General features: G+C 39.5%; 2 protein-coding genes and 1 pseudogene across 2 annotated transcripts; 2 read left to right on the plus strand and 1 right to left on the minus strand.

The window, feature by feature from the left end:
- The first annotated feature begins 16,359 nt into the window (after positions 1–16,359).
- Positions 16,360–18,688, plus strand: LOC117083652 (uncharacterized protein C19orf44-like). The gene is given in 4 exon segments (XM_033211618.1): positions 16,360–17,091; positions 17,094–18,129; positions 18,131–18,242; positions 18,588–18,688. Coding segments are annotated over 3 exon segments (1,803 nt in total). The 5' UTR covers positions 16,360–16,397; the 3' UTR covers positions 18,204–18,242; positions 18,588–18,688.
- Positions 18,689–48,357: 29,669 nt separating this feature from the next.
- Positions 48,358–98,967, minus strand: ZFY (zinc finger protein Y-linked). The gene is given in 9 exon segments (XM_033211726.1): positions 48,358–52,009; positions 53,041–53,181; positions 53,958–54,110; positions 55,062–55,193; positions 55,458–55,607; positions 69,974–70,087; positions 70,090–70,545; positions 77,788–77,876; positions 98,835–98,967. Coding segments are annotated over 8 exon segments (2,391 nt in total). The 5' UTR covers positions 77,849–77,876; positions 98,835–98,967; the 3' UTR covers positions 48,358–50,825.
- A 4,606-nt stretch (positions 98,968–103,573) lies between these two features.
- Positions 103,574–106,554, plus strand: LOC117083512 (annotated as a pseudogene).
- The last annotated feature ends 37,625 nt before the right edge of the window (positions 106,555–144,179 follow it).

Genomic DNA, 144,179 nt, shown 5'->3' on the forward strand with positions numbered 1-144,179 from the left:
TTTGCAAAGAAGATAAGAATCCTGATAAAACATTACAGGAAGCATTAACTAGAGTAACCAGTTTAGAGAGGAATATAAATGATCTGATAGAGCTGAAAGACACAACATGAGAACTTCAAAATGAAAACACAAGTATCAATCGTCAAATAGACCAGGCAGAAGAAAGGATATCAGAGCCTGAAGACTATCTTGCTGAAATGAGGCAGACAGACAAGATTAGGGGGAAAAAAAGAATTAAAAAGAATGAACAAAACCTATGAAAACTATGGGATTATGTAAAAAGATTGAACCTACAATTGATGGGGTACCTGAAAGAGACAGGGAGAACAAAACCAAGTTGGAAAACACACCTCAGGATATCATCCACGAGAACTTTCCTAATCTAGCATGACAGGCCAACATTCAAATTAAGTAAATCCAGAGAACCCCAGTAAACTATTCCATGAGAAGATCAACCATAAGATACCCAAGCATCAGATGCTCCAAGCTCAAAGTGAGGGAAAAAATGTTAAGTGGAGCTGGAGAGAAAGGGTGGGTCACCTATAAAGGAAGCCCATCATTGAAACAGTAGACCTCTCAGCAGACACCTTACAAACCAGAAGAGATTGGGAGCCAATATTCAATATTCTTAATAGGAAGAATTCACAGCCTAGAATTTCAGTGGCCAAACTAAGCTTCAAAGGCAAAGTAGAAATAAAATCTTTTTCAGACAATCAAATGCTGAGAGAATTCATCACCACTAGGCTTGCTTTGCAAAAGCTCCTGAAGAAAGCACTACATATGGAAAAGAAAAACTGTTACCAGCCACTACAGAAACACAATGAAGTACACAAATCAATGACACTACTAAGCAACTACATCAACAAGTCTGCAAAATAACAACCTAACATTATGAAGCAGGATCAAATTCACACACACAAATTTAACCTTCAATGTAAATGGGCTAAATGCCCCAATTAAAAGACACAGAATAGCAGACTGGATAAAGAGGCAAGATCCATTGGTGACTGGGTTCCAAGATGGCTGAATAGGAACAGCTCCAGTCTACAGGGCCCATCATAAGTGATGCAGAAGACAGGTGATTTCTGCAGTTCAAACTGAGGTACCAGGTTCATCTCACTGGAACTTGTCGGACAGTGGGTACAGGACAGTGGGTGCAGCCCTCTGAGAGTGAGCTGAAGCAGGACTCCTGAAAAGGAGTCAAGAAATTTCCTTTTCTAGCCAAGGGAAGCTGTGACAGATGGCACCTGGAAAATCGGGTCACTTCTACCCTAATTCTGCACTTTTCCAACAGTCTTAGCAAGCGGCACACCAGGAGATTATATCCCGCACCTGGCTTGGAGGGTCCCATACCCACAGAGCCTCTCTCATTGCTAGCACAGCAGTCTGAGATCAAAGTGCAAGGCAGCAGAGAGGCTGAGGAAGGGGTGCAGTCATTGCTGAGACTTCAGTAGGTAAACAAAGTGGTCTGGAAGCTTGAACTGGGTGGAGCCCACTGCAGCTCGTGGAGGACTGCTTGACTCTGTAGACTCCACCTCTAGGGGCAGGTCATAGCTGAACAAAAGGCAGCAGAAACCTCTGCAGACCTAAATGTCCATGTCTGACAGCTTTGAAGAGAGTGGTGGTTCTCCCAGCCCAGAGTATGAGATCTGAGAATGGAGAGACTACCTCCTCAAGTGGGTCCCTGACCCCTGAGTAGCCTAAGTGGGAGGCACCCCCCAGTAGGGGCATGCTGACATCCCACATGGCCGGGTACCCCTCTGAGATGAAGCTTCCGGAGGAACGATCAGGCAGCAACATTTGCTGTTCAGCAATATTCTATCTTCTGCAGCCTCTGCTGCTGATACCCAGGCAAACAGGGTCTGCAGTGGACCTCCAGCAAACTCCAACAGACCTGCAGCTGAGGGTCCTGACTGTTAGAAGGAAAACTAACAAACAGAAAGGACACCCCCACCAAAATCCCATCTGCATATCACCATTGTTAAAAACCAAAGGTAGGTAAATCCACAAAGATGGGGAAAAAACAGAGCAGAAAAGCTGAAAATTCTAAAAATCAGAGCGCCTCTGTCCTTCAAAGGAACGCAGCTCCTCATCAGCAATGGAACAAAGCTGGAGAGAGAATGACTTTGACAAGTTTAGAGAAGAAGGCTTCAGACAATCAAACTTCTCCAAGCTAAAGGAAGAAGTCTGATCCCATCACAAAGAAGCTAAAAACCTTCAAAAAAGATTAGACAAATGGCTAACTAGTATAACCAGTGTAGACAAGTCCTTAAATGACCTGATGAGCTGAAAACCATGACATGAGAACTACGTGATAAATGCATGACAATTGTACAAGCTTCAGTAGCCAATTGGATCACTTAGAAGAAAGAGTCGCAGTGATTGAAGATCAAATGACTGAAATGAAGCAAAAAGAGAAGTTTAGAGAAAAAAGAGTAAAAGGAAACAAAACCTCCAAGAAATCTGGGACTATGTGAAAAGACCAAATCTACATCTGGTTGGTGTACCTGAAAGTGACAGGGAGAATGGAACCAAGTTGGAAAACACACTTCAGGATATCATCCAGGAGAACTTCCCCAACCTAGCAAGGCAGGCTAACATTCAAATTCAGGAAATACAGAGAATGCCACAAAGATACTCCTCAAGAAGAGCAACTCCATGACACATAATTGTCAGATTCACCAAAGTTGAAATGAAGGAAAAAATGTTAAGGGCAGCCAAAGAGAAAGGTCGGGTTACCCACAAAGAGAAGCCCATCAGACTAACAGTGGAGCTCTCAGCAGAAACTCTACAAGCCAGAAGAGAGTCAGGGCCAGTATTCAATATTCCTTTTTTTTTTTTTTTTTTTTTTTTGAGACGGAGTCTCTCTCTGTCGCCCAGGCTGGAGTGCAGTGGCCGGATCTCAGCTCACTGCAAGCTCCGCCTCCCGGGTTGACGCCATTCTCCTGCCTCAGCCTCCCGAGTAGCTGGGACTACAGGCACCCGCCACCTCGCCCGGCTACTTTTTTGTAGTTTTTAGTAGAGACGGAGTTTCACTGTGTTAGCCAGGATGGTCTTGATCTCCTGACCTCGTGATCCGCCCGTCTTGGCCTCCCAAAGTGCTGGGATTACAGGCTTGAGCCACTGCGCCTGGCCGGCCAATTTTCTTAAAGAAAAGAATTTTCAACCCAGAATTTCATATCCAGCCAAACTAAGCTTTATAAGTGAAGCAGAAATAAAATCCTTTACAGACAAGCAAATGCTGAGGGATTTTGTGACCACCAGGCCTGCCTTACAAGAGATCCTGAAGGAAGCACTAAACATGGAATGGAACAACTGGTACCAGTCACTGCAAAAACATGCCAAATTGTAAAGACCATCAATGCTAGGAAGAAACTGCATCAACTAATGACCAAAATAGCCAGCTAACATCATAATGACAGGATAAAATTCACACATAACAATATTAACCTTAAATGTAAAAGAACTAAATGCTCCAATTAAAAGACAAGACTGACAAATTGGATAAAGAGTCAAGACCCATCAATGTGCTGTATTCAGGAGACCCATCTCATGTGCAGGGACACACATAGGCTCAAAATAAAGGGATGGAGGAAGATCTACCAAGAAATGGAAAACAAAAAATGCAGGGGTTGCAATCCTAGTCTCTGATAAAACAGACTTTAAACCAAAAAACATCAAAGAGACAGAGAAGGCCATTACATAAAGGGAAAGGGATCAATTCAACAAGACGAGCTAACTATCCTAAATATATATGCACCCAATACAGGAGCACCCAGATTTATAAAGCAAGTCCTTAGAGACCTACAAAGAGACTAAGATTCCTACACAATAGTAATGGGAGACTTTAACACCACACAGTCAACATTAGACAGATCAATGAGACAGAAAGTTAAAAGATATCCCCGATTCAACTCAGCTCTGCAGCAAGAGGACCTAATACACATCTGCAGAACTCTCCACCCCAAATCAACAGAATATACATTCTTCTCAGCACCACATCATACTTATTCTAAAATTGACCACACAGTTGGAAGTAAAGCACTCCTCAGCAAATGTAAAAGAACAGAAATTATAACAAACTGTCTCTCAGACCACAGTGCAATCAAACTAGAACTCAGGATTAAGAAACTCACTCAAAACCACTCAACTATATGGAAACTGAACAACGTGCTCCTGAATGGCTACTGGTACATAACTAAATAAGGCAGAAATAAAGATGTTCTTTGAAACCAATGAGAACAAAGACACAACATACCAGTATCACTGGGACACATTTAAAGCAGTGTGTGGAGGGAAATTTATAGCACTAAATGCCCACAAGAGAAAGCAGGAAAGATCTAAAATTGACATCTAACATCACAATTAAAAGAACTGGAGAAGCAAGAGCAAACACATTCAAAAGCTAGCAGAAGGCAAGAAATAACTAAGATCAGAGCAGAACTGAAGGAGATAGAGACGTAAAAAACCATTCAAAAAATCAATGAATACAGTAGCTGGTTTTTTGAAAAGATCAGCAAAATTGATAGACCGCTACCATGAATGATACAAAAGAAAAAAGAAGAATCAAATAGACACAATAAAAAATTATAAAGGACATACCACCACTGATCCCACAGAAATACAAACTACTATCAGAGAATACCACAAACACCTCTATGGAAATAAGCTAGAAAATCTAGAAGAAATGGATAAATTCCTGGACATATACACCCTCCCAAGACTAAACCAGGAAGAAGTTGAATCCCTCAATAGACCAATATCAGGCTCTGAAATTGAGGCAATAATTAATAGCCTACCAACCAGAAAAAGTCCAGGACCAGACGGATTCATGGCCAAATTCTACCAGAGGTACAAAGAGGAAATGGTACCATTCCTTCTGAAAGTACTCCAATCAATAGAAAAAGAGAGAATCCTCCCTAACTCATTTTATGAGGCCAGCATCATCCTGATACCAAAGACTGGCAGAGACACAACAACAACAAAAAAGAGAAATTTAGACCAATATCCCTGATGAACATCGATGCGAAAATCCTCAATAAAATACTGGCAAACCGAATCCAGTCGCACATCAAAAAGTTTATTTATCCACCATGATCAAGTTGTCTTCATCCCTGGGATGCAAGGCTGGTTCAATATATGCAAATCAATAAACATAATCAATCATATAAACAGAACCAACAACAAAAACCACATGATTATCTCAATAGATGCAGAAAAGGCCTTTGACAAAATTCAACAGCCCTTCATACTAAAAACTCTCAATAAATTAGGTATTGATGGGATGTATCTCAAAATAATAAAAGATATTTATGGCAAACTCATAGCCAATATCATACTGAATGGGCAAAAACTGGAAGCATTCCCTTTGAAAACTGGCACAAGACAGGGATGTCCTCTCTCACCACTCCTATTCAACATAGTGTTGGAAGTTCTGGCCAGAGCAATCAGGCAGGAGAAAGATATAAAGGGTATTCAATTAGGAAAAGAGGAAGTCAAATTGTCCCTGTTTGCAGATGACATGATTATATATTTAGAAAAGTCCATCATTCAGCCCAAAAATCTCCTTAAGCTGATAAGTAACTTCAGCAAAGTCTCAGGATACAAAATTGATGTGCAAAAATCACAAGTATTCCTGTACACCAATAACAGACAAACAGAGAGCCAAATCATGAGTGAACTCCCATTCACAATTGCTTCAAAGAGAATAAAATAACTAGGAATCCAACTTACAAGAGATGTGAAGGTCCTCTTCAAGGAGAACTACAAAGCACTGCTCAATGAAATAAAAGAGGACACAAACAAATGTAAGAATATTCCATGCTCATGGATAGGAAGAATCAAAATCATGAAAATGGCCATACTGCCCAAGCTGATTTATAGATTCAATGCCATCCCCATCAAGCTACCAATTATTTTCTTCACAGAATTGGAAAAAAGTACTTTAAAGTTCATATGGAACCAAAAAAGAGCCTGCATTGCCAAGACAATCCTAAACCAGAAGAATAAAGCTGGAGGCATCACACTACCTGACTTCAAACCATACTACAAGGCTACAGTAACCAAAACAGCATAGTACTGGTGCCAAAACAGACATATAGACCAATGGAACAGAACAGAGCCCTTCAAAATAATACTACACATCTACAACCATCTGATCTTTGACAAACTGACAGACAAGAAATGGGAAAAGGATTCCCTATTAATAAATGGTTCTGGGAAAACTGGCTAGCCATATGTGGAAAGCTGAAACTGGATCCCTTCCTTACACCTTATACAAAAATTAATTCAAGATAGATTAAAGACTTCAATGTTTGACCTAAAATCATAAAAATCCTAGAAGAAAATCTAGGCAATACCCTTCAGGACATATTCATGAGCAAGGACTTCATGACTAAAACACTAAAAGCAATGGCAACAAAAACCAAAATTGACAAATGGGATTGAATTACACTAAAGGAGCTTCTGCACAGCAAAAGAAACTACCATCAGAGTGAATAGGCAACCTACAGAATGGGAGAGTATTTTACAATCTACCCATCTGACAAAGGGCTAATATCCAGAAGCTACAAAAAACTCAAACAAATTTACATTAAAAAAACCAACAACCCCATCAAAAAGTGGGTAAAGAATATGAATGGACACTTCTCAGAAGAATACATCTATGCAGCCATCAGGCACATGAGAAAATGCTTATCATCACTGGTCATCAAAGAAATGCAAATCAATACCACAATGAGATACCATCTCACACCAGTTAGAATGTTAGCCATTAAAACGTCAAGAAACAACAGATGCTGGAGAGGGTGTGGAGAAATAGGAACACTCTCACACTGTTGGAGGGAGTGTAAATTGGATCATCCATTGTGGAAGACAGTGCAGTGATTCCTCAGGGATGCAGAACTAGAATTACCATTTAACCCAGCAATCCCATTACTGAGTATGTACCCCAATGATTATAAATCACGCTACTATAAAGACACATCCACATGTATGTTTATTGTGGCACTATTCACAATAGCAAAAACTTGGAACCAACTCAAGTGCCCATCAATGATAGACTGGATTAAGAAAATGTGGCAAATACATAATGGAATACTATGCAGTCATTAAAAAGGATGAATTCATGTCCTTTGCAGGGACATGGATGAAGCTGGAACCATCATTCTCAGCAAACTATCACAAGGACAGAAAACCAAACACCGCATGTTCTCACTCATAGGTGAGAATTGAACAATGAGAACACTTGGACACAGAGTGGAGAACATCACACACTGGGGCCTGTCAGCAGGTGGGGGGCTGGGGAAGGTATAGCATTAGGAGAAATACCTAATGTAAATGATGAGTTAATGGGTACAGCAAACCAACATGTATACCCGTGTATCAAACCCGCACAGTATGCACATGTACCCTATAATAAATAAATAAATACACACATTCATACATAAATACATAAAAGATTTTAAAAATCTGTATGATTCTAGGCAAGTAGTTACCATGTGACAATATGCAGCAGAGTAAACCTCTGATGTTCAGCAATTTTGGGGGTTAATTTCCTTTGTCACTTCCTAGCTTGTAAAACAAATGAGACATTAAGTATACACTATGCTTCATGTCATCTTTCCTATCATAAATATAGGACAAATGGTATGAATTGTGATACAACATAATAAAATTATATTGTTTCATACTTCTCAGAACATAGCCACATAAATAAATGCTGCCTTTCAAAGCAATCAAAAAAAGAAAGAAAAATAATACAATTAAAATGCTTTATTAGAAAATATTATTTCAATACAAATAAAGTAGCAAAAATAGATGAACAAAAGACATGAGAGAGGAGACATAATTTAAATTCAAAAACATATATACTTCAAGTAAAATAATGAAAAATATGTATCATGCAAATAGCAACCACAATAAAGATGAACTGGTTGTAACTAATATCGGACCAAAAAAAAATCTGAAAAAAACAAAAGTTATTATATATAACAGGGGAGACTGTTAAGAAATTAGAGAAGCCCAACACAAAATATAATAATTATAAACACATATGCACTTAACATAGTACCAAAATAAGGTAAAAATGCAAAATTTAAGACAGAACTATGCAATTCAACAATAACAACTGGAGACTTCAAAACCACTCTTTCAACAACGGGTAGGACCCACGAGAAAACAGAAGACTGGTACAAAACTGTAAGTCAATTGTACTATATTGACACACATGCCATCCTAAAAAACAACTAAATATATATCCTTCACATGTATACCTTCAGTATTCTCTGGGACAGACGACAGCTAAGCCACAAAGCAATCATAAGTAAGGTTAAATGGAAATAACATAACATGAGTTCTCCAAATACAACGAAATGAAATCAGTAACAGGAAAACTTGGGGGAAACTCACAAATACATAGAAATTTAAAACACAATCCAAAAGTTGGTCGGTCAAAAAGAAGTCAAAAGAGAAATCAGAAAGTACTTGGAAATAAATTAAAACAAACAACAAAACATACCACAGATTTATGTGATGCAGCAAAAGCAGTAATAAAAGATACAAATTTATACTTGTAACTGCTTTTGTTAAGAAAGAAGAAAAAATCAATTCATTGAATTTACTACTATAAGATATGCGGGAGAGAAGAACAAACTAAACTAAAAGCATGCAGAAGAAAGGAAGTAATAAAAATTAGAGTGGAAATTGAGGAAATAGATAATGAAAAGCAATAAAGAAACTTAATGAAACCAAAAGCTGGTTCTTTCAAAAGAGGAACAAAATTGATAAACCATTAGCTAGTTTGACTAAAAAAGAGAGAGCACTAAAATTGCTAGAATCTGAAATAAAAGAAAAAGAAGTACTACTAACCTTACGTAAATGAATAAAATGAACACTGTGTGTCAAAAATGTAGATTATTTAGATTAAGTGGATGAATTCTTAGAAACAAACTGCTGAAACTAATTCAAGAATAAACAGGAATGTCACTAGACCTATAAAAAGTGAAGATAGTGATTCAATGCCCGCAAGAAATATCCTGAGGTCAGAATGTTTTATCCATGATGTTACTGAATCTTCAACAAATAACTAATATGAATTTGGCTGAGTGCAATGGCTCAGGCCTGTAATCCCGGCACTTTGAGAGGCCTAGGCAGTAGATCACTTGAGGCCAGCGGTTTGAGACTATCCTGCCAACATGGTAAAACCCCATCTCTATTAAAAATTTGCCAGGCATGGTCGCAGGCACTTCTAATCCCAGCTACTCAAGAGGGTGAGGCAGAATTACTTGAATCTGGGAGGCGGGGGTTGCAGGGAGCTGAGATCATGCCACTGCACTCCAGCATGGGCAACAAAACAAAACTCTGTCAATAATAATGACGATAATAATAATAATAACAAATTATTCATAAACTCTGCAAAAAAAGAAACATTTTCGAATTCCTTTTATTTACCCTGATGTCAAAACCATACAAAAATATAAGAGGGTCCGGGCACGGTGGCTCACGCCTGTAATCCCAGCACTTTGGGAGGCCAAGGTGGGCAGATCACGAGGTCAGGAGATCGAGATCACCTGGCTAACACGGTGAAACTGCATCTCTACTAAAAAAATACAAAAAATTTGCTGGGCAAGGTGGCACATGCCTGTAGTCCCAGATATTCAGGAGGTTCAGGCAGGAAAACAACTTGAACCTAGGAGGTAGAGAGGTTGCATTGAGCCAAGACTGAGCCACTGCACTCCATTCTGGTGACAGAGCGAGATTCTGTCTCCCAAAAAAAAAAAAAGAAAGAAAATTCATAAGAAAACTACAGTACACTGTGTTAACTATGAAATGAAAAACAAAAAAATTCAACAAATTATCAGCAAACTGAATTCAGCAACATACATATTAAATACCATGACAAATAGGGATTTATCTTGGGAAAGCAAGTTTGCCTCAACATGCAAAAAATATTAATGTTACACATCATATCAATAAAACAAAATACTAACCTTACATAAATCATATGATTATCTCAAGGATAGGAGAGAAAAAGGATCTGATAAAGTCCAATAATATTTGTGATAAAAATATGAATGGAAGTAAACTTCTTCAACTTGATAAAGGACATCTGTAGAAACTCACAGGTAACATCACACTTAACAGTGAAAGGCTGCATGCTTTTGCAAAAGATACAGAACAAAACAAGAATACTGTTTACACTGCTTCTATTCAACATTCTACTACAGGTTCTAGGCAGAGGGAAAAGGCAAGAAGAGAAGTAAAAGGCTTTCAGACAGCAAAGAAAACAGCAAAACTACTTCTCTTTACAAATAATATTATATTGCACATGGAAAATCCTAAGTACTCAATCACTAGAGCAAATTAATGAGTTCATCAACATTCAAAATAAAAAGAAATTGTATTTCTATATACATGCAATGAAAGATCCTGAAGTGAAACTGAAACAATCCAACTTATAATACCATTAAAAAGAATAAAATATTTAGAAATACATCAAACAAAAATTTTAGAATGTATGAAAATTACCAAACATTATTAACAGACTCACAATTCTAGACTTCAAGAGTTACTTTCAATAAAATGGTAATCTGATTTCATAACTGATGTGAAATTACATGTAACACTACAGGAGGGGGAAGAAAGAAGACTCACAATTCTAGATTTGAAAAGTTACTACAGGATTCAAGCAATATGGACAAACAGATGCAGTCAAGTGAAACAGCTGCCACTGAGAGACCAGGACTGTAGCAGAGCAGGTCTCACTTACATTTGAATAGACAGGCCCCTGTAACAACTGTTTCAGCACTGAATGGTTAAGCTAAATATTAAGAGCAAGTGCTCTTATACAAAGGCTAGAATGTATCAAAAGCCCACCAACAGTTTTGCCCAGGCTTTTCCTAGGTCTTGAAGCAGGACAAGATACAAAGGAATTCTTAATGAGACCTGTTTAGAATTAAACACGTTTTAATGTTCGTGTGAAGAAACGCCCCAGGCCTCCACAAACAAGTTTTGTTAGAGGTCTGAAAGAACTCCCCAAGCCTCCATGATTGAGCAAGAGACAAGATAAGGGTAATCACCCCAGCACCTGGATCCATCTAGATTGAATAAATTTACTGAAGCTCTGGAGAAAGGTGTTCAAAGTTTGGACTTTAGTTACAGGTTAGAGGAAGTTAATCACTTACGTCTTTAGATGAATGCACACTTACACATACACATAGAGCTGAGAAGGTATATAAGCTCTGGAAAACTTACTTTTGAGTGGGTCTGGCAATATTTTCCAGGCCTCCTCTCTGTACCCAATTACAGAAATAAACTCCCTCCTTGCCCAGGTCATCTGTATCTCATTATTGGGCTGTGAGAATAAGAAGCCCAACGCTTAGTTTGGTCTGGGACCAGGATGGCTGGCACACTCCTAACAGGTCTTCAGAGGGGAGGCACTAAGAGTGCAAGGAGGGAAAACACAGAAGCTGAGTTGAAGTGGGGAACCAGCAAGGGATCTGAACCAGGAGGAGATAACTGAAATGACAGAAACAGAATTCATAATAGAGACAGACACTAAAATCACTGAGATGCAGGACTATGCCTAACCCAATTAAAGGAAGCTAAGAATCACAAGTAAATGATAACAAGAGCTGACAAAGTACTTACCATAGCAAAACCTTAAGCAACCTGATACAGCTGAAAAACACTCTATAAGAATGTCATCATCCAATTGCATGTATTAACAGCAGAACTGGCCAAGCTGAGAAAAGAACCTCAGTGCTTGAAATGTGTTTTTCTGAAATAAGACAGAGAATAACAGAGAAAAAAAAGAAAGAAAAAAATTAACAAAACCTCTGAGAAATATGGGATTATGTAAAGAGACCAAATGTAAGACACATTGGTGTCCCTGAAAGAGTCAGGTACTGAGTGTAAGCAACTTGGAAAACCAAGCCAGTAGGGAATCAAGAACAGGCAGGGGACCAGTGCTCAACACTGGAGTCAAAGACATGTTGTCCCTCATTGACTTTGGGAAATGAGGCAACTAAGTTAGCCTCCCTTGGCATCAGTTTCATCACGTGACACTGTACAGCTAGTGCAGCCTTTGTAGGCTCTCAATGAAACATCTACATAAACATACATAAACACTTAGAGCACTCAGTACTTGTACACCTCAATCACAGAGTCAATGGACACCAGTAGGGAGAAACTCACAGGCAAAAACAACATGGTAAGGCCTCATGGAGAGGAAACAAGCATCAGGTAAGACCCGTGGCAGGGGCTATCTGGTGTTGTTTAACACTAGAGTCCCAAACTCTGGAAGACCACCTTAGACTGAGAAGCTATGCAACAAACTAAGAAAATAAACTTTTAACTAAGGAGTGCAAGTCTCCGACAGTAGCACCCACATCCCACTTCCCCACTTAAGGTAAGTAGTCATCTCTTGAAGTTGCTTGCTGTATAGATGCTACAATTATTATGCCAAAAGTTAGCTATAAAACCATCAACCAACGCCACATATTGGACACTACAACCAACAATCTACAACTTAACAATATGTAGCCAATTGCTAATCAATGCTATTTCTGTAATCCGTTTGACAATTCCTAACACACAACTTGTTATAGACCACTTGCTCTCTACTTTTTGCCTTTACAAATTTGCTTATCACATATCCACGTTAACAAAACATTGTTGTGCCTATCTAAATTTACTTGGTTCTGTGTTTTCCAGGCACTTTTCTGCATCGTGCATTAAATAGACATTTTAAAACCATGTTTCATCCCTCAGCTTTTTCCTTTAGTTTGATATTTAGAGTACAGTAAGCAGGATTCAGAGTCCACTCCTCTGACCATCCAACACTCCCCCAGGAGTCAGCACTATGAGCCCAACATCTAGGCAGGCAGAAGACCTTAACATTCTTCCATGAAAGTAAGGGGTTAGTCCTCCAGAATTCAAATCTCTGTACCCCTTGGTTGAGATCAAACTGTTTGAGCTGTTCTTTCGAACTTCCCCTTTGCAGAATTCATTTAGCCATCTCCAGCAATGGATAGGAGTTTCAGGTTTCAGGAGAAAAAAAACAAAAACAAAAACAAAAACAGCCTTCTCTGCCTCAAGAACAGAAGCACAGGTCACAGCAGGAAAACAACTCTACAGAGAACTTCTGCCCTCTCTGCCATTGTCTTCAGGAAGAAATCTGTGTCAGGCTTTTGGCAGTGTAGCACCAATGGTTTCACTTCTTTTGGCCCAAAATTACATTGTGTGCATTTAAAATTGCAGCTGCTACCTACTGTTTGTAATTTGAACTTTCATTTTCTTCTGTAACCAATTACCGATAGTTTCAAATCAAAAGATACATGACGATGAGTTCTCTGATTCCAAAGTTAAGAGACACTTGCTCCCTCCAAATCCAAGTGGGTGCTGTAAGTGACTAGAGGTATAACAGAGCTGTTTGGACAGCTGTCCATGATATGCAGCAGTCTCACAGACTTTGCAAGAAAAGGACCTTCAGAGAGTTTCAGCATAACCAGAAGGTGCCTATTAGGGTTGGCCACCTGGCAACTTGAGCACGCTGACACTACAAGGGGATCAGAAATTCCAAGATGTATAAGACAAATTAATGAGTCTTCAGTAACACCTTGGCTGAGTGACATGCATAGGCAGCACAATTCAACCCCAAACACATTTCTGCCCTAGGTCACTTTCAAAAAGTTCCTAAATTATGGGAAATATTCTCTTGATGGGCAGTCGTCTTTTATAAAAGCAGCTGGTTTCATGTACAACAAAAATGGAGTGTCCTCAAAAATATCTGGAAAAATAAGCCCATGTAACCTGGAATGGTCACAAGCAGCAATGGCCTAAATGAAGGTCTTTTGAAATGCTCAAAGTAATTTATTTGCATGCAAAATTGGAAAGGTTTGTTTTAAAACCAGAAAAAAATAAATAAATGAGAGAGTTGGCCTTGATTTTTTGCAATGGGAAAGGACTGAACCTAACACCTGGAACCAACGCTCCTTATAGTCAGGAGCAACATTTTCTATAAAATGATGGTCTGTGGGAAAAAATCTGCCTTCCAATAAAGCAAATTAATGAGAAAATCTGTGTATCTATACCAAGCCTAAGTGAAGAAATTAATGACAACCGCTGAGGAAGCCTGAGTTGAAATTTACATTACCCTTAATTTAGGAAAATGCCTGTGAAGAAAACAAAAATGTTCCTGTCTAAAATTGTGGTAGGAGTTATTAAGAAATTATTTTAGGTAGATAGAGAGGAAAAAAGGAGTCCTTGGAAGATTTTTCGCAGCTCTTGTCTAGCATGTGTAGGTAGTGGTGTGCATGTGTACACAAAAGGAGAGCCAAATCATGAGTGAACTCCCATTCACAATTGCTACAAAGAGAATAAAATACCTGGGAATTCAACTTAAAGGGATGTAAAGAATCTCTTCAAGGAAAACTACAAACCACTGCTCAAGAAAATAAGAGGACACAAACAATGGAAAAATCATTTTATGAGGTCAGCATCATCCTGACACCAAAATCTGGCAGAGAAACAACAAAAAAGGAAAATTTCAGGCCAATATTTATGACCATGAAATGATGAACATTGATGCAAAAATTCTTAATAAAATACTGGCAAACCAAATTCAGCACCACATCAAAAACTTATGCACCACAATCAAGTCGGCTTCATCCCTGGGATGCAAGGCTGGTTCAACATATGCCAATCAATAAACATCATCCATCACATAAACAGAACCAATGACAGAAAACATGATTATCTCAATAGATGCAGAAAACAGTCCTACTGCCCAAAGTAGTTTATAGATTCAATGCTATACCCATCAAACTACCATTGACTTTCTTCACAGAATTAGAAAAAAACACTTTAAATTTTATATGGAACCAAAAAGAGCTTGCATAGCCAAGAAAATCCTAAGCAAAAAGAACAAAGCTGGAGGCATCACACTACCTGACTTCAAACTATACTACAAGGCTGCAGTAACCAAAACATCATGGTACTAGTACCAAAATAGATACACAGACCAATGGAACAGAACAATGTTGGCAAAATAGTTTTCTAAGTTAACTGAAGCCCTATCTCCAGATGTTCAGGTTCACATAGTTAAAAACTGTGTTTCTTAGGTTTTCTCTGTGGGGTAAGGTTAGTAGTAGTTAAAAGTCTAATGTACAATAACTAAAGCTACAAATGATTAAAAAGTGACAGCAGGTATGTAATCAATGACTTGACAGGGTTTCATTTAACCAGTTTGTAACATTATCTCCCAAATGGCTTTTTGGTGCTCTTAAAATTCCTCACTGAGACAACTTCTCTTTGACCCTCTAGCAACAGCCTCCGTCCCCTGCACACACACACACCACTACCTACACATGGAACAGGACTATCCAGCAATGAGCTTGTTAGCCAAAATAAAATTTAAAGCCTCAAACCATCTGAATATACACCTCCTGTCGGCCAAAAACATTCTGAAGATAACCTGAAAAACTAGTTCAGGCCATAATGAGAAGGGGGAGTCAGACATGCCTCATTACCATTAACATCAACACAGACCATGGTACTGATAGAACAGATCCTTTAAGTCTGACAGGAAACCTTTACAATCTATTCTCTCTAAAGGCTCTCTGATACCTGGAGGCTATTAGCAAGATAAAACCTTGGTATCCACAATCCCTTATTATCACCCAGACATTTCTTTCTGTTGATTTCAGATATTTATTTAAATGTTTGACAATAAGAAAATGTTTCAATTCACCTAAGATCTGGAACCCACATTTCTAATGGTCCTACTTTTCTGAACCAAACCACTATTTATATTACACATATTGATTAATGTCTTGTTTCTTCCTAAATGGATAAAAGCAAATTGTATCCCAACTACCTGAGGCACATGTCATCAGGACCTTTGAAGGCATGTCCTTAACCTTGGCAAAATAAACTTCTAAATTGAGACTTTTCTCAGATAGTTTTTGGATTAAAAGTCTTATTGAGAAACTCTGACATGCAGATTTTTATCCTCAAGGCTATCAGGGAAAAAATGTTCTGACTAAAAGAGAAAAATGAGGAAGGAAAAAAAAACTTTTAGCTGAGGAAAAGCAAGTGTTCTCTAAACTACCAGACCCAGAAAAGGTCAACAAACTGATAGGTATTGAATAAATGAACAAAGGAATGAAAGGAGAATGAATGAGCAAATGACCAAAGGCAAGGTGCTTAAAAATAGATGGCTTTGGCCCAGCACAGTGGCTCATGCCTATAATCCCAGCACTTTGGGAGGCCAAGGCAGGCGGATTACGAAGTCAGGAGATCGAGATCATTCTGGCTAACACAGTGAAACCCTGTCTCTATTGAAAATACAGCTGAATGTGGCTGCTGCCTCTGTGAATAGATGGCATGGGAGGAGAATGGCTTCTGCAAGGAAAGCCAGCTGTCCCATGCACGATGTTTTTGGTGACTTCAGTGACACTTCCTTAGAAGATTCAATAATGGAAGAAATCAGAAACTTCCAGATCAGTAGAAATCTTACCAAAATAGCACCTGGTCATAGCAGATGTCTAAAAAGAAACCAAACTCTAGGTGAGAAACACTTACTCCTGAAAGAGAACCCTGTACTGGGGAGTGGACCCAGCCTTGCCTCAAGTAGACCACCCACCACTGCCTCCAGGATCCGAGCCAATGCCGCACTCATGAAGCTGGCCCAGCTGGAAACCCGGATCATGAATCGGAAGATGCAGAGGAATTTGTCTGACACAGAATCTGACTCAATGATCACCAATGCCAGTCTTCCAAAGAGAGCTGACAGAATCCTCTCTGGGGGTGCAATCGAACTTGCATCCCAGAACACAGACAACACTTCCCAGACTCAAGCCCGTGAACTTCCTGTCACCGAAAATAATGCACAGAACACAAAAGTCAGTAGGTTTCTAAAGAAGAAACAACCATCTGTTGAAAACATATCCCCTGAAGCACCTGTTGGGAAAGAGAGGACTTTGCAAACCCCCAAACAGAAAAAACCTGCTAGAACATTTGATTCTCCAGACAGTGAGGAAGAAGAAATGAAAGTATTGCTAGGAAGCTTGATGGACTCTTCTAGAGAAAAAAGACGAGTCAAGGCTTCAGCAGTGTTAACATCAGTGAGGAAGAAGAAAGAAAACTATTTTCAGTCCCATCTCAGCCAAGAACATTTACTGTACCCAATGTGGAACTCTCCAGCGCAAAGCCGTCTCAGATATCACACCTGCCAACCTCCCTGGCAGCAGAGAGAACCCTTCATAGCGCTCGCTCAAGAGCAGACTCCCCACAAAGTCACGTTTCCGGTGACACCACCTCCCACACGCCCTCAGTTTCCATCACAGGCGCCTTTTCAGAATCAGCGTCTTTAAGAATGGGGCACATCAAGCTTGCATCCTCCCCTGGAAGGAGTGAGGCTGAGCCAGTGGATGAACCGGTCTCAGAAGGTGCTGATAACAGCCTCGACGAGTTTACAATAAATATTTTATTGCTTGACGATCTGTCTCCAGTTGTCAGTGAGAACTCCGATTTGGAACAGGAAGAGGAAAGTGCTCAGAGAGAGAAAACAGCTGGCAAAATCTTCAAAGCTGAGGTGTCCGCTGGGCCGGATGCCCCCAGGCAGGCCCAGGCGAGGAGCTGGGCATCACAGGGAAAGGCCGCCTCTGCAGAGGGGGATGAGAGCGAGGTCTCGGAGCATCTCAGTGCCAGCTCAGCTCCTGCCATCCAGCAGGACAGCACTTCCAGCATGCAGGCACCATCTGAAGCCCCCATGGTGAACACAGTCAGTTCAGCTTATTCTGAGGATTTTGAAAACTCTCCAAGTCTGATGGCATCTGAACCAACCGCGGGTTCCAAGGAGTCTCTTGACAGAACACTGGACACTCTGTCTGAATCCTCTTCAAGTGTGAAGACAGACCTTCCACAAATAGCCGAGTCTAGGAAAATGTTGGGCAGGCACGTGACAAGGGTGCTTGTGAAGGACACAGCTGTGCAGACGCCAGACCCCACCTTCACCTATGAGTGGACCAAGGTGGCCGGTATGGCAGCCATGGGGCCTGCCCTGGGAGGTGCCTACGTGGACCTGACACCCATTGCCAATCATGTTATCAGTGCGGATGCAATAGAAGTACATTAGGTGCCACAGACCTGCCCCACTGACCATGGAGGACGCCCTGGAGGAGATGAACAAGGAGATGTGAGCACCAGCAGGTGGAGCATGATGTGACATCTAACAAAAGGTACCCTGTGTACACACACAAACACAGAGCTCATCAGTGTCCAGGTGTGATGTTCCGTGGTGGGGCAGGCGGTACCGGGATGAGGGCCACACACACACGTATCAGCATCCAGGTGTGACATTCCGTGGGGCGGGCGGTGCCGGGATGAGGGACACACACACACACACACACACGTATCAGCATCCAGGTGTGACGTTCCGTGGTGGGGCAGGTGGTGCTGGGGTGAGGGCCCCAGACTCCTCTGAGGCAAATCCAGCTCAGTGACAGCTCTCCCAGCAGCATGCCCAGCTCCATGACACCACAGGCCAGTGGAAATAGTTTCAGTGGAGCTGTCCCTACTCACAGCAGGACAAGGGCCACCAGCCTCTGCAGAGCAGCTCCACCCAGGCAGGTCCTGGCATCCCAGCGAGCCAGAGGAAGGCAGGGTGGACAGCAGAAGCCCTGCTCCAGGATATGGACATGGGACCAGGTCAGCACGCTACGGACGCCACGTTAGCCCCTGGGCGAAGCCTGTGACCCCAGGCTGCACAGCTCAAACCAGGACATGCGTCTCCTCAGTCAGCCGAGCACATTTCTGACTTACACATGTGTGGGAGAAAGGTCTTTAAAGGCTTTATTTGAAGGCAAAACAATGAAATCCACAAGAAATTACTAACAGCACGTGTTTACGTCTTATCCCGAATCATACATTTTAACAATTCACAGCTGCAGGAAATCTAGAACAAAGTCAAATATTCATCACGTTGGGTTGAAAAGTTGGAGGATTTCGCATCTTATTGAAAAGAATTTTTCAAAAATGTTTTTGTACAAATGAATGGCATTGCGCCAGGCTGCCCATGGACACCACGTGTGGCCGATTCCCAGCAGTTGCCCACTAGCTTCGGCAGGGGTAGCTCCCAACTGGCGTCCCCTCCCTTCAAGGATGTGAAATGAAATGACGGAGCGGGAGGTGCTGGCTGGGGTCGGGCTCCATGCTCTGGATGGGACGGGCCATAGCACACACCAGCCGGTGCAGGGTTCTTCCAAGTGCGAAACTCAAGCAGGGGATGCGACGGGCACGGACTCCGAGGAAGGGCTCGACCTGAAGTGTCTTAGGCTGGTTTCCTGTTAGAATCTTCTGTTTCCCGGATAACAGCAAATGGCTACATTCCAGAAAAAAAGTATCAACTTAAACAACTAAAATAAGTCAACTAAGGGCCAGTACGCCTTCGAAGAAGTGGGTTTCAGAATCTCACTGGGCCCTTTCTCAGGTCAATATTCTTTCTAAAACTAAACCAAGGGGAATAAAATGAAAACTCTGCTTCACTTTGCAAGTCAAGTCAAAAAAAAAAGAAAGAAAAAAAAAAAGAAAAAGAAAATACAAAAAAATGAGCCAGGCCTGGTGGCGGACGCCTGTAGTCCCAGCTGTGGGGAGTCCAGCTGTTGACTCAGGAGAATGGCCTGAGCCCGGGAGGCGGAGCTTGCAGTGCGACAGAGCCGAGTTGCGACACACAGGACTCCAGCCTGGGTGACAGAGTGAGACTCCGTCTCAAAAAAAAAAAAAAAAAAAGGGAAAAATGGATACGGTTTTCGCAGTTGGGTAGCACTCTGGAAAAGCACTGGATCAGTGGTCAGATAATTCAACCGACGTTCTTGCCGATTAAACTGCCTGTTCAACACATCTCTTGGCCTGGCAGTCAAGTGAAAAAAGAGAAATTTGAACAAAATCATGTATTTTTACGTATATTTTCTATCCTTTTACTTTCTGTTTTTTTTTGTATCATTAATTTATGTATTTTTCTTGCCAATATTGTATAGCTAGAATTTTATCTAATTTTATAATTTTTGGTCTTTAATAGGTAGCGTCTACTTATATTCATTGCAATTATTAAAATATTTCGCTAAAATAATTAAAATATCTGTTATATACTTTATTTTAAATTTTCTTTTATCCTGCTATTTCTTCACTTCCTTTATGACAGCTTTACTGACAGCTATTTAAATTGTTTTGAAGGTTCGTTTATTTTGTTTTGGGTTTTTTTGGCACCGTATTTCCCTTCTACTTGTTTGGACACTTTGCATTCTTTCTATTCCTGTAGTGATTACCCATAATACTTTAACACCTATATGTAATTTAAAGACAAAGAAGCAATCAAACCTTTTTCATTGTAATACTTTAGCACTGTTTTGATCTAATAACCTCTGTAGTGAAGGATGGTGGTTGCCTACCCAATACATACTTATCCTTTGTACCAAAGATACTTTAAATCTGTTGAAGTATCTTTCACTGCATCATGTGTGTAGGTTTTGTTCTGCTTTGCTTTTTGAAGGAAAAGCTAACTCTATCTCTTGTTATGGGAGTCAACCTAGTTATGCATAATGTTATTCACTTGTTGAGGTTGGTAATGGTTAGTTATGTTAACAGTATTTCCAGGAAAAGCTTTGTGGTCCAACACTAGCCATTGATACCTGATGAGCAGCCTTACAGAAGGACTTTAAGAAAAAGTTTCTTCTTTAAGAGAAAGCCATAGGAAAATGCTATTTATCTTTTTTCTCTCAATTGCCAAATTTGGATGAGACATGTGGAACTGCTATAAATGTCTTTTTCCCAATATATTGATTCAACAAATACCAAATATGCAACTAACTTTGAAGATAACTACATCTGGAGTTCCTATTAAAAGTTTTCTTATAGTTCAGTCTGTTGAGTCATGTCTTCCATTTTGAGTGTGTGAGTGTGCTTTTATTTTCTATATGTGTATAGACTCAAAGTATTACTATTATATGTTGCCCAGGCTGGTTTCAAGCTCCTGGCCTCGAGCAATCCTCTAGCATTGTCCTCCCAAAGCAGATTATAGACATGAGGCACCATGCCCAGCTGAGTTATGATCTGTAATACTTGCAGCCAAGAGCGTTCTAACTCACAATGATGATGGCAACCTGTTTGGAGCAGCCACTGTGGCAATGCCAGCTGCAGCAGGGGAGGTGTGGCCAGGGCTGCATGTTCCATGGAGCTGTGAAGAGCTGGGAACAGGTAGGAGCCCTGTCCCCTTCCAAGCTGGTGGGGCGGGAGTCCTGTGCTCAGCTGCAGCTGCCCAACAGCGACTGCGACTCATGTATCACTATGTTTTTGGGGGCCCAGGAAGCCCCTTTGCCCCTGTAAGCTTGAAAGTGCTTGGTCCCACTGCCTGGCCTTTCCCAACTCTTGTTTGCTCCGAGTATGGAGCAACATCGTGGCCAAGCCCAGGTGCTATCACAACCCAGTCGGGAGGGTGCCCATGCTCAGGGTGGTGTTGACACACCAGCCCCCTGCCACCACATCCCCTTTCAGACTTTGGGTGCCTGCCTATGAGCACAGGAGTGGAGATGAGGAGATGTTGAGGGTCATTTGGCACAGGACTGCTGGCACTCCTTGGCATGGACAGTCTGGGCACTGTGGATGGCAAGTTGATGGCAACATTAGGCAGATGGGCTCCTGGAAATAAAGGGTTGGGTCACTGGTGAGGCACTGCTTCAAGCCATCCTGAAGGCTGTCAGTTCCAGGTGAAGTCTTTGGCCCTGAGTGAAAACTTATGGTGCTTTTTCCAGGCCTGCACATGGCTGTGCATGGACTTCTTGCCTTCTGAAGTCCATAAAAACCTCAGACAGCCAGACTTACACAGACTGTGGGACTACCAGCTGTGGGAAGCACTGACCCAATTCAGGTCTCCTTAACTTGTCAGGACAACCTGCTCCATTCTGCTGAGAGCTGGACACTAACTGGGACAACCAGCCTGCAGGAAGGAGCTACCCACTCTGGGTCTCCTGAAAACTGTTCTGTTGCTCAACAAACCCCATCTTTGCCTTGCTCATGCTCCAGTTTTCCATGTCTCATGCTCCAGTTTTCCATGTATGTCGTTCTTCCTGGATGCAGAACCAGAACTCAGGACCACAGAATGGTGGACTGAAAGAGCTGTAACACAAAAAGGGTTAAAACATACCCTCCACTTGATACCTTGTGAGTGGCAAGAAGGAGAAAGAGTTGTTGACCTTCAGGGAGCCCACACTTAGGAGCTCCCCAAGCCAAGGCTGTAACACCTTCTTTGAGGCTCTATGGTTCCTAGCATCTCCAAGCTTCTGGGCACCACTGCATTACCCGGTGCCCACAGTGGAAAAAGCCACTTGCAATACGCCTGGTTCAGCTGCAGCATCACACAGAGCTAGCACCTGGAGTTGCCTGCCTCACTGCAGCTGGAATGCCTGGCAGTGCACAGTAGCCAGATCTCACTCGCACACCTCTCATTACTCCACATCTGGCTTGCCCTTGGTAGGCATGGAATCCAGGCTAGTTGCTTCACCAAGTGGGCAGAACAAGCCCAGCTGGCCCAAGAAAAACCCAAGCAGAGGCATCACCAGCCACAGAGGTTTCTGGCTGGTAAAGCGACACCCTAAGAATCCTGTGGCAATAGCAATGCCAATTCTCCTGTATATTTTTATTGTGTAGTATTTTGGTCCCATCATGCTTTTACTCAGTACCCCTAACCTGCTCTCATTACCCACTGTTATAGTTCTTGTTTTGAGACAGATAAACAAACCAATGTACTATTAGTCAATACATTTATAGAACACTGGCAAATAATGGACCAGGTAAAGTATGCAAAGAAAATCTCAACAAACACAAAAACATTAATATTTAACAGACCATATTCATGAAGGGAAACATGAGCCACAGTTCAAAAGAAACAATGGACCAACCATAAAACTATTCATTGTGCTCAGTGCCTTTACTGTGCTTCTCCTTGTCAGTTCTCCTCCTATCTCTACCTTGCTGTGTGCCTGAGAAACTGAACTTTGGACTGTGTAAGGTGCTCCCATTCCCTTTGGTTTCCAGGTGGATTCAGTCAATGGGCAGTTTAGAAGGGTGATAAAAGGCAAGTGGTATTTATTGCCTTGGCTCCTCTCTTGTGAAGGGAGTTTAGCTCCTGTCAGAACAGTTTTCTTCCTCGGCTATGCTTATCCTGAGAAGTCAGGAACTGTGGAAGACCTGAGATTTTGCCTTACTGACAACAGATAAGGTGATTATATTCATCCTTACCAAACAGACTAGAGTCCTGGTCAAAGACAAAGACTGTTTACAATTCATAGAAAAAAGCAGCAGCCTGAGCAATTTCTTGAGTTCATACACAACATCTCAGTTCACACAGATCATGCTGAGGCCCAAGTATTCACTGAGCTTGTGGTGGGTTGCTTTATAGGAGAGAAACCCTCAGCTAAGAGACTGATCTTTTATCAAGGCTGGTAATGATCTTCCCACCCTCCCCTCCAGAGAGAGAACTCATTCAATGAAATGCTAGTAAAACTCCTAAAGTGTTGAGGGGAAAGGGTCTCCAGGTAGGTAACACTGGAAAATAGGCCAAGGTCTCCTGTGACGGAAAGGGGAAGGCTTTATGATGTTGGAACGCTTCTTAGGGGAGAATGACATTTCCTATCATTAGTCTCTAGCTGTCAAGGTGGATTTTTGGTGGACCATGTGGAAATGCTGAGAAATGAAGCAAAAAATCCTCCCAACACTTTCACCCTAGTCTGAACTGATGAGTACTCCCCAGTGTTGCTAACATTGTGTGTTGCACTATATCTCATTTGTTTCTCACAAATCTGCTCATTTTTATAAATAGTCCATCTTTAAATTCTTATATTACCCAGTTTGTGCATGTCTCATTGTTGCATGTAGAGATCATATCTTAGCCAAAGACATATATTAAAAACATTTCTAAATAACAAAAACCAACTCTATTTGATTTAGCAGAGGGGCTGTAACAAAATATAAGCTTTGGGAAGGATGAAGGAATGAAGATTGGAAGTGAAGCAACGAGGAACAATGTCCAGAATATGGAGAGTTAATTTAGCGGTCCCTATTCCCATTACAGACACACAATGTTACAAACACTGACACTGAGTTCTGATGCTGCTCCTAGAACTTTTGGGCACACTGTTCCCTCTAACTCTGATAGGCCTGCTGACTGTCTCCATCCTCACCAGCACAACTTTGTCAAAATTACAGACTCTGTATTCTTTATTTTCAATTCAGCCTCCAGTACAAGCACTAATTGGCAGAGCCTGGTTAGGTACCACCACTCCGATTGCAAGGGAAGCTAGTATGTTGAGGTTCTACAATGAAAGGTGACACACTCTGCCATATAACTTGAGGAATTCCTGAAATATAAGGAATAATAGACTCTGAGCAGCCAAACTAAGTGACCAACGGCCACTACTTGCCCACCGCAATAAGTGCCAAATTAGAGAAGAGTCATGATCCAGAGGGAAATAGGGATCAATGGGATATCTTATATCAGACCAAGTAGATGTAGAAATTCTTCAAGAAAACTTTTGTTAATTTCTAGCATATTGCAATAGATACTTGGATAAGATGGTGCAAGCTAGCTGGTAAAGCCAGCTCTTCCTGGTATGCCTGGGATTTTTTAAGTGTTTTAACAGTTGAATACCCTAAAAATAAAGGTTTATAGTTGGATACTCTGACAATAAATGTTCATAATGAGGACATGCCTTCAGTCAACAGCATTATGTTACCTTGATTGTCAGTGTTGCAGGAATCAGGACACTGGAGAGACCAATGAGGGGAACAGGAGGATTTTATTTAGGTGGCCACCAGCTCAGCAGATTAATATCCAGAGGTTGAGCAATGAACAAAGACAGGGCTTGACTTTTATTCATGCGACCAAAGTAGGTTGGCTAGCCAATGGCACAAAACTTGCCAGGCGGGGAAAGCAAACTTACAGAAGCAGAACAAACGCAGTTAATCAAACTGTTACAGATCTTGTAACTCAGGCATGTCTTGTGACCTTTGCCATGCTGCACAGAAAGGAAAAACAGGAACTTGCAAAATCCTTGCAAACTTGCAGAAGGAGTATACAAGCAGAACAAAGAATGATGGCATGGGGAGAGAATTTCAGGCAGAGACTGAAAATAACTTGTTTTTCTTGTCCCTGATCTTGTTAGTCCTATGGCTGTTCTTTCCCGTACCCAGCCACGGATCTCTTGCGTGGCTTTCTCTAAGGCCCGCATTTGTCTTTGACTTTCCCTAAGGCCTGCATTTGTCTTCTTAAGGACAATTCCCCTAGCTCACAGAGATCACCCTTAATTTGACCTATGATTGCGAGTGACTGGCCGAACAAGATCTCATAGGACAAACACCCAATTTGTTCGGTGCAAGTGCACCTGATTCAGAGGAGGACCACGGGCAGGACCTGATCCTATCTTAGATGAGCTTCTTGGCAATATTTCTTTAATAGCTGCTTGAGTGTTCAGTTCATGTGCTCCACTTTTCCTGAGCTTTGCAGCTGGTAGGCTATGTGTAACTTCCATTTCCTGAATCCTCAAGGGCCTGGTTTGCAACAAGAAGGTCCTGCACCAGTTTATATTCATTAGTTCCCAGTTTCCACATTGGCAAAAGCAGAGTGTTCTACAGTGACCAGCATCAGGCTAAGATCCTGTGTTCTAACTGCCACTTCAAATGCCCTTGAATGCCATGTATGGCTTATCAGGGAAGTGGGTAATGATGAAACTGAACTGGTATTTCCCCCGGTTTTAGTTCTACTATCTTTGGTATCTGGCTCAAAGCCAGGCTAGGGGCATTACCTTCAGCCCACACTCTAGGAATTTTACTAGGCAACCAATACAGATCATCTAGCCCCAGTTTTGACAACCCTTCTGCATACAGCCTCCATTCTTCTGCCTGCAGGATGTCAAGAGTTAACACCATTTCTTCAGGATAGTGGCAGACTTAAACTTATGGGCCATATCATTGCCGAGTATTCAGCCTCAGTGTCTACCATAAAGCCCCTTACTTCCACCATGACCATGGGGTCCTGGGGGCCTAAGGAAATATAGCCTTGTTTGGCCTAGTCTCCATACCCTTCAGTCCCTGCCAGCCTGATAAGGTCGGCATCTGGCTCCTTGTTGGTGTGATAGCCCTTAGCTGGCAGCCTTCTAGCTCCTTGACTTTCGTCCTCTCCCTCTTCACCCTCTGGACATTCATTCTTCCAGTGTCCTTCCTTCTTGCACCCTGCACACTGGTCCCTATCCAGTCCTGTCTGATTCTTGGGTCATTGCTTGATTTAACCTTTTCCTTATCCACACCTACATCCACATCCTTTTGTAACATTCACCCCCTTTCCATAAGTGCTGCCACCAGCAAATTGGCCTTTTTCCTGAGTCTCCGATCAGCTGCTCTTTTTGTCTCCTCACCATGGTTAGTGTACACCTTGGTGGCCACTTCTAAAAGCTGAGTGATATACATGCCAGTGAAACTCTCTAGCTTTTTGCAGTTTTCACCTGATGTCTCCCTGGGCTTGCCCTACAAACCCGGCATTGGTTTTCAGCAGCCTCACAATCAAACAAAGTGTAAAGCTGGAAGGCCTTACAGAGTCTCTCATAAAACTGGCTACAGCTTTCATTTGCACTCTGAAGCACCTCTGAAATCTTTCCCATATTGAATGTCTTTTTCCCTCCTTCTCTCAAACCTTGCAGCAGTGCCTCTTTGTACCTCTGCAGTTGCTGTAGTTGGGCTGCGTCATTTGGGTCCCAGTGCGGGTCTGCTTCTGGGTACTGGCCCTATGCATATTCCAGGACATTAAGGATGCCTTCCAGTGTATTGTTTTCTAGTCAGTGAAGGGCTACCTGGGTCACCCTTCAGCATTCCTTGGTGTTGAACAGTATCAGGACAAGCTGTTTGCAATCTGGCCAAGTTGGATTGTGTGTCTGAAAAATAGACTGTATCAGATCTGTGAGGGCCTAGGGATTCTCCATGTAGGAGGGAATATGGTGTTTCCAGTTTAGAAGATCAGTGGTTGAAAAAGGCTGGTAAACGAAAGTTGGTTGCCCCACCTTGGACCTGGCCCTGTTCATCATAATAGATGGGTCCCCTGGTTTCTCAGAGAGGCATCTGCAAAGCTCTGTTGCAGCCAGATTGGAGGCAGCTTGCTTGATCATCCTGACTTTCCTCCTTGACCTCCTGGGGTGAGGGCTCAGATTTCTCCCTTTGGGGTTAGCCTGGAGCATGTCACCATCTAAGTCTGGCTGCTATGGGGCCAGCCTTAGTAATGGTGGGTAGATTGGTGCAAAATGGTTTTCTGGTGTTTTTTCCTTTCTCTCTGTAGCTGACAGTGTTCTGCAATAAGCTGCCAGGCAGGGCTGCAGCCACGCAGGTCGGGTTTGAATTATATTCAGCCAAGAGGTGATGAGGCTCCTCTTCTGTCCTTATGGGACAGGTCTTGCCTCAGGCCCAAACCTTATCATGGTCCTGTAGCAGGCTGTCACTGGAATTGTCCTGTAGCTCCTTAAATTCCATTGTGCTGTCAGAGAGCAGCACCAGGTCATGGGAGAGCTGATCTCCCTTCTGGGGTGAAGTTCTCCGGATAGCATGCCTGGAGTCACGGGTCTCCCCTAGCCCAGGGCCCCAGATCCACAGGCAAAGGAGACAGCAAAACTGTCATCTTCACTCCTGGCTGGCTCACCAAAATGTGTCTGGAATCTGGAGACCAGAGAGATTAATGAGGGGAACAGGAGGATTTTTATTTAGGTGGCCACTAGCTCAGCAGATTAATATCCAGAGGCTGAGCAATGAACAAAGACAGGGGCTGACTTTTATTCATGCAGCCAAAGGGGATTGGCTAGGCAGTGGCGCCAAACTTGCGAGGCAGGGAAAGCAAGCTTACAGAAGCAGAACAAATGCAGTTAATCAAACTGTGACAGATCTTGTAACTCAGGCACGTCTTGTGACTTTTAGCATCCTGCACAGATGGGAAAAACAGGACCTTACAAAATCCTTGCAAACTTGCAGAAGTAGTTACAAAAATAGTTACAGGAGCAGCACAAAGAATGATGGCATGGGCACAGAATTTCAGGAGGAGACTGGTAAGAACTTGTTTTTCTTGTCCCTGCTTTTGGAACCCATTTCTTCAGGGCCCCTGCCTGGCCTTGCAGGTAATGTTATCATAGCTCCAGCTGGACTTTGGAGTGAGTCAATCTGGTCAGAGAAGGACTTGTTTTTCTCTTTACTTGTTTTTCTTACATTTCGTGGTTCATCAGCAAGAAACAACACGCTATTTACCTTCATAGTAGAAGAGTCCAGCAGAACCAAGATAGAAGCAGAGTGGGTGAATCTAAACCTGTGGACACATTCATCTTGGAAACCCTAAGAGAGGGGAAAGGTGAGTATCTAGCTAATACTAGACAGTCATTATGACTAATTCTGACTGTTAGAGGGAGTGCAAAAGTCAGTCTCAAAGCTAACAGCCAGTACTAGGAAACAGAAACAAAGTAACAAGAAACTCTTATAGCAGCAGAGTTCTTCTAAATAATTCCATTGGATGGTATTTTTCGTCGTTAGTCTACTTAGAAAGAAAATTGGACCTTTTAAAATTATTATTGTGATAAAGTGCTCATCACAAAATTTTCCACCATAATCATTTTTAAGTGTACAATTCAGTACTTTAAATGCCATCACATTGTTGATGTAACCTGTCTCTAGAACTTTATCTTGTAAAACAGAAACTCTATACCTATTAAAACAACTACTTACTGTTGCCCTGAATTTGACTATTCCAAGGACTTCATATAGATGGAATCAAACTGTATTTGTTCTTTTATGTCTGGCTTATTTTACTTAACACAGTGTTTTTCCTGTAAGTGCAGTTGTAGCATGTCAGAATTTTATTCTATTTTAAGGCTGGATAATATTCCATTATAAGTACATTTCATATTTTGTCTGTCTATTCATCTCTTAATGGAAATGTGAATTGTTTCCATCTTTTGCAGTTGTGCATACTATTGCCATAAATATTTATGTCCAAGTATCTGTGAGCCAGGCTTTCAATTATTTGGGGTATATATATAATGTTGGAATTACAGAATCATTTTTCACATCAGTTGCACTATTTTGTATTTTCACTAGCAATTCATAATGTCCATTTTCTCCACATTTTTCCCAACACTTATTTTCTCTTGAAAGTAAGTATTAATTTGCATGAAATGGTATCTGCTTGTAGTTTTAATTTGCATTTTCCTAATGGACAATGATGTTGAGAATCTTTTCATGTTCTCATTGATGATTTGTATATCTCCTTTGGTGAGAAATGTCCATTCAAACCCTTAACCTATTTTTAACGGGTTTTTCTCATTAAGTTGTAGGAGTTATTTATATATTCTGGACATCAGTTTATCAGATGTATGACTGACAGATATTTTCCCTATTTGTGTGTTGCCGTTTCACTCTGTTGGTAGTGTTTTTCGGTACTCAGAGGTTTCTAATTTTGTCCAGTTTACATAGTTTTTATTTTGCCGGGTGTGGCGGCTCACATCTGTAATCCCAGCACTTTGGGAGGCCGAGGCGGGCAGATGACCTGAGGTCAGGAGCTTGAGACTAGCATGACCAATATGGAGAAACTCTGTCTCTACTAAAAAAACAAAATTAGCTGGGCATGGTGGCGCAAGCCTATAATCTCAGCTACTCCCAGATTCTCTTGAGGCAGGAGAATCTCTTAAACCCAGGAGGCAGAGATTGCAGTGAGCCAAGATTGCATCATGCACTCCAGCATGGGTAATAAGAGCAAAACTCTGTTTAAAAAAAAAAAAAAAAAAAAAGATATTCTGAAGTATTTTATTCTTTTGGATTCTATTTTAAATAGGATTATTTTCTCAATTCCTTTTCAGATTATTCAGTGACAATATATGAAAATATGACTTTTTTGTATGTATTGAATGTCTAATAGTTTGTGTATTTGTATAATCTTTGTTTTCAACATAAAGGTTCATGTCATCAGCAAATTAAGATAATTTCATTAATATTTTACAATTTGGAGGTGTGTTTTTTTTCCCCTTGCCTAACTGACCTGCCTTAAATTTCCAGTACACTGTTAAATAGCAGTGATTTAGATGGGCACCTCTGGCACAGTGGCACATGCTGTAATCCCAGAACTTTTGGAAGCCAAGGCAGATGGAGCACTTGAGGCCAGGAGTTCAAATTCAACTTTTCTTTTTGCAAAATTTCTGTGTACTATTCACCAATGTTCTAAAATGCAACATATTGTATTGTAAACCTTAAAAACAAATAGAGAGACTCTTTAAAAGAAAAGGTGTTTATTTGGAAAAGGAACATTACAAGTTATGCACAAGCTGTAGTAAACTAGGTGCACATTCCAAGCAGTAAAGGAAGACAAAGGAGTTTTAAAGTACTAAATGAGGAGGATTACATAATTGTTATGAAATAACTATCCCTGGCTACAAAGATCAATAAAACAGATGTGTGGGTAAGTCAAAAAGAAAAATAACAAACATAATGCCAGTCTGAGGTTGAATAGGCAGTTGCTGGGCAAATGTCTTGTGGAAATATTTTTTATAAGTTTGTGATATGGTTGCAATCTGTGTTCCTACCCAAATCTCACACTGAATTGAAATCTTCAGTATTGAAGCAGGGGCCTGGTTGGGGGTGATTGGATCATGGGGGCAGTTGCTCACAATCCCCCTTTGGTGCTGTCATTGTGATAGTGAGCTCTCCTGAGATACAGTTGTTTAAAAATGTGTGCCACTTTCCCCTCTCTCTCTGGATCCTGCTCCAGCTATGTGAGACATTTGTATCTGCTTTGCCTCCTGCCATGAATTAAAGTTCCCTGAGGCCTCCCCAGAAGCACATACTCCCATGCTTCCTGTAGAGCCTGCAGAACTGTAAGTCAATCAAACCTCTTTTCTTTATAAATTACCAGTTTCAGATATTTCTTTATAGCAATGTGAGAACAGACTAATAGTGATACTAACAATCACTTGATCCAGTAACCTTTAAATCCTCGTACCCAGGATTCTGTATAGTAGTTTAAACAGGCTTGAAATTAGTTTAAATAAGACCACTTAAATGGACTAACAGTTTGTGATGCCTTTGTGCAAGCTTGTAGAGTTTTGTAGAGTCTACTTTGCTGTCAGGCATACAAGTATGAGAACGCTGTATTCCTGGCCTTTCCTGGCTCCATTTGTTAGGATTTTTTTTTTTTTTTTTTAACATTAGGGACTCCATTTTTAATCTGACAACTTTCACAGTGTATATGTGTAATATTGTCACATAAAGTAATTTGCTTCTAAGTGTCAGATAAAAATAGTCAGGAGGTCCAAAGTTGGAGGAAATAATGTGGCTTTACTACAATATCAACCACTAACTATATGACTTTAACTGGCAGCCTCAATTTTCATATTTATAGAACAACATACTGAAAAGTATTAATGTTTATACTTTTTTCCCACATTATACATTTTAAAATGAATACTATCCACAAATCTAATATGCCAAGTGATCAAAAGCCTGCTGCTAATTAAAAAAAAGAGTAAGAAAAAATAATAAACCAAGAAAAAAAAAAGCAACCGATATGGCTAGGTGTGCACATGTAGGATTATTTTCTCCCATTATACTATAACTATCTGCGACCACCTTACTGTTTCATTGTACTGAACCCTATTCAAACTACCTCTGCAGAATCCTGTGTGCCAGGATTTAAAGATTACTGTACCTAAAAGTACTTCATAGAAATACTTCCAACTTTCTAGTCCAATAGAGGAAAGTTTTCACTCACTGAATAAAGAAAAATTAAATTCTTTGTAGTATTTTTAATTGTGGGAAACAAAAATTTAACATTTTACTAATTTCTAAGTGTACAGTTCACTAGTGTTAACTGTATTCACACTGTTGTGCAGTAGATCTATAAAATTTTCTTACTTGACAACTTAAAAATAAATATACATATTAATGGGGTACAAAATGATGCTTTCATATATGTGCATGTTGTAGAAAAATTAAATTAAGCTTATTAACATATCCATCACCTCACACACTTACTCTTTTTATGAGAACATTTAAAATCTACTTTTAGCAATTTTAAAGTATACATCATTATTAACAACAGTTATTATACTATAAAATTTATTACTTACACTTATTTCTCTTATCTAAGTAAATACTTTGTGCCCTTGACCAATGTCTGCCCATTGCCTATATGCTCCTACCCCAAGCCAATTACATTCTCTGCTTTGATAGGTTCAATTTTTAATATTTGCACATATAAGTGAATATACGCAGTATTTGTCTTTCTGTACCTACCTTATTTCTTTTAATATAATAGCTAGTAAGTTTATTTACGCTGTCACAAAATGCCAGAAGTTCCCTTTGTTAAAGGCTTAATAGTATTTCCTTGTGTAGATATACCACATTTTCTGTACTCCTTTATTTGTTAATGGACATTTAAGTTGATTTCATATCTTAGCTATTGTGAATAATGACTGCAGTGAACATGGAAGTGCAGATAATTCTTCTATATGCTGATTTCAGTTTCCTTGGATAAATACCCAGAACAGGAATTGTTAGATCATGTGTAAGGAAGGATAACCTATATCATAAAAGAAGGACGATCTCAAATAAGAACCTACTGTTATACCTCAAGAAATTAGAAAAGTAAGAACAATATAAGCCAAAAGTTAGCAGAAAGAAGAGCAGATAGATCAGAAGACAAATAAAGTAGGATTACAAAAACATTTTAAAAGATTAACAAAACTAAGATTTAACTTCCTGAAAAATAAGCAAAATTGATAAATCTTTACACTAAGAAAAAAATTAAAGACTCAAATAAATCAAATCAGAAATAAGAGAGGCGATATTACAGCTGGTATCACAAAGGTACAAAGATTATGAAACTATTACAAACCAACAAATTTTATACCAAACAATGAGGTAACATAGAAGAAAGGAACAAATTTATAGAAATATAAAACCTATCAAAGATGATCATGAAGAAATAAAAATGAACAAACCAAATTATGAGTAAGAAAACTGAATCAGTAATAAAACCCCCCCATCATCAAGGTTGTGGTGAGCAGTGATCTCACCACTTCACTCCAGTGTGGGTGACAGAGCAAGACCCTGTTTCAAAAAACAAAAAAAGTCTTTCATCAAAGCAAATCACAAGATTTAATGGCTTCTTGGTGAATTCTACCACATAATTTAAGAAAAACTAATGCCAATCCCTTGTCAACCCCTTCCAAAAAGTTAAAGAAGACAGAATACTTGAAACTTATTTTTTAAGTCTAGAATTACCCTATACCCAAGCTAAACAAGAATATCACAAGGAAAGAAAATACAGGCCAATACTCCTGATAAACATGGATGCGAACTGCCTCAACCAAATGCTAGCAGACTAAAAGACAGCACATTAAAAGAATCATTTGCCATGATCAATTGAGATTTATCCCTGGGATGCAAGAATGTTTTAACATATACACATGAATATATGTGATATATAACATTAACAGAATGAAGGACAAAACCATATGATCAGCTCAATAGATGCAGACAGGCTTTGACAAAATTCCACATCTTTTTATAATTAAAATCTCCACAAATTAGGCGTGTAACTCAACACATAAAAGCCATATATATTACCAACTTGCAGCCACATTATACTCAGAAGTTTTTCCCCTAAGATCAGGAATGAGACAAGGATGTCTACTCTCACCCCTCTTATTCACTACAGTACTGGAAGTGATAGCCAGAGCAGTCAAGTAAAAAATAAATAAATCTCATCTAAACTGGAAAGAAAGAACTGAAACTCTCTCTATTCACTGATGATATGAACTTACATACATAGAAGTCTGGCAATGCTGCCATTCTTGATAGGGTTGCTGACAAGCCCCTGTGAATGTGGACTTTCTCTAGCTATCCTCTGGGTCATTTTGCTGTTCATGATATAAGACAGACAGTTGCTATGTGTATCATCAAAGCAGTGGACAAGAGGGCTGCTGGAGCTAGCAAGGTCATCAATTCTTCCAAAAAATCTCAGAAGGCTAAATGAATGTTATCCTTAATATCTGCTACCCCAGTACTAATCAGTGGTGGAAGAATAGTCTCAGAACTGTTTGTTTCAATTGGCCATTTAAGTTTAATAATAAAAGAATCATTAACGAAAATAATGCATCGTAAAACTTCAGAAGGAAAGTAGAGTGTCTTATGGGCCACTGGTAGGCAGAGTGTTGTTTGTTTGTTGTTGATTTTTTTTTTCTTTTTTGCATATGGCAGTTTTCAGTTACTGGGTTTAAAAACCAATACTATTTAATTAAAACAACTTGAATAAAAATCTGTCACAGCATTTTAAGAACCATTAAAACAAAGTTTAATGAGAAACCAAGAAAAGAATCTAAAATATATTACAACACTATATTAATCAAAGCAGCATGACACAGCATATAAACAGATACACTGATCAAGGGAACAGAATAGAAACCTATGTACTTACCATACCATAAGCTGACTTTCAGTTGACAGGGAAAAATAAACACAAACAAGGAAAAACACCTTTCATGGTGGCTCATGTCTGTAATCCCAGCACTTTGAAAGGCTGAGTTAGGAGGATCACTTGAGACTAGCCTGAGAAACATAGTGAGACCCCCATTTCTACAAAAAAACTTCTTAAAAATAATAATAAATTAGCCAACATAACAAGCTACTCAGGATGCTGAGGTGAGAGGATCTCTCAAGCCTGGGAGGTCAAAGCTGCAGTGAGCTGTGATCACTCCACTGCGCTCCAGCCTCCGTGACAGACCAAGGTCCTATTTCAAAACAAAACAAACCTAAAAAGTTGTTACTGATGTGACCTAAAACTTCAATAAATTACAAAGTATTTCAACCTCATAAGATACAAAAATGGTTTTAAAATCTGAATAAGTATAGATGTCATACCTCCAGGCAACAGAGATAATACTTCATTGGTAGCATAAATGCCAAGCTGCTCAAAGAACTGCAACATTTCCAGCTGGTAGTATGTTGGGGATTTAGTTTAAGCAGCTTTGTCTGTATGTATTTCTTGTGTATATCCATGCATGAATACCTGAATCCCCAAACATATATATGGACACATACATACACAGAAACATATATATACATGTCATGTCATCTATCATTTACCAATATTCAAACACATACGTTAAAATAAGGTAGAAATTTATTTAGAAATAAGAGCAGATATCAAAACATAACAGGAATACTATATTAAACAAAATTTTATGGGCAAAACCATATATGTGTAATAAAACAAAATCCATGAGGCCAACTTAAATTTGACTAATAGCTACTGAGTGTGGAAAAACTGTGTTTCTAACATGATTTACATCAACTACCCCTGGGGCAGTTAATTTTAAAAAACAAAATACTCACGCAGTTACTCACACCACACCTTTGCCAGCCTTTCGAGTTTTACTTGCTGACTCTGTTTCTGAATTTTATTTACCTTTGAAGAATTTAACTCATGGGAGACCAGACAAGATTTATGAAATGCACATTATTTACATGTGCATTAAAAAGTATATTTATTGAATGAAAACCTGCCTTGTAAAAAGCTTACATAAACGTATGAATATGAACTATTCAGGCCCTGCTTTACCTGCACTGCTTTTTTTTTTTTTTTTTTTTTTGAGATACAGTCTCACTTTGTGTCCCAGGCTGGAGTACAGTGGCTCAATCTCTGCTCACTGCAACCTCCACCTCCTGGGTTCAAGAGAATCTCCTGCCTCAGCCTCTGGAGTAGCTGGGACTACAGGTGCACATCACCATACCTGGCTACTTTTTTGTATTTTTGGTAGATACAGGGTTTCATTATGTTGGCCAGGCTGGTCTGAAACTCCTGACCTCAGGTAATCCGCCCTTCTTGGCCCCCCAAAGTGCTGGGATTATCAGTATGAGCCGCCGCATCCAACCTGTGAGTTTCTGGTTTGGTTTAGTTCTATGATTTTTCACATAAAACACAATATGTTGCATAATTATTTTGTAACTTCCTTAAAGTGCTCTTTTTAGTAAAGATTCACAAACTTGAGAGTGCATAAGAATAACGTCCTTAACAAAGGACTTGTTAAATCAGATCACTGGGCTTATTGGTAGGAAAAATGTTGGCAAATGAATTATGCCTGCCTAACAGCAAAGAATGTTGTCCATAAGATGGTATACTAGAACTCTCCAGGCCCTCATTCCACCAGAGACACCAAGTTAAGAAGAAACTGCAGACTACAATACCTTTGTAAGAGCTCTCAAGACCAACTGAGAAACTATAGCAAGCCATGCCAAGTAAAATCAAGAAGGGACAAGAAGAGTTATTGGACTATCAGTAATTTCTCAACAGAAACATTTCAGGCCAGAAGGGAGTGGGATGACACATTTAAAGTGCTGACATTTTAAAACTGCCAACCAAATTAACTGTATCTCCCAAACTATCCTTCAAAAATGAGTAAAAAATAAAAGTTTCCCATATAAAAGCTGCAGGAGTTAATTACTGTAAGAACTGCTCTTCAATGATTGCTAAAGAAAGTCCAAATTTGAAAAAAAAAAAAAAAGGATGCTAAAGAGCAATATGAAAATATAAAGATTCGGCCGGGCGCGGTGGCTCAAGCCTGTAATCCCAGCACTTTGGGAGGCCGAGACGGGCGGATCACGAGGTCAGGAGATCGAGACCATCCTGGCTAACATGGTGAAACCCCGTCTCTACTAAAAAATACAAAAAACTAGCCGGGCGACGTGGCGGGCGCCTGTAGTCCCAGCTGCTTGGGAGGCTGAGGCAGGAGAATGGCGTAAACCGGGAGGCGGAGCTTGCAGTGAGCTGAGACCCGGCCACTGCACTCCAGCCTGGGCGGCAGAGCGAGACTCCGTCTCAAAAAAAAAAAAAAAAAATATATATAAAGATTCTAGGAAAGGTACATATGTAGAAAAATACAGTCATTTGGTTTGTTGTAATTTTAGTGCATTGATTCACTTTTAATTCTTGTATGGAAGTTAAATTTAAAAAGAAAAAGTAACTATAAATTTATGCAAATGAATAAACATAACCAAGTAGGGAGGTTACAGCTCTTTAGGCACATATTGTATATGTGACTGAAGTTGTTATATCAATTTAAAATAGAATGTTATAAACTTTAAGATATTTAATTGCAATGATAATATTGCAAACATAATATATCTACAATATACACAAAAGAAATGAGCAGGGAATCCCAACCAAAAAAAAACTAAACACAAAGGAAGGCACTAAGACTTAAGCAGGAACAAAAAAGCTAAACAGAAAATAATTAACAAAATGGCAATAGTAAGTCCTTCCCCTATTATAATCTAATTTAAATGTAAATAGATTGAAATCTAAAAATAACATTGGAGTATCTGGATGTAGGGGCTCAGGCCTGTAATCCTAGCACCTGAAGAGGTCGAGGCAGATGGATCATTTGAGGCCAGGAGACTAGCCTGGCCATTGTAGCAAAACCCAATCTCTACTAAAAATGTAAAAATTAGCTGGGTGTGGTGACACACAACTGTAATCCCAGCCCCTCAGGAGGCTGAGGCACAAGAATCACTTGAACCCAGGAGTAGGAGATTGCAGTGAGCCAAGATCACGCCACTTGCACTCTAGCTTGGGTGACAGAACAAGACTCCATCTCACCAAAAAAAGAAAAGAGATTGAGAGACTCTGTCTCAGAAAAAAAAAGAAATAAAATAAGGTTGTAACATTGGAGACTGTAACTTGACTGGGTATAAAAGAACAAAACAAAACAGAATGTAACTATATGTTGTCTATCTTAGATCTAATGACATACGTAGGCTGAAGGTGAAATGATGAAAAAAGATAATTCAGGCAATAGTAACCAAAAAGAGCAGGAATGACTACAATAACAGACAAAACAGACTTCATGCAAAAAACCATTCAAAGAGGCAAAAAATGTTATATAATAATAAAAGGGTGAATTCAACAAGAAAATATTTAAAATGTTTAAAATTGAATCAGTAATAAATAGCCCACCAACCAAAAAAGCCCAGGACAAGATGGATTCAGAGCTGAATTCTAGTGGATGTAAGAAAGAAGAGCTGGTACCATTCCTACTGAAACTATTCCAAAAAAATTGAGGAAGAGGGAATCCTCCCTAGCTCATTCTATGAGACCATCATCATCCTGATACCAAAACCTGGCAGAGACACAACTAACAAAAAAAATTTCAGGCTAATATCATTCTTGATGAATGTCAATGCAAAAATCCGTAGCAAAATACTGGCAAACTGAATCCAGCAGTAGATAAAAAAGCTAATTAGTCAACTATAATCAAGTAGGGTTTATCCTCTGGGAAGCAAGGTTGGTTGAACAGATACAAATTTTAAAAATGTGGATTATCCCATAAACAGAAATAGAGACAAAAACTACAAGATCATCTCAATAGATGCAGAAAAGGCTTCTATAAAATTCAATACCACTTCATGTTAAAAGCTCCTAATAAACTAGGTATTAAAGAAACACAACCCAAAATAACAAGAGCCATCTATGACCAACCACAGCTAACATCATACTGAATGGACAAAAGTTAAAAGCATTTCCCTTGAAAAGTGGCACAAGACAAGGAGGCCTCTCTCATCACTCTTTTTTTTTTTTTTTTTGAGACGGAGTCTGGCTCTGTTGCCCGGGCTGGAGTGCAGTGGCCGGATCTCAGCTCACTGCAAGCTCCGCCTCCCAGGTTTACGCCATTCTCCTGCCTCAGCCTCCGGAGTAGCTGGGACTACAGGCGCCCACCACCTCGCCCGGCTAGTTTTTTGTATTTTTAGTAGAGACGGGATTTCACCGTGTTAGCCAGGAGGGTCTCGATCTCCTGATCTCGTGATCCGCCCGTCTCGGCCTCCCAAAGTGCTGGGATTACAGGCTTGAGCCAACGCGCCCGGCTTCATCACTCTTATTCAACATAGTATTGGAAGTTCTGGCCAGGGCAGTCGGCCAAGAGAAAGAAATAAACGGCATTCAAATAGGAAGAGAGGGAGTCAAACTATCCTTGTTTGCAGACAGCATAATCCTAAACCTAAAAAACCTCATACTTTTGGCCCAAAAGCTGATTAAACAGCTTTAGCAAAATCTTAGGATATACAGGCAACGTACAGAAACTGCTAGCATTCCTGTACACCAACAACATCCAAATCAGGAACATGATTCCATTCACAAGTGCCATGAAAGAATGAAATACCTAGGAATACAGCTAACGATGGAAGTGAAAGATCTCTACAAGGATAACTACAAACCAGTGCTCAACGAAATCAGAGATGACATAAATGGAAGAACAATCCATGCTCATGGATAAAGATGAGTATTGTTAAAATGGCCATAATGTCCAAAGCAATTATAGATTCAGTGCTATTCCTATCAAACTACCAATGACATTCTTCACAGACTTGGAAAAAAAAAAACTTAAATTCGTATGAAACCACAAGAGACCCTGAATAGCCAAGGCAATCCTAAGCAAAAAGAACAAAGCTGGAGGCATCACATTACCTGACTTCAAACCATACTACAGGACTACAGTAACAGCATGGTAATTCTATAAAAACAGATACATAGATCAATGGAACAGAATAGATATCCCAGAAATAAGGCCACACGCCTACAACTATCTGATCTCCAACTAAGCTGACAAAAACAAGGAATGGAAAAAGTACTCTCTATGCAATATATGGTTCTGGGATAACTGATTAGCCATATGTAGAAGATGGAAACCCTTTCTTTACACCATACACAAAACTCAAGTCAAGATGAATTAAAGGTTTACATATAAAACCCAAAACGGTAAAAACCCTAGAAGACAGCCTAGGCAATACCATTCTGGGCATAGGAATGGGCAAAAGTTTCGTGAAAAAGACAACAAAAGCAAATGCAGCAAAAGCAAAAATTGACAAATGGGAACTAATTAAACAGTTTCTTCACAGCAAAAGAACCTATCAAGTAAACAGACAACCTACAGAATGGGAGAAAATTTTTGCAAACTATGTATCTGACAAAGGTGTACTATCCAGCAATATAAGAAACTTAAAACAAGAAAACAACCCCATTAAAAAGTAAGCAAAGGGCCGGGTGCAGTGGCTCATGCCTGTAATCCCAGCACTTTGGGAAGCCAAGGCAAGTGGATCACAAGGTCAGGCGATCGAGACCATCCTGACTAACACAGTGAAACCCTGTCTCTACTAAAAATACAAAAAAATTAGCCGGGCCTGTTGGAGGATGCCTGCATGCGAGATCCCGCCACTGCACTCAAGCCTGGCTGACAAGGCAAGACTCTGTCTCAAAAAGATAAGTAAATAAATAAAGCAAGCAAACGACATGAACAGATATTTTTCTAAAGAAAACATGTATTCAGTCAACAAATGTGGGAGAAAAAGCTCAACATCACTAATCATTAGAGAAATGCAAATCAAAACTACAGTGAGATACCAGTCACACCAGTCAGAATGGCTATGATTAAGAAGTCAATAGATGATGGCAAGGTTTTGGAGAAAATGACACACCCATACATTGTTGGTGTGAGTGTAAATTAAGTCAGCCATTGTGGAAAACAGTGTGGTGATTTCTCATAAAAGGAAAAGCAGAACTACCATTCGACCCAGCAATCTCATTACTGGGTATATACCCAAAGAAATGTAAATCCTTCTGTCATAAAGACACATGCATGGTATGTTCACTGCAGTACTTTTCATAATAGCAAACACATGGAATCAACGTAAATGTCCACCAATAGTAGACTGAATAAAGAAAATGTGGCACATACACACCATGGAATACTATGCAGCCATAAAAAAAGAACGGGACCAAGCTGGGTGCAGTGGCTCCTGCCTGTAATCCCATCACTTTGGGAGGCCAACACGGATGGATCACAAAGTCAGGAGTTCAAGACCAGCCTGTACAACATGGTAAAACCCCATCTCTACTAAAAATACAAAAAATTAGCCGGGTGTGGTGGCAGGCGCCTGTAGTCCCAGCAACTCGGGAGGCTGAGGCAGGAGAATCGCCGGAACCCAGGAGGTAGAGGTTGTGGTGAGCTGAGACTGTGCCACTGCACTCCAACCTGGGCAACAGAGCGAGACTCCATCTCAAAAGAAAAACAAAACAAACGAACGAAAAAACCAATAGGATCATGTCCTTTGCAGGACCATGGATGGAGTTGGAGGCCATCATTCTTAGCTAACACAGGAACAGAAAACCAAATACTGTATGTCCTCACTTATAAGTGGGAGCTAAATGATGAGAGCGCGTGGGAGAACAATACACACTGGGACCTACCAGAGGATGGAGAGTGGGAACAGGGAAAGGATCAGGAAAAACAAGTAATACGTACTAGACTTAATGTCTGGGTGATGAAATAATCTGTACAACAAACTCCTGTGAAACAAGTCTACCTATGTAATAAGCCAGCACATGAACTTAAAATAAAAGTTAAAAGAAGATAATAACAATTATAAATATATCTGCACTAAATATCAGAGCTCTTTTTATCACTATGTGATAAAAATATTGACAGGAATAAAAACAAGAAACAAACACAATAATATAGGAGGCATCATTCGCCCACTTTCAATAATGGGTAGAAAAATCAAATGGAAAACCAGTGGAGAAACAGGACTGGTAAAATGCTGTACACCAATTGGACATACCAGACACATAGAGAACATTCCATACAACCACAGCAGAATATACATTATTCTAAAGTGCGCATTGAACATTCTCTAGAATAGATGATATATTTGGTCACAAAACAAGTTTTAACAAATTTTAAAACACAAATTGGCCGGGCACGGTGGCTCAAGCCTGTAATCCTAGCACTTTGGGAGGCTGAGTTGGGCGAATCATGAGGTCAGGAGATCGAGACCATCTGGCTAACACGGTGAAACCCCGTCTCTACTAAAAAAATACAAAAAACTAGCCAGGCATGGTGGCGGCCACCTGTAGTCCCAGCTACTTGGGAAGCTGAGGCAGGAGAATGGCGTAAACCCGGGAGGCAAGCTTGCAGTGAGCTGAGATCCGGCCACTGCACACCAGCCTGGGCAACAGAGCCAGACTCTGTCTCAATTTAAAAAAAAAAAAAAAAACACACACACACAAATTATACAAAGTGCATTTCTGAGCACAATATGATGCACTAAAAATCAAGAGCAATGGGAAAACTGGAAAATTCACAAACATGTGGAAACTAAGCAACAAACTGTTAACCAATGAAAAACCTGGACAATAGCACTCACTTGAAGTCCCAGCTACTTGGGAGGCTGAGTTGGAAGTAAGAGCTCTTGAGCCCTGGAGTTGAAGGCCAGCCCAGGCAACAGACCAAAAGGCAGTGTCAAAAACAAAACCACACAACCAATGAGTCAAAAGAAGATACAAGGAAAATTACCTTGATACACACTAAAATGAAAGCACGACATATGGTACACACAACATGAGATACAATCAAAGTAGTCACAGAGAGGTAAATTTACAGCTGTAAACACATGTATCAAAAAAGAAGACCTCAAACCAACTACCCAACAACATCACATGTACTCCAAAATATGTATAACTATTATATGTTATTTAAAAATATGTGGCCAGGCGCAATGGCTCACGCCTGTAATCCCAGCACTTTGGGAGGCCAAGGCGGGTGGATCATGAGGTCAGGAGATCGAGACCATCCTGGCTAATATGATGAAACCCTGTCTGTACTAAAAATACAAAAACAAAACAAAACTAGCTGGGCGTGGTAGTGGGCACCTGTAATCTCCCTACTCCGAGGTTTAGGTAGGAGAATGATGTGAACCTGGGAGGTAGAGCTTGCAGTGAGCCGAGATCACATCACTGCACTCCAGCCTGGGTGACAGAGCGAGACTCCGTCTCAAAAAAAAAGAAGCTTAATAGTAGAAAAATCAACAAAACTGAATTCATATTTTGAAAAGATGAGTAACATTGGCAAATTTTGCCTACATTAAGAACAAGACTCAAATAACTGAAGTTAGAAATGAAAGAACGGTAATTACAAGTGATGCCACAGAAATGAAAAGGAGTAAAGAGAATACAATGAATACAAAGTACACCAAAGAGTTGGATAAATCAGAAGGAATAGGCTGGGTGTGGTGGCTCACACCTGTAATCCCAGCGATCTGGGAGGCCAAAGCAGGTGGATCACTTCAGGTAGGTTTGAAACCAGCCTGACCAACATGGTAAAACCCTATCCCTACTAAAAACACAAAAAATTATCCAGGTGTGGTGATGCACACCTGTAATCCCAGTTACTCGGGAGGCTGAAGCAGAAGAATCACTTGAGTCCAGGAGCCAGAGGTTGCAGTAAGCAGAGATAGTGCCATTGTACTCCAGCCTGGATGACAGAGTGAGATTCTGTCTTAAAATAATAATAATAATAATAATAATACATTGCTAGAAACACACAACCTACCATGGGTAAATCAGGAAGAAGTAGAAAATCTGAACAAACCAGTAACTAGTAAGATTGAATCAGAAACAAAAATCTGAGCAAAGAACAGCCACAGTAAGATGGCTTCACTGGAGAATTCCATCAAAATTTAAAAATAATTTTATGCAGGCACAATAAAGAATGAAATAGTGCCCTTTGTAGCAACATGGTTGCAGCTGGAGGCCATTATCGTAAGGAAACTAATGCAGAAACAGAAAACCTAGTGTCACATATAAGTGGGAACTAAATCTTGGGTTAATATGAACATAAAGATGGAAACAACTCATACTGAAGTCTCCAAAAGAAGGGAGTAAAGGAGTGGGGCAAGCGTTGAGAAACTTCCTATTGGGTATTATCTTCACTATGTGGCTGATGGGATCTAAAGAAGCCCAAACCTCAACAACACTACACATACACCCTTATAGCAAACCTGTATGAGTACATCTGAATCTAAAAAAAAAAAAAGAAATTAATAATCCTAAAGAAGCACTCTGAAATTCATATAAAGATGCCAGTATTACATTGCTGTCAAAACCAGATAAAGACATACACAAGGCTAGGTATAGTGGCTTATGCCTATATTCCCAGCATCTTGGGAGATTAAGACAGGGATTGCTTGAGTCCAGAAGTTTGTGACAAGTCTGGGCAACTTAGGGAAATCATGTCTCTACAAAAAAATTGTAAAAAGTTAGTTAGGCATGGTAGTGTGCACTAGCAGTCCTAGCTATTCAGATGGCACAACAGTTTGAACCCAGGGGTTCAAGGTTACAGTCAGCTGCGATCACACCACTGCACTACAGCCTGGGCAACACAGCAAGACCCTACATCCAAAAAAAATTAATAAAAAAAAACACATAAAGACAAAAAGAAAATCACAGACCAATATCACTAATGAAAATCTATGCAAAAATTATCAGTGAAATACAAGCAGGTTGAATTTAACAGCACATTATAAGGATTACATGCTTGTAATCCCAGCATTTTGGAAGGCCAAGGTGGGTGGATCATTTGAGGTCGGGAGTTCGAGACCAGCCTGGCCAACATGATGAAACCCTGCCTCTACTAAAAATACAAAAATTAGCCAAGTGTGGTGGCCCAGATGCAGTGGCATGTGCCTGTAATCCCAGCTACTTGAGAGGCTGAGTAAGGGGAATCACTTGACCTTGGGAGGCGGAGGTTTCACTGAGCCAAGATCACACCATTGCACTCCAGCCTGGGCGACAGCAAGACTCTGTCTCCAAAAAACAAAAAATTAAAAAAAAAAAAAACAATTATATAGGCCAGGTGCCATGGCTCACACCTATAATCCCAGCACTTTGGGAAGTCAAAGCAGATGGATCACCGGAAGTCAAGAGTTCAAGACCAGACTGGACAACATGGTGAAACCTTATCTCTATTAAAAATACAAAAAATTAGCTGGGAGTAGTAGCAGATGTCTGTAACCCCAGCTACTCGGCAGGCTGAGTGAGGCAGGAGAATCTCTCCAACCCAGGAGGCAGAGGTTGCAGTGAGCTAAGATCACACCATTGCACTCCAGCCTGGGCAACACAGAAAAAAATCACTCTCAAAACAACAACAACAACAACAATAAAAAAAACTGATTATATACCATGACCAGTAAGATTTTACTGGATTTTAAGAATGGTTCAGCAATACCTTTTAATACATCACGTTAACAAAAACAAAGGACAAAAGCTACATGTTCACTTCAATTTACATTAAAAAAGCATGTGACAAGATTCCACACCTTTTCATTATAAAATACACTTAGGCAAGAAGAGGGAACCCTCAACATAATGAGGGCAATTATTTTTATTTATTTATTTTGAGATGGAGTCTTGCTCTGTCACCCAGGCTGGAGTGCAGTGGTGCAATCTCACCTTACTGCAACAACCTCCTCCCAGGTTCAAGTGATTCACATTCTACAGCTTCTTGAGTAGCTGGGATTATAGACATTTACCAGACATCCAGCTAATTTTTGTATTTTTAGTAGAGATCTAGTTTCGTTATGTTGGCCAGGCTGGTCTCAAACTCCTGACCTTTAAGTCATCCACCTGCCTCAGCCTCTTAAAGTGCTGGGATTACAGGTATAAGACACCATGACTACCCAGGGCAATTTTATTTATTTTTGAGATGGAGTCTCGCTCTTTCGCCCAGGCTGGAGGGAAGTGGCACAATCTCGGCTCACTGCCACCTCTGATACCTGGGTTCAAGCAATTCTCCTGCCTCAGCCTCCCGAGTAGCTGGAGTTACAGGCATCTGCCACCACGCCCACTTATTTTTGTATTTTTAGTACAGATGGGGTGTCACCATGTTGGCCAGGCTGGTTTCAACTCCTGACCTCAGGTGATGTACCCGCCTTGGCCTCCCAAAGTGCTGGGATTACAGATGTGAGCCACCGTGCCCAGCCAGCAATTATTTTTAAAAGCCCACAGCTAACACCTTATTTGATGGTGAAAAGCTGAAAACTTCTTCTCTAAAATTGAGGAGGAAAGGCTGCTAAGTGATATAAGACAGTCTCACTAACACACACACACACACACATACACACACAAACACACACAGCTGTATGAGTCTAATAAAGTAGTCAAATTTATGGAAACAAACTAGAATAATGGTTACCAGGGCCTGGGTGGCAGTGGAGAAAGTTGCTTAATGAACATTGAGTTTCAAATATGAAAGTTAAGAAACATTCACAACCATGTAAATATTCTTAGTACTACTAATTGTATACACTTAAAATGATTAAAATGGGCCAGGCGCGGTGGCTCAAGCCTGTAATCCCAGCACTTTGGGAGGCCGAGATGGGCGGATCACGAGGTCAGGAGATGGAGACCATCCTGGCTAACACGGTGAAACCCGTCTCTACTAAAAAATACAAAAAAACTAGCCGGCGAGGTGGCGGGCGCCTGTAGTCCCAGCTACTCAGGAGGCTGAGGCAGGAGAATGGTATAAACCCGGAGGCGGAGCTTGCAGTGAGCTAAGATCTGGCCACTGCACTCCAGCCTGGGCAACAGAGCGAGACTCTGTCTCAAAAAAAATAAATAAACAAAACGATTAAACTGGGAAATGGTTTTTTTTCTTTCTTTTCACAATAAAGCCAACCTGACTGCTGGTGCCTATGTACAATTTTTTTATGCAGTAGGTCTAGGGTGAGCCCAAGATTTTATATATCTAGAAAGATTCAAGTAATGCTGATGCTGACCTGGCCCAGCTTCAAAATATCATACCTTTAAGATATTGGTCATAATGCTTCTCTTTACAAAAATCCTAGAATTCCTGAGGAGTTAAAAAATAATAAAAATAAAAAATAATAAAATTGACATTGACATTGCCAGAAAACCAGTCACTAAATTATCTTAGGTGAAATCACAGGCCTGATTGGGTATATTTTTAGGTTTTCTAAGACAACTAAGTTATTCATGATCTTTCCTGGCTTACAACTCTGGCCAGTGACATTCACTATATATATAATTATATATATATATATATATTTTTTTTTTTTTTTTTTTGAGACGGAGTCTTGCTCTGTCGCCCGGGCTGGAGTGCAGTGGCAGGATCTCAGCTCACTGCAAGCTCCGCCTCCCAGGTTTACGCCATTCTCCTGCCTCAGCCTCCCGTGTAGCTGGGACTACAGGAGCCCACCACCTCGCCCAGCCAGTTTTTTGTATTTTTTAGTAGAGACGGGGTTTCGCCGTGTTAGCCAGAATGTTCTCGATATCCTGACCTCATGATCCACCCATCTCGGCCTCCCAAAGTGCTGGGATTACAGGCTTGAGCCACCGCGCCCGGCCACCATATATATAAACATTTTAGTGGCTTTATTTACTGTTTGAACCACTAAACACACACATGTCCCTACAGAGTTGAAGAACTGCAGAATCTTTATCCAAGGTGTTTTGCAACTAGAGAGGTGATGGAAACATATGAATGTGTTAAATGCCACTTACACATTTTAAGATAGTGACTTTTATCATGTGAATTTTACCTCCACAAAAATTTACGAGTCTCAGTCTTCTTTGCTGTAATCTGACTCCTTGTTAACTTCTACCAAGCTTCTAATTTCTGTCATAATGCCCACCCCACAGTATATGTGTACACTAAAGATCTCCAAACTGAATACAAGGAGTAATACACAAATGTGTAACTAGGGCAGGTTCTTCTGCTATGGACTTACTGCCCTCAAAAACCACTTAAGGCCTGGTGCACTGGCCTATGCCTATAACTGCACCATTTTGGGAGGCTGAGGTGGGAAGACTCCTTGAGCCCAGGGATTTGAGACCACCGTGGGCAACATAATGAGACCCAACCCCATCTCTATAAAAATTTAAAACTAGCCAGGCATGACAGTACATGCCTATAGTCCCAACTACTATGTAGGCTGAAGTGGGAGGACTGCTTGAGCCCAAGAGTTCAAGGTTGCAGTGAGCTGAGATCACAAACCACTGCACTTGAGCCTGGGCAAATGAGTAAGGCTTTGTTGTTAAAACAAAAACAAAAAACCAAAAAAAAAAAAAAGAAAGAAAAAAAAGCTTTATGCAAGGAAAATTTATTTCAGCAAGTGGAGATGCTAACCAAACAATCTTCCATTAAGATAAAACAAAAAATTGACTTTCAAGAACACACTGAGCAAAGGACTCTTCAATTAGCACAAGTACTCTGAAATACTACTTGTAAATTCATAAGGTTACCATTATTTACATAAAAAGCATTCCGTATTCCACTTATGTACAGAATGAACTAAGTGGGGAAATAAAAATAGTCCACTATGTTTTGTGTTTATAAGACTTAAAACTGCATGTTTTAAAGAAAAAGAGTTAACTTGGTATTGGTATCATATACAAGTAAACATTTATTAACAGCAAAATATTATCATTTTTATTTTTGCATATTATTCTCAAGTACACATTTACAACAGTATCACTCTTCCTACATGAATTCTCCATAGTATTTTAAGTATTTTACAATTTGTACAGTGGAAGGGACATACGATATTTAATAGGCTATTTTTCAACCAAATAATAATTTATGTCCTTGTAAGATTTTGTACCTCTTTAAAACTTTCAACTTCAACATCCACTTTTTTAGCTTTGCTAATCAAATTAAGAATTAAAACCAGCCTGCAAATAATAACAGTATATAACATTAAGCACAATTTTGTTTCTGTCTTTATACAAATGTTCTATCATATTACTTGACCAAATGCTTATTACCTTTTAAAGGTTTCAATATTGTGGTTAAAAACAAAACAACTGTGTATAACTCCAGACTATATGAAAAATATGTAACGTAAAGTGTTGTTCTTTACCTTTCTGTTTATTTTTAAAATATAATAGCTAACTATTAATTTTAAGGAGTGCTTTAAAACTCTTAAACTTTCACTTAATACTTCCTTTTATATTACTTCAGGGAGAAAACAAATTGGAAGGAGATTTAAAGGATTCTCAAATACAAACTGAAGTTATCAAGAACAAGATAATGAAGGACAGTAACAATCAGGTAGGGACATGTATGAGGGCTAAGAAGTCCTAACAGATTTTCAAAATCCATTACATGGTTTTGGTTGGTACTAGGTTTAAATTCATGTATGACTAAACCACTTCAGAACTAGATCAAATTAATCTAACATGTCAGAGGCTGTCAATCACCAAATATTTATATTTCCTAATCCTATAACTTTTGAATTGGTGGCCCAGAAGGAGAAAATAAAAACCTGACAGCATAAGTTGAATGAAGTACCACCATACTAAAGCCAGCAGGTAGCTGTAATGTAGCTTAAAAAAAAATTCTAATCCCCAAAAATATTCCAGATACATAGGTACCAACAGCCAAATTAAGGAACCTAAAAATGCATTTTCCATTCTCCAAAATTCTTATTAACCAAATTCTTTTTAATATATGAATTCATTTTATATTATATCCATACATGTTATTAACTGCTTAATAACTTATTAACTCTCAAACAATAAAATTTGGAAAGTGATATATGTTCCAAATAAGGCCATGGATTTTCATTATGTATGTTTATCTTCTAATCAAAATCAACTTGACTGTTGTCTTTTTAAAACTTTACTCAGTGTAAAATAAAAAGCAGGATAAAGTTGCTAATTTGGAATTAGCTCTAATTCTGCTACATGGTACCATCACTTTCCTTAGTCCTCTTTACTTTGCAATGAGACCAGAATTCCTTCACAGGATTCTCAAAAACTAAGAAACCTATGTCTGAAATAGCTTTCCAGAAAAATTTATGATATGAAGCTGAAATTGTAAAAAAACATTCTATCTAGACACATCTTACCTTCCATTTTTATCTATCAAAGAGTATTAGAAGATTTTCACTCTTCCTAATGTCCTTCTTTTCAATTCTTCACCTCAAATTTAGTAACTCTGAATAGTAAGTTATGAAATGCTCTCATGCATCCCTGGATCTTTCAGGTTACTGTAAATTTTCATAAGTTTAAAATTTGTGCTTGTGTGTGTAAATATGTAATAAGCAACAAAGATGCATATACAAGATTTAGAGTTACACACCAAGTTTCAAAAAATCCTGAGTCCACAATTTACCTGTAAAAGACTAAAAGTCAGTGTGCAGTAAGTCTCGGGTGTTGGAACACAACGCAAGACAAAGCAGTACAAAGAGAAAACAAAAGACAAAAATAAGTAAAACTTTTCAGTAATACTTTTTAAAAGTTTGCTGTGCTGACAAAAGATGTAAACACTATTAATGAAAATTAAAGGAAGTACATTTTGTCTGCTGAACAAAATGAAATTTAAACATAAATGTAGTCAATATCCTATATTAATCAATGCTAGAAGCTCAAATGTAAAATTTCATCATGTAATATTAAAAAGACAAAAAAATTATTACGTTTTGCTAAGTGGACTTGACAGTAAAATCTCCCATTTATGTTAGCAGACATCTCCAATGTGAAACGTTTGTGTAGGAAGAAATGGGTCAAAAATGTTACTTTTGTAGTTATCAATTTGATTTTGTCTTAGAAGAGTACCATCAACATGAATAAATATGTAAATAAATAGTAAAGCTTTTAAGACTGAAAATTCAGTATAGAATCACAAATTATAAGCAACTTGCTTGTTGCTATTTTTCTCATCTATTAAAGAAACTCAATAGGATTCAGGACACCCTATTGAATAAAATGTAAAGAAAAGTGGACTAGAAGCAATACTTCTATTTTTACACAGCATAATTCAATGTATAGTAATGGATGTGAACAAGACTGGCTTTAAAAAATGAATTTTCTGCTTCAAGGCCAACATCTTTACAAGCTTGTACACACACTGTTAGGGCAGGCCAACTTCTTTATGATGTCGCATTATGTGCTGGTTCTTCTCTGAAGGTCTTCGGAAGCCTTTCTTGCAGTACTCACACCGATGAGGATAGTCTTTTGTATGAATGGAAATAACGTGCCGTTTAAAGCCTGAGGCATCCGTAGTGCTATACTCACAGTACTCACACTGATACACTTTCCTGCCACTGTGTGTCTTCATATGCTTTTTAAGCTCATTTTGTTGCCTAAATCCCTTTCTACATCTCTTACACCTAAATGGAAGATCCTTTGTGTGAACTGAGAGAATATGGCGACTTAGAACAAATGGGTCTGCAATCTTAAAGTCACAATGTCTACATTGGTGCATTTTTTTACCTTTGTGGACAGCCACATGCTTCTTGAGTTCTGAAGGCCTGTGAAAGCCTTTCTCGCACATCTCACACTTATGAGGATAGTCTTTTGTATGAACTGAAATTACATGTCGTTTCAAATCACTTGAGTTTGAACTCTTGTGGTCACAATGCAAACACTGGTGTGTTTTGTTTTCCTGGTGGACAAGAGTATGTTGCTGCACTTCTTTGGTATCTGAGAAAGTCAGAAGACAAATATCACACTTGAATGGCATCTCTTTACTATGCTTTGTTTTTATATGTGTTTTCAAGTTAGAAGAGTCTGCAGACCTATATTCACAGTACTGGCATTGGTATGGCTTCTCCCCGGTATGGATTCGCATGTGCTTTTTGAGTTCCGACGGGTGTCGGAAACCTTTACCACACTCCACACAAATGTGAGGAAAGTTCTTGCTGTGGACTGCCAAGAGGTGGCGATTCAATAACCCCTGTTCAGCTGTCTCATATTCACAGAATTTACACTTGTGCATTTTGTTGGCCCCTTTTTCCTTGTGCACCATTTTGTGAGTAAACAAAGCCCCTGCATGAGAGAAATGCTTCCCACACTCATCGCATTCTATGGCCTTCTCTGCCTTGCTGGTCAGCTTGTGGCTCTCTAGGTGGTTATGTAAACTTATCTTCTTGTTGGTAGTGTAATCACAGTCAGTACAGTGGTACTTCTTCTTGGCAAGGTGTTCGGGATGGTTTTTCATATGTCTTTTCAAAAAACCTCTTGACTTAAACTTCTTCCCACAAATCATACAAGGATAGACAGTCAAAGGATGACCATCAGGGCCAATAATTATTGCTAAGAAAGGAAAAGAAAGCAGTATGAGTGCTTAATCAAACTTTGGTTTCCTCATGAATTTAAAGCTTGTGTTCTGAACATTACTGGGCAAATACTTTTATTAACATTCCTTTTACTGCTTTTCAATGTTAAGAGTTATAGTAATGTCCTAATCAACAGAAGTGCTTTGGTTCAGTATGAACCAATCTCACCCCCTCCAGCTTAAAAAAATAAATCAAGCAAGCAGTGATAAAAGTACATAAATTTAGAAATGTATAGCAAATAACTCATAAAAATCAAGGCCGCATTTCTTCTTTGGTGACTGACTCCAAACCAAATATATGCTAAGAGTAAAGCTTAACTGCACCTATGAATAAATTTTAATATGCAAAGAAGCATTCAAAACAACACAGGATAGTAATCTGTCCTGTAAATAACCTAGGTACTTCTTCCACTTCTCTGTAAATTATACCTGCTTTATGCTGGTATACATAGATCCATGTAATTTTGTTCACTTTTTTTTTTTTTTTTTTTTTTTTGAGGCGGAGTCTCGCTCTGTCGCCCAGACTGGAGCACAGTGGCGCAATCTCGGCTCACTGCAAGCTCCGCCTCCCGGGTTCATGCCATTCTCCTGCCTCAGCCTCCCGAGTAGCTGGGACTACAGGCGCCCGCCACCTTGTCCGGCTAGTTTTTTGTATTTTTAGTAGAGACAGGGTTTCACCATGTTAGCCAGGATGGTCTCGATCTCCTGACCTCGTGATCCGCCCGTCTCGGCCTCCCAAAGTGCTGGGATTACAGGCGTGAGCCACCGCACCCGGCTTGTTCACTTAAAGTTAGGTAACATTTTAGAAATTTATTTTCCCTTTCACTAAAATCACCAGAGGATTTTAATTCTTTTTCCTGAATGTTTGAGGCACAACTGTTTCTTTTTATCCAAGAAAATCATTCATGAATATCACTGAATTTTGAAATTTTTTATTTCAAATTCAATACACAAAAATACACGTGGCCTAGCAGCTAAAACTCCATCATAACACTCCTGTGGAACTCACCTGTTTGGTACTGCCTGGAATCAGGTCTTCTCTTTTTCTTTGGTTTTTGTTTAGCCAGTCTGCCAAGGCCAGCAGACTCATCTACGTGCAAGAGAGCACTTGCAGTGCCATTCCGGTTTTCAATTCCATCAGAATTATTACCTAACGATGTGCATTAACACACAAAATTACACAACATTATAAATTCTAAACAATCAGGAATTCTTTATTGACAAGAAGTCCTGACACTCACGAATGACAGAAAGTCCTTATTTTTTATTTTTATTATTTTTTTAATGTATTTTTGAGACAGAGTCTTGCTCTGTCACCCAGGCTAGAGTACAGAGGTATAATCTTGGCTCACTGTAACCTCCTCTTCTCAGGTTCAAGCGATTATCCTGCCTCAGCATCCTGAATAGCTGGGATTATAGGAACACACCATCATACCCATCTCATTTTTTTGTATTTTTAGTAGAGAGGAGGTTTCACCATATTGGCCAGGTTGATCTTGAACTCCTGACCTCAGGTCATCCACCTACCTCAGACTACCAAAGTGCTGGGATTACAGGCGTGAGCCACTACACCTGGCCCCCCACTGCAGATAATGTGTTTTATGGGCATATTTATGGCAAGACCATGGGAAGTGCCTAGCTTCCATATCTTGCAGCATGTTGCTCTATTGGACTCCCTTATTACCTCCCAAAATTGTAAAGTTATAAGTTACCTATAAACCAAGATTTAAAATGTTAAACTGAAAGCTCCCACGCTTATGTAATAAAGGCATGAAAGTTCATGTTAAAATTAAAGGCAACAAGGAGACTATGTAATCTTCTTCTACTTTTGCTTAAATCATGAAACCCTAAGACCACAGAAATCACTTTCAACAGCGAATTAATGTTCAAAAACCACTCAATCCTTCTAGCTACTGTGTAAGTTACCATAAGCTGCTGCCCATGCAATTGGCACGAAGGTTTTCATTTCATCCTCATCAATTTGCTGCTCATGCACAGCAGCTGCTGCTGCTGCAACAGCAGCATCCTCCTCTCCTACGATCACTTCCATATAAACTTCATCAGCAATTTCAGCAACATCTAAGCACAAAATAAATAAAAAATTTTTTGTGACTAGGTTTACAGAGATCACACAGAAAAAATACATTAGTAGGAAAAAATAAACTGGTTGAATTAATCATTTGTTTCTTGGCTTTCACCATAATTAGCTTATAAAGCAACAATGAAAACATACATAGTCACTGATGTATTTCCTTGGAATATGACAATATAGTAATCTCTAAAACAGTGTTACTTTTTTTTTCAAATATTGGTTGCATTTAAAAAAAAAAAAAAAAAAAAAACCAGCTTGGGCAGGGCACAGTGGCCCATGCCTGTAATCCCAGCACTTTGGGAGACCAACGTGGGCAGATCATGAGGTCAACAGATCGAGACCATCCTGGCCAACATGGTGAAACCCTCATCTCTACTAAAAATACAAAAATTAGCTGGGTGTGGTGGTGCGTGCCTGTAGTCTCTCAGCTACTTGAGAGGCTGAGGCAGGAACCTGGGAGGTGGAAGTTGCAGTGAGCTGAGATTGCGCCACTGCACTCCAGCCTGGCGACAGAATAAGACTCTGTCTCAAAAAAACAAAAACAAAAAACACTATTTATAGAAAGATAAAACCCTCTTCCACAAAAAAAGCCACAGAGCTGGAAACCACCATCCTCAGCAAATTAACACAAGAATAGAAAACCAAACACCACATGTTCTCACTCATAAGTGGGAGTTGAACAATGAGGACACATGGACACAAGGAGGGGAACATCACACACTGGGGCCTGTTGTGGGGTGGAGTGCAAGGGAAGGGAGAGCATTAAGACAAATACCTAATGGATGGTGGGCTTAAAAACCTAGAAGATGGGTTGATAGGTGCAGCAAATCACCATGGCACATGCATACCTATGTAACAAACCTGCACATTCAGCACATGTATCCCAGAACTTAAAGTAAAATTTTTTTAAAAAAAAAACCACATACTTAAATCTTCACCTTCTTGTTGAGAGTCACTGACAGTCATATAAACCATCTTTTCCCTGGGAACACGAATACTGCTGTTCTGATCAAGTAGTTCAACTCCATGATCATTTTCAGGCTCACTCTCCACAATGTCTACAGTCCCACCTATCAGAAAAGATGAAAGCTCCAAAAATTATTAGAGAGTTCATTTTCACATATTTTGCTTACATGTTTTCATTTATTTTCATATTACTAATCAAAAATATGTCTTAAAAGTTGTCTTTGGAAAAGAGTTCAAATTTTCCAACCTAAATAATCTAAACTAAATGCTAAATATCAATGAAAAAAAGTAACCTGTTTATTTTTTTGACACCATTTGGTTGAAACATTTGGATGATGACGTATAAAATGCTGACGGCTTCCTCTTACCTAAGTCATCTTCTCCAGGGTCAGCTTTAAAAATGTATACCTTGATGACTTCAGGACAAGTGCCATCCACTTTACAAGGATCCATTTCTGATTCTCCATCGATGGTCACTCCAGTGGAACCATCATGTTCTATTTTGCCAGCATCATCCACTGAAAAGGCAGAAAACATATCATCAACAATAACAGCAGATGCTTTAAAACTTAAGAAAACTAATGAAAGGACATACATCATCTTTGCTTGTCATAAAGTAAAAGCATACAATATTACAAGTATTCTGTTTTATTTTTTGAGATGGGGTCTTTTCTTGTTCTGTCACTCAGGCTAGAGTACAGTGGCACAATTACAGTTCACTGCACCTTTGACTCCAGAATTCAAGCGATCCTTCTGCCTCAGCCTACTTCAGTAGCTGCAACAACAAGTGTATGCCACTATGCTCAGCTAATTTTTTTATTTTTTTGTACAGACAAGGTCTCACTATTTTTCTCTGACTTATCTCCAATTCTCAGGCTCAAGCAATTCTCCCACCTCAGCCTCACAAAATGCTAGGATTACAAGCTTAAGCCACAGAACCCAGTTTACCAATGTTCTTGAAGATCTGAGAAATAATGCCCTACTAGTAACTTCAGTACACACTAGTCCTAATGTATTTTAGAGCATTACCTAACATTCAGTACTTCTGAATACAATTGTCTTATCAGTTTCTATGAGAATCATAAACTTTTTAAAAATCAAAATATGGTTGCCAGAAACAAATTCTGGCTGGCTGTGGTGGCACATGTCTGTAATCGCAGCACTTTGGAAGGCAGAGGCAGGCAGATCACCTGAGGTCTGGAGTTTGAGACCAGCCTGGTCAACATAGTGAAACCCCTGTCTCTACTAAAAATACAAAAAAAATGAGTTGGGCATAGTGGCAGGTGCCTGTAATCCCAGCTACTCAGGAAGCTGAGGCAGGAGAATCACTTGAACTTGGAAGGCAGAGGTTGCAGTGAATCAAGATTGCACCACTGTATTCCAGTCTGGATGACAGAGTGATACTCTCAAAAAATAAATAAATAAATATAAAAATAGTTGTAAATTCTAATATTAATCTGTTTAAACCTAATACTACACACATATGCATTTAAAAATACACACACACACACACACAACATATACATGAGTTCATGGAAGTAATGAGTCTGGGTCTACTGCTGGCAAATACAGTAAGATGTAGGCTTAAGTATCTTCTTAAATGACTTAAGGCAGACTGTTTCATGTTTATGTATTAAAAAAAAAAGAATCCTTACTTACCAATAAAGTGAATATATGATTTCCAACAGTGGGCTCAGGGTATCTACAACTGTTAAGTGTTACACAGTAAGGGAATCAAGTGTGCTGTTATGCTTGGGACTTCAAAATTTTAACAAAAGTAAAAAATAATGTCTTAAAAAATACACTCTGGATTGCAGTAAATACCAAAAATATGACCCCCATATAATGTAACCTTACATTACACACCACTGTGGGCACTGACTACTATCTTTAGCACAACAGAAAGTGTGGCACAGACTAATGAACAATAGCACAATAGTACAATTTAATTTATCACAAAAGTCAGATTTTTCAATATTCAGTCCATTACAGAAACACTGAGTAATGTTCTCTCTGTTCTGGGCCCACCTGGCCTGTATGACACAGCAAGAGACCAACCACAGAGGAGTAGGACCCCAAGAAGCTTTTTCATTTCCCCTTTCCCATTTTAGTTTCCTTTTGGTATTCCTCTGCTGAATATATTTCATTATCCTTTTGGCTAGATATTTATGTTTAATTCAATTAAACAATGATTCACAACTATAAATCAGACTCCCGGCAAGTATCAGAGGTGCAAACTTTAAAAGAAATTGACCCAAGGCCATGCATGGTGATTCGCACCTGTAATCCCAGGGCTTTGGGAGGTGGACGTGAGTGGATTGCTTCAGGCCAGCCTGGCCAACATGGCAAAACATATTTTCTACTGAAAATACAAAAGCTGGGCATAATGGCACATGCCTGTAATCCCAGCTTTTTGGGAAGCTGAGGCACCAGAATCATTTGAACCCAGGAGGCTGAGCTGAGGCACAAGAATCATTTAAACCCAGGCCAGAGGCTGCAGTGAGCTAAGATCTCACTACTGCACGCAAGCCTGGGCAACAGAGAAAGGCTATCTCTTAAAAAAAAAAAAAAAAAAAAGGTAATGGACCCAAGAAATTTCTAATTCAGTGAAAAAGCAGACAGATGAACAGATGATTATTTTTAAATGTGATCATAATAATGTAGTTACTTTTTAAGTGATTACTGAAAGCATTACTTAATGCTCATAATAACTCCATGAGGAAGTCCTATAATACTGTTGACATTTTACAGTAAAGCAAACTTAAATGATTTATCTAAGGTCACACATCCAGTAACTGGCAAAACCAGAATTCAAATCTTCATCTATGTAATTCACAAGAAACAACCATCAACCTCTGGTGTTTGAAAAATGCTGTAAGTTTAAACTGTTAGAGGCAATAATAGTTTTTCTAAAAAATAAAAAACATATAACAAAAGATGGTTTCCATTAGTGCAGAGCAGATAATGTACTCACAATTCAACTACAATGAGTATTACTTAGAAAAGGCAATGGTGATAGTTTTGACTACTTTAGGTTTTAAATTCTTAGTCTTAACTTTTAACACTGGCTTATAAACACAGAATTTAGATTTTGAAATCTTTGCATACTTTTCAAATTCCCCATCTTGTTCTTCAAAAGATCCAAAACTATATTTGTCTAATCAAAATTCTCTAAAGCCAACATTAAAAATATATATACAATGACAATATAATTGGTTTCTTACTAGGAATTACAGACTACTTTCAAATCACATCTCCACAAGGATATTATAAAATCTAACTACTTAACCCAGGATATGAGGACTTGAAACACTGGGCTACTAAAAGCTACTAAAACTTAACTATTTAAACACAAGATGTAAGAACCCAACACAATGGGGAAAAAAGTTTTGTCTAACTTGGACACAGTAACATATTTTCAAATCACATTTTAATATACATTTGTCTTCAAAACAAAATGTCACTTAGAAAGACACTAGCTGATTCCTTAAAGTAAATTTAAAAGATTACTTAGAAGAAAAAATTAAATTTTCTTTTTTTTCTTGAGATAGGAGTCTCACTCAGTTACCCAGGCTGGAGTGCACTGGCGCTATCTCAGCTCACAGCAACTCCCAAGTTCAAGTGACTCTCTTGCCTCAGCCTCCTAAGTAGCTGGGATTACAGGCATGTGCAAGCATGTGCCAACACATGTTGTCAATTTTTGTATTTTTAGTACAGATGTGGTTTTGCCATATTGGCCAGGCTGGTCTTGAACTTCCTGACCTCAAGTGATCCAGTTGCCTAGGCCCCCAAATTGCTGGGATTACAGGCTTGGGCAACTGCACTTGGCTTAAAATTTCTTTAAACATAAAATTATACTAATTTTGAACTCTCTAGTACAATCTTTAATGTTAACACTGGTGTACATTATTTTTATTTAAACTGATTCGTTTTCCCATACAATGAAATAATATTTTATAAATTTTCAAGGTTTCCACAAGATAGTATTCGTATAAAACAGGCTGGGGAGTCAGAAATGTTTTGGCAAATGTAGCGAAGTGCAATAACAGCGGCCCCCCAAAAATAGTGAAGGTATCTCATGTAGGCTGAAAGAGAACAGCACTTATTCTATGCAAAGAATACAGCAGGTAGGGGGACAGGACAGTAACAGAGCATGTTCTTCAATACTGCTGCAAATCAGGCCATAGTGGGAAATGTGACCAACTGGTAAACCAAAACCAGGTCATGGAGGACTTTATGCACCAGGCAGAGGGGCTCAAACTTAATTCTGGTAGACTGCAAGTTTCTCAATCTGATTAAAATCAGAATCTGCAGGTATGGAATGAACTTGTATACACAAATAGACTCCAAGGTATCCTACTCTTGGGGATTCTTATCAGAGATCTGATAATTTCTGCTTTTAAAAAGAGCAGTCACTAAGTCAGATCAGTATTTTTGCTAAAGCATTCTGCTGGCCTTATAAAAAAGCAGATTTGAAGAGACCAAGAAATGACGCAGGGAACTTCAAGTACATTTAGGTGACAGATAATGAGGCCTTGAATGAGGACAGAGGTAGTACAAATGGGGATAAAGGCTGGAGTTGAGTCATATTTAAGAATAAACTGAGAAGACGGAATGAATGACATGTGAAGCCACCTACAGAATATTCAACTCTGAAAGTTGAAGATCAACACCAATTTGGAAGCCATCAGCAAAATGTTAACTAAAAAACACTTGAGATCATGCAGTGAGCATCTGCAATGTAAAGAAAATCATGAGCTAAAGACACAGTCCCAGTGAGATTACAATTTAAGGCAGGGGCAAGAAAGAATTCACACAGTAACCTAAGTAGAAAAAGCTGGAGAGGTAAGTGGAAGGGCATGAAAGAAGCTAGGGAGTTAAGGTTCCAAGTATCCTAGTAAAACCTGCTGTAATAACACAAGCCAATGAGCTACCAAAGGGAGAGTTGAGGAAATGAGAAGGATGTCTGTCTTTATAACTCAGCTTAATTTTTAGCTGGTCATGTTATCTCACTTCTCTTTGCTTCCTCAGAAAATGAATTACAGTTCTCCTGAGGAAAAAAATTGGTTACTGGATTTCCACTGGACTGCATTTTGTCTAAATTAATATCATAAAAACGGTGCTTTTTTTTGCTTTGCAGTCTTAAAATGCAAGCATATGGTTTGTGCCTCTCCATTCATTTAAATCGTCTCATCTTTCAAAACCAGGTTGTTAAAACATCATTTACAACTAACCTCAGAAACAAAACAGTTTACCTGATTTCTCTCTCCTAAGGTTTCCAACCAAACACCTTGACAATAGTATCAATCTGTCTTCTTAAAAGAAAGATCCAGTCACTTTACCCTCCTGCCCTAGTCTCTAGTACTCCTTTTCCTACCAAGTAAAATACAAATTGCACAGTCTAACAACCAAAATCTGCCCAAACTGCTTTGGTCTTTACAGTATTATTGCCCCCAATATCTCATGGGCCCCAAATTTAAGAAATACTATTTTATTATTTATTCCCTTATACTTCTTCAACTTTGCTCTAAAAGCCAGCTTTTTCTTGAGATGATCCACTTTAATATTTAAGAAAGTATTTTTTAAAAAATTAAAGAGTGCTCAAAAACACCACCATCTGAATTACCAATAGAATTTACAAAAATATTATTCAGATATTTCTCAATGCATATATGCAACTAAAAGAACAGAAAACAGGACAAATACAAGTTTAAAATTAAAATTGAAATGTTACTTTAAACAAAAATTTTATAGCAATTTGAACAACAAGTAAAACAGCTTAATTCCATGGCTGGTCATTCTAACTGTTCTCTTGCATAGTTTTTCAACTCCTATGCCCCTGTCTGATTTCATAATACTTGACTGGCAAAACCACAAACCTACTTGATCTAATTTTATGTCAGCATCTACATCTATGCAGCTAAGTCTAGACAGAAAAAAAGTAGCATGATGTAGATAGTATCATCTTTAAATATATAAATATGAACCTTGAGTAGATGCTATTTGCCATATTTTTCTTAAAATTCCCATATTACCTGCCTATTATTATTTTATTTCCCACCTTACCAAGAACCCAAAGCAGAAAGGATGATCCACTGTCTGCACCATCTGTCTTACTGCCAACAACTAATTCACAAACTTTGTATTTCCTGCACATTGCCACATTGCCACAGAAAAGCAGTATTCCTTTCTACTTAAAATCAATGCCCCCATGTAAGCACTAAATTATACCTTCTCTTTTCTGCTTTTTTGCAGTTTTTCAGTTATCCCTTATACCATCAATTTATCTATCACCCTCTAAAGGAACATTCCCATCAGGAAATAAGCTTTTTCTCTTGAAAAAACACTAAAACAAACAAAAATTCCATCTTCTCTTGATCCCACTTCTCCTGCAAGCAACTGTTTCGTATCTCCAGTGGTTCTCATTGCACATTCTTTCTCTAAACTTATACTTCCATCAAGCTTTTGTCCATGATTTCACTGAATCTGTTCACCGAAGAAATACAGGACCAACTGTGAGTCCTCATCTGACTTGCCTAACTTGCCGCATTTGACGCAAATTGTCACTGTCCTCTCTATCGAACTAAGATCAATACACGCATTTCCTTTTTGAAATCTATGATACAACTCAAACTGAAGTCTATGACAAAATGTCATCCTTCCAGCAAGGCATCCCTGACCATCTCTGAAACTCACAATCCTTTTGATTAAGCTCTTTTACTTTCCCAAGATACATTATAATACACATTTAAATAATTTTACGTATGTACAGTCATACTAAAAGTCCATCATGATGAGGGAATCTCTATTTTGTGCACTGATGTATTCCAAGACTGGACAATACTGTCTAGCCTTAGTAACTATCTAATATTCGATTTGTTATATATATGAAAGAATATCAATTAAATGTCTATTAATTCAATACCAAAGATTTTAAAATACTCTTCTAAGAAAAATATGGGCTGGGAGAGGTGCCTCAAGCCTGTAATCCCAGCACTTTGGGAGGCCGAGGTGGGCTGATCACGAGGTCAGGAGATCAAGACCATCCTGGCTAACATGGTGAAACCCTATCCCTACTAAAAGTACAAAACAGCTGGCTGTGGTGGCAGGCGCCTGTAGCCCCAGCTACTCGGGAGGCTGAGGCAGGAGAATGGCGTGAACCCAGGAGGCGGAGTTTGCAGCAAGCTGAGATCGCACTCCAGCCTAGGCAACAGAGCAAGAGTCTCTCTCAAAAAAAAGAAAAATATGATAAAAATAATAGGAACCATACTGTAAAGATATTATCTACTGTTACCTGCTGTAAAAGGTGAAAACATGAACATATTTGCACATCGTGACATGGCAAATATTTTAGTTAATATTTTGTAGACATTTACCATGTTATATAACTTTAATTTTGCATGTTTACTCCAAATTTTACATTACTTCAAAAATCACTACTCATTATTTTATCAGTTCTCCACTCTTGAGTCTTTTTCTACTAATTCATCTTTGGTTTACGGTCCCAAGTAGCAACTCTATCACACGTGGATGCTAAAATTTCTGAAATCCTGGATGTTTTAAAATGTCTAACTGTAATTTTGACTTGAATAAGCTGTCTGTGTATAAAATTCTTATGCTATACTTTCCTCAGAAACTTTAGGCTTTGTTGCACTGTGTATAGCATTATTTTGATGCGGATGACTATATAATTCTTGATCCTTAAGTTCACTAATATAATGATGATTATTAATAGTTTTCGCTGGGTGCGGTGGCTCATGCCTGTCATCCCAGCATTTTAGGAGGCTGAGGCAGGCAGATCATCTGAGGTTGGAGTTCAAGACCAGCCTGAGCAACCAGGTGAAACCCCATCTCTACTGAAAAAACAAAAATTAGCCGGGCATGGTGGCAGGCGCCTGTAATCCCAGCTACTCGCGAGGCTGAGATGGGGTAACTGCTCGAACCCAGGAGGCAGAGGTTGCAGTGAGCTAAGATTGTGACACTGCACTCCAGCCTGGGTGACAGAGCAAGACTTCGCCTCAAAAAAAAAAAAAGTTTTATTAGTCTCTCAATTTCTAAGAAGAAAATGAACTGCCTTAAAAGATTACAATTTTTCTTTTTTGGCACTAAGAGGAAATTCACATATGAGTTACTGTTGCATAGTATGTAAAGCATACACAATCAATCCAGTGGGTTTTCAGAGACGTGAAAATTCACAGAGCTGTGCAAGCATCATCACTAATTGCAGATAATTTCTATCACCCTCACAAGAAATCGTTGTACCATTTAGCTACTACTCCCTCTTCCACACAACACTATCCATGAACACTAGGCAACAATATACTTTTTTACTTTACATATATACCTATTCTAGATACTGCACACACTTCTTGCATTTTAACACAATGTTTTTGAAGTTCATCCATGCTATGGCATTCATCAGTGCTTCATTACATTTTATGATCTAATAATATTTCATTAGACAGATACACCACATTTTATCAATTCATCAACTGATAGATACTAAAGTTATTGCTGCTCTTTGGCTACTATGGCTAATGATGCTATGAACATTTGTATAATACGTAACCCGTTTTGTGGACATATGTTTTCAGTTCTCTTGGGTATATCCAGAAAGGAGTTGCTAGGTCATATGGTAGTCCTATGTAAATTTAACTTTTCCAGGAACTGCCAAACATGGCTGTAAAACATCAGCAATTTACGCTTATTACAAATACTTGTTTTCCTTTCCTTTAATACCCATCCATAGCAGATATAGGGTGGTATCTCATTCAGGGATTCCTTTTATAGTTTTAGCTGTCTTACTTAGATAAGAGACAGCTCTCTATGATCACAGACAGCTGTCTATGATCACAGAGATAATCATATCGCTCTCTATGATCTTACAGAGCTATCTATGATCTCTTTTGAGTCATTTTTGTATACACTTTGAAGTAGGGACACAATTTCAATCTTCTGCATGCAAACATCTAGTTACTCCACTACCATCTGCCGAAAAAACTATTCATTGTTACACTGAACTGTCTTGGCACCTATGTGAAAAATCAGCCGGGTGACAGAGCAAGACTCCATCTCAAAAAAAAAGGAAAGAAAAATCAATGGGCCATATAGACATGTGGTTTTATTTTTGTACTCTGCATTCTGTTCCACTGATCTATACATCTCTTCTTATGGCAATATTACACAATCTGGATTACTGCTGCTGTTCTGATTATCTGTAAATATTTTAATTTCACCTTCATTTTTAAAGCATAGTTTTGTTGAATTTCAAGTTCTTGACTGATATCGTGCCACTGCCTTCTATCTTCCATGTTTTGTAATGAGAAAATCGCTATTATTCTTTTTTAGAGAGGATAACTTGAGCTGGGCGCGGTGGCTCACGTCTGTAATCCCCGCATTTTGGGAGGCCGAGGCAGCAGATCCCGAGGTCAGGAGATCAAGACCATCCTGGTTAATACGGTGAAACTCCCTCTCTACTATAGCCAGGCATTGTGGCACACGCCAGTAGTCACAGCTACTCAGGCAGCTGAGGCAGGAGAATTGCTTGAACTAGGGAGGCAGAGGTTGCAGTGAGCCAAAGTCGTACCACTGCATTACAGCCCAGGTGACAGAGAAAGACTCCAACTCAAAAAAAAAGAAAGAAAAAAAAAGGATGGATGAAACGGAAGGAAAGGAAGGAGGGAATGAGGGAGGGAGCAAAGGAAGGAGGACTTGTGAGTGAGAAGTGACTTCTACCTTACTGCTTTAAAAAATTTATCTGTCTTTTGACAACATAAATGTCTTGTGTCTAGACATGGATCCCCTGTAATTCATGCAACTTCTTACAAGTGACGATTACAGTTTTTCACCAAGTTTGTGAAGTTTTCAGCTATTATTAAACTATTCTTTAAGCCAATTTCTTTCTTCCCTCCCACTTGTGGTATATGTTGGTATGCTTACTTCATGGCATCCCATAGATTATATATGGCCATATTCATTTTTCTTCATTATTTTTTATTTCTCCTCAGACTAGATGATCTTAATTGAAGTTCCTTTAAGTGTGCTGATTCTTTCTTCTGCCTGTTTAAATCTACTTTTGAGTTCCTCTGGTGAAATCTTCATTTCAACCCCAGAGACTCTATTTACTTTTTAATTTCTGATTTTTTATATTCTCCATTTGATGAGACATCATTCTCCTACTTTCCTTTCTTTCTTTACACGACTTCCTAATTAGCCCTTTGAACAATGTAATAAAACTGATTCATAAGCTACTCTAGCAAGTACTGTGTCTGGACTTCCTTAGAAAGAATTTCTGTGGGCTATGCTTTTTCTTGCGCATAGGCTGTGCTTTTTTTGGTTTTGTGCCTGTCTCATTTTTTGTTGCTGTTGAAAACTGAACATTTAAAATAATACTATTTGGCAACTGTGAAAATTAGATTCTTCATTTCCCTAATGTGTGTTGTTATGACTGGTTACTGTGCTTAGCAAACAACAGTACTGTGATTTTTCTAAACTAATCCTTTAAATGTGTGTTTTTTCAGATGCAGCAATTTAAAAGTCTATCTAATTATATCTAGTTACATAAAATACATATTCAGCTTATGACTTGACAGATGTGTAGAACCAGCAGTTTTTGGCTCTTACATGCATGCTGAAACATTCATGCAGGCTGTTTATAGTTCTATACTGGCTTTTATTTGGGCAGCCCTTGAAGATTACCCAAAGTGTGAGTCTAAGGCCTTGCCAAGCTTTTCCTTACCAGGGCCACAGACCTGGCATTAACACATTCAAGATTATCAGGAATATGTCCCAGCTTTTCAAAGCCCTCGGGACTTTTCATTCCACTAATGGACTTTTCATTCCTTTTAAGCTTTAGTATATCTATTGCTTGCCCTAACTGTATCAACTGCCTCAAAAACCAGTGATGTTCAACAGTTATCTCTAAAATTTTCAACCAACAACCCAAAGGTGAAGGCTCATACTACAGAAGTTCAGAGTCTAAGTCAATTAAAATAGTCTAAGTGTGGTATTGGGTGCAGTGGCTTACATCTGTAATTCCAACACTTTGGGAGGCCAAGGTGGATGGATCACTTGAGGCTAGGAGTTACAGACCAGACAAATCAACATGGAGAAACCCCATCTCTACCAAAAATACAAAAAAAACAAACAAAAAAAATTAGCCAGGGTGTGGTGGCGCAGCACATGTAGTCCCAGCTACTCGGGAGGCTGAGGCACAAGAATTGCTTGAACCCAGGAGTTGGAGGCTAAGATGAGCTGAGATCACAGCACTGGGGTCCAGCCTGGGTAAAAGGGCAAGACTCTGTCTCAAAAAAAAAAGGGTGGGTCTTGCAGGTTACCACCAACAGGTCAAATAATATCAGTTCTCTGAAAATGGGCCTTTCTTCCTCCTCCAGTAGCTGCCAAACTGCTGTTTAAAAGAAAAAAAAATTTTTTTTTTATTCAGGGTGTTGCTCTGTAACCTAGGTTGAAGTGCAGTGGCTTAATCATAACTCACTGCAATCTTGATCTCCTGAGTTAAAAGGATCCTTCCACCTCAGCCTCAAGTAGTTGGGACTGCACGTGCATACCACCATGCTCAGATAATTTTTTAGTTTTTTTGTAGAGAGAGGGTCTCACTTAAGTTGACCAGGATGGTCTCAAACTCCTAGTCCCAAGTGATCCTCCAGGCCAAGCCTCCCAAAGCACTAGGATTACAGGCATGAGCTGCTATATCTTCCCTGACTGCTCCTTTTTTTTATATTTGTCAGATGTCAGTTTTTAAGGCCACCATACAGCTTGGGAGGAGTGGATGTAAACACAGCAAATTAAAAGGGCAGAGTCTTGCCAATATCCAGTACTCCCTCTATTGTTACAATCATTTAGTTTTCAGAGAGCTGAAAAATGTTACTCTGATAATTTTTTAAACCATTGTTCTCATTATTTTCATAAAAGAGAAGTTTTTCAGTGTTCTTTACTCTGCCATTTTCATTGCTGTACTCAAATCATTCCTAATTTCAGGAAAGCTTTCTTCCATAACTTTGTCACATTAATTGTTTTCTTCTTTTCTGTATGTAAGTTTTGCCTTCTGTTTCTCATGTCTGCTAATCTTGTCCATAATCATTTTTATGTCTGTTTTTCACCATTTTATTTTGGCAATTTTCTAAAGCCCAATCAGAAGGCCTCCAGTCATATTACCACTAATCCACATTTATTTTATTGCTGCTTTTATAGTCTCTTTTACCTTGATAACGTTATTTCTCCGTTCAGCTTCTTTCCTAAATTCCAACGGTTTGACTTCTATCTCCTTTGATTAGCTTATCTCCTTTTGAAACACTGCATATGTGCTTTAAGATTTTCTAAATGTATTTTAGAGTTTCTACATAAAAATCATTAGTTTTAGTCTTATGAAAAAACATCTGTTTCAGCAATGTATCAAAACTTAAAACAATCTATCACCCTAAAATATCTTTATTCACTTTTCAGAAATCATCCCTTGCAGATACACACTTTTAAAATTCTTGCATTTGGTACCATTTTGCCAAATGGTTTTACAAAACAAAACAAAATTAATAGATAACTTAAAATATATATACACTTACTAATTATATATGTAATATGTATCTAAAATATATGTATTTTTAGATATATACATCTAATAATGAGTTACAGAACAGAAGGATAAGCAAAATTAATATATGCAATGTGTATAAATATACAAAAAATATAAAATAAGTACAACAAACAACTATTTTACCAGTCCTACCGTGCTCTAGTAGCCACTACAATCATTAAACAAATCATCAAACTGTATTGATCCACAGGCTTTCAGACTGATATATGAGGATTGGGTTTCATTTATTCATTTATTCACTGAATATTTTTACTGAATGTTCACTATGACCAAAGTCATAATTTATTAGAAACACTAGGTGGAGTGCCAAAACAACTAAACTAGATGCCCTTTGGATGAGACATGATACGCACAAATGTTCAGCTATAAAGTTCACGTAAGTGTTCACTCCACAAATATTTTATACCAATATGCACAGTTTGAGGGGGACCTGTATTAAGGATGATGTAATCAACTTTAAAGTCAGTGGTGTCTCAAAAAAAAAAAAAAAAAAAAAAAAGTCAGTGGTAACATCTATACTGTGAAGACTATATAAAGAGATCATGTTGATTTCCGTAGCATTTAGGGTGTAACAGTGAGCACTTTTGTGCAGATATACTACTGAGCTAACATAGAGGACTCTGATCATTTTAAACGAGATTTTCAGAGGAGAAAAAAATCTGCCACTAAAGACATAAAAATTAATAAGCTCTTAAATCTAATAACATATTTTTAAATGTAAAGTGTACTTAAAGACTGTTTTACAACCTTTAATCTACATATTAAATAACTATATTAAAGAATTTAAAAGATATTACCATCTCTAATATTATGGAAGCATTAAAGCTTACTGTCACTGACAGCATCTCAGTATTCTCTATATTAATATAAAATCAGACCACACTTCCTCTATACACTTTATGAAAAACCTGTCAACCCAAAGCCCTATAGAGTTTTAATTAAAAATGCAGCATTAGGAGATATTTTTTCTGGGGAAGGCAAGAGCTAGAAAAAAAAAAAAAATTGAAATAGCTAGATAAATTTGGCATATAAAAATATTTATTATGACATTTTCAAGAGCTAAACACCCCTTACTCCCCCTTTTCCTAGCACACCAGGTTATAAAGCTTACGAAAGTCAAAACTGTAAATTATTAATCTTAAATATTTAAACACTTTATAGAGTAAGTTTTTACACACAGAAATAAATGTTTATTAAATTAGTTGAATGAGGCTCTTTAAAATCATTAAGCAGGTTCAGAGGGAGGTAGAAAATTATCATTATCCGAAAACTAGGCCATAATGGTATACTTGATCATATAAGAGGTAAATGCCTACTCTCCCTGTGCCCATGCAAATGCCTGCACAAATATTTTGCTGTGCAATGCTCAAGACACAGGACGAGGAGTGTAGGTGGTATTTAATATTAATGGGAATGCTCTAAACTAAATCTACACTATAAAACTTCACTTCAAAGACCATAGTAATGAACTGATCAATTAGGATAACTAAATTATTTAAATCAGCAAATAAATGACACAATGATTCTATAAGTTGTAACCATATTAATGTAGAAAATATACCTAGATATTGAAGTTAAAAATATTAGAGAAACATAGTCAGGGATTCTAGCAAGAGAAAGACTATGGCAGCTGCTACATAAGCAAAAATATGTCCAATCATGATCTGGTTGACAAAGTTATAAACACAATCAAGAAAGCCAGCATCCCATGAGGATCAGTGAGCAGAACATAAAACTAGTATGATGTAAAATTTGAAATCAATTTGAAACCTAAAGAAATTAGTTGCTTAGGTGCAACCACTGTATTTCAGGGAATTCACCAGATTTAACTCCAAAGCCAATAATGAATTAAACAACAACAACAAAATCATGACTTTAAAGAGAAAAGGGACACTAAGGTAGAAAAAGGGAGAAAGTGAAATGACTACATAATAAAAGACTTTTAAAAAAGCTGACTACAAGTCTCAGGGATAAATCTGAAGGTAACAGACCAATCATACATTGTATGATTTCATAAGACTCAATTCTGTCATTTTCATTCCTTATTTTTCTCATCTTTCTATTCTATGCTAATATAGAAATAACTCTGTTCTGTACCACGTCACTTAATTATGGTTTATCTTCTGGGATGCAAACTAAGCAACAATACATGTAGGTTTATGATTTCTACTTTAATTTTACAGAAGTTAACAACAATAAAATTTCACCATTATTTATGTTATAAAATACATGTATCAAAAACATTGCTTTAAATCACTGTACCCCATGACTTACACGAAATCATTAGGTAGTCCTCACAGTTGGCTTTGTCATTATCTTGCTGGTCCACTGAGATCCCGCTGGCATCTATGATTGCTTCAGGGGCACAGTCTGCTACCAACACTTCTCTGAAACTATGTCACTGGTCAGAGGATCAGTAATGATTTCTGCTTCCACTACACTATCATGGACCACATGTTCAACATGTCCAATGTCACACACATGCATGGATTCACTCGTTAAAACATGTTCTGGCATAGACATTGAGGCTGAAGTAATGTCAGAAGCTAAAACATCATCTGGGACTGTGCAGTGTGGTAAAGAAAGTTCTTCAGTTACATCTGAGTCCACCACTTGCTCAGGAATGATGACATTTTCAGATACATCTGCCTCTTCTAAGATATCTGAGCACTGAACATCCTCCTCTATGACAACATCTTCAATAACATCTTGGATTACAACTGAGTCTGGGTCATCAGGAACAAAGTTATGCACAGTTATGTCTGAATCCACAATATTAGAAACAAAAACTGCTTCTTGTACTTCCACAACAATCTGATCACCATCCATGTGTGTAGCATCAGCTCCTTAAAAAATAAAAATTAAAATGACAAATCTCAGGTAAGTATACATGACTAAATACAGTTATTTAATTTCTACTGGGAAAACAGACTATGTCCTTGGTGTTCCTCAAACATTGACACAATAAATAGAGAATGAATCTATTTTTGATTCATTTAACAAACAGAAATTTTTAACATGAAAACTTACTTTACTCAACCCTAATCAACTAACAAGAAATAAAAGAAAAATACAAAAAACTTTGGAGCAATTACAGAAGAAAACCATTCATGAAATACTTTTAAAACATCAACATAAAAAATTGCCCATCCCACTAAAATAAAATCTTAAGAGATTTTTATATAAGTTAAGCAACAAATTCAGAAAACAAACATACCATTTATTGCTACGTTTCATTCATTTCTCTTCCTTTTTTCACCATCTCCTTTCTCAACACATTGCTTTTCTTTTATTCATTATACCTACATATTTCTTTTTTACCCTTCCTTTTTTCTCTTTTAGCCTTTATAATCTTCCCACTTTGTCCTGGTGCAATATCCCATCAATATCCACTATAACTCTGCTACTAGAAAGTCATTCTTTGAATTTAAGACAAAAGAATCAGGGTAGAAATTAAGAGGACTAAAGACAGGAAAGACATTAGGTTGAGAGGTTTCCATGGAGAGATAAAATGAGTAAAAGTGCAGCTGGGCTAGGTGGTGAAGGGTGGGGGTGGTTAAAGAAGGGCCTGCCCTAATTTTGCCAGGGTATTCCACCTCCATCTCTCCTCCTCCTGTTCCCACTAACCCCAAATCCCAAAGTAGTTCCTTGGGAATATATATATAAAAGCATTTTTCTAATGCTGGGTGTAGTTAAGCAATGAAGGTAGAAGGGTGAGAGCCAGTTAAAGCCCACTGAGATCAAATGACTGAACCTAGATCACACAACTTGCACAGCACATGATGCCCAGTAAATATTATTCTAAATGAACACCACAAATATGAAGAGAATTCATACATCTTTAACACAAATATAACCTAATATGAAACAATTAGGCATTATGGCTACTAGTGCATAGAGAAAAGCAAACATGGATGACATATGAAAAGCTATTCACATATCACAAGCAGTTAAGATTTCTTTTCTTCCTTCTCCACTCCCACTACCTCACTGGATTATCCTTAAAAAAAGAAAAAGAAAAAGAAAAAAAAAGGCTATTTATCTGATTAGTGTTTCTGATTGTAACTCAGAGGAAGCTGAGTCCCAGCAGGTGCACAACTCAATGATTGTGCACCTGTGGCAAAGTCCTCAAATAAACACACAGATTCTTCAACAAAAGTGATCAGCAAGGGCAAAGCAACAACAGATGGTGCAGGAAGTCTTTCAAGTAGTTAATATCCACTTAAATTACATGTTGAAAGAATGGTTGCTTTTATTTCTATACATCTTCTACAAAATGATTTCTACTCATTTGTCTTCTATATTCACAATAGCAATAGAACAGTGTAATCCCCATTGTACAGACATAGATTTGATAGCACTTAGTGGCAACAGCACTGGTTATAATGGTCTAAATCAGAGGGCAAAGTTTAGATACTTATTAGTTTTGTAACCTTGGACCAAGTCATCTAGCCTCTGAGTTCAGTTTCCTCAAGAATAAAATGAGGTCAGTAGTAACTGTCATGCACACCTCACAGGACTATCATGATCAAATGGGAATGCATGGTAAGTGTCCTGAAAAAATGCAATCAGATGTTTCATTATTGTTATGCATATGAAAATGGAAGCTTGGGCAGATTACATGACTTCCTCAAATTTAAAGACAATACCATTTCAAGTGTATTCAAGGCGAAAATGCAACAGCCCTTCAATCTACCATTTAGTCCATGACTCCGGTATGATTGTGGCAAGAGTACACTAAAAAATACTGAGTTTTTTCCCAAAGAACTTAGTCTCTCTCTTTCAAACAAAAAATTTGCAAGGATGGTGCAGACTTGCGTTAAAACCTGGCCACAAGCAATCCTCTTGCTGTGGCCTCCCAAAATAATTATACTTCACTATGTTCCAGAGAAAGAAAGAATTATAGGTTTGCATTTACTATTAACAACTGAAAGTACCTAACAGCGAGTCAAAAGAATATCCTAAACTGCTTAACAAATATATACACACACACAAAATTTAGAAGGTGTATTTAAAATTCCTTATGTTTCTTGGTAACTATTGCTAATATATGGCAATATTCATTTAAAATTCAGTTAATAAAATCATTAAAATTTTAACTTACAAGAGTATGAAACAGAAAAACTCTAGTCTAATTGTAGTACTATGTATTTAGAACCCTGAGCAATCTGAAATTGAGAATACTTTTTTCCCCCTCTTGTTTAAGTGTAATTTTTTTTTGCAGTTCTGGAAATGAGGTAAGGATGCATCTGCCTGATATAACGGCTCCTTTTGTGAATATGGGAAAAGGTTACAAAAGTTAGGACAGGATCAATTCCAGAGGACCTGGGATTTATAGTTTATTTCCTGGGCAATGGAAAGGAATAATCCACATGTTTTTTAGGGCTGAATATTCTACTACTGTGGTAGGTGAAAGAAAGAAACCAAGAGTGAGAAAACAGTCTTAATACTATCAATTAAGAATGAGGTAATAGGGCCTACATGGTAGGAACTAGCATGAAGAAAAAGCAGTGTCATAAGACTTCTCTCAACACCCCAATCTACATCCCACTGTATCCCCCACCAACCAAATCCCCAAGATGTTTATTCTCTAATCACTGGAACTTACAATATATCATGTTATGACTTATACCACATGGGCAGTGCAGGTAAAATTAAGATCATGAACTTTAAGAATAATTTGTTGAGACCAATCTGCTTAGATAAAACTTAAAGCAGAGAGCTTTTTATGTCTGGAGTTGGAGAGCTGAAGCAGAATGATAAATTGGAGAGATTTTACATATGAGAGGGATCGAATTAGCCATGCCTACAGTGACCACATGGAAAGCATGAGAAACAACAGGCAGTTTGTCATAAGAAGCAAAGATTTGCCTGTTAGCTCACAACCAGTACAGCAATGGGAACTCCAATCCTACAGCTGCATGAACTGCCTTCTACCAACGACCTGAATAAACTGAAATTGGATGCATCTAAATGAAACTGGATTCACCAGAAAGGAATAAAACTCTGGCAACACCTTATGAAACTAGCCATGCCATGACAGAATTCTACAGAAACTGAGAGAATAAAATTTGTTTTGAACTGCTTGAGTTTGTGGTAATTTTCTCTGCAGTAACAAAAATAATTTCAGATTTTGGTGTCAAGAAGTGGAGAACTGCTTATACAAACACCTAAAAACATAAAGTGACTTTGCAGTTGGATAGGTGATACCTAAAAATGTAAAGTGGCTTTGCTGTTGGATAGGTGCAGATTGTAAAATTTCTTACAAGAATGAAGAGAAATTCCAGCTCTTAGGGAAATGGAAAAAGTAATTTTTAAAGAATGAAAAGCTTAGATCCTGTTGAGTAGAAAAAAAAAAAATTTCCTTAAAAAAACAATAGTAAAAATATGAATGTTAAAAATAACAGGCTGGGCACAGTGGCTCATGTCTGTAATCACAACACTTTGGGAGGCTGAGGTGGGAGGATGGCCTAGGCTCAGGAATTCAACATCAGCCTGAGCAGCACAGCAAAACCTCATTTCTACTAAAAAAATTCCCGGCCAGGAGCGGTGTGGCTCAAGCCTGTAATCCCAGCAATTCGGGAGGCCGAGGCAGGCAGATCACGAGGTCAGGAGATCAAGACCAGCCTGGCTAACACGGTGAAACCCCGTCTCTACTAAAAACACACAAAAAATTAGCCGGGTGTGGTGGCGGGCGCCTGTAATCCCAGCTACTCGGAAGGCTGAGGCAGGAGAATGGGGTGAAACCAGGAGGTGGGGCTTGCAGTGAGCCGAGATCACGCCACTGCACTCCAGCCTGCGGGACAGAGCAAGACTCCGTCTCAAAAAAAAAAAAAAAAAAAAATCCCCAGGCATTGTGGTGTGTTCCTATAGTTCCAGCTACTCAGGAGGCTGAGGTGGGTGGATCACTTCAGCCCAGGAGGTGAGGCTGCAGTGAGGAGCCATAATCTTGTCACTGCCCTTCAGCCCTGGTGACACAGTGAGACCCTATCTCAAAACCAACAACACAAAAAGTAACAAACTCTGCCAGTGAGAATCCACAGGGAGAAAAGATCAAGGCAGAGAAATCCTACATGGACTCAGAGAATATCTAAGTCATGTATGACTGTTAGTAGAAATCTAGAGTTTTGTAACACTGCTTGTAAGGGCTTAAAAGTGAGTTTCCAACTGAAAGAAGGAAGAGCTCTGTTACATAAAAAGACAGACTACTTAGCAAAATTGTCTCCCTGGGTTATGTGGAAAGCACAACTTGATAGACCACCTAGCAAAATTGTCTCCCTGGGTTATATGGAAAGCACAACTTGTAAAAATGAATTCTTTAGTTCAGAAGATTTCAGGAAAGTGTTGGAATGTGGTCTCATTTCTTCTTACTGCTCAGAGTAAAATTCAGTGCAAAAAATGAACAGTTGGAAGATTAAAAAGATAGCAAAACATGAAAAATGAGAAGTTTTCTGTCCATCTGGGAGGTGAAAGGGGAGGTTAAATTAAGGAGAATCCTTGTCAGAGTAAAGCCTCATCTTTATTTACAGCCACTTACCATCACAGGCATCACTGCCTGAACTCTTGCCTCCTGTCAGGTCAGCAGCAACATTACATTCTCATAGGAATGCGAACCGTACTGTAAACCGCACATGTGAGGGATCTAGGTTGCACGTTCCTTATAAGAATCTAATGCCTGACGATCTGTAACTGTCTCCCATCACCCTCAGATGGGATGGTATCGTTGCAGGAAAACAAGCTCAGGGCTCCCACTGATTCTAAATTCTGGTGAACAGTATAATTGTTTCATTATATATTACATGTAATAATAATACAAATAAAGTGCAGAATAAATGTAATGCGGTTGATTCATCTAGTAACTATCCCCCAAACCCCCCTATTCCCAGGTCCCTGGAAAAACTGTCTTCCACGAAACCAGTCCCTGGTGCCCAAAAGAGTGAGGACGGCTGATTTTAGAGAGAGAAAAAAACAGTATGGGATTCTCAACTATTCCACCAAACAGAAAGAACAAAAGGTTCCTTCAGGCACCTGATCATTACACAAGGAAAGTAAAATTTAAGGAAAAAGGAAAGAAAGGGAAAGGCCAAGGTGAAAGAAAAAGAAAGAGGGAAGGAAAAGAAAAGGCAAGAAGTAAGGTAAGGTAAGGTAAGGCAAGGCAAGGTAAAAAGAAAAAGGAAAGGAAGTGGAGGGAAAGGAAAGGGAAAGATCAAAAGGCCAGAGAATTAAGTCTTTTTACAAGCAAGTAAAAGTGTGACCTACAAATACCCAGCACTTCTAAAAAATCTAAGGATATTGGACTTCAACCATTTCAGCAGAAGTCAAAAACATACATAGGATAATCTCAGAAAAAATTATATGAGCCTCTTGTCTACTACAATAAATCCCCAAGACACACACAAATTTTTTTTTTCAAAAGAAGCACTGCTAGCTTAAACTGAAAGGGACACAGAATTAATACAATGAACTGTAGGACTACCAGAATTCCAGAGGCAGGAAGCAGGAAATAAAACTATTCAGCTGCAAATATCTGCTGTCTTTGAAGAAAATAGCAAGGAAGACTCAAAGGGCGGAGCCACAGGCCAAAAAGGGTTATTCCCAGGTCTTGAAACCTAATGGGAGTTTGGTTGCATTTCAGAATTTCTTCACACAAAATTTCTTTCTTACCTTTCATGTCACCTTGTTTGAACCAGAATATCCCAAACTGTCCTACCACTGTACATTTGGAAGCAGACAAAGAGGAATTGTGTCCCAGGACTTGCACTTAATGACTGATACCCAGAGAATTATTAGCATCTGATTTAAATGATACTTAGCACTTCCGAGCTGATTAATTTCAGATAAGATTTTTTTTTTTTTTTAAACTGGGAAACTTGAGAGAGGGTAGATGTTATTTTACATTTGCCAGAGACATATGAGAACCAGGTGCAGATGGTGGCAGGAGGAACGGTCCCACAAAGATGTCCATACCCTAAATCCCTGTAAATCTTGTAAATATGTTACATGACATGCCAAAAGAAATTCTTCAGGCGTAATTATGAATTTAAAATTGGGCAATCATCCCGGATTACCCTGGTGCATCAAATCTAATCATGTGAGCTCTAAAAATGAATAGTTTTCTGGCTAGATTCAAGAAGATGTATGTGACAGAAGGGAAGATCAGAAAGATTAAAAGCATGAGTTAAGACTCCACTGACTGTTGCTTGAGGAAACCACCATGCAAAGTATAAGAAGAAATCTAGGCAGGTTCTGGAAGCAAAAAATGGCCCCGGATGATGAACTGTAGGGAACAAGAAACAGCATTTCCATTGTACAACAAAAAGAAACTAAATTTACCTAAAAGTATGGATATTCTTCGAAGTCAAGAGCCTCCAGCCCTGCAGATAGCTTGATTTTTTTTTTCTTGCTCTGTTACCCAGGTTGGGGTACAGCTGTGCCATTATAGCTCACCACAGCCTTAATTTCTGGTTTAGCAATCCTCCTACCTCAGCCTCCAGAGCATCTGGATCTAGAGGTATGCACTACCATGCTCAGTTAATTTTTAAAAAAAAATTTTTTTTTTCAGAGACAGGGTTTCCATTGTGTTGCCCAGCACCCAGGATGTTCTTCAACTCCTGATCTCAAGCAATCCTCACAATTCCGCCTTCCAAAGCAATGAAATTACAGATGTGAGCCACCATACCTGGCCAACATCCTAATTTTAACCTTGTATAATTCTATATGGAACTCAGTTGAGCCACATTTCTGACCTATAGAACTCTTGAGATAAATTTGTCCTGTTTTAGATTAGTAAACTTTTTGAAATATATCAATGGAAAAATAGAAAACTAACACAAATAGAAAACATTTCAAAGGGAGAACTAGCAGGATTTATTTGCATAACTGGAAAAACTGGAACAACTGAAGGGTAACAGTAAGATTTTGATACTGATGGCTTAATTAACAAGATTATGAGTTGGCTATGAGATTCTGACAGGACCTAAGTATGGACCTAAGTACTTAAATATGAATTAACATCAGATTCTGCAATTTTGATAAGTAATTCCAAATCCAGCAGATGGGAAGTGAAACAACCCAAGAAATAGTAATACCTATTCCATCAAAAAATGAGTTTGGCTCTTGTGGCTGCAATTCAAATTCATCTTCATCCATGGCCTTTAATTCTCATTAGTCACAGCTCCTAAACCAGGGAATAAAGTATACCAAACATTAATTTTTATATCACATATTAAAATGTCATGATATTCACATTTCTGAAATGCTAAAATTATTTTTCAATAACCTATCAATGTAAAATTAAAGGGAACAAACTGATTTCCAGTGATACATGGGCTACAACAAGGCAGGAAAGGGCAGGTAGACCAAATCAAACAGATTGACAGTGTTTCTGTTTTTTTGGTTTTTAAAGACACTGGGTCTTGGCCAGGCATGGTGGCTCATGCCTGTAATACCAGCACTCTGGGAGGCCAAGGTGGGAGAATCACAAGGTCAGGAGATCGAAACCAGCCTGGCTAACATGGTGAAACCCTATCTCTACTAAAAATACAAAAAAAATTAGCCAGGTGTGGTGGTGGGTACCTGTAGTCCCAGCTACTCAGAAGGCTGAGGCGCGAGAACGGCGTGAACCTGGGACGTAGAGTTTGCAGTGAGCCGAGATCATGCCACTGCACTCCAGCCTGGGCGACAGAGTGAGACTCCGACTCCAAAAAAAAAAAAAAGAAAAAGAAGAAGATACTCGGTCTTGTTCCTCACACTAGCCTAGTATTCCAGGACTCAAGTAATTCTTCCCCACTCAGCCTGAGTGGGTGGGACTACAGGCCACCATGCTTGGCTTTTTTATATTTTTTTAAAAGTTCAATTATCATCTTACATAAAATTCACAATGCTTAAGTATTTAGCATGACAAACTTAACATTAAAGTGTTAACTGGAATTTGCATTATTTATATTAATTACATAAGTGTTAACTGGTATTTGCATTATTTATATTAAGATACAGAACATTTCTTACACACCAGATGAATCTTCTTGAAGTACTGCTTTGATCACTCCCTTACTAACAAGCAGTTCTCCAATATTCAGTGAGCTCCATATTATTAACCCAAGCTACCACATGACTTATTTACTGTTATTACTCAACTTTGCAACCTAACTGGACAGCATATCATTCTTTAAACAATCTTTACGTGTTTACCCTGGCACTCAACATCCTAGAATTTTCTAGGAGGTGAGATCTTGAAAAAGTGGAGCTATCATTCAGTTCAACTGTCATTAGCAGGGTCAATAACTGCTAATATTTACAAATATTTATAAATGCAGGGAAATGTTGGTATCAGTGACCCCTTAGGGATGTGTGCTAGCGTCTCATGTATGTAATCAGACATCTGTGCCACAGATAGCTAAATTCTGGTTTTATCATTCTGAAACAGGCAATAAAGAAAAGAGCTCAAACAAGTGAGAAACCAACCACTAACTGCTACATTCTAGGACTTTATTCAGCACAACAGCTACTCACTCAAAATCTTAAATGAAAGGGGGTTAGGTGTAATTTTATGTCATATACATCTTCCTACTATATACCTGAGCCCATGATAATGGCTGCCCACCAATCCAATCTTTACTATAGTGAGCAATCATTCTTCAGCAACACATTTGACTGATTATTGTCCTATTTTATCATGGCGAAAACTGACAGAGACAAAAGAGGCTTTTTTGCACTTCACTATAAAGATGACCACACCCTTACATTAGTAAGCTTTCTTGGGTTAGAACTGCCAGTTTCTTCCTACAACCAGAACAAAACCATGCTCTTAATGGTAACAATAGTACCACAATTTTGATAAGTAAAGGTGAAAGATAAGTTCCCATGATTTAACAGTAATTTCTCATGCCTTTGCAGTAAGAACCAAGCTTAGAGATCAGCTGAACTGGAAGACAAACAGAATGATCCAGAGGATCCACTCTAAAAAATAATTTAGGCCAGGTGTGGTGGCTTAATCCTGTAATCCCAGTATTTTGAGAGACCATGGGAAGGGGATCACTGGAGCCCAGGAGTTCTAGACAAGTCTGGGCAAATAGTTGGATCCCTTTTCTACAAAAAAATTTAAAAATTAGCTGGATGTGGTGGTGCATCTGTGGTCCCAGCTACTTGGGAGGCTAAGGCAGGGGAGGATCACTTGAGCCTAAGAGGTCATGGATACAGTGAGCTATGATCACAACACTGCACTCCAGCCTGGGTGACAGAGCAAGACACTATCTCTATAAAAAACTCCAAAATTAGCCAGATGTGGTGGTACATGCCTTCAGTCCTAGCTACAATGGTATGAAGATGAGAAAACAACTAACAGCTAGTAAACCAAAAAAGGAGAAATAAACCAGTGTAAAGCAGAAAAGCATTCTAGAAACATGTATGTATGTATGTGTGTATGTATAAGTGTATGTGTGTGTGCATATATATACACACACACACACAAAAATATGGGGTTTTTTTGTATTATTTTTGTTTTTGTTTTGCTCTGTCACCCAGGATGGAGTGCAGTGGTGTGATCATGACTCACTGCTGCCTCGACCTCCCATGCTAAACCGATCCTCCCATCTCAGCCTCCAGAGAAGCTGAGACTACAGGCACTTACCAACATGCCTGGCTAATTTTTTTTTCTTTTTTTTTTTTGTAGACATGGGGGTCTCAGTAGATTGAACAGGCTGGTCTTCCACTGCTGGGCTCAAGGTAACTGCCTGCCTCTGCCTCCAAAGTGCTGGGATTGTAAGTGTGAGCCATCACAGCTAGCAATATTGCTAAAACAATCTTGACAACGGCTCTTAAAAATTTATTACCTTTCACAAGTAACGCTGAGAGAGTGACTATTTCCCAAAAACTAATAAGCACTACACACTTAAATTTTTTGGCCAGCTTGGGTGCCGTGGCTCACCCCAGTAATCCGAGCATTCTGGGAGGCTGAGGCAGGTGGATGCTTGAATCCAGGAATTTAAAACCAGCCTAGACAATATGGTGAAATCTTTATATCTTTTAAATCTTTTATATCTTTACAAAAGATATAAAAATTAGCCAATCATGATAGTGGGTACCTATGGTCAGTTACCTGGGGGGTTGAGGTGGGAGAACTGCTTGATGAGCCATAATCTTGTCACTGTACTCTAGCCTGGGCAACAGAACTAGATTGTCTCAAAAAAAGGAAAAAAAAAAATGTGGCTGCGTATTGTGGCTCACACTTGAAATAGCAAAGGCAAGAGGATTGCTTGAGGACAGGAGTTCGAGGCCAGGAGTTCAAGACCAACTTGGGCAACGCAGTGAAACTCTTTCTCTACTTAAAAAAAAAATTAGCTGGTTGTGGTAGCATGCCCCTGTAGTCCCAGCCACCAATGAGGATGAGGAAAGAGGATTGCTTGAGCCTAGCAGTTTGAGCTTTCAGAAAGCTATGACTCGGTTGCTGCACTCCAGCCTATGACTAAGACCCTGTTTCAAAAAAAAAAAAAAAAGTAATAACTTCTGACTCCCTTACTGGAAAAAAAAAAAATTATATCCAATGTGTTTTTTTCTGCTTGCGCATTTCATACATCTTTCTATCAAGTTTTATCTCACTGATGTAATGTTGTATGTGTTTATATTGTTACGTGATCTACTGTTATACTTTTATCTGTCATATGTTTAAATTTTTTAAGCAACCCCATCAGATTTTGATTGGAACTGCATCAGTCTATACTGATCAATTTGAAAAGAAATAGTACATTTAAAATATTAACTCTTCTACTCCATATCTACTCTTTAATTTAGGTCCCCTTAGATTTAATATAAGAATTTATGAGAAAGATCTTAGATTGTTTCATTACATTTCTTCAAAGCATTGGATGTTAGCCTGCTACAGCCTTCTTTAATAAAGTCAGAAATAAAAGTTGAATGTTAGTCTTTTTAACTTGTATCCATGTTTGTTTTAATTTATTCTAACTTCATCCATTTTTAAAAGGTATCATAATTTCTTAGATGCAAAAATCTGTTAAACCGTTTGTATAAACTGTCTCATTTAATTCACCGTACATAGTAGATATGACCAAGCCTATTTTCCAATTAAGGAAACTGAAGCTTAAAATGCTAAGAAGCCTGCTCAAGGATACATTGTAGCAAAAGAAGATCTTTCATCTAAGGTGTCAAACCACCAAGTCTATTGTTTGTCTCATTACTGTGTATCATAATCTGGGACTTCATTCCATTTTATTCCTTAAATAAATTTCAACTACTTATTTTTTAATCTTTTAATTCCCCATTCTCTAGTTTCAGTTGTTTCGTAGTATCTTCATTTAGTCTACTTTAAGCTATCTGAATGTTCCTTATCTTAAGTCTCAAGAGTTTTATGGCTGGAGAGGAAAACAAAAGTTCTAAGAATGAACATATTTAGCATGTCAGTATTCTCTAAAGTAGTATTTGCACACATTTAGGAAATGGATGTAAAAAGACAAAAATCAAAACTTTTGTTTTTATATATTTTTAAATTTCATCCTTTAAATGTGTACATTGTATGTTTAAAAATAAGTAATAGTTTAACAAAATAGGTGAATAAGAAAAACTGGAAATTACTCAACTAAAAAATGCGAACACTCCTCCCGTTATAAACTGTAACTGCTTCCTACTGAACACACATTGTCTTTGTTAATCAGTCTGAATGATAAATACAGTAACATGATGACAATACAAAATAAATACAAAGCAATTATGTTGTAAGATGAAAAATGTAAATCCTACAATTATATGTATAAAAAAATTGGTGAAAGTGAAAAAAAATGTTCAATCACAGTCATAGCCATTGGCTTAAATACAGATCTCTCTTCGTAACTGTAGAAAGAAATTATAACTGTAGAAAGGAGTAACTGTAGAAAGAAATTATAACTGTAGAAAGAAAAACACCACTGTAAGCATGGAAGTTATTTTTTTCCAAAGGAGAACTATGTGAATATCAAGATTTGCAACAGCTCTTAGAAAACTGAAAAAGTCCTTGAACATATTATCTTTATTATCACGCAGTAAATACCATTACTGTACTTCCACACAATTCTGTCATCCAAAACTGAATCCACTAGTTAATTCATTCTGTTCATTCAAATAATTAGTACACAGGATTACAATTAAATCAGATTTTTGAAAGATGAAACAAAATCATAATTTTTATTTCATCTATAAAAATAAAATCTCAAGATATTTTGCACATTATAGAACTTTTATCCTGATTTTCCATAGTCCAACTTTCTTCTGTATCTACATACTCAGAAAACATAAATATGGTGTGTTATACACATTTCTTTGATATCATTGTAACGATTTTAACTTCTATTTAGCTTTCCTCAATTTTTTTTTTTTTTTTTTTGAGACAGAGTTTCACTCTTTTTGCCCAGGCTGGAGTGCACTGGTGCTGCGCAATCTTGGTTTCCCAGGTTCCAAACAATTCTCTTGCCTCAGCCTCTCGAGTAGCGGGGATTACATAAGTCTGCCACCAAGACCAGCTAATTTTTTTTTTTGCTTTTTTTTTTTTTCAGTAGAGACAGCGTTTCACCATGTTTGGCATGCTGGTTTCGAACTCAGGTTTCAGGTGATCCACCTATCTCAGCCTCCCAAAGTGTTAGCATTACAGGCATGAGCCACCGTGCCAGGCCCAAATATTTTTAATTTAATATATCCTATTTATCTTAAAAATTCATCTTTTTTTTTTTTCTTATCTGCCACTCCACTCAACCAATCTTTTTATGATAAAGCAAATTTTAAACTTCCTTTTTTTCCTGGCCACCAAACCCTATCTTCAAATAGAAGTTTAAATACAAAATAAACACACTGATTATATTCTACTGCCTGAAATCAAGTAATTGGGTTTAACATTAAAACAAAATAACTGAAAAGACATAAGTAGAAACAATTTATTTATAAGCTGTTGTTTAAAAAGATGGTGAGATGAAATCATTCAATACAATAAAAAGCCAGAAAGGAGATGGGAACTCACATGAAATACTGGCAAACAGACAACATAAAATACAATAGAAAGAGATTTAAAAAGACGTCCTAAGGCCGGGCGCGGTGGCTCAAGCTTGTAATTCCAGCACTTTGGGAGGCCGCGACGGGCGGAGCACGAGGTCAGGAGATGGAGACCATCCTGGCTAACACTGTGAAACCACGCCTCTACTAAAACAATACAAAAAACTAGCCGGGCGAGGTGGGAGGCGCCTGTAGTCCCAACTACTAGGGAGGCTGAGGCAGGAGAATGGCGTCAACCCGGGAGGCGGAGCTTGCAGTGAGCTGAGATCCGGCCACTGCACTCCAGCCTGGGCGACAGAGCGAGACTCCTTCTCAAAAAAAAAAGATGTCCTAAATAGGAGATTAAACTCACTCAACGGGTTATGTTTAAAATACTCCTTGTGGTTCATGTCTATAATACCAGCACTTTGGGAGGCCAAGGTGGTTGGACTGCTTGAGCCCAGGAGTTCAAGACCAGCCTGGGCAACATAGTGAGATCCCATCTGTTAAAAAAAAAAATTCCTCCTTGCATACCCTTATTAATAGGAGATTAAAATTAAAACCACTGCAAACTCTTTAGTTTTTAAAAAATTATATGATTTGTATGAGGGAGAAAACGATTGTTTTAAAAAGGCACATTAACAAAAAACAAAAAAAGCCAGAAATAAAACAAAATTTCAGACCAGAATCATCATCAGCATTGAAATACATCATGTCTTAATGTTAAAAGGAAAATAGTGACATAATATGTAATAGTCCTAAACACAGGCACCTTACAATACAGCCCAATAAATAAATACATACATTTGAAAACACAGGGAAAAACTTAAATAATTCAGGGGTAACGAGAAAAACGTCTATAGAGTCCAGGTCCTGTGGTTCACGCCTCTAATCCCAGCACTTTGGGAAGCTAATGTGGGAGGATCACTTGAGGTCAGGTGTTTGAGACCAGCCTACCCAACATGGTCCTGGCCAATATGGTTAAATCTTGTTATCTACTAAAAACACACACACAAAAGATTAGCCAGGTGTGACAGCATGCAGCTACTTGGGAGGCTCAGGTAAGAGAAATCCTTGGACCTGGGAGGCACAGGTTGCAGTAAGCCGACATCGTACTACTCCCTCCAGCCTGGGCAATAGAGTGAAATGCTGAGTCAAAAGAGGGGAGGACAGGGGAGCAACTTTAATTGCATATACTGTAAAAAGTGAAATTAAATATAAATGTGCTAAGCCTCCTACATATGCACACACAGAGAACTGGAAAAAAAAAAAAGACATAATAAACTCAAGCAAAAGGGAACAAAAGATATGGACAGAAAGCATCAACAGCCAGGCGCGGTGGCTCAAGCCTGTAATCCCAGCACTTTGGGAGGCCGAGACGGGCGGATCACGAGGTCAGGAGATCGAGACCATCCTGGCTAACATGGTGAAACCCCGTTTCTACTAAAAAAAAAATACAAAAAGCTAGCGGGTGAGGTGGCGGGCGTCTGTAGTCCCAGCTACTCGGGAGGCTGAGGCAGGAGAATGGCGTAAACCTGGGAGGCGGAGCTTGCAGTGAGCTGAGATCCGGCCACTGCACTCCAGCCCGGGCGACAGAGCGAGACTCTGTCTCAAAAAAATAAAAATAAAAAATAAATTAAAAAAAAAAAGAAAGCATCAACAAAAAATTCGTTAAAAAATATAATCAAATTCCTATCTGGCAAGGAAAAATGGCAAAATGTAAAAGGGTTATCAGAAAAAAAGAAGCAAACTGACAGAATTATACATGTTTTGTAAGTCATAAGGTAAAACTATAAATATTTATATCCTATTTATAAACATATTTATAGGGCATTAAAAATTCTGTGTAAGCAACAAGACCATACTCAAGAAAAGCCAAAGACTTATCACCATGAAAGAAACTTTCAATAAATCCAATGTCAAAAAAATATTAATGGCCAGGCGCAGTGGCTCACACCTCCAGCATTTCAGGAGGCCAAGGCGGACAGATCATCTGAGGTTGGGAGGTCGAGACCAGCATGACCAACATGGAGAAACTCCGTGTCTACTAAAAATACAAAACTGGCTGGGCATTGTGGTGCATGCCTGTAATCCTGGCTACTCAGGAGGCTGAGGCAGGAGAATCACTTGAACCTGGGAGATGGAGGTTGCAGCGAGCCAAGATTGCACCACAGAGTGCAGCCTGGGCAAGAGTGAGAGAGACTCCGTCTCACAAAAACAAAAACAAAACAAGACAAAAAATTCATAGAAAGACTCCAAGTACAAGTAAATATACAAAGACAGTCTACCTAACTTCAAAGAAACAACGAATCCCTTTTTAATAGGCAACCTGTGTCCAGAAAGAGAGAAACCCTCATTACCTGAGTTTAACACAACCTTATCAAACTCTGAAAAAAAAAATTACAGGAGTGTAATTTTGTTTCTATTCTATTAGCATCTATGAGACTGTGCAGATACAAAGATAGGACTACAGGCCGGGCGCGGTGGCTCAAGCCTGTAATCCCAGCACTTTGGGAGGCCGAGACGGGCGGATCACAAGGTCGGGAGATCGAGACCATCCTGGCTAACACGGTGAAACCCCGTCTCTACTAAAAAAATACAAAAAAAAAATTGCCGGGCGAGGTAGCGGGCGCCTGTAGTCCCAGCTACTCGGAGGCTGAGGCAGGAGAATGGCAGGAACCCGGGAGGCGGAGCTTGCAGTGAGCTGAGATCCGGCCACTGCACTCCAGCCCGGGCGACAGAGTGAGACTCCGTCTCAAAAAAAAAAAAAAAAAAAAAAAAAAACAAAGATAGGACTACAATAAGGCTATGTAAATATTAAACATCCAGGTGATTCAAAGAATGTTTAAAGTTAGAAACGCTGTTAATGCAATTAAGCACATTAAAAAATTAAAGGGGAAAATCAACAGATGTAACCAAACATCTTAAAAATTCAACTTCTCCTTTTTATTTAAAAAAAAAACAACTCTCAAATTATGAATGGAAGGAAGCTTAAAGAATATCTTCCCAAGAAAACATTCCAACATCAGTATTTAAGGATAAAACACTGGAAGCACTTCTTTTAAAAAATCCAGACCACCGGAAAAGAAATCTAACATCACTATTCACAGACAACATAATTATACAAAAAATGCAAAAAAATCATTATTACTGCTGATTCTTACTATGTCTACATGCTCACAATTGTAGGATGAACCTTTATATACCACTAAGGAAAAACATTGCCAAGTAAATTGACATACTGGAGTTCGTTCAGATTTATTCACACAGTTTTTAAAAATCATACACCACTCTTATGCATACATAGAAAGAAAAGTAACATCCAAAGGAAATTGGCTCAGGGTATTGATAAAGTTTCTTTGAATTCAATGCTACTCTCACTCACTTGTCTATTCACTTCTCTTCAAAGTTCTTATCTTTCTAACTAATAGAGTCATCTTGATAACAATAGTGCTGATGATGAAGCGTACTAAATTATCATCTCCGGAATAATCTTTCAAGTCAAAGACATCTACTTTGCAAGTTTTGATGCCTGCATTTTACTATTTGACAAAAGTCCACTTTATCTTTTCCCCTGAACTGAACCACACCAATATATGGTAAGAAGCTGCTCTCCAAAATTGGAAAATATGTAATAAATATTTTACAACATATTTATACTCAACATATGACAATTAACCTCTGACTGAACCAAGGACCAATCAAACCCGCTTCTGGCTGTTTCCTTCGGCCAGGCACAGTGGCTCATGCCTGTAATTCCAGCACTTTGGGAGGCGGAGACAGGCAGATCACGAGGTCTGGTGTTCGAAACCAGCCTGGTGAAACCCTGTCTCTACTAAAAATATATAAAATACATATAATTAGCCAGGTGTGGTGGTGCACGCCTGCAATCCTAGCCACTCAGGAAGGTGACGCAGAAGAACTGCTTGAATCCAGGAGGCGGACGTTGCAGTGAGCTGAGATCACACCACTGTACTCCAGCCTGGGCGACAGAGCGAGACTCCTCTAAATAAATAAACAACTAAATAAAAATGTGCTTCAATATATCCAAAGGAAATTTGTCTTATTTACAGTTACACTGTTTGGCATATATCAGCAATGTGATCAGTGCCAAAAATGGATGCAATTCTTTTGGAGTGATGACAAAATGAACAACTTATAAATCGGAAAACTGATAATAGGACTCTATTCATGGTAAAATACATTCTGATTTTAGAAGTGCTATGAAGATTTATACATCTCAAAATCTATGAAATACGATCATATGATTTTCAGCAACGTTGCTGAAAGTCAGTAAGATTTACATTATAAATTACAACAACTGCTAAGTACATCTTTTTGAAACTGTTATTCATAATGGCAACAAAAGTTACACAACCTCTTAACATCTTGGTATAGTTATCCAAAATTTTCCAAGATCTCTATAAAAAGCAATACTATATATTGTAGGTATAGTATGTTAGTACAACCCCAATGGAAATCAGTAAAAAGATTTCCCAAAGAACTATGTTTACCACAGAGTTATTCACCATAGCGAAGATATAGAAACAATCTATGTGTCTATCAATGAATGAATGGAGAAAGAAAATGTGGCACAGCTGGTGGTCATGACTCAGGTCTGTAATCTCAAGACTTTTGCACGCTGAGACAGGAGGATCACCTGGGCCCAAGAGTTCAAGACCAGCTTGGGTAACATACTGAAACTCTGTCTCTACCAAAAAATAAATTTAAAAAAAAAAAAAAGGAAAATTTACCCAGGAATGGTGGTGCACACCTGTAGCCGCAGCTACTGGGGAGGCTGAGGTGGAAGGATCATGTGAACCCGGGAAGTCAAGGCTGCAGTGAGCCATGATTCGGCACTGCACTCCACCCCGGATGACAGGAGTGCGACCCTGTCTCAAAAAACAAAACAAACAAACAAACAAAAATAAATATACCTGGCACTAAAGCCTAGGTAACAGGAGTCAGGCCCTGTCTCAAAAAAAAAAAAAAAGGAAAGAAAAATTAGCCAGGCATGCTGGCTCACACCAGTAAACCCAACAATTTGGGAGGCCAAGGTGGGAAGATCACTTCAGCTCCGGAGTTCAAGACCAGCCTGAGCAATATACTGAGACCCCTATCTCTACAAAAAAAAATACAAAAATTAGGCCCAGGCACAGTGGCTCATTCATACCTGTAATTCCAGCACTTTGGAGGCTGACACGGCTTGGTCATTTGAGGCCAAGAGTTCAAGACCAGCCTTGCCAACATGGTGAAACTGGTCTCTACCAAAAATACAAAAATTAGCTGAGCATGGTGAGGTGCACCTGTAGTCCCAGCTATTTGGGAGGCTGAGGCATGAGAACTGTTTGAACCTAAGAGGTAGAGGTTGCAATGAGCTGAGATTGTGACACTGTACTCCAGCCTGGGTAAAAGTGAGACCCTGTCTCAAAAAAGAAAAAAAAGAAAAAAAATTAGCCAGTCATGATGAGTGTCCTACACTCCCTGCTACAAAGGAGGCTGAGGTGGGAGGATCACTTAAGTTCAGGATTCAAGACCAGCCTGAGCAACATAGTGAAACCCCATCTCTACAAAAATATATAAAAATTATCTGGACATGGTGGTGTGCACTTGTACTCTAAGCTACACATGAGGCTGAGGTGGTAGGATCACTTGAACCCAGGAATTCAAGGCTGCAGTGAGCTATGATCATGCCACAGGACTCCAGACTGTGCAACACAGTGGGACTCTGTCTCAAAAAAACATATATATATAGTGGTATATATACACAACAGAATACTACTCAGCTATAAAAAGAAAAAGAAATCATGTCTTTTGCAGCAACATGGGTGGAACTGAAGGCTATTATCTTAAGTGAAATACAACAGGTACAGAAAAACAAATGCTGTATTATCTCATAAGTGGGATCTAACTAATGTCTACACATGGACTTGACACTAGAGACTCAGAAGGGTCTTGTGAGTTGGGAGGGGGTCTTGTGGAAGGGAGTTGGATAATAAGAGATAACTTAATGGGTATAGTGTATGCTACTTAGGAGATGGCTACTCTACCATCTCTATGTATGTAACAAATGTATCCATGTATACACCATGCAATCTGTGTATGTAGTTGTACCCCATAAATTCACAAACACACACACATTTTGTGTATATATGAACAGTGGACTTAGATGGCTAAATTCAAAACCTACTCCAGCACTTAATCATATAATATATAAAATGTCATGGCCTACAGACTTTCTTATCAGAAATACGGTACAGAACTGGGGAAGGTGGCTCACTCACACGTGTAATGCTAGCACTTTGGAATGCAGAGATGGGAGGATCACTGGAACCTAGGAGTTCAAAGCCTGCCTGGGCAACACAGTGAGTCCCCATTTCCATAAAAAATAAAAAACTAGCTGGGTGTACATAGTGGTTTGCACCTGTAGCTCCAACTACTTGGGAGGCTGAAGTTAAGAGGATCACTTGAGCCCAGAAGTCCAAGGGTAAGCCATAATCATGCATCAGTGCACTCCAGCCTGGTAACAGAGAAGACCCTCTCTCAAATTTAAAAAAAAAAAAAAAAAAAAAGGTATAAAATATTTTACCTCAGGGAGTGATAAATAGATTAAATGGGCTAATATATTTAGAAACCTCAAAAACAGTGCTAGCGGCCGGGCGCGGTGGCCCACGCCTGTAATTCCAGCACTTTCGGAGACCAAGGCAGGCGGATCACTTGAGGTCAGGAATTCAAGACCAGCCTGGCCAACATGGTAAAACCCCGTCTCTACTAAAAATACAAAAATTAGCCAGGCATGATGGCAGGTGCCTGTAATCACAGCTACTTCAGAGACCGGGGCAGAAGAATCGTTTGAACCCAGAAGGCTGCAATGACCCGAAATCGGGCCACTGCACTCCAGCCTGGGTGACAGAGCGAGATTCCATCTCAAAAAAAAAGAAAAAGAAAGAAAAGAACAGTGGTGGCACACAAGAAGTACTTATGATTATGTACTAGATTCACCATGTGTGTTTCTTTGTGTATGTATGTATTCTATAAATGTGATATATATACAAAACTTAGTTTTACCATGAATTTTTTTTTTTTTTTTGAGATGGAGTCTCTCTGTCACCAAGACTGGAGTGCAGTGACACGATTTCAGCTCACTGAAACCTCTCTGCATACCAGGTTCAAACAATTCTCGTGCCTCAGCCTCTCCCATAGCTGAGATTACAGGCACCTGCCACCACATCTGGCTAATTTTTTGTATTTTTAGCAGAGACTGTATTTTACCATGTTAGTCAGGCTGGTCTCAAACTCCAGACCTCTGGGGACCTGCCAGCCTCAGCCTTCCAAACTGCTGGGATTACAGGCGTGAGCCACTGTGCCCGGCCTATGAAAACTGAAAAACCCTAAAATGAGGAGAAGAAAAACAACTAAAACAATCAGGAAGCTGAGGATCACTTGAGCCTGGGAAGTGGAGACTGAAGTGAGTTTAGATAGTGCCACTACACTACAGCCTAGTGACAGAGCAAGACTCCATCTCAATTTTTAAAAAAGAAAAGAAAGCTAAAACAATTCTAAATAAAATATACATATTAACATTTGATCATAAAGTCAGTTTTAAAACACAGCAAACAGAGAAGCAAATAAAACACTGAAAACAAAATAGGGAAACTAAAAATGCATAAATACTTAAAAGAATCTGATATACTACACAAATTGCATTACATATCAATGGAGAGAAAAGCTAAATGAAATAAATCCATACAAAAAAAAGATAAATTGCAATTCAGTAAAAAATACAAAAGATATCCAGAAGGATTCATGCCCTATATATTTTTATAAAACACAAAACTTTAAATCAGTTTTAAAAACAAATAGAAGACAGCATCTTTATGCCCTATTTAGAAGAAAAATTATTGCAGACACAAAAATTACAACCTATATATGAAAACACTAAAAAGATTACCTCAAAACTGCATCCTACTCAACAAAATATACCCAAAAGAACATTAAAAGAAGCCCCAAGCCAGGCATGGTGGTCACACATGTAGTTCCAACAGTCTGGGAGGCCAAGGCAGGAAGACTGCTTCAGCCCAGGAGTTCAAGACCAGGCTGGACCACATGGCAAGACTCTGTGTCTATGAAAAATAAAAAAAAAGTTAACCAGTGTGGTGGAGTGCACCCAGACCCAGCTATTCAGGAGGCTGAGGCAAAGGGTTTGCTTGAACACACGAGGTCAAGGCTACAATGAGTTGTGACCACTCCACCACAATCCAGCATAGGAAACAGAGATACACACACACACACACACACACACACACCACACACACACACACAGAGTTTATATTGGGGGAGGGTGGGCAAGTGGGGAAGCTCAACCTCATTAGAAATATGACAAATGCAAAATTAAAACAACTGGATATTATTTCATCTCCAAAACCCTGAAAGAAATTAAACTGTCAAACCTTTGGTGCCAGGTATGGTGGCTCACGCCTGTAAACCCAGCACTTTGTGAGGCCAAGACGAACAGATCACCTGAACTCAAGAATTCGAGACCAGACTGGCCTGCATAACAAAACCCTGCTTCTACTAAATAAATAAATAAATAAATAAGCCAAGTGTGGTGGCACATGCCTGTAGTCTCAGCTATTCTGGAGACTGATGTACAAGAATTGCTTGAATCCAGGAGGCAAAGGTTGCAGTGAGCCACGATTGCACCACTGCACTCCAGCCTGGGCAACAGCACAAGACTCCCTCTCAAAAAAGAAAAAAAAGGTAATGACATGGAGAAACACTCTGACAGAAAACTCAGTATCAACTAGATACAACCAATGTGGAAAGAATTTGGCAATTTCAGCACAGCTGCCAATGCACATGCACTTCAGATTACCAATTCCACTTAAACCCAAGAGAAGTTAATCATGTACAAAGATGTTCACAGCCACATCGTTTCAAAGTTGGAAAAGACTGAAAACCTAACTGGTTCCCAGTAATGAATAAACAGACCACAGTATATTTATAAACTATAATAGAATATAAATTCAGATTAATGATTTCCCAAATTTTTTCACCTTAGGACTCCTTCACAATTAAAAAATTTGAGAGTTCTAAAAGAGCTTTTGTTTAAGCAGGTTTTATTATCAACATATACCATTTTAAAAGGTAGTGCCTACTAATTTTAGGAAAAGTTTATTTATGTTTGTTCCTCAAAACTAATAAACCATTAATATTAAGATAAATAACACTATTAAAAGTACTTTCCAACTTACAAATTTTTATGTTAATCTTTTTAATACCTGGCTTAAAACAAAACAGATGGATTCCTCTATCTGATTCTACATTCAACTTTCTGAAACATCTGAAACTCTTGAAAACTCTACGTGCACTACATTCCTAGGAATAATAAGAGTAAAAAAGGTAAATTACTTCTTGGTATTTTTTTTAAAATTGTTTTCCTCTCACAGACATCTGAAAAGGTGCCAAAGATCCCTATGGGTTCCTAGACCAACTTTTGCTAACTAAAACGTTAGATCCACAGATAACATGAAAGAAACTCAAAAGCTCACTGTTGAATGATAAAAAATACACAAAATGACATATACTTTATGATAACTTCCTAAAGTTATAACATATAGGAGGAAACCAGTCTGGGGAAAAAGGAGCAGGATTGAGAAGCACTGAAGGCAGCTCTTTAAAATGACCTTCACAATTCCGTTTCTTTAAATTAAAAAAAAAAATGAAATAAGTTTGAAAGACTGTAACATTTGTTACAAACTGTTACAATAGATTTGTACTCGCTTACTAAGGACAAAAGATTTTAGGCCGGGCGCGGTGGCTCAAGCCTGTAATCCCAGCACTTTGGGAGGCCGAGACGGGCGGATCACGAGGTCAGGAGATCGAGACCATCCTGGCTAACATGGTGAAACCCCGTCTCTACTAAAAAAAAAAAAATACAAAAAAACTAGCCGGGCTACGTGGCGGGCGCCTGTAGTCCCAGCTACTTGGGAGGCTGAGGCAGGAGAATGGCGTAAACCCAGGAGGCAGGGCTTGCAGTGAGCTGAGATCCGGCCATTGCACTCCAGCCTGGGCGGCAAGGCGAGACTCCGTCTCAAAAAAAAAAAAAAAAAAAAAAGATTTTATAATTTACATGTTTAATATATTAACTGTTAATTTTTTAAAGTCATTGACATAAGATTCCTTTGTGCCTCTCCTAGATTCCTTTGTGCCTCTCCTAGATTAAAATTCCTCTTTCAATAAAGCAAAATTTGGTTAAAATCTAGTTACTCTCCTTTATTACATTTTATAGCTAAACAAGAGAGCCATATTTATTAAAATACTATGTTTAAAACAATTTAATAAGAAAAACAATGGGCTGTCAGTCAAGGTAGATGGTGAAAGCAATGGTGGAAAGATGTTCCTGAGAATCCTGTTTTCATCTGCTGCCTTCAAAAAATGAACACTGTATGCCTCAATACTTACACAATTCAAGAACACTATTTGGCTCCTTAATTTCAATTGGAGGGCCATTCAACTCCATATAAATTTCTGCATTAAATTATTCAAATGATTTTTTTTGAAATAACGTTTATCAGCCAGATGATTCTGTTAGCGGAACAAATCAAGATAAGAAACTACCTACTATAATTAAGGGCTTCAAAAGTTAGGGATGAAAACAAAAGTATAGCCGGGCGCGGTGGCTCAAGCCTGTAATCCCAGCACTTTGGGAGGCCGAGGCGGGCGGATCACGAGGTCAGGAGATCGAGACCATCCTGGCTAACACGGTGAAACCCCGTCTCTACTAAAAATACAAAAAATTAGCCGGGCGCGGTGGCGGGTGCCTGTAGTCCCAGCTACTCGGAGGCTGAGGCGGGAGAATGGCGGGAACTCGGGAGGCAGAGCTTGCAGTGAGCCGAGATCGTGCCACTGCACTCCAGCCCGGGCGACAGAGCGAGACTCCGTCTCAAAAAAAAAAAAAAAAAAAAAAAAAAAGAAAGAAAACAAAAGTATAAACCTACATTTAGAATACAATAGATTAAATGTTAATTAAAGATATCTACACTGCTCTAAGTGACAAGGATGAAAGAAAGCCTGGTAAAACGATAGTGTCTGGAAAAGGAAGAAAGCAAAAAGGAATTATTTTAGGGACTCTAGGACAAAAGAGGTTCAATGCACATTACTGGGCACCTACTATGTGCCAGATAAATTTGGTTTCAGCAATATTGAATACGGACTGTTAATAACAGGTCAGGATGGAGGTGTTCAGTAAGTAACTGTAAACGCTAGATGAGAAATTTGATGAGTGAGACCCGAGAATAAGAGACAGTGATGCCACGGAAGAAGTTTGGAGAAACAAGTAATTAATCTCAAGTTAAATTCCACATTTAGGTTAGGAAAATGACCAGAGCAGGCAAAGAAAGCACAGAGTTTCTGAAATGCAGTACACTTTCAGGTGACACACCAATTACCTGCTGTGGAACAGTTTCACACGTTGAAAAATACCAGATTTAGAAGTGGGAAGCACAGAAATAAAAGTACTTGCGAAACTAAAGAGAAGACAGATAAGGTTTTTGTAAAATAAGCATACCTATGAATATTTATAGAAAGGGGCAGGCAGAGAGTAGGGAAAGGGTAAGCAGAGAAAATGAACTTTGAAAGCAGCACTTCTCCCAACAAAAAAAGTGAACGAAGAACTAAAGCAAAAGTATGAAATGAATGAGATCAAACATTTGCATCATATGATCATCCATCTTTCTCAATTCACTAACAAAATAATATGCTGGCATTGAAGAATTTAAGAATCTAAAAAAGTTTGCAATTGCCAGAATGCACAAAAGCAACAATTCAAAGCATAGCAAGTAGTGACAATACAAATGTAAACAGAGTCAGAGTTATTTATATATATATATGAGCATTGTATGCTTTTAAAAAAAAGGTTAAGGGGCATCTATTTGAAAAATACACATAAATTAAAAACTAACAACTCATTTATCCAAGATAATTGGCTAGCAGAAGTCCAGCACAGTGGTTCACGCCTGTAATCCCAGAAGTTTAGGAAGCCAAGGCGGGTGAATCATCTGAGGTCTGGAGGTCGAGACCAGCCTGGCCAACATGGTGAAACCCCATTTCTACTAAAACTACAAAAATTAAAAATTAGCTGGGTATGGTGGCACACACCTGTAGTTCCAGCTCATTCGAAGGCTGAGGCAGGAGAATCGCTTGAACCCAGAAGGCAGAGGTGCAGCGAGCTGAGATAGCAACAATGCACTCTAGCCTGGGTGTCAGAACAAGACTGTCTCAAAAAAAAAAAAAAAAGGCTAACAGATCGTCAAGGTCTATTCTATCGGGCAAAAAAGTACTTTTTATACTTAACAATTTCCTTATAAATCCTTTAAAACCATGCACTTGCCTGTCTTCTTTTTGCACATCCATTGCTGACGTACTGGAACTTCTACAACTGCTGTACTGTACAAGATACAATTCTATCTTCTTTACAGCTCTTCGGTTGTCAAGATACAAAGCAACTGCCTCTACAGTTTATGTTGGCCCTTGGCAAGTCAACAACTAGATTGCATTAAAAATTTGCTTTGACTGCCGGGCGCGATGGCTCACGCCTGTAATCCCAGTACTTCGGGAGACCGAGATGGGAGGATCACGACGTCAGCAGATCGAGACCATCCTGGCTAACACGGTGAAACCCCGTTTCTACTAAACATACAAAAAAATTAGCCGGGGGTGGTGGCGGGCTCCTGTAGTCCCAGCTACCGGGGAGACTGAGGCAGGAGAATGGCGTGAATCCGGGAGGCAGAGCTTGTAGTGAGTCGAGATCGCGCCACTGCACTCCAGTCTGGGCAACAGAGCCATTCTCTGTCTCAAAAAAAAATTTTTTTTTTTGCTTTGACTACCTCCTGCAATACACTGCCACACTTTTGTAAATCATCAATCTCCAGTTTCCTTCAGACTTCTTTGAATCATCAGAGCTCTGATAATGCTGCAGTCTGGGAAACTGAAAACCTGCTTTTTATAAATTGTAAAAGTCTAGGAAACAAGTGCTGTACATTTTCTTTGAAACTACCGCATCTAGGACCCTCACATACAAAGTGAACTGCCAATTTTAAAGCTTGCTCACCTGAAGACTACTTTCATCAGAGGACTACCTTCACCAAGAAGGGCAAAGTTTGCATACAGGCATCTGAAGGCTACTGCATTTCTGACAACTGGTTTTTTTTTTTTTTTGGTTTTTTTTTTTTTTGAGACAGAGTCTCACTCTGTCGCCCAGGCTGGAGTGCAGTGGCGCGATCTCGGCTCACTGCAAGCTCTGCCTCCCAGGTTCACGCCATTCTCCTGCCTCAGCCTCCCAAGTAGCTGGGACTACAGGCGCCCGCCACCACGCCCTGCTAATTTTTTGTATTTTTAGTAGAGACGAGGGTTTCACCGTCTTAGCCAGGATGGTTTCAATCTCCTGACCCCGTGATCTGCCCGCCTCGGTCTCCCAAAGTGCTGGGATTACAGGCGTGAGTCAGTGCACCTGGCCAAAAACCGGCTACATTCTTGATCATCTATCCGGTAACGGAAACACTTACCAATTTACTACTAGCTCTCAATGCTTCTCAACTTTGAAACTTTTCTAACAGCTGCAGCCAGAGCTCAGCATAAACTCAGGTGTCCCACGAACGCATTTCAGAATCTACCTTTTACAGCCTAAATTTGTATCCCTTTCCTATCCATATTATACACTCCAGCCAAACCGTAAATATTTGCCATTTTCTACAGACATTTCATTCTTGTAACGACCTCTCCTACTCCTATCCTACCTAAGAAAATCCTACTCATCCCTCAGTAACCCTAGCTAAACCCCATCTACTTCAGGAATCCTTTCCCAATTTTGCAACCTGAAACCTCGCCTTCCTGTGAAATGCCCGCAGCAAACTTTTTGCAGTCACGTTCTGCATTAAGCGCCTTTTAAATCTTTCTTAGTATCTAGCACCGTCCAACGCTCCCGCTACTGTGCTCCAATTTGCCAGCAAAGTTGTACAGAATGCTAACAAAAGTCTTTTGAAGATGAAACTGTGTAAGAAATTTCAAATAAAATCTCAATGTCATCATGGGTATGTGAACCTACATGTATTAATTGTCCTTCAAAAAGAAAAATACCTCTTCTGCCTATTTTCCATCTCTTACTAAAAAAAAAAAAAGTATCCAGACTAAAAAGCTCGTTTAAATACAGCTCATCAAAAGTTTTTCCATATAAATGGGAGAAGTCGCCTTGAAATTTTATTCCTCTGCCCTCGTGCTATATAATTTGTACTGTATTGTCTATCGAACGAGTGCCTAACAACTTTTTTAATAATAAATTCCACTTATATTTTTCAGATCCTCGAGGCGGCAATGATGGTTGCAAAATAAGCACATGGGAGGTCCCCGAACAGCCACATAATGACTTTAATAAGGAGAAAATAAAATTTCCTGGAATTTATGTGCTCTCGTGAGCCCCGGTGCCCTAAGTGCCACCTGCCGACTCGAGTGCTATAGACTCTGGGAAAGACACAGAGGAGTGAGCGCGGCGACCCCGGCACCCGAACAGACGTCTGTGGTATGTCACGTAAAGCGTAGCCGACACTGCCTCCAGCCATGGACCGCCTGGGAGCGGAAGGCCGAGAGGTGGCGCTGCTGCAGGAGATGGAATGTAAGCGCGCGCATGGCGACAAAGGCAAAGGCCTCCAAGGGAACGAGCACGCGCCGTAGCGCAGACACGCCGTCGCGCCGGAATCTGGGCGGCCGCCGCCGCCGCCGCCGCCGCCCTTTTCCCCATCCCCAGCTCAAGGATCGTAACGGAATTTTTTCCAGATACCGCCTTCAAAATGGCGGCTCCGCCTCCCGACAACACTTTCAATACTCCCCAGCAGCAGGCCCCTACCATCCGCCATCTTGCCCCCCGTCCCTCCTCCCCTTCGCGGACATTTACATAGCGAAAATAGGCCCAGCCGGCCTCTGGCCTTCACCTCACGCCTGCAGCCTTCGCCTCCTGGCCAGGCCTCGCCCCCGTGCCGCGCCTTGGGTATGCAGTGGTTCGACCCCAGGTCCACCAACCGCCTTTCGGAAAACAGGCGACCTTTTCCCACCCCTGCCCGCTTACGTAGCGCACCTGCGCATCCTCTCAGGGCGGCCGAATTATCCCCAGGCCTAACTGCAGCCTCCTCGGGGCCTGTTCGGCGCCAAGCGCCACGCCGGCCGGCCTAGCGCGGGAGGGCGCCCTACGGGACGCCGACCAGGCCACGAGCAGGTTACTGCGCGCGCACTAGGCCCCGCGGCCGCGGGGGCACGCGGGACTCACCCGACGGACTTGCGGGCCGCCGGCGACAGCGGCGGGTGCTGCAGGCCGGCCTTTCTCTGGAGCACTGGGCCGGGCTCCGGCTGGTAGGGCGGGCGGAGGGAGGGAGGAGGGGCCGAGCTCGGAGCTGACAAAAAGCGGCCCAGCTCCCCGGCACGGGCCCGCCGTCAGCACGTCACGTCACCGCCCGGGAGAGAGACCCAGGAAAATGCGGGATGGTAGTTGGGCCCCCTCCGCCCGGTGGGCCTCCCGGCGCCCCGGGTCGCCGCCGGTCACGCCCCGAGACTAGGGAGTCCAGTGACCTCACTGCAGTGGGGTCTCCGGCAGCCGGAGTTTCCGTCACAACGTTCTTTTCCTCCGTGCTCCCGCCCGCCGTCACCACTACTCGCGTGCCACCGCCTCAGTCGGTGGCGTACAGGCAAGCGGCCCTGCACCGGGCCAGGCCACCCCCTGCCATCCCCGGTGGACCTCGGATTCGTAATCTCCCACACCCTGCCCCAGGCCTCCCCGAGACCTATTGCCTCTCGGCGCCAGTCCTAGCCAAGGCGACAGCTCTCATTGTTTGCATATTCTTAGACCCCCCGCAACCAGTAAATGTGTTTTCTTTATTCCTAGGGTTGAGGAGGAAAGCAGATATAGAGCTACATATACAGACAGCATCACCCGCTGTCTCCTGCGTTCGATTTAAAAATTAAAAGAAAAAAGTAAATGGACTTACCAGTGTCAGTGTGCAGGCAAGAAGAGGGGAGGATTGTCGTAAATCAATTTACTAAGCCATTTGAATTTTTGTATTTTAACGTAGGTATTTTGACCAAAGTTTGTAATGTCTAGTATACGTTCTCTATTGCAATGTTTCATCTTTTGGCATCCTTGAAATGTCAGTTTTGTGTAATTTTCTCATAGACGATGAATTATGCACATTCTTTAATAAAGTGTAAACTAACATTGGTTTGGGGATTGTTTTCTTACAAAATTATCCTCTTAAAGTTTAAAAAACCTTTAGAGACTGAGAGGAAAATGCATTTGATTAAACAGCTAGTACTGATGAACTCCAAAAGCGTGTATGTGTGTTTTCATTACTTTTTTATGCGCTCTAACTTCCTATTAAACTTGGGACCCAGACTGTGTTTGAAAGTTGCTACTAAAAAGTTAAATATGCCTATCGCAGTGGCTCACCTCTGAGCGCTTTGGGAGGCCAAGGCTGGAGTATCGCTTGAGGCCAGAAGATACAGGCCAACAGCTGTGATCAAGCCCCTGCACTGCAGCCTGCGGGCCAGAGCCAGTAACCTCTAAATGTAGAGGCTAAGTGTTTCAGTTTTCTAGCATACTTATTTTTAAAACTCATAGAAACCATCTTGTCCTTACCTTACACCTAAAAATCATAAAATGCTTTGCAAAACAAAAACCAATGGTACATAGTTGGTATAATGAGATTAGGGGCTGGGTAGCAATTCTCTTTTCAAACCATTGGTTTGACCTTTTTTCTCAAGTGGTTACATTTTATTTCAAAAATGATAAATGAGAGGCAGCTCACCCCTGTAATTCCAAAACACTTTGGAAGGCTGAGATAAAATCAGCTTGTGCTCAACTGAGAGTTGGAGACAAGCCTGGAAAACAGGGAGATCCATCTGTACAAAAAAGGCTGAAAAGAGCTGGATGTGTTGGTACACGCCTGTAGTCCCAGCTGTGGGGAGGCTTAAGCCCAGTTGGGCTATGATTGTGACACCACACTCCAGCCTTTATGACAGAGCAAGATCCTATATTTAAATAAATAAATGAATGTAAGTCTTGTTTGAGAAAATTTCATCAAGTTAAGACAATGTATTTTGTGGAAAGAAAAGTATTTTTACAATGTCTTTCAGTGAAGAACTAGCCTAATTTCATACATAATTAACGTAATTTCAAAATACTGATAAAGTTCAAGTTTTTAGAGATGGTACCTGGGTCTGCCACCCAGGCTGGAGTGCAGTAGCCCCTTCACAGTTCACTCCGCCTTGAACTCTCCAGTTCAGTGTAACAGCCATGGCCTCCCAAAGCACTGGGATTACAGCTGTAAATCAAGTATTTCCCAAAGGCCTTCATTTAATGCTATGATATGTCAAGAATGGGATCTCATGTCATCCATTCAACTGTAAGCAGCATGGTCAGAACACAAAAAACAAGGTAAACATTGTTAATACTTCTATGCTAATCAAAAATCCCATTATTATCAAAAATTACCAATATACAAAGCACTTCAGAAAGAACAGCTAAGAAATATAAAGAAAAAAAGATGTTTCCTAATCTAAAAGATCAGAGGTGGCTTAGATAATGAAAGTTTAAACAGCTTTTGACACTACTTTTCATTCATAATGTTAACTTTTGTTAAGAGACAAGGAAAGGATGGTCTAATGGTAGTTGTCATATAAGAAAAGTCTTTATTACAGTCCAAGAAAGATTATAAATGACTCCACAGCTGAAGTCAACTATATTACATCTTTTTATTTTCTCAGACATAACAGAGGGAAAATTTATGCAAGGACAATGATGAGATAATATTTCAGAAGTACATTGTGAATACAAAATAACTGGCTGCAAAGCAAATAAGCTTTTATTACTGATAAAATGTATCTGTTGTTCAGAGTTGCTGATGTGTCTCAGCTTTGAAAGTAACCAGCTCACAAAGATCAAGATTTTAATAAAGTAGCTACAATTGCATAAGCAAGAGACAGTACAAGGTCTTTATGTCTTTTTCCAAAAGAAGATGAAGAAAAAAAATTAAATTTTTCTTTCCATTACTAAGAAGGAATTTACAAAAGAAAGATTATAGTAGTTTTTGAGAAAGCAGAGACACTTCAATAGTACAGAATTCATTCATATACCAAAATTTAAAAGCATGTTATCTAAAATGTCTCAAAAAGTTTTATGGAACCAAAATTTAAAGACATTGTATCTAAAAAAATCTCAAAAAGTCTTATAGAACTAAGTGTACTAGGCTGCTACGGTGGCCATGAGAAAATACCACACTGAGTGGTTTTACCAACAGAAATTCATTTCCTCAGAATTTCAGAAGCCCCAAGTCCAAGGTCAAAGTATTGACCGGTTTGATTTATTCCAAGGCCTTTCTACTTGACTTTTAGTGATGGCAGCTGTATCACCGTCTTCACCTGATCTTCACTCTGTGTCTATGTCTGACTCTCTTGTAAGGACCCTAGTATTGGATTAGAGATCACCCATATGACCTCATTTTACCTTAATTACCTCTCTGCAAATGCAGGCACAGTTGGAGGTACTTGGAGTTATAATTTGGGGAAGGACACATTTCAGCCCAGAATACCCTCTGGTCACTCAAATGCATCTTATTTCTCACATGCAAAATACATCATTACTAGGGTGTGTCAAAAAATGTGATCCAGTTTGAAGAGGCTTGTACTGACTATAATGAATATCATAATAACACTTTATAGAAATGCACTTAACCATTCAATGTATCCAAAATCATGAATCTACAATAATGTATTTCAAAAAATTACCACCTTTGAGGAATGGTACAGGACCAACACTTATGAGAAGAATTTCTGATTATGAAAAGAATAACATGTTTAGCTCATACAAATGGTTTTCCCAACCAAAAACAGTGATAGCAATTTTCTCTTTATAGATGTATTCCCTTTTTCAGTCTGTTTATCACATGTCATGTAGCCTCCAGAAAACTCCACTGTACACCTATGGAAAAATAAGAATGCAAAAGGCAGTATTTACAGTTATATGGAAATAGTTTTTTGTTGTTGTTTTGAGGAGTCTCGCTTTGTTGCCCAAGCTGGAGTGCAGTGGCACTATCTCGGCTCACTGCCAGCTCCACTTCCCAGGTTCACTCCATTCTGCTGCCTCAGCCTCCCGAGTAGCTGGAACTACAGGTGCCTGCCACCACGCCCAGCCAATTTTTTTTGTAGTTTTAGTAGAGACAAGGTTTCACCGTGTTAGCCAGAATAGCATCGATCTCCTTGTGATCCGCCCACCTCTGCCTCCCAAAGTGCTGGGATTACAGGCATTAGCCACCGCACCCAACCTGGAAATAGTTTTGAAATTCCCCTTGAAACGGTCTGGGTACCCTCAGATCAGACTCTGAGAAAGAATTTTTGAGTTAAAATATAACAATAGTTACACAGAGTGTCCTTGTTATAACATTTCCAGAGAATGCACAAATACGCCACTTTCATCCACCAAAATAACTAAAACAGAAATGAGGGATTTCATGTCAGATATTCAGAGTTCTTAGACACTGACAACAAAGAAGAGTCTGATCTTGGACAAGATTTGGGGCTGGCTATGGTGCCTCATGCCTGTAATCTCAGCTCTTTGGGACAAGGGGGGTGGATCACAAGTTCAAGACTAGCCTGGCCAACATGGTGAAACCCTGTCTCTACTAAAAATATAAAAATTAGGTGTGGTGGTGCATGCCTGTATTCTCAGCTAGTCGGGGGGCTGAGGCAGAGAATTGCTATAACCCAGGAGGCAGAGGTTGCAGTGAGCTGAGATTGTGCCATTGCATTCCAACCTGGGCAACAGAGTGAGACTCCTTTTCAAGAAAAAAGAAAAGAAAAGAAAAACTGGTGAAGAGACAAAAATCAAAGCAGATTTGTTCAGATGATGGAAAATCCTCAGATTCTTATAGGCTTTAGGGAAAGACTTTATGGTCTGGTAGAAAGATCAACGGGATACATTGAAAGCTTGCCTAGAGTAGTTAAAAGATGAGTCAATATTCTCAAAAACCTGCAACTTAAATGTGCACAGAGGCCAAATTCTATGAGGAAGTTTATGATCCTGAAAGGAAGTATGCTACTCCCTCTCAACCTCTATTTGATATGTGATTTGATATTATTAATGCAATTCATGAACCTATGGAAGAAAAATGTGAATTGAAAGCAGATAAAACAGAATTTCAGCTGAAATTCAAAGCTGAAAGAAAGGCCAAGGTTGAAGATAAAAAAAAGTGAATGAAGAAAACAAAGACCCCAAAGGAATTCCTAAATTTTGGACTTGCTTAATGATGTGGTTTAGGAACATGATGAACCTATTCTGAAGCACTTCAAAGATATTAAAGTGAAGTTCTCAGATGCTAACCAACCTATGAGTTTTGTCTTAGAATTTCACTTTGAACCCTGAATATTTCACAAATGAAGTGTTGACAAAGACATATAGTATGAGGTCAAAACCAGATGACTCTGATCATTTTTCTTTTGATAGGCCAGAAATTATGGGTTCTACAGGGTACCAGATGGACTGGGAAAAAAGGAATAAAAACCTTTAAGAAGCAGAAACACAAGGAATGTGGGACAGTTTCTGATGGGAATAAAACAGTTTCTGATAACTCTTTCTTTAATTTTTTTCAGCCCTGCCTGAAGTTCTGAGAATGCAGTTCTGAATGATGCTTCTAAAGCTGTATTTGCTACAAACTGTGAAAATTATTTACAATCCCAAAATCAGTGTTATACTTTACTGGAGCAGCTGTTGAAGATGATGATGATTATGATGAAGAAAGTGAAGAAATGCATTATAAAGAGGAAACAAATGGAGATGAGAAAAATTATCCAGGCTGGGTATGGTGGCTCACACCTGTAATCCAGCACTTTAAGAGGGTAAAACAGGCATATCACTTGAGGCCAGGAGTTAGAGGCCACCCTGACCAAAGATTACCCTGGTGAAATCCCATCTTTACCAAAAACTACAAAAATTAGCCAGGTGTGGTGGTGGACACCTGAAGTCTCAGCTACTTAGGAGGCTGAGGACAATCACCTGAGCCTAGGAGGTCAAGGCTGCAGTAAGCCATGATTATGCCACTGCACTCTGCTTTGTCTGACAGAGTAAGATCCTGTCTCCAAAAAAAAAAAAAAAAAAAAAAAAAAAAAAAAACTGTCCAAGCAGAATCAAAAACTCGTGGAGAGCAAGGAGCAGTAAAGTAGGATGGCCTACCTTCTGCTTCCCTAGAAAAGAATATTTACATCTGACAAGTCTATTTCAAGGGTTTGTGGTGGTGTTTTCTTGTTGTTGTTTGCTTGCTGGCTTGTTTTTGTTTTACAGCCTAAAATAAAAATGTCAATACAGAAAACAAGTGTACTCCAACTAATTAATTAAGGATAGACAATAGGAGAATACCACCATTTTGCAATCCCTAATAAATAAATAAATCTAAAGCAATGATTATCAATGACTACTAGAAGACAATTAGGTATGTTGCCTATGAAGGATATGCACAATAAGACCTATAAAGTAATTTGCTTCCTAACTCCCCCAAAGCAGTCTTGCACAATCAGTCCTCTAGATTTAACCACTTATTTGCAATAAATTTAGGGGCTTAGAGAAACATGTAAAGCCATGATGGTGGGGAGTGTTTTACAGGAATAGATGAACACAATTCAGAGGGCAAGAAACTCTACTGGACAAGTGACTTTTTTATCAAATAAAAGTATGAGATAAAAGTGGAGTGGAAAATCGATAAATTAGAAAAGGCTTAAAAGGCATTTTAAAACAATTATAAATAAGAGATTTATTTTAATCCTGATTCAGAAAAATAACTATAAAAAGTATAACTTTGAAATATATAAACCCTTAATGTGCTTGTAAATACAGATACACATACAATATACATATATTATGATATACACATACAAATATATATTATATATATACACATTCTTGTTAATATGTTGAAGTTGAATGCTTTTGTTAATGTTCATTTTTACATGATTATATAATTATGCCCTTAAAAAAGGATTCCTGTCTTTTAAAGATATACAATAAAAATATTTTTATAGGAAATGATATTTCAGAAATTTGCTTCAAAAAACTGTGAGGGTAAGGGAGTTCATGAATGGATCATGAAATAGGTGGAAAGTATACATGAAATAAGACTGGCTATGTTGTAACAGTTTTAGAAGTTGAATGATGGATATGTGGGGTAATTCTCCGTGTGTATATTCAAAATAATTCACAGGTTTAAAACACAAAGACAAATGCAAAAAGAAAAGTTTACCTTCGTATTCCCAAGTATCTTTGCTGAGGGACAAGCTCTATAGACACTACTTGCTTTCTTCACATTTATGTGGACCAATGCAATACCGCTTACTTAAAAATTATTTGGGAGGCCAAGGCAGGCGGATCACCTGAGGTCAGGAGTTTGAGACCACGTTGGCCAACATGGAGAAACCCTGACTCTACTAAAAATACAAAAATTAGCCAAGCATGGTGGTATGTGCCTGTAGTTTAAGTTACTCGGGAGGCCGAGGCAGCAGAATCACTTGAACCCAGGAGGCAGAGGCTGCAGTGAATTGAGATCATGCCACTGCACTCCAGCCTGAGCAACACCAGCAAGACTCCATCACAAAAAAAAAAAAAAAAACAGAAACAAAACAAAACAAAACAAAATTAGCATAATAAAGGAGCAGATAAATACAAAGCAGACCACTTATATTTCAGAAAACAGCTATAGTTCTTAAAATTCCAGAGAAACATCTGTTTTTAAAAACAGATGGAAATTTCTGGGCCCAACTCCTAGGAACTGATTTTTAGGGGTCAGGTATCAATAGTCTTCTCCAACACCAAGCACATTTTGAAAAACATTAGCGGCCGGGCGCGGTGGCTCAAGCCTGTAATCCCAGCACTTTGGGAGGCCAAGACGGGCGGATCACGAGGTCAGGAGATCGAGACCATCCTGGCTAACACGGTGAAACCCCGTCTCTACAAAAAAATACAAAAAAACTAGCCGGGCGAGGTGGCGGGCGCCTGTAGTCCCAGCTACTCCGGAGGCTGAGGCAGGAGAATGGCGTAAACCCGGGAGGCAGAGCTTGCAGTGAGCTGAGATCCGGCCACTGCACTCCAGCCCGGGCAAGAGTGAGACTCCGTCTCAAAAAAAAAAAAAAGAAAAACATTAGCACACTCTTGTAAAATCCTCTTTGTCCACATCTAAAACAGCTTTTCCACTGAGGATTGTATTGGTCCATTCTCATGTTGCTAATAAAGACACACCTGAGACTGGGTAATTTATAAAGAAAAGAGGCTTTCCTGACTCACATTTCAAAATGGCTAGGGAGGCCTCAGGAAACTTACAATTATGGTGGAAGGGAAAGCAAACACATCGTTCTTTACATGGCAGCAGTAAGGAGAAGTTCCAAGTGGGGAAAAGTCCCCTATAAATTCATCAGATCTCATGAGAACACACTCACTATCATGAGAACAGCAGCATGCAGGTAACTGCCCCCATGATTCAATTACCTCCCACTAGGCCACTCCTACAACATGTGGGGATTACGGGAACTATATATAATTCAAGACAACATGTGGATAGGGACAGAGCCAAACCATATCAAGGATTAATATTACCAAAATGCCAAGGGTTCATTCTAGGTCCTGCTGCTCAATGAAGGAAGCCATTTACTAAAACAACAAATATTTATAGGGAGAAGCTTTAATCAGGTGCTGCAGCCAACAAGACAGGAGCTCAGTCTCAAATCCATCGTACCAACCAACTAAAGTCAAAGGTTTATATAGCAGGCAAAAAATATGAATACATGCAGAAAAACAGAAATTATGGAGGTGTAAGGAAGATGATTTGGTCAACAGGAAGCAGGTGGTCAGTTATGCAATCACGATGGGTGAGGGGTCTGGCATTTCATTATCCAAATGGAGTAATCCAGTTACATTTTAGTTCCTTGATACTACCTGGGAGGCCTAATGGTGGGCTGCCTAAGAAAGGAACTCAGATAAGACACACTTTAAAACTTTTCAAGTTCAAGGAGGTATATTTGCCAAAGTTAAGGATGCACACCCATGACACAGCCTCAGGAGGTCCTGATGACATGTGCCCAAGGTTGTTGGGGCACAACCTGGTTTTATACATTTCAGGGAGAAATAAGACATCAGTCAATATATGTAAGAAGTACATTGGTTCCATCCAGAAAGGCAGGGACAACTCCAAGCAGGGAGGGGGCTTCCATGTTACAGGTAGGTGAGAGACAAATGGTTGTATTCTTTTGAGTTTCTGATAAGCCTTTCCAAAAGAGGCAATTAGATATGCATCTAACTCAGTGACCAGAAGGATGACTTTGAATATAATGGAAAGCAGATTTGCCCTGAGTAGTTACTACCTTGAAGGGACCCAAGATATGTGCCTTTCACAATGCTACAAAGGGACATTTTGGGTAGCTCCATATGATGGTGGCCTCATGGCCAACTGGGAATCAGAGATGAAATTAATACTATAGTTTTCTTCTGAAACACAATCTTTCTCTCTCCAGCCCCTTACTTCCACCAAAGATACATAATAACAGGACCATCTCTAATTAATATTACACACAAATTCTGTTCAGGCCAGGCACAATGGCTCATGCCTATAATCCCAGCACTTTGGGAGACTGAAACAGGCCGATCACTTGAGCCCATAATTTGAGACCAGCATGGGCAACATAGCAAAATCCTATCTCTACAAAAAAACAGAAAAAATCACTGGGTTGGTGGATCACACCTGTAGTTGCAGCTACTCAGTGGGCTGATATGGAGGTATCATCTAAACCTGGAAGGTTAAGGCTGCAGTAACCTGTAAACACACTAATGCACTACAGCCTGAAAGCCAAAGTGAGATTCTAAAGAAAAGGAAAAGAAAAAATAATTTCAAAAGAGAAAACCAAATTTTACCTTTTTCTGTTGTATTACTAAACTATTTTAATAAACCCTTATAAACAAATCTATTTGATATGATTTTGCTGTGTCCCCTGTGTCATACTATAATTTCAAATTGTAATCCCTGTAATCCCCACCTGCTGTGGAAGGGACACAGTGAAAAGTTATTGGATCATGAGGTTTTCCCCATACTGTTTTCATGATAATGAGTGAGTATTACAAGATCTGATGGTTTTTGTATTAGTCCATTTTCATGCTGCTGATAAAGACATACCTGAGACTGGGCAATTTATAAAGAAAAAGAGGTTTAATGGAACTCTCAAGTCCATTGATATAAGGAAATAGTGAACAGGAATTAGAATGGACTGATATGCTATCTTTTTAACTAGATTGATTATAAGGTAAAAAAACTTCATAAGCCTTTAATAATCATTTACAATTTTTTTATTATTATACTTTCAGTTCTGGTGTACAGGTGCACAACATGCAGGTTTGTTACATAGGTATATCCATGCCATGGTGGTTTGCTGCACCCATCAACGCATCAGCTACATTAGGTATTTCTCCTAATGCAATCCCTCCCTTAGTCTCCCACCCACCAACAGGCCCTGTTGTTTGATGTTTCCCTCCCTGTGTCCACGTGTTCTCACTGTTCAACTCCCACTTATGAGTGAGAACATGTGGTCTTTGGTTTTCTGTTCTTGTGTTAGTTTGCTGAGAATGATGGTCCCCAGCTTCATTCATGTCCCTGCAAAGGACATGAACTCATCCATTATTTTTTTTTTTTTTTTTTTTTTTTTTGAGACGGAGTCTCGCTCTGTCGCCCGGGCTGGAGTGCAGTGGCCGGATCTCAGCTCACTGCAAGCTCCGCCTTCCGGGTTCACGCCATTCTCCTGCCTCAGCCTCCCGAGTAGCTGGGACTACAGGCGCCCGCCACCTCGCCTGGCTAGTTTTTTGTATTTTTTAGTAGAGACGGGGTTTCACCGTGTTAGCCAGGATGGTCTCGATCTCCTGACCTCGTGATCCGCCCGTCTCGGCCTCCCAAAGTGCTGGGATTACAGGCTTGAGCCACCGCGCCCGGCCGAACTCATCCTTTATTATGGCTGCATACTATTCCATGCTATATATGTACCATATTTTCCTTATCCAGTCTATCATTGATGGATATTTGGGGTGGTTCTAAGTCTTTGCTATCATGAACAATGCCACAATAAATATACGTGTTCATGTGACTTTATAGTAGAATAATTACAATCCTTTGTATAGATACCCAGTAATGGGATTGCTGGGTCAAATGGTATTTCTAGATATAGGTCTTTGAGGAATTGCCACACCATCTTCCACAATGGTTGAACTAATTTACACTCCCACCAACAGTGTAAAAGCATTCTTACTTCTCCACATCCTCTCCAGCATCTGTTGTTTCCTGACTTTTTAATGATCACCATTCTAACTGGTGTGAGATGGTATCTTATTGTGGTTTTGATTTGCATTTCTCTAATGAGCAGTGTTGATGAGCCTTTTTTCACATGTTTGTTGGCTGCATAAATGTATTCTTTTGAGAAGTCCATTCATATCCTTTGCCCACTTTTTGATGGGGTTGTTTTTTTCTTGTAGATTTGTTTTTCTTTGTAGTTTCTGGATATTAGCCCTTTGTTAGATGGATAGATTGCAAAAGTTTTCTCCCATTCTGTAGGTTGCCTGTTCATTCTGATGATAGTTTCTTTTGCTGCACAGAAGCTCTTTAGTTTAATTAGATCTCATTTGTCAATTTTGGCTTTCGTTGCCATTGATGTTGGTGTTTTAGTCATGAAGTATTTGCCCATGCCTATGTCCTGAATGGTATTGCCTAGGTTTTCCTCTAGGGCTTTTATGGTTCTAGGTCTTACGTTTAAGTCTTTAATCCATCTTGAGTTAATTTTTGTATGAGGTGTAAGGAGGGGATCCTAGTCATATGCTTTCTGCATATGGCTAGCCAGTTTTTCCAGCATCATTTATTAAATAGAGAATCCTTTCCCCATTGCTTGTTTTTTTCAGGTTTGTCAAAGATCAGATGGTTGTAGATGTGTGGTGTTATTTCTGAGGTCTCTGTTCTGTTCCATTGGTCTGTTTTGGTACCAGTACCATGCTGTTTTGGTCACTCCAGCCTTGTAGTATAGTTTGAAGTCAGGTAGTGTGATGCCTCCAGCTTTGTTTTTTTGCTTAGGATTGTCTTGGTTATGCAAGCTCTTTTTTGGTTCCATATGCAATTTAAATTAGCTTTTCTCCAATTCTGTGAAGAAAATCAACGGTAGCTTGATGGGAATAGTATTGATTCTTTCTATTCATGAGTATGGAATGTTTTTACATTTGTTTGTGTCCTCTCTTATTTCCTTGAGCAATGGTTTGTAGTTCTCCTTAAAAAGATCCTTCACATCCCTTGTAAGTTGGATTCCTAGGTATATTATTCTCTTTGTAGCAATTGTGATTGGGAGTTCACTCGTGATTTGGCTCTCTTTTTGTCTGTTACTGATGTATAGGAATACTTGTGATTTTTGTCCTTTGACTTTGTATCCTGAGACTTTGCTGAAGTTGCTTATCAGCTTAAGGAGATTTTGGGCTGAGATTATGTCATCTGCAAACAGAGACAGTTTGACTTCCTCTTTTCCTAACTGAATACACTTTATTTCTCTCTCTTGCCTGATTGCCCTGACCAGGACTTCCAATACTATGCTGAATAGGAGTGGTGGGAGAGGGCATCTTTGTCTTGTGCTGGTTTTCAAAGGGAATGCTTCCAGTTTTTCCCCATTCATTATGATACTGGCTATGGGTTTGTCATAAATAACTCTAATTCTTTTGAGATACATTTCATCAGTCCCTAGTTTATCGAGTGTTTTTAGCATGAAGGGCTACTGAATTTTGTCAAAGGCCTTTTCTACATCTATTGAGATAATCATGTGGATTTTGTCATTGGTTCTGTTTATGTGATGAATTACATTTATTGATTTGCACATGTTGAACCAGCCTTGCATCTCAGGGATGAAGCTGACTTGATTCTGGTGGATAAGCTTTCTAATGTGCTGCTGGATTTAGTTTGCCAATATTGTACTGAGGATTTTTGCATCAATGTTCATCAGCAATATTGGCCTGAAATTTTCTTTTTTTGTTGTGTCTCTGCCAGGTTTTGGTATCAGGATAATGCTGGCCTCATAAAATGAGTTAGAGAGAATTCCCTCTTTTTCTATTGTCAGAAATAGTTTGTAAAAGAATAGTACCGGCCGGACCCAGTGGCTCACACTTGTAATCGCAGCACTTTAGGAGGCAGAGGTGAGTGGATCACCAGGTCAGGAGATTGAGACCATCGTGGTCAACATGGTGAAACTCCACCTCCACTAAAAAAAAAAAAAAAAAAAAAAATTAGCTGGGGCATGGTGGCATGCACCTGTATTCCCAGCTACTCCGGAGGCTGAGGCAGGAGAATCGCTTAGGTGGAGGTTGCAGTGAGCTAAGATCACACCACTGTACTCTAGCCTGGTGACAGAGTGAGACTGTCTGAAACAAACAAAAAAAAAAGGAATGGTACCAGCTCTTTGTACCTCTGGTAGAATTCATCTATGAATCTGTCTGGACCTGAAGTTTCTTTAGTTGGTAGACTATTAAATACTGCTTCAATTTCAGAACTTGTTTTTGGTCTAGTAAGAGATTCGACTTCTTCCTGACATAATCTTGGGAGGGCATATGTGTCTAGGAATTTATCTATTTCTTCTAGATTTTCTAGTTTATTTGCGTAGAGGTGTTTACGGTATTCTCTAATGGTAGTTTGTATTTCTGTGGGATTGATGGTGGTATCCCCTTTATAATTTTTTATTGCATCTATTTGATGCTTCTCCCTGTATTTTATTAGTCTGGCCAGTGGTCTATCTAATCTGTTGATCTTTAAAAAAAACAAAAAACAAAAAACAAAAACAGCTCCTGGATTCACTGTTTTGAAGGGTTTTTCATGTCTCTATCTCCTTCAGTTCTGCTCTGATCTTAGTTGTTTCTTGTCTTCTGTTAGCTTTAGAATAACCAGTTTAGAGAATATAAATGACCTGATGGAGCTGAAAAACACAGCATGAGAACTTCATGAAGCATACACAAGTATCAATAGCCGAACTGATCTAGCAGAAGAATGGATATCAGAAATTGTAGATCAACTTAATGAAATAAAGTGAGAGGACAAGATTAGAGGAAAAAGAGTGAAAAGGAATGCATAAAGCCTCCGAGAAATATGGGACTATGTGAAAAGACCAAACCTACATTTAATTGTTGTACCTGAAAGTGACGTGGTGAATGGAACCAAGCTGGGACCACTCTTCATAATATGATCCAGGAGAACTTCCCCCACCTAGCAAGGCAGGCCAACATTCAACTTCAGGAAATAGAGAGAACACCACAAAGATATCCCTCGAGAAGAGCAATCCCAAGACACATAATCGTCAGATTTACCAAGGTTGAAATGAAGGAAAAAATGTTAGGGCAGTTAGAGAGAAAGGTCGGGTTACTCACAAAGGGAAGCCTATCAGGCTAACGGCAGATCTCTTGGCAGAAACCCTACATGCCAGAAGACAGTGGGGGTCAATATTGAACATTCTTGAAGAAAAGAATTTTCAACTCAGAATTTCATATCCAGCCAAACTAAACTTCATAAGTGAAGGAAAAATAAAATCCTTTACAGAAAGCAAATGCTGAGAGATTTTGTCACCACCTGGCCTGCCTTAAAAGAGCTCCTGAGGCTGGGCGCGGTGGCTCAAGCCTGTAATCCCAGCACTTTGGGAGGCCGAGACGGGCGGATCATGAGGTCAGGAGATTGAGACCATCCTGGCTAACATGGTGAAACCCCGTCTCTACTAAAAAAATACAAAAAAACTAGCCGGGCGATGTGGCGGGCGCCTGTAGTCCCAGTTACTCGGGAGGCTGAGGCAGGAGAATGGTGTAAACCTGGGAGGCGGAGCTTGCAGTGAGCTGAGATCTGGCCACTGCACTCTAGCCTGGGCAACAGAGCAAGACTCCGTCTCAAAAAAAAAAAAAAAAGTCCTGAAGGAAACACTAAGCATGGAAAGGAACAATCGGTACCAGGCACTACAAAGTCATACCAAATTGTAAAGACCATCAACACTATGAAGAAACTACATCAACTAACAGGCAAAATAGCCAGCTGGCGTCATAATGACAGCATCAAATTCACACATAACAATATTAACCTTGAATGTAAAGGGGCTAAATGCCCCAATTAAAAGACACAGATTGGCAAACTGGATAAAGATTCAAGACCCATCAGTGTGCTGTATTCAGGAGACCAACCTCACGTGCAAAGACACACATAGGCCGAAAATAAAGGGATGGATGAATATTTACTAAACAAATGGAAAGCAAAAAAAAAAAAAAAGCAGGGGTTCCAATCCTAGTCTCTGATAAAACAGACTTTAAGCCAACCAACATCAAAAAAGACAAAGGAGGGCATTACATCATGGGAAAGGGATCAATGCTACAAGAAGAGCTAAGTATTCTAAATATTTATGCACCCGATATAGGAATACCCAGATTCAAAAGCAAGTTCTTAAGGCCTACAAAGAGACTTAAGTCTCCCACACAATAATAGTGGGAGACTTTAACACCCCACTGTCAACATTAGACAGATCAATGAGACAGAAAATTAACAAGGATATCCTTGTGAAAATTAACAAGGACTTGAACTCACTCTGGACCAAGCAGACCTAACAGACATCTACAGAACTCTCCACCCCAAGTCAATAGAATTACATTCTCCTCAGCACCACATCACACTTATTCTAAAACTGATCACATAATTGTAAGTAAAACACTCCTCAGCAAATGCAAAAGAGTGGAAATCATATCAAATAGTCTGTCAGATCACAGTGCAATCAAATTAGAACTCAGAATTAAGAAACTCACTCAAAACCACACAACTATGTGGAAACTGAACCCTGAATGACTACTGGGTAAATAACTAAATGAAAGCACACATAAAGATGTTCTTTGAAACCAATAGAACAAAGATACAATGTACCAGAATCATTTACAACTTTTTATTGAAGAGCAAATTAATCCTCCAAGAAAACCCTGTTATTCTGACACAGAGAACCAGGTCCTGGCCTTACATCAGTGTGTTTTGATATTAATATTTCATTTATAGAACATCTCTCAACTAATTTTCAGATAACTCAAATAACCAGATTCATCCATCTTCCACGATAGTCTCTGAGCCTATATGGATTGAATAGTTTTAATTTCTGGCCCTGTGTTTCACAAAAACAGTTCATTTTGACTGTCACCTTCTCCTGGGTCTGAATATGAGGATTGATTGGTTTCACCATTCAAGATTTAAGAGAAGGACTGCCTTTTTCAGACCCAGAAGTCAAAACTCTGAAACTTAACAGCACGAAGATTAGTTAATAGAATATCTACAATGCAGAATGTCTACTGCAGTTCTCTCTAGCGTTTAACAAGTTAAAATACTGTAATTTGGTGTTTAGTAGTTGCTGTCTACAGCATTTCAAACCATTGTAGTAAAGGGAATAGGTACTAGCCAATCAAACAACAAAGAAACAAAGGGCATCCAAATCAGTATATAAAAAGTCAAACTGTCACTGTTCAGTGATGATATGATTGTATACCTAAAAACCCTAAAGACTCATCCAAAAAGCTCCTAGATCCAATAAATGAATTCAGTAAAGTTTCGTGATACAAAATCAGTGCACACAATGCACACACCAAAAATGACCAAGCTGAGATTCAAATCAAGAACTCAATCACTTCTATGACAGCTGCCAAAAAATAAGTTAAAATACTTAGAAATATACCTAACCAAGTAGGTGAAAGAGCTCTACAAGCAAAACTACAAAACACTGCTGAAAGAAATCACGGATGATAACACAAACAAATGGAAACACACCCCATGCTCATGGATGAGTAGAATCAATATTGTGAAAATGAGTATAGTATCAAAGCAATGTACAAATTTGACGTAATTCCCATCAAAATACTACTATCTTTCATCACAGAACTAGAAAAAACAATCCTAAAATTCATATGGAAACAAAAAAGAGCCCTCATAGCTAAAGCAACACTAAGCAAAAAGAACAAATCTGGAGGTGCCACAGTACCCAACTTCAAACTATACTACAAGGCTGTAATTACCAAAACAGCTATGATATTGTTTGCAGGACTTTTCGTTGGTTCAGCTAAATACTGGGTTCCTGTCCGTTCCACAGCCACAGAAATTTAGGTTCACAGATGGTTTAAAGGGTGAGTGATACTGGGTTTTATTGGGTGAAAGGGGAAAATAAAGGGAAACAGGGATCTTTCAGAAGGCCAGATTTCCCTGCTAGAAGAGGAGGAGCCAGGTTCCTCCTGGCTATGAACGTGGTGAGTCCCCCGAGCCTCCCTCCACTTCAGTAGGCAGGCTGTTTGGAGTTTCTCCAGGGACTCCCTACCCCCTAGCTGTCTCGGTATTGGTATAAATAGAGGCACAAAGACCAATGGAACAAATAGAGAACCCAGAAATAAAGCCAAATATTTTCAGCCAATCAATCTACCACAAAGAAAACAAAAACATAAGAGGGAAAAAGACACCGTATTAAACAAATGGTGCTGGGATAACTGATGAGCTACATGTGGAAGAATGAAACTGGATCCTCATCTCTCACCTTCTACGAAAATCAACTCAAGATGAATCAAAGTCTTAAATCTAAAACATAAAACCATAAAAATTCTAGAAGATAACATTGGAAAAACCCTTCTAGACATCGGCTTAGCCAAAGAGTTCATGATCAAGAACCTAAAAGCAAACACAATACAAATAATTTAAAAAAATAAAATAAACAGATGGAAACTAATTAAACTAAAAAGCTTCTCTGCAATGTAAAAGAAATAATCAACAGAGAAAATAGACAACACGCAGAGTGGGAGAAAAATCTTCACAAACTCTTCATCTGAAACCTAGGAGGCCAGATGGTTTGTTTTCTGAGAAAGGAATTCAGATAAGACAAATTAAACTTTCTCAACTCTCAAAGCTGGCAGTGTCTATGTCTATGTTTATTAAAAAAATATACATAAATATATATATATCAGTTTTATTTAAAAATTTGTCCTGTTTCATTAAGCCATAAAACTAATGGGTTTACATTAGTAAAAACCATTTACAAACGGTTTTTATATTATTTTGCCATATTATGTTCAGTATACCAAGACTCATTCCCTCAAGCAAGAAGAGTGTTCTCCATTCCCTACTCCTTAGCTAACTCTTGATACTATTTATGTCTGTCAACCCAGGAACTGTGAAAAGGTAACACCGTTTTAATTTTATAATTTTTTTATGGTATATTAGCTATACCATTTTTCTTTTCTGAAAATTCCTTGGAGAAACCTGTTGCTTTTTTTTTTTAAGTTGCTCTTCCTTACTTTTTTTTTTGTAGACACATTTTGCACATTATGAATATTAATCTTTTTTTTTTTTTTTGAGACAGAGTCTCACTCAGTTGCCCAGCTGGAGTGCAGTGGCTTTGATCTCGGCTCACTGCAAGCTCTGCCTCCCAGGTTCACGCCATTCTCCTGCCAGAGCCTCCCAAGTAGCTAGGACAACAGGCCCATGCTGCCACGTCTAATTTTTTTATTTTTAGTAGAGACGGGGTTTCACCGTGTTAGCCAGGATAGTCTCGATCTCCTGACCTCGTAATCCACCCACCTCGGCCTCCCAAAGTGCTGGGATTACAGGTGTGCACCACCATGCCTGGCCCGAATATTAATCTTTTCTTGTTATAAATTTTAAAAGTATCTTTCTCCCATTTGGCAAACAAAGTCCTCCAGTTTTTCTCAGGACCTTCCCAGATCTAACATGAAATCACAATCACCAGATAACTATTTAAAAGTACACTGTCAGTTGGGCATGATAGCTAACTTCTGTAATCCCAGCACTTTGAGAGCCCAAGGCGGAAGGACAGTTTGAGTCCTGGAATTCAAGACCAGCCTGAGCAACACAGTGAGAACCCATTGCTACAAAAATTTAAACAATTAGCCACATGTGGTATTCTTCTCCTGTAGTCTCAGCTACTCAGGATGCTGAGGTGGGAGGATCCCTTGGGCCTGGAAGGTCAAGGCTACAGTGAGCAATGATCACACCACTACATTCCAGTTTGGGCCATAGGACAAGACCCTGTCTCAAAAATTAATAATAATAATAAATAAAATTAAGATCAAATAAAAATTCATTGTGCAGATCTAACTTCCAGAAATTTTAGCTTCATTTTTCTGAGTGAAGCTTCAGTCTAGTTATATTTTTTAAATTTCATTGTAGAGCAAAGTTCAGAACTACTCATCTAGTGTGTTGTAATTACAAATGTTTAAGTATAATAAAACATGTCAGAGTACATCATGAATAAGTTATTGTTTGATTTTATATTTATGAAGATAACTAATGGATTATAATATATTCAAAATTTATCTTACCATGGATAGGGGGTCAAACTTTTGAAAGTTACTGGTAGGTACTTGCGTGTCTTCAAATTTCTTTTTTTTATTTTTATTTTTTTGAGATGGAGTCTTGCTCTATTGCCCAGGCTGGAGTGCAATGGCGCCATCTTGGCCCACTGTAACCTCTGGCTCCCAGGGTCAAGCAATTCTCCTGCCTCAGCCTCCCAAGTCGCTGGGATTACAGGTGTCTGCCACCATGCCCGGCTAATTTTTGTATTTTTATCAGAGACAGAGTTTCACTATGTTGGCCAGGCTGATCTCAAACTCCTGAGCTCAGGTGATCCACCTGCCTCAGCCTCTCAAAGTGCTAGGATTACAGGGGTGAGACATTGCATCCAGCTGTGTGTTCAAATTTCATATAATTGAATTAATTACTTTCCAATTATACTTAGTGTTTTCTTTTGTATCTTGTTTAAAATCCAAAATTTTCCCAGGACCCTAAATTTTGACTTCTTGAAATACCAAATTTGATTGTTTTTGGTCACTTAGTTATGTAATATATCCTGAATTGTTTCTATAAAGTAAGAATTTATTTAGATTTACCACTTCTTTGTATACAACAGTCACTGTCTTACCATTGTTTGTTGAATACTGCATCTTTTCTGTTAGTATTGCCAACCTTATTATGTATATGTTTTTATATTTGCATGAGAATAGTTCTATGCCCTAATATATAATATATTACTGCATAAAAATAACACTTTTTTATTACTAAAGTTTTATTATGTTTTCAGTTTTGTTAGGTTATTTGTGTTCCCATCTCAATTTTATTTATTTGCTAATTTAACTTTTTTTAGAAACAAGGCCTTACTCTATTACCCACTCTAGAGTGCAGTCATGGAATCATATTTCACTGCAGTTTCCAAATTCAGGGCTTAGTCAATCCTTCCACTCACCTTTATGAGTAGATTCAACTGACATGAAGCTGCTGTGCTACCATATTTCAGTAGTACCAGCCTATATAATGCAAAAATCATATGATATAATGCAGCCTTCTCTCCCATGAATCTCCCACTAGTAATCTCTTTTGAAGACTATGACTCTTACTTATAACAATATGTTTTATCCCACAATACTTCAATTAATAGGTCCTATAGGAAGTTTTACCTTGTAAGTGAAATCAGCAAAAATGGCTCTGCAGAGATTTTTCAAAACCCTGTCCCTCTGCAGAAACACCAAACACAAAACAAAAGAAGCAGAAACAGAAGAAAAGGCAAAAAAATTGTCATAATATTGTCAGAATTCTGAAAAATAGTTGACATCAATACTGTGAATGTCAAATGGAGAAAAAGGAACTTAAACATAAAAAAGAGAATTGTGACATTTTAACTTACCTTTGATCAACTCCCTTCTTAGCATAGATGTCATGAAAATTGCATCCCAAGTTCCCATACAAATACTTGTTCCTAGGCTGGGCGGGGTAGCTCAAGCCTGTAATCCCAGCACTTTGGGAGGCCGAGACGGGCGGATCACGAGGTCAGGAGATCGAGACCATCCTGGCTAACACGATGAAACCCCGTCTCTACTAAAAAATACAAAAAACTAGCCGGGCGAGGTGGCGGGCGCCTGTAGTCCCAGCTACTCGAGAGGCTGAGACAGGAGAATGGCATAAACCCAGGAGGCAGAGCTTGCAGTGAGCTGAGATCCAGCCACAGCACTCCAGCCCGGGCAACAGAGCGAGACTCCATCTCAAAAAAAACAAACAAACAAACAAAAAAACAAATACTTGGTTCCAGAGACAGCAGAGAAGACCTTGTTTCCAGGAAATTCTATCTGTGTATTTTACCCATTTTAATTTGTCTGAGGATTCTCTGCACAACTCACAAGGCATTTCCTTTTGCTTCACATAACTTGGATTTCTAAGGGTGGAAAGGTAGAAAAGCAGGGGCATTCATTCCCACAATGACATGGAAAGTCAAATGAATAGGCAACGCTACCAGGAACAAAAAAGTAAAGTCAGAGCAAATAATAAATTGATGAAAAGCATGAAGACACCAATCTGGGAGAGTTATCTTTGGGAATAAAAGCTTTGGAGAGGTCCTATAAATAAAAAAGAACCCATATCCATGCGAAGTGCAGAATAAACATTCAGACAATACATGAGGAAATCATAAGCTAACCTCTGGTTGATGCTCAGACTGAGCTGAAGCAGGAAGGCAAGGCTAAAGCAGAGCTATAAATGACTTTCTGAGTTTTGAAACACTGCCCAAAATAGCCAGTTTACAAAACTGGGAGACTTTTTTTCTTTTCTGTCATTTGATTGTTGTGGATTCCATGTATCAGAAAAAATTATGTCAAGCCACCATATAAGCACAATGTTTTTTAAAAAAGATTCAGGAATCACATAAAACAATAGAAATGCAGTCTTATAAAAAACAGTATTAAAAAGTTACGAAACAGTTATAACCCACAACAAACAACAAAGTCAACTCTAATGAGACAAAAGAATCTGAATTACAGAGATACCAGATTACAATGTCAAAATGTCTAGTTTTCGCCGGGCGCGGTGGCTCAAGCCTGTAATCCCAGCACTTTGGGAGGCCGAGACGGGCGGATCACGAGGTCAGGAGATCGAGACCATCCTGGCTAACACGGTGAAACCCCGTCTCTACTAAAAAAATACAAAATTAGCCGGGCGAGATGGCGGGCGCCTGTAGTCCCAGCTACTCGGGAGGCTGAGGCGAGAGAATGGCGTAAACCCGGGAGGCGGAGCTTGCAGTGAGCTGAGATCTGGCCACTGCACTCCAGCCTGGGCGACAGACCCAGACTCCGTCTCAAAAAAAAAAAAAAAAAAAAAACAAAATGTCTAGTTTTCAACAAAAATGTAAAGCCAAGCTAAGAAGCAAAAATATGTGGTTTATTCACAGAATAAAAGGAAAATTAATATTTTTCGTGGGCTACAAAGCAGAAAAAAAAAGAATAAAAAAGAAAAATGAACAAAAACTGTCTCTGAGGAAGCACACATTAGGCCTTACTGGACAGAGATTTTAAATCAACTCAATTATATTGGTCTCAAAGAATTATGGGAAATCATGAATAAAAACCACAAGAAGTATAGTGTCTCATTAAGTTGAAATCAGTAAACTATCTTGGCCAACATGGTTAATCTCTGTGTCTACTAAAATACAAAAAGTGAGCCAGGCATTGTGGTGCGTGCCTATAAGCTACGTGGGAGACTGAGGCAGGGGAATTGCTTGAACAGGGGAGGTGGAGGTTGCAGTGAGCTAATATTGTGCCACTGCACTCCAGCCTGGGGACAGAGCAAGACTCAGTCTGAAAAACAAAAATAAAACCAAACAAAATGAAAAAAGAAAATATCAGTAAAATAAAAAATAATAATTCCAGAACTGAAATGTATGTTAACTAATGAAGTGTGATGAAGGGTACTACCAGACCTAAATGATACTATAAAGCTATAGTAGTCAAGACAATGTAGTACAGATTAAAATATAGACTAATAAATAAATCAATAAAAGAAAACAGAGCTATTAGTGGCTCATGCCTATAATCTCAGCAGTTTTGGAGACCAAGACAAGGTACCTTAGGCCAGGAGTTTGAGTTAGCCTGGGCATCATTGTGAGACCCTGTCTCTACAAAGAAAAAAAAAGAATGAAAGGAAGGAAAAAGAAAATAAAAATATATCAACTTATCTTTGACACAAAGGCAAAGGTAATAGTAAAAAGAAAAGATGGTCTTTTGAGCAAATGGTGCTTGAATAATTGGATATCCAAATGGAAAAAAAAGAATCTAGATACAGACATTACATCCTTCACAAAAATGATTTCAAACTAATCACATATGTAATCATAAAACATAAAACTGTAAAACACCCAGAAAATAACCACAGGAAAAAAATCTAGACAATCTTAAGTTTGGAAATGACTTTTATGTATGACATCAAAAGCATGATTCATGAAAAGAGAACTGATAGGCCAGGCTACATTAAAATTAAAAATTCTGTTCTGCAAAAGATAATGTTAAAAGAAAAAGCCAAGTCATAGACTAGGAGAAAATTATTTGCAAAACGCCCTTCTGGTGAAGGACTTTTATCCAAAATACACCACCAGTTTTTAAAATTCTTCCCTAGCAAGCAGAAAAAAGGCAAAAGGCAAAAGGCAAAAAAAATCTCAACAACAAAAAAGCACACATTCAAATTTAAAAACGGGCAAATGCCTTGAACAGACACTTATTTAAAAATATACAGAGATGGGTGCAGAGGCTGAGGAAGGTGGATCATGAGGTCAGGAGATCGAGACCATCCTGGCTACCAAGGTGAAACCCTTATTAAAAATACAAAGCAAAAATTAGCCAGGCACGGTGGCAGGCACCTGTAGTCCCAGCTACTCGAGAGGTTAAGGCAGGAGAATGGCATGAACCCAGGAGGTGGAGCTTGCCGTGAGCCAAGATTGCGCCACTGCACGTCAGCCTGGGTGACAGAGCAAGACTCCATCTCAAAAAAATAAAAAATAAAAATAAGTTGAGCATGATGGCAGTACCTGTAGTCCGAGCTTCTTGGCAGGCTGAAGTGGGAGTGGGTTTTTCAGCTTTAGCAGGTTGGTGATGTTCTTCTCTATGCTGTCTATTTTGTCTATCAGCTCCTGCATTGTTTTATCACAATTTTTAGATTCCTTGGATTGGGTTTCAATGCACTACTATAGTTTAATTATCTTTGTTCCTGTACACATTCTAAATTGTATTTCTAGGCCCTGTGTAGTGGCTAATGCCTGTAATTCCAACACTCGGGGAAGGTGGGATGGGCAGATCACTTAAAGTCAATTCACGACCAGTCAGGCCAACATGGAGAAACCTCATTTCTACTAAAAATACAAAAATCAGCTGGGTGTGGTGGCACATGCCTGTAGTCCCAACTATTCTGGAGGCTGAGGCAGGGCAATCACTTGAACCCAAAAGGCAGAGCTTGCAGTGAGCCAAAATTGCACTCTACTCCAGCCTGGGCAACAGAGCAAGACTCTCTCTCAAAAAAAAGAAAGTAAAAGTAAATTCTATTTCTGTCATTTCAGCCATTCCAGGCACATACACAACCTTTGCTGGGCAGGTAGTGTGAACATCTGGAAGAAAGAAGGCACTATGGCTTCTTAAGTTGCCAGGGTTCTTGCATTTATTCTTTCTCAACTTTGTGGGCTTATCTACCTTTAATGTTTGAGGTTGCTACCTTTGGATTTTTTTTTTTTCTTTTATACTATTTGGTGACCTTGAGGGTTTAATTTTGGTTGAAGGTGGATGGAACCAACAGACTCATTTGTGGAAGATTTTAGGGGATTAAGGCTAGGCTCCCAGTACCTGGACTGCATGTTCTAACTCTGGGGGACTTGTACCCCAACTTAGTTATCTGCATCCTCATTGCAGGTGTTGAGGTGTTCCCAGACTACTGGTCATTACAGTCCCATGGGTGGTATCAGTCAAAGTTTTTCTTTTTTTTTTTTTTTTTTGAGACGGAGTCTCACTCTGTCGCCCAGGCTGGAGTGCAGTGGCCCGATCTCAGCTCACTGCAAGCTCCGCCTCCCGGGTTCCCGCCATTCTCCTGCCTCAGCCTCCCGAGTAGCTGGGACTACAGGCGCCCGCCACCACGCCCGGCTAGTTTTTTGTATTTTTTTTAGTAGAGACGGGGTTTCACCGTATTAGCCAGGATGGTCTCGATCTCCTGACCTCGTGATCCGCCCGTCTCGGCCTCCCAAAGTGCTGGGATTACAGGCTTGAGCCACTGCGCCCGGCCAAAGTTTTTCAAAGCATGGTGAGAGCAGGATTTGTTTTCATTTGCACATGCCAATAGCAGTGCTAGCAGCAGCTGTGGCAGAGTGCTACCTGGTGCTGGGGTACCTTCCTCCCTGTGGATTCACCGCTATGGCAGAGGCAATGCAGCTGAGAGGTGGGTGGAGATCCCTGCTGGCAGCTGCGTCATATTGGAGGTGGTGTTCGCTCAAGACCAGTACACTAGTGAGCACACACCTGTGTGCCTTGTCTGCTTTCTACTTCTCACAAACAGGGGTAGTCACTCAGGGTGAGAATCTGCTGCTCCCTGGACAGTGTTAGCAAAAGGGCAGGGTACTTGTGCCAGCAGGGCTGGCTGGCTCTGTGTGCAATGGTGGTTGGCTGGGCAGGGGGTGAGTGACTGCACTCCTACGCACTGGCAGAGCAAGAAAAGCAAAACCTGCCTGCACAAACACCCACAAACAAAATGATGTGGGAAGTTGCCATGGTCCTTAGGAGGCTACGCTATACGTGGGCTGGGGTGTAGCCATTGGGGCTGCTGTGCTGGAGCTCTCTGCTGGTCAGGCCTGGCCCACTAGTGTGGTCTCCCAGGGCACCCCAAGGCTGTCCTGTAAGCAGGCCCAGCCAGGCTGGGGCCCTGAGAGAGGCCAGCAAACCAAGGGGTACTCAGGGTGGACCAGCCCATCTGACGGGCAAGACTTCCCTGCAGAGTTTGAGTCCCACAGTTCCCCTAAAGCTAAAATCTCTTATGGGAGCAAGTCAAGCCTAAGGGAATGAATGTACCTGGCCATGCTCTGCTACAGATGCTCCTGCACCAAACACTGAGATCCATGCCAGCTGGATTTCTGCCCTGACCAGTTCTCTAAGCAGCTCTCCCTGCCAACTCAAGTGTCCCTGTTCATTGGGGGGTCTTTTCCTGCTGGGGTTCTGTAGGCGCATGTTAAGAGCAGGTTGCCCCTTGCCTGTTCAGTTCACATATTCCCCTGTAGTTGTTGGTGGCCAGGAGTGAGTCGAGGTGTGCAGTTGCCCAATTCAGGGTTCCAAGCTTCCTCCCCCTTCAGCCCAGCTACTGTTTCTTCCCTCCATCCACTCTGAAGTGCCTCCCCTGTGAAGACCTATTAGGGGTGTACGAGTCATCCTGGTCTGTCAGTGGCAGCTGTTCCAACTGGCCTTGTCTAGTTGACTGGGTTTCAAAAGGTCAATTGTGATATTTCTGGCTTTATCTAGCCCATAAGTAGATCACATGGGGCTTGTTAGATCAGTGATATTCTGAGAACATCACTCTTTCTCTCTTTTACATTTTTGAGTTATCCCATTTCCCATCAACATGTGTTTCAGTAGAGATCCGGTATTCCAGAGTTCTAAGCTCCAGTTAAGGCCCAGAAATCTTCAGAAAACGTTTAAAGGACTTTTCTAGGTTTAAAAATATTAACTAGGGGCTGGGCATGGTGGCTCACGCCTGTAATTCCAGCACTTTGGGAGGCCGAGGCAGGCGGATCACGAGGTCAGGAGATTGAGACCATCCTGGCTAACATGGTGAAACCCCATCTCTACTAAAAACACAAAAAATTATCCAGGTGTAGTGGCAGGTGCCTGTAGTCCCAGCTACTTGGGAGGCTGAGGCAGGAGAATGGCATGAAACTGGGAGGCACAGGTTGCAGTGAGCTGAGATAGTGCCACTACACTTCAGCCTGGGAGACAGAGACCCTGTCTCAAAAAAAAAAAAAAAAAATTACCTAGGGCCCTGAGCTCCATTTTTCTTCACAGAATGTAAATCTCTCTAGTCTCTTTGAGGTTACCACCTCAATTTTCAGGTAAGAAAGCTGTTTAGGCCAGGCGCAGTGCCTGTAATTCCAGCACTTTGGGAGGCCGAGGTGGGTGGATCACCTGAGGTCAGGAGTTCCAGACCAGCCTGACCAACATGGAGAAACCCCATCTCTACTAAAAATACAAAATTAGCCCGACATGGTGGCACATGCCTGTAATCCCAGCTACTAGGGAGGCTGAGGCAGGAGAATCACTTAAACCTAGGAGGCAGAGGTTGCGGTGAGCTGAGATCACGCCATTGCATTCCAGCCTGGGCAACAAGAGCAAAACTCCGTCTCAAAAAAAAATAGAAAGCTGTTTAACTGTTTTTATCAGAGAAGGCAATTCACACAGAAAGAAAAGTAGCTCAGAACACTCTAAAAGAATGGCTGATATATAAAATTTATCAGTCCCAAAGAAAGTATGAGATTTCAGTTATGACCTCATACATGCCTGGGACAACATTTTAAAGGCATTTTGTTGTTTCTTTTCTTCCCTATAGTTTGCAGATTAGCTGATAAATTATTTAAATTGTTATCACAAGCTGTATAATGTAATCCCTCTCCCATTGCCATCAGGTTCCTGGAATTTGTAATATAAAGAATATACAGCGAATCAATGGCTTATGTTCAACTTATAAACTTTCCTTTCTTCTTCCCTTTATTCAGAGCACATACTCAGGACAATTTGAATTTATGTCTTCCAAGTTGGAGAACTCAAGTTTTCCCCAAATAAACTCTCTACTTATTCTAATTTTGCCATAGTTCTCTCTTTAGGTCAACAAGACAAGACATAATTGGTTGAATATTCCGGAGTAGACTGAATATTCAGACAAAGTAAAATAAAGGGGAGCAGTAAGAGATACACTATTTCTAATGTCCTTGCTGTGCATAATATTTTGTATGTTTAGCTTTCATTAACCATTCATAATAAATTTTTTAAAAAGCTGTTTTAGAATCCTGTTGTCTCACTGGGGTTTTTGAAACCCAATAAAAATTCCATTCTCTCTGCCTAATTTGGGAGGCTTCAAGTTCAATTGCATTTGTGAGGCAACTTGAACATCTGGATTATCAATTGTCTTATACATCTGGAATATTTCACATAATGAGCATAATAATTCTGAATTACCTATAGGAAGACTTTGCCTCTTCAGTAAATATTCCTAACTTCTGGGGCAGAAATTATACACACAGAAAAAGTAGGTGTGTTGGAAGACAGAGTGTTCAGATCTTTAGAAATTAGGGATCATATTTTTCCATTTCATCTTGGATCCTGACAGACTGTTCAGTCTCTGCAACCATGCACAAGATGTCTACAAAATTAGAGGGGAAATACGCCACTGACTTGTCAGCTATGTCAAAGTCATGTGCTGTGCTGCAGCATAAATTAACCCTAGTTTTAACCAAAGCCAAATGGTTGCTCACAGTATTAACTAGAATTGTAATCCTAAAAGCTGAAGTTCAGGCACTGAAATGCAAAAAGAGAAGAACTCAAACATGACAGAGACTTATGCACAATGCTCAAGGTTCAATGATGAAGACAGAATACCCGCTTCCAAAGGGGTTAGTGGTGTAGTGGAGCTTTCTCTGTGTTCCTCTACGGGCCTCAGGGTCATCAACAATTTCCTTCAGGTTCCTATATTGGTCACCAGATCTGTCAAAAGACAAAATTAGGTTGCGCACAGTGGCACAGACCTGTAATCCTGCACTTTGGGAGGCTGAGTCGTGTGGATCACTTGAGTCCAGGAATTTGAGACCAGCCTAGGTAACATAATGAAACCCCATCTCTACCAAAAATATAAAAACCAGTCAGGGCCGGGCGCGGTGGCTCAAGCCTGTAATCCCAGCACTTTGGGAGGCCGAGACGGGCGGATCACGAGGTCAGGAGATCGAGACCATCCTGGCTAACACGGTGAAACCCCGTCTCTACTACAAAAATACAAAAACTAGCTGGGTGAGGTGGCGGGCGCCTGTAGTCCCAGCTACTCGGGAGGCTGAGGCAGGAGAATGGCATAAACCCGGGAGGCGGAGCTTGCAGTGAGCTGAGATCCGGCCACTGCACTCCAGTCCGGGCGACAGAGCGAGACTCCGCCTCAAAAAAAAAAAAAAAAAAACCAGTCAGGCCTGGTGGCATATACCTGTAGTCTCAAATACTTGGGAGGGTCAAGTGAGAGAACTGCTTGAGCCTCAGAGAAGGAGGTTGCAGTAAGCCAGATTGTACTACTACACTCCAGCCTGGATGGTAAGGTGAGACTTTGTCTCAAGTAAAAAAAAAAAAAAAGAAGGAAAGAAAAGAAAAAAAGACAAAATTACAACATATTTAGTATAAAGCTCCCAATTGCCTTTGTTTATATGCTAGAATTGAACAACATTTTCTTCCGTAAATTATAATAAGTGTTCCAAGGAGCTAAACAAAAGAGATTGGCGTTATAAAGAGAGAAGTTCTGAAGAAAGCAGAATGAAAGAAAAATGAGCATATTAGTCATTTCCAAACCTACTTGTCTCACAACACAGGAATAGAAAAAACAGAAAAATAATTGATTAGTTAATGTTGGTTCTTTAGGCTACTTCTGTTATATAAGTATTAAAACAGAGAGAACTTCATTATCCTGCCCATTTAAAATTAATTTTTACTGATATTTAATGGATATACATTTTGGAGGAGTACATGTAATAATTAGTACATTCAAATAATTTGTACAGATCAAATCAGTTTACTTGGTACATCCATCACCTTAAATATTTGGCTGTTCTTTATGGTAGAACATGTAAATTATTATCTCCTAGTTATTTTGAAACATACAATAGATTGTGTAACCTACAGTCACACTACTGATGTCTCTAGTTTTCATTTCTTCTATCAAACTATACATTTGTACCAACTAGCCAATGAGTCTTTATATTCCCTCCCCTCTATACTTTCTGGCATCTGAAACCATAAATCTATTCTCTTTTCATGGGGGCTATTTTTTTAGTTCCCACATGAGTGAGAACATGTCCTATTTGTCTTTCTGTGCCTATGTTATATAACTTAACATAATGTTCTCCAGGATTATCCATGGTTGTTGTATATTGCAGGATTTTTTTAAATGACAGAGTATTTCACAGTATATGGTATACATACCACATTTTCTGTATCCACTGATGGACAATTACACTGACTCAGTATTTGAGCTAATGTAAATAATACTGTAATAAATACAGGAGTACAAATATCTCTTTGATACACTGATTTCCTTTCATTTGGAAGCAAATCTATCACTAATAGTGAAATTATTTTATTTCATGGTGTTTCCATTTTTCAGGTTTTTTTTTTTTAAAGAAATCTCACACTTCTCCTTAAGAGCTGTGCTAATTTACATTTCCAGCACCAGTGTATGAGGATTCTGCTTTCTCCATATCCTTGCCAGAGTGCATTATTACCTGCTTTTTATGTTTTTGTTTTTGTTTTTTTGACAGTCTTGCACTGTTGTGTAGGCCGGCACAATCTTGGTTCACTGTAACCTCCACCTCCCAGGTTCAAGTGATTCTCATGCCTCAGCCATCCGAAAGGTTGGGATTACAGAGGCTCACTACCATGCCTGGCTAATGTTTGCATTTTTATTTATTTATTATTATTTAGTTAGTTAGTTAGTTATTTTTACGGACCCAAAGAGTGAATCTCAGCAAGATTTATTGTAAACAGCGAAAGAAGAATTCTTCCACAGCGTGGAAGGGGACCCCAGGGGGTTGCCCTTTTGTATTTTTAGGAGAGGGGGGTTTCACCATGTTGGCCAGGATGGTCTCACATTCTCCACCTCCAGGGATCTGCTGTGGCTTCCCAAAATGTGGGGATTACAGGCATGCATTACTGCACCCAGCCTATTACCTATCTTTCTGATAAAAATTATGTTAACAGGAGAAAGATGATATCTCCTTGCAGTTTTTTGTTTGTTTGTTTGTTTGTTTTTGTTTGAGATGGAGTCTTGCTCTGCCACCCAGGCTGGAGTGCAGTGGCCGGATCTCAGCTCACTGCAAGCTCCGCCTCCCGGGTTGACGCCATTCTCCTGCCTCAGCCTCCCGAGTAGCTGGGACTACAGGCCCGCCTCGTCGCCCGGCTAGTTTTTTGTATTTTTAATTAGAGACAGGGTTTCACCGTATTAGCCAGGATGGTCTCAATCTCCTGACCTCGTGATCCGCCCGTCTCGGCCTCCCAAAGTGCTGGGATGACAGGCTTGAGCCACCGCGCCCGGCCCCCCTTGCAGTTATTTTTTATTTTTTTTTTATTTTTTGAGATGGTATCTCACTCTGTTGCCCAGGCTGGAATGCAGTGGCAACATCTTGGCTCACTGCAGTCTCTGCCTCCCCGGTTCAAGTGATTCTCCTGTCTCAGCCTCCCCAGTAGCAGGAATTACAGTCATGCACCACCGTACCCTGCTAATATTTGTATTTTTAGGAGGAACGTGTTTCACCATGTTAGTCAGGCTGGTCTCAAACTCCTGAGATAAGTGATCCACCTGCCTAGGCCTCCCAATGTGCTGCCATTACAGGCATGAGCCACCACACTTGGCCCTCATTGCAGTTTTGGATTTGCATTCCTCTGATGAGTTGTGATACTGAGTATTTTTTATAAACCTGTTGGCCATTTGCATGTCGTCTTTTGGGAAATGTGCATTGAGGTCTGTTGCCCATTTAAAAATCAAATTATTTCCTTTTATGCTATTGAACTGTATAAGAACCTTAGATTTTGTGGCTATTAATTCCTTGTCAGATGAATCATTTGCAAATTTGTCTCATTCTGTAAATTGTTTAAAGAAACAAAGTAAAGACTTTGTTGTCTTCTTTGCTGTGTTGATGCGTTTTAGCTTGATGTAATGTCATTTGTTTATTTTTGCTCCATTACCTGTGCTTTTGAAGTCTTACATAAAAAACTTTTCCCAGGCCGGACGCGGTGGCTCAAGCCTGTAATCCCAGCACTTTGGGAGGCCTAGATGGGCGGATCACGAGGTCAGGAGATCGAGACCATCCTGGCTAACACGGTGAAACCCCGTCTCTACTAAAAACTACAAAAAAAACTATCCGGGCGAGGTGGCGGGCGCCTGTAGTCCCAGCTACCGGGAGGCTGATGCAGGAGAATGGCGTCAACCCGGGAGGCGGAGCTTGCAGTGAGCTGAGATCCGGCCACAGCACTCCAACCTGGGTGACAGAGCAAGACTCCGTCTCAAAAAAAAAAAAAACTTTTCCCAAGAACATGTTCTGGAGTTTTTCCCCCAGTGTGCTTTTCTTCTGGTTGTTTCAGATCTTAGATTTAGGTCTTTAGCACACTTTGAGTTCATTTTTTATGTGCAGTGAGATAATAGGGGTCTATTTTAATTCTTTTTTTTTTTTTTTTTTTTTGAGACGGAGTCTTGCTCTGTCACCAGGCTGGAGTACAGTGGCCGGATCTCAGCTCACTGCAAGCTCCGCCTCCCAGGTTTACGCCATTCTCCTGCCTCAGCCTCCCAAGTAGCTGGGACTACAGGCGCCCGCCACCTCGCCGGCTAGTTTTTTGTATTTTTAGTAGAGACGGGGTTTCACCGTGTTAGCCAGGATGGTCTCGATCTCCTGACCTCGTGATCCGCCCGTCTCGGCCTCCCAAAGTGCTGGGATTACAGGCTTGAGCCACCGCGCCCGGCCTATTTTAATTCTTATGCATATAGTTATGCACATCTAGTTTTGTCAACATCGTTTTTTGTAAAGACTGTCTTTTTAACATTGTATGTTATTGGTGCACTTGTCAGAGACGAATTGTCTATAAATGCGCAGGTTTATTTCTGGTTCCTCTAGTTTGTTCCCTTGGTCAGTATATCTGCTTTTATGCCATCACCACGATGATATAATTACTATAACTTTGCAGTAAATTTCGAAGTCAGGTAGTGTGATGCCTTCATCTTGAGTTTTTTTCTTTTTTGGCTCAAATTGCTTTGGTGTTTCAGGATCTTTTGTGGTTCTATATAAATTTAGTATATTTTTTCTATTTCCATGAAATATATAATTGGTAATATTATGGGAATGCCATTGAATCTGCAAATTGCTTTAGGTAATATTGCCATTTTAACAATATTAATTCTTTCATTGTATAAGCATAAAACTCCTTTTTTGTCTTCTTCAATCTTTTCATCAGTGTTTTATATTTTCCTAATATAGATCTTTCATTTTTTTGGCTAAATTAATTCACAGCTATTTTCTATTCCTTATAGCCCTTATAAATAAAATTACTTTCTTGATTTCTTTATCAGATTGTTCAGTGTTGGTGTAAACACTACTGATTTAAGTTACATTTATTTTGTATCCTGCAGCTTTACTGAATTTATCAGGTCGGTTTGTTTGTTTGTTTGTTTGTTTGTGACAGAGTCTTGCTCTGTCGCCCAGGCTGGAATGTGGTGGCTCAATCTCGGCTCACTGCATCCTCCATCTCCCAGGTTCTAGTGATTCTCCTGCCTCAGCCTCCAAGTAGCTGGGACTACAGTTGTGCACTACAACCACAGGCTATTTTTTGTTTTGTTTTGTATTTTTAGTAGAGATGAGGTGTCACTATGTTGGCCAGGCTGGTCTGAAACTCCTGACCTCAGGTGATCCACGTGCCTCAGCCTCCCACAATGCTAGGATTACAGGTATGAGCCACCGCACCCTGCCTGGTCTGTTCTTTTAGGCGGGCCTTTAGATTTATCTAAGTATAAAATCATATCATTCGTAAATAAGGCTAACTTGACTTTCTTTCCAACTTCGATGTTCTTTTCTTTCCTTCCTTCCTTCCCTCTCTCCCTCCCTCCCTCCTTCCCTCTCCCTGTCTCTCTTTCTTTCTCTCTCTGTCTTTCTCAGAGTCTCTCTCTGTGGCCCAGGCTGGAGTGCACTGGTGCGATCACTGCAAGCTCCGCCTCCCAGGTTCACGCCATTTTCCTGCCTCAGCCTCCCCAGTAGCTGGGACTACAGGCTCCCGCTACCACGCCCAGCTCATTTTTTGTATTTTTAGTAGAGATGGGTTTCACCATGTTAGCCAGGATGGTCTCGATCGCCTGACCTCATGATCTGCCCGTCTCAGACTCCCAAAGTGCTGGGATAACAGGCCTGAGCCACCACAGCCCGCCCCTTTATTTCTTTTTCAAGTCTTTGACTCCTCTGGCCAGGACTTCTAGTATTATAGTAAAGCGGTAAAAGGGAGCATCTTCTCTTGTTACAGATTTTACAAATAAGACCTCCATTTTTTTTTTTTATAAAATATGATTTTAGCTGTAAATTTGTCCATAAAATTACTGTTTAGTTGTAAACATGGCCTGTATTATCTTCAGGTATACTATTACTTCTCCGGCCAGTTTAATTTTTTTGTCATAAAGTGTTGTTAAATTTTATTTAAGAGCTTTTATTTTGCATCTGTTGAAACAATCGTGGTTTTTGTTCTTGCTTCTGTTAATGTATCGCATTTACAGATTTGTGTATGTTGAACCATTATTTCATCCCTGGGATATAGGACATTTGTTCATGGTAAATAATATTTTTAATGTGAAATTTGGTTTGTTAGTAATTTAATGAGGATTTTTTGCATCTAAGGTCATCAGTGCTACTGGCATGTAGTTTTTCTCTTTTTGTTGTGTCCCTGTCTGGTTTTGGTATTAGGGTAATGCTGACCCTATAGAATAAGTTTGGAAGTATTCCCTCATCTTCCATTATTTTTGAAGAGTTTGAGTAGAACTGATATTTGTTCTTCCTTAGATGTTTCATAGAATTTAGCAGTGAAGCCATCAGGTCTTAAGCTTTTCTTTCATGGATGACTTTTCCGTATGGCTTTAATAACATTACTCGTTACTGGTGTGTTGAGGTTTTCCATCTCATCATGGTTCACTTTGGAACTTGTACATATCCAGGGTCTGTATTCTTTGGTCTCAGTTGTTACATCTTTTTTATTTCTGATTTTATTCAGTCTCCTCTCTTCTTAGTCTCATAAGGTTTTGTCAATTTATCTTTAAAGATAATTATTTCATTAATATTTTGTGTTTTTCTCAATTTTATTTATATATGCTGTGATGTTATTAATTTCTTCTCTTCAACTTGGGTTGATTTGTTCTTGCTTTCCTAGATCCTTAACGTGAACAATTAGGTTGTTATTTTGATGTCTTTTTACTTTTTCGATATTGTTGGTCATTGCTATAAACTTCCCATGTAGTACAGTTTAGTGCTGTTTTTCTATACTCAGAATTTGGTGTGTTGTAGTTCCATGTTCCTTTGCTTCAAAAAAATTAAATTTCTTCACTGTCTTTTGACTTCAATAAAAGAAAAAAGAAATAAACATTTCCTTAATTTCTATATTGACAAACAGGTCATTCAGGAACATAGTGTTTAGCTTCCATGTATTTGTGTTTCCCAAGATTCTTCTTGTTACTGATTTCTAGGGATATTTCACTGTGGTCAGACAAGATACCTGATATTATTTTTATTTTTTTCAGTTTTTTCAGACTTGTTAAGTGGCCTAAGATATAATCTCTTCTGCAGAATATTTCACGTGCTAAAAAAGTTCTGTGCAGCCATTGGATAAAATGTTCTGTAAATGTCATTTAAGCCTATTATGTCTAGTACATTGTTTAACCTTGGTATTTCTTTGTTGATTTTCTGTCTGAATCCATCATTACTGAGAATGGATTCATAGTCACCTACTATTATTATCTGCATTCTGTCTCTCCCTTGAGATCCATTATTCGCTTTATATACTTGGAAGCTCTGGTGTTGGGTGCAGATGTATGTATAACTGTTATATCCTCTTGCTGAATCATTATATAGTGAGCTTTTTTGTTTCTTTTTATGTTTGATTAGTAATTTATTTAATCTGACATAATCATAACTACTTCTACTCACTTTTGCTTTCCATTTGCATGGAATATTTTCTTCCACTTGTTTGTTTTCAGTCTCTGTGTCTCTATAGGTAAGTGGGTTTCTTGTAGGTAGCATAGAATTGGATCTCATTTCTGAATCCATTCAGCCACTCCATACCTTTTAACTGGTCAATTGATTCCAATTACATCCACTGTTATGAAGGATTTACACTGGGTTTGGTGAAGCTGCAGTGCATCATGATTTTGTCACTGCCCTCTGCTGGGTGACAGAAGAAGATCCCATCTCAAAAAATATATTTTTAAAAAACACTTACTACTGCCATTTTGTGGCAAGTTTTCACATTATTTTTAAACTGTTTTCCCTTTCTCACTTTCTTTGTGGTTAAGTGATTGTCTCTGGTACTACAGCTTAATTCATTGCTTTTCAGATTGTCTCTTATAGGTGTTTGCATTGTGGTTACCAGAAGGCTTACAAAAAAAAAAAAACTTGTAAGTAATTTTAAGTGAAGACGACTAATTTTAGATTATACAGAAACAGGCATAAAGAAAAATCCTGCACTTTAATTCAATCACCTCTACATTTTCAGGTTTTTTGTATCAATTTATATATTTTTATATTACCAATCTCAACATGTTGTCATAGCTATCAATATTTGGACTTCCTACTACAATTACAAGTGAATTGCATATTACAATTACATTTCTCGGTTTGTCTGTGAACTAAATTTAACCAGTGGCTTTTATACAGTCAAATTCTTTCTTTTTGCATGATGCTTTATTATTTCACAGGTACCCTGGCCAAAGAAGAAGAGTTATTTTTAGCATGTCTTATAAAGTAGTTCTGATGGTATTGAATTCTCTTATTTGTCACTCTGAAAAAGAATTTCTCTCTCCTTCATATTTAAAGACTAGCTTTTTGAACACAGTATTCATGGATGGTATGGGTGTGTGTGTGTGTGTGTGTGTGTGTGTGTATGTATGTATTTACCCGTTTTTAGCACTTTGAAAATATTGTCTGCTCTCTCCTGGCCTGTATGGCCTCTGTTGAGAAGTCTGTTCCCAGAAGATACTTAGCGCCTTAATATGTTATTTGCTTTTCTCTTGCTGCTTTTAGGGTCCCCTCTTTGTCTTTGATCTTTTAAAGTTTTATTGTTATATTCCTTGGGGTAGACTTCTTTGAATCGAATCTGTTTGTTGTTCTCTGAACTTCCTGTACATGAATACATCTTGCTAAATTTTGGAAACTTTTTTGTTATTATTTATTTCAATAAGTCCCCTAACCCTTGCTGTTGCTCAACTCTTTCATGAACGTCAATAATTCTGAAGTTTGTTTTTTCTTTGAGGTAATTTTCTATTCCTTTTTTTTTTTAATTTTCCTTTGTGTTTTCAAATAGCCTGTTTACAAGCTCACTAATTCCTTATTCTCCTGAATCCATCCTGCTGTTAAGAACCTCTAACAAATTTTTCAGTTTATCAAAAGTATTTATTTGTTTCAAGATTTGTATGCTTTTTAAGTTATATATTTGAATGTCTGTTAAATCTCTCTGATATGTTTTTGATGGCTTTTCTGTATTGTGTTGAAGATCACTGAGTTTCCTTAAATTTCTACTTTGAATTATTGGTTAGAGAGCTCACATATTGACATCTTGTTAGAGTTAGTCACTTTTTCTTGTTTTGTCTGTTTGGAAAGGTCATCGTTTCCTCTTTGCTGTTGCCTCTTATGCATGTCTTTGCATTGAAGGATAGGTTATGTATTGCAGCCTTACCTGTCTGGCTTGTTTTGCTTTTTATTGGATATATTTCCTTAAATTCTTTACTGCTAAGTTACTGCCTCTTTTTAACTCTAGTTTGTGTCTTAAGCCCAGGTTTGCTTTGGGTGTATTAAATAATTCCAGTACTGCCCAATTTGAATGAGGGAGGTTCCAAAGGGGATACCCCAGCAGAGTGGGAATGCTACCTAGGCATTTTTGGCCAGGGTACCTATGAAATGCACTTCCTGGCCGGGCGTGGTGGCTCAAGCCTGTAATCCCAGCACTTTGGGAGGCCGAGACGGGCGGATCACGAGGTCAGGAGATCGAGACCATCCTGGCTAATACGGTGAAACCCTGTCTCTACTTAAAAATACAAAAAACTAGCTGGGCGACGAGGCGGGCGCCTGTAGTCCCAGCTACTCGGGAGGCTGAGGCAGGAGAATGGCGTAAACCCGGGAGGCGGAGCTTGCAGTGAGCTGAGATCCGGCCACTGCACTCCAGCCTGGGTGGCAGAGCAAGACTCCGTCTCAAAAAAAAAAAAAAAAAAAAAAAGAAATGCACTTCCTGCATCACAGTGCTCCTCACAAACCACTCTGATTTATTTTTAAAGTATTTTCTGATTTCTCTTTTGATTTTTTTCTCATAATGTCAAGACAAAATTGTAGGATGTTATTGAACTATGCTTCTGCAGTAGGTCCCAAAAGACCAGACTAAAAATTAAACTGAGGTCACACATGCTAATGTTCCACATCCCCAAATGTGAGTTAAATTGTCTGACCTTACAACAAATAAAAAGAGAAATGACAGTAAATTTTGGCCAAGTTACAGAGCACATTTTTCCAGGGATAGTGATGGTAATATCACTGCTCCTCTTTGTTTCTGCCTATCTTCATGGATATGTCTCCCTTGTCTTTCACTTTTCTGTGGTCCTTGCATCTGTCTTGTCCTCACATGAGTTCTGGGATGTTCCTGATGATCATCTTGGTGCTGTACGTCTGTAAGCCAACTCGATTGTACACCACTGTTTTCGAGCTAGACACTGAAAAATTAAAACTGGCTTGTTTGGGAAATTGACTGTTATTTCTCTTTTTATTTGTTGTAAGGTCAGACAATTTAATTCACATTTGGGGATGTGGAACATTAGCATGTGTGACCCCAGTTTAGTTTTTAGTCTGGTCTTTTGGGACCTACTGCAGAAGCACAGTTCAATAACATCCTACAATTTTGGTTTGACATTATCAGAAAAAAATCAAAAGGGAAATCAGAAAATACTTTAAAAATAAATGAAAAAAATTGACATACCAAAACGTACAAAATGCAACTAAAACATGACTTAGAGAAAAAGGCCGTAAATGCCTACATTAAATGAGAAGACTTCAAATCAATAACCTAACCTTCTATCTAGTGACACTGCAAAAAGAAAAGTAAAACCAAACCACAAACAAGTATAAGATAGAAAATAATAAAGATTAGTGTGGATTCAGCGAAATTGAGAATAGGAAAATAGAGACAATCAATAAAACAAAATGCTGGCTGTATAAAAAGAACAAAATTGACAAATTTTACATGAAACATTTCATATTACTAGTGAGAAACAGGACTAGCTGGATTTCCTAGTTTGCCAACTAAGAATTCCTAAGCCTATCTGGGGAAAGTGACTGCACCCACCTATAAACACGTGCTTGTAACTCAGCTCACACCCAACCAATCAGATTGTAAAGAGAGCTCACTAAAATACCAATTAGGCTAAAAGCAGGAAGTAAAGAAACAGTCAAATCATCTATCACCTGAGAGTACAGTGGTAGGGACAATGATCGGGATATAAACCCAGGCATTCGAGCCAGACAAGGCAACCCCTTTGGGTCCCCTCCAATTGTATGGGAGCTCTGTTTTCACTCTATTAAATCTTGCAACTGCACACTCTTCTGGTGTGTGTTTGTCCAGCACCAGCTGAGCTTTCACTCGCTGTCCACCACTGCTGATCGCTGTCATCACAGACCCGCTGACTTCCATCCCTCCAGATCTGGCAGGGTGTCCGCTGTGCTTCTGATCCAGTGAGGCACCCATTGCCACTCCCAATCGGGCTAGAGGCTTTTCTTTGTTCCTGAGCCACTAAGTTCCCAAGTTCGTCCTAACTGAGCTGAACACTTGTTGCTGGGTTCCATGGTTCTCTTCTGTGACCCATGGCTTCTAACAGAGCTATAACATTCACCACCTGCCCCAAGGTTCCATTCCTTGGAATCCATGAGGCCAAGAACCCCAGGTCAGAGAACAAAAGGCTTGCTGCCATCTTGGGAGCAGCCAGCCACCATCTTGGTAGCTCTAAAAACAAAGAACCGCCAGTAACATTAAAATCAGAAATATCAGAAGGGACACTACTATCAACCCTAAAGAAACAACAAATTAGAAAAATTAAATGAAACAAATACCTTGAAAGACACAAATGATTGGAATAAAATTAAGAGAAACTAATCTGAATGCATTAATAACCAATTATTCAATTTTCTGAACACCAACTATTGTCCAACCGTTCAATTCATATCTGTGTCTATCTCTCTCTCTTTTTTTTTAAACTCCTGGAACTACCCATTGTGAACTCTCAATTATTTCCAGCACTAAATAACTGGAGTTTCAGAAGACTTCCCAGATTTAAATAGAGTTATGCCTGCTTCACATATGAGTTCTTAGTCCCAAGAAATCTGTACTTCTGACACACTGGCTACATATTAGTTTGCCATAATTCTCTCCTCAAGTGCAATATTTCCCTAGAATGACTAAAAGAGAAGCCAGAAAAATACCCATGTTTGCTGCCTTATTACAAAAGACACACTCGACTTTCATGCCCAGTCTTGGCATGCTATTGTGAGCTTACAAGTGTTTCCAACTTGGCGTCAGTGACTCCATCTTAGGCTACCAATGCCATATTGAACTGCCTCCGAACACTGAAAAACAGAAAGGAGCGCTGAAACACACTTCTTTCACAACAACCATGTTTTCAACCATATACAATATAAAGAAACTAGTCATAATACTGACAAACATTCTGTATGTGCTTTGGATTAACACAACTGCACTATTCTACTAATGATTACAGACTTAATTGTTAAATCCACCAATAAAATAATGAGACAATTTACATAATCTAAATAAGTTTCTTTAAAAGGTAAGCCCCCACACCCTCTCAGGTGGTATAGTCTCTAACTGCTACCCAGGTTGCAACATCCATTTCAGAGTAAATGCTTATTTGTGTTTGATTAGTTGATTCTGCCTTTCTTCTTAGGATTCACTGTTGGTGTCAGGAGCATGGATGCAAAGTGACTTTATCCTTTATGGTTCCAGGAGTCTTCGTCATCCATGAGGTACCTACTAAAACCTTGTTGCACTTTGGGATCTTAGTGTCCTTTGGTACCAGGAGTGATAAGCTCTCTTGCATGCCAAACAACTTTCATACTGATTGAGATCTCTCTTTTGTTCAGGATTTGTTGGCATCCTTGTCAGTCTTTTTGCTTGTTTCCATTTTAAGTTGAGACAAGGAAAGGATAAAAGCCTTTGTTTTAAGCAAACTGAAAGTTCCTCTCTCTCCAGCGGGAATCTAGGTTGTTATAGGTTTAGGTGTTACAGGTTTTTATCTAAGTTATGTGTTTTTATCTAAAAGGTTCTGTTTGACTAACAATGGTTTGCAGTTGCAGTAGTCCCTTTGGAGCTCGTTTGGCCTTTTCAAACTATTTTTTGAAGACAACACCTTAAAAACAAAAAGGGTTGCACCTCTCAGAATGAGAATGAGTAAGAGGTATGAAGGTGTAATTTAATTAGCATTCAGATGCCTTAAAAAGTCCACTAAATCAAATATACCTTCTCTGCAAGACAATGTATCTCTAACCTTCTAGAGTAAATAAAAGAAAGAAAGAAAACAAATTAGAATAAAAATTTAGGCCATGGGTGGTTCATGCATGTAATCCCAGTGCTTTGGGAGGCAGAGTTGGAAGAATTGTCTGAGGCCAAGAGATCAAGACCAGTATGCGTTAAGAGAGTGAGACTTCATCTCCACAAAAGAATAAAAATATTGCCGGGCGCGGTGGCTCAAGCCTGTAATCCCAGCACTTTGGGAGGCCAAGACGGGCGGATTAGGGGGTCAGGAGATCGAGACCATCCTAGCTAACACGGTGAAAACCCGTCTCTACTAAAAAATACAAAAAACTAGCCGGGCGAGGTGGCGGGCACCTGTAGTCCCAGCTACTCAGGAGGCTGAGGCAGGAGAATGGCGTGAACCCGGGAGGTGGAGCTTGCAGTGGGCTGAGATCCAGCCACTGTACTCCAGCCTGGGCGACAGAGCGAGACTCCGTCTCAACAAAAAAAAAAAAAAAAAGAATAAAAACATTAGCTAGAATAAAAACATTAGCTAGGCATGGTGGCATGTACCTGTAGTCCTAGCTATTTGTGAAGCTAAGACAAGAGAATCTCTTGAGCCCAGGAGTTGCAGGCTGCAATGAGCCATGACTACACCACTGCACTCCAGCCTGGGTGACAGAGTAAGACCTTATCTCTTTAAAAAATGGAAAAATAAAGTAAAAATCTTAACAGGATTGTCCATCTCCAACATTTGTAAATTCTTTTTTTTTTTTTTTTTTGAGACGGAGTCTGGCTCTCTCGCCCAGGCTGGAGTGCAGTGGCCGGATCTCAGCTCACTGCAAGCTCCGCCTCCCAAGTAGCTGGGACTACAGGCGCCCGCCTCGTCGCCCGGCTAGTTTTTTTTTTGTATTCTTTAGTAGAGACGGGGTTTCACCGTATTAGGCAGGATGGTCTCGATCTCCTGACCTTGTGATCCACCCGTCTCGGCCTCCCAAAGTGCTGGGATTACAGGCTTGAGCCACCGCGCCCGGCCACATTTGTAAATTCTAAAATTACAATTCTCTCCTTTACAATCACGCGAAACAGCTGAACCTAAACTTGCTCTGCAAGCCCCTAAACAGGTAACCTCTGCATAAGCCTTTCCTATCTTTCCTCCAGTTCCTACATACTCATTTCAACACCATTCATAATAAACAGAATCTATTAGTGGCTTCTTACACTGTCTGGTCCCACTGAGTTGCATGGAATAGCCGAAAAGTTTGCCAAGGTGACTGCCTCCTAAAAACTATAAAAATCAGTTATAGCTCATGCCTATAATCCCAGCACTTTAGGAGGGTGAGGTGGGCAGATCACCTGAGGTCAGGAGTTCAAGACCAGCCTGGCCAACATGGTGAAACCCCATCTGTACTAAAAATACAAAATTAGCCTTGCATGGTGGTGCATGCCTATAATTCCAGCTACTTGGGAGGCGGAGGCAAGAGAACTGCTTGACCCTGGGAAGCGGAGGTTGCAGTCAGCCGAGATTGCGCCATTGCACCCCAGCCTGGGCAAGAAAAGCGAAATTTCATTTCGAAGAAAAAAAAAAAATTACCTAGGCATGGTAGCACACCTGCCTGCAGGTCCAGTTAGTCAGGAGGCTGAATGTGGGAAGATTGCTTGAGCCCAGGAGGTTGAGGCTGCAGCGAGCCATGATGCAGCCTGGGCAACGGAGTGAGATCACGTCAAGAAAAATAAGGAGACCGGGTGTGGTGGCTCATGACTGTAATCCCAGTATTTTGGGAGGCCGAGGCAGGCGGATCATGAGGTCAGGAGATCGAGACCATCCTGGTTAACACAGTGAAACCCCATCTCTACTAAAAATACAAAAAATTAGCCAGGCATGGTGGCAGATGCCTGTAGTCCCAGCTACTCAGGAGGCTGAGGCACGAAAATGGCATGAACCCGGAAGGTGGAGCCGGCAGTGAGCCAAGATTGTGCCACTGCACCCTAGCCTGGGCAACAGAGCGAGACACTGTCTCAAAAAAAAAAAAAAAAAAAAGAAGACAAAAAATAAGGAGGAGGAGACGGGAGGAGAAAAAAGGAAAAGGAAAAGGGTTTGCTTAGTTAGTTACCAGAACACGTAAGTTTCTGGATCAGATCCCTATCACAAATTGGTATCATTATTGTTTCTAGTAACTTTGTTCATCTATGAATATTTATCATAGTGCTTAGAACAAGCACTGATTCCACGAACTCAGGTAATGCTGGCCTAGTTTCCTGTACACTATTTTGGTCATCTAGGAAGTACCTGGCAATTCATCTGTGAATCTGTAAAATAGCTCACAAATGTCCCCTTCCATAAGCCATACGGGACCCAACAGACATCTTCATGTTGCTCTGGCTTTCCAGGACAAGTTAGAATCAATGTAATAATTGATTGCATTGATTCACATTGGCACAAAGAGCTATGAGGAGCTATGATGACTGTGTTTTAACGTTTTATTTTTCCATAAGTTATTGGGGTATAGGTGGTATTTAGTTACATGAGCAAGTTCTTTAGTGGTGATTTGTGAGATTTTGGTGCACCCGTCACCTGAGCAGTACAGACTCCACCCTATTTGTAGTGTTTATCCTTCACTTCCCTCCCACTCTTCCCCGCAAGTGTCCAAAGTCCATTCTATCATTCTTATGCCTTTGTGTCCTCATAACTTAGCTTCCACATACCAGTGAAAACATACAATATTTGGTTTTCCATTCCTGAGTTACTTCACTTAGAATAATAGTCTCCAATCTCATCCAGGTCACTGTAAATGCTGTTACTTAATTCCTTTTTATGTGTAAACATATATACCACAGTGTCCCTTTTTTTTTTTTTTTTTTTTTTTTTGGAGATGGAGTCTCACTCTGTCACCCAGGCTGGAGTGCAGTGGCTCAATCTCTGCTCACTACAACTTCCACCTTCCAGGTTCAAGAAATTCTCCTGCCTCAGCCTCCCAAGTAGCTGGGACTACATGTGCCCACCATCATGCCCAGCAATTTTTTTTTTTTTTTTTTAAGTAGAAATGGGGTTTGACCGTGTTGTGCAGGCTCATCTCAAACTACTGAGCTCAGGCAATCGGCCTGTCTTGCCCTCCCAAAGTGCTAGGATTACAGACATGAGTCACTACACCCAGCCTATATCACAGTTTCTTTATACACTCATTGATTAATGGGCATATTTGGATTGGTACCACGATTTTGCAATTGTGAATTTTGCCATTACAAACATTTTATCAAGACTTTTCCCGGGTCTGGGCTGTGCTTGTTGCTGCCTCTGGGACAAATCAGCCTAATGCAGGAAAACTTGTTTCTCTTTCTTTTTAATTTTATTTTTCTTTAATTCTCGCCTCTCACTTACCTGCGTACGTGAAACCATCCCTGCATCACTGGTATGAAGCCCACTTGATCATGGTGGATTATCTTTTTGATATGTTGTTGGATTCAGTTAGCTAGTATTTTGTTAAGGATTTTGGCATCTATGTTCACCAAGGATATCAGTCTGTAGTTTTCTTTTTGGTTGTATCCTTTTCTGATTTTGCTATTAGGATGATGCTGGCTTCAAATAATGAATTACAGAGGTTTTCTTCTTTCTCTATCTTGTATTATAGTGTCAAAAGAAATGGTACTGATTCTTCTTTGAAGTCTGGTAGAATTCTGGTATGAATTTGTCTGGTCTTGGACTTTTTTTGGTTGGTAATTTTTTAATTATAGTTTCAATCTTGCTGGTTGTTATTGTTCTGTTCAGGGTATCAAATTCATCCTACTTTAAGCAAGGAGGGTTATATTTTTCTAGAAATTCATGCATCTCTTTTAGGTTTTCTAGTTTGTGTGTAAAGGTGTTCATAGTAGCCTTGAATAATCTTTTGTATTTCAGTGGTGTCAGTTTTAACAGCTCCTGTTTTGTTTCTCACTGAGGTTATTTGGATTGTCTCTATTCTTTTCTTGGTTAATCTTGCTTATGGTCTATCAATTTTACTTCCCTTTTCAAAGATACTGCTT

Source organism: Trachypithecus francoisi, unplaced genomic scaffold, assembly GCF_009764315.1.
Source record: "Trachypithecus francoisi isolate TF-2019V2 unplaced genomic scaffold, Tfra_2.0 Contig00031, whole genome shotgun sequence".
NCBI lineage: Eukaryota > Metazoa > Chordata > Mammalia > Primates > Cercopithecidae > Trachypithecus > Trachypithecus francoisi.